Source organism: Meriones unguiculatus, chromosome 7 (genome assembly GCF_030254825.1).
Source record: "Meriones unguiculatus strain TT.TT164.6M chromosome 7, Bangor_MerUng_6.1, whole genome shotgun sequence".
Classification (NCBI taxonomy): Eukaryota; Metazoa; Chordata; class Mammalia; order Rodentia; family Muridae; genus Meriones; species Meriones unguiculatus.
The window spans coordinates 87,236,546-87,364,715 of record NC_083355.1 but is presented as its reverse complement, the minus strand read 5'-3'; the positions used below and the strand labels follow the sequence as shown (position 1 = coordinate 87,364,715).

Below are 128,170 nucleotides of genomic sequence, written 5' to 3'. Positions count from 1 at the left end.
GGCCATGTTTGTTTGTTTCTTTTTTTTTTCTAATAAATTTTTTTTAAAGATTTATTAAGTATGTATACAATGTTGTGTTTGTGTGTACATCTGCACACCAGAAGAGGGCACCAGATTTCATTATAGATGGTTTTGAGCCACCATGTGGTTGCTGGGAATTGAACTCAGGACCTCTGGAAGAGCAGCCAGTGCTCTTAACCTCTGAGCCATCTCTCCAGCCCCTTGTTTCTTTTTTTTTTTTTTTTTAAGGGCTATAATCAAGTAAAACTTCCTAAGGAAATGTTCTGATTGGTTCACCGTCCGTTACATGGCCTACAAAAGAAGGAGAGATCTACGAACTGTCCAAAGTGGCTCTATCAGCTAGCTAAGCTGTGTCCTTACCCTTACCCAGCTCGGCAAAGCACATCCTGCTGAGTTGAGCATCCTCATGCAGCCACACCCACGCCCCGGGAAGCCCAAAATTGTTTTAATCAAATGAAATGAAACTTTGGAAACTATTGCCCCTTGGCCTACCCTGGTGTGATGTCATAGTGGCTTTGGGGCTTTATAAACCTGTCTCACATTGAGAGTCCTTTCTGGCGAGGGCCAGGTCTCCGCTGCTGGCAAATACAGCACTCTTCCCTGAGCGGCATTCTCCTGTGGGCAGAACACCTGTGTGATGGGCATTCTCTGATGTAACGCCCACAAGGATCCCCAGCAAGGGGTGGTGTGCCCTGCATGAACCCTAATAAGAGTGGACTCACTAATGAGACACTCCCAGTAGATGAAAGACATCAGAGGTCACAGAGCCTTCTCCTAGTCCAGAGCATTAGGAAAGCAGTGGCTTCCACCCTAAGTGTTCTCTCTCTTGGCTTGTTCACTCTGGGGTGCCAAGCTGCCATGTTGTAAGAGCTGCCATGTTGTGATGAGCAAGTGTAGACCTAGGTCAACGGCTGGAGCTTGAGTGCTTAGGGGTCCCTCTGAGCCTGAGGTCACATGGGATGGAGATCCCCTGTGTGAGGTCCTAACCATGAATAAGGTGGGTCTTCTGGAGTCTGAACAATCAGCAGGGTAGTGAAAGGGAAAGTTGGGACAGGAGGGGCATGAACTGAGCACCCCAGGGATCCCCTAGGGAACCTTGTGGGGATGGCTTACAATGCGTTCTACCCTGGCACTCATCCTTTTGAACCTGGGCATGCCTCTGCCAGGCCTGCTGCACTTGGAAGCGCTTCCAGTTGCCCTGGTGGCTTCTACACCTGGGTCTTGCCTCAAAAGCCAACCGCTGGCCCCAGGAGTCATTCCCCACCCTCTCGGCCACCTTCCTAGTTACTCAGGCCCATCGTCCTGCTTTATTTTCCCCATCCGTGTCTCAGCCATCCTGCGCATCTTCTAGTGTTTTTTCTCTCTCTCTCTAGGATACACGTGTCTGGCAACCAGGGGCCTTGCCTGCCTTGTTTACTGCTGTCCTTGTGCCCAGTATACTGCTTGCCGTACACTGAGTGATAAGATGTACCATTTTGCATGTGTGTAGTGTACATGCATGCATGAGTGTATGTATGTATGTCTGTGTGTGCTTGCATGTACGTACACATACATGTGTGTGGGTATATATCCCCGTGTATGCGCATCCATATGGAGGTTAGAAGTAGATGTTCGGTGCCTCCCTTGATGGAACTTCACTTCATTACTAAGCATGTTCTTGCTGACCCCAGAGCTGGCCACTTCCTTGTCTTGCTAGTTCAACTTGCTCCAAGATCCTCTTTCTCTGGCCCCGAGGGCTGGGAATACAGGCTGGCAGCCATGCCTGCCAATTTTTTGTGGGTGCTGGGCATGTGAATTCAGTTCTTGTGTTGGCAAGGTCAGCACTTTATCCACTGAACCATCTCCCAGCCCCACTTTAGATTTTGTTGTCGTTGTTTGTTTGAGTTTTATTGGTGTCTCTGTCCGTATATCTGTGTAAGGGTGTTGGATCCTGGAGTTGCAGACAGTTGTGAGCTGCCATGTGGGTGCTAGGAATCGAACCCCGGTCCTCTGGAAGAGCAGTCAGTGTTCTTAGCCACTGAGCCATCTCTCCAGCCCCCCACTTTAGATTCTTAAAGACACAAACTCTCTGGCCCGTGTTTTCATTTGCACTAAAGATGCTGCTCAGCCAGGCGTGGTGGTGCACACCTTTGATCCCAGCGTGCATGAGGGCAGAGGCAGGCAGATCTCTCTGAGTTCGAGGCCAGCCTGGTCTACAAAGGGAGTCCAAGACAGCCAAGGCTACACAGGAAAACCCTGTCTCAGAAAAAAACTAAAAGAAAAGATGCCGCCCCTCTTACTGTGACTTTCACTCCCAGAGAGCTTGCCACGTGGCTGGATTTCAAAATCCAGTTGAGGGCCATGCCTCTTCCCTGTGCACAACTGTGAATAATCTTCACAGAACTGTTTCATATTTAAAGAACTGTAAAGAATATGTGTTTTTCAGAGATGGTGTAGTTTAAAAATACATTCTGGGCCCAGTGCTTTCCTAGCTGTGTGACCTTGAGTGACACCAATGCTGAGTCTGGAGGTGGGCACAGGACCCACCCATCAAGTTACTGTCGAATTAGGTGAACCAACGCTATAAGCAACCAGGGAGGGTCCTGGGCATCCTAATGGCACGTTCTCTCCACCATCCGTACCCCCTGTCTTTGCCTGTTTCCACTCTCCTGTGCACTCCTGGGATGGAAAATCTGGGTCAGTGTGAGCAGCTGCTTAAGTGACAGGAATATTGACGAGAAAACCTCAGGAATTATAGCCTTCGGGAAAGCAACGACATTTCACTTAAAAATTGCTTGAGTGAAGACTGTAGACATTTGCAATTTGTATGCAAATAAATGAGACTCCCCTGTCCCGAATTGAGACAGAGCCCTGGGCAAAAGCTTACGGAAGGCCTCTGCTCGGGCAGAGGAGCCTGTGTGAGCTTCCTTCCGCTGCCCCTTTAAAGGAAAGCCTTCCCCCCAGCCTCCACAGCCCTAGCCCTTTGCGGAGTTCATTAGTATGTCAGACAGCTAACTAGCAGGGCTGGTTCTCCTGCGGGCTTTCCGCATCTTCTCCGCTGTGAAATCCATACACTCACTGTTTAATCAGGTACTGATTTGGCATTAACTTGCAAATGCTCTTGGTGAAAAAGAATTTGCGCGTTGCCAGACCTCACCTGATTTCATGAAAAGCCAAGTCAACAAAGTAGGGGAGGCGGAGAACAAACTGGCACGCATCGCCAAACTCTGACTCCGCAAAGTCAAGGGAGACGTGCAGTTTTATCGTTCCCGTGTCCACGCGTTCATTCATCCGGCAAGTACTTAATTCAGTACCCACTGTGCGCCTGACACTGTACTAGGAAATGTGGATATGAATCTTCATGAAGTTTGGAATTCAATGAGAATAAAACAAACAAACAAACAAACAAACAAACAAACAAAACCTTGCAGGCAGCTCTAATAAAACGCTGACTCAAGATAAAAGGGCACCCAGCCAGGGAGCGCCTGCCAAGCCCCCTCAGCCAGGTGGCTGGGAACAGAGATGAACCTCATGAAACACCTGTCACTTACTGCCACTTAGTCATTTATTTCTGAGAAAAGATCTCACCACTCTGCAGCCCTGGTTAGCCTGGGACTCATTATGCAGAGCGGGTTGGCTTCAAACTCGTGGGCAATCGTCTTGCCTTGGCCTCCCAAGCGCTAGGCCCACAGAGGAGTCCAGGTGTGCACACCCACACCCAGCATCGCTCCGTCTAGCCTGCTTATTCTGTGTGTCTCCGGGTGTTTCGGCCTTGCTGCTTGCTTCTTCTGTGTAAAAGAAGAAGACATAAGAGCTGAGCCCAGGATACCATTCTCAGCAGCAGCCAGGGAAGGAGGTGAGGGACCTAGGCAGGCTTTGGTGAGAATGTGTGCAAGGTTTGTGTGGGTTTCAGTGTCCTGGATGTATGGACAATAGCACCAAAGTGCCAGGGTTGATAGGGACTCATAACTGAGCCATGAAATTCAAGGCGGCAAAAAGTGAGTATGCTGGGTCAGATTTTGTCTTTCTGTAGCCCAGGATGGCCTTGAATTTAAAGGACATCTCCTATCATATTTTTAAACATCTTGAGATTTGATTTATTTTTGTTTGGTGTGTGTATGAGGTCCTAAAACAATTTAGAGAACTCGGTCCCTTCCTTCCACCGTGTGGGACCTAGGACTTATTCAGGTCAGCGGGTTTGAGGGCAAGTGCCTTCGTCTGTTGATCCATCCTGCCAACTCAGATTTCATGATTTAAGCACTGAATCTACCTCTGTTAACTGGGTGACCGGTAAAAATTTTTAATGTTTTATTTCTTTGTGATTTATGCATGTGTTAGTGTTTTGCCTGCTCCATTGTCTGTGTACCATGTATATGCAGTACTGAAGGAGGCCAGAAGAGGGCATCAGATCCTCTGGAGGCGGAGTCACAGATGCTTGTAAAGCCACCATGGGGGTGATGAGAACCAAACTCAGGTCCTCCGCAAGAGCAGCCGGTGCTCTTAACCACTGAGCCACCTCTCCAGCCCACATTGGGTAATCTTGAGCGGGTGTGTTAATGTATCTGGGAGTCCTACTTTGTGGATGGTGTGACCTCAAAGAGTTTCGGGAGGGTCTGAGAGAGTTTAAATGTGTGGTCCTTCGTATATTGTCCAGTAATGAGCAGGATGGCTCTGGGTGGAGGAGCCTTGGAAAGGACCCACCATGTGACTTACAGAAGCTGGTGGTATGGCACTGACTCGTCGATTAATGGATCTTTGGCGTGGAAGCTTGTCTAGAAGAAAGGCAGCCATACATGGCTGCTGCTGCCGCTGAAGAGACTCATAAATCATAGAAAGAAATGCTGGCATGTGGCGCCGGGCTCAGTGGCAGCCCTCAGCCGAGCCTCACACCCACCCCTGCTCCACAGAGATCCATCACTGCCTAAGCCCTGTGGCAGGCACCCTGCTTAGCATATGTGAGGCCATACCACAGGGCTCAGAGCCTTCTGCGGCAGGCTGTGGCCCATAACTTCCGGTCAGGAGATCAGAACTCATCTCAGTTCTGAGTAAACCAGTTTACTCAGGAAGGAACAGGCAAGGTGGTACCATGGCTCCAGCCCGTAATGCTAGCACCAGGAAAGGGGGGCTAGTAGGACCCTTGGCAACATGGCAAGTTGAAGTCAGCCTAGGCTATATGAGACCTTAACAAAACAAACAAACAAACAAAAACAAAATGAACCATAAAAGCATGCCTCAGAATCTTGCTGAAGCAGCCAGCCGTTGGTGGCACACACCTTTAATCCCAGCACTCAGAGGCAGAGGCAGGCAGATCTCTGTGAGCAGCGCCAAGACCACACCCACTTCCTAGAAGCTCAAGGGACTCCTGCCTATGAGTGGATAGGAGAGACCCAGAGAGCAAGGGAAAAAAACAGCTGTTTCTTGGGCTTCTAAATTATTACTCTCCTCGATCCCCCCCACCCAGGGCCACTGAGTCTCCCAGGCCTCCTTGTGGGGAAAGAGCAAACAAAACAAAACAAAAGCCAGGCCTGGAGAAATGATCACTAAGTTCAGGTCTGGCCTCGGCAGCTTTCTTCCAGATCCTTCAGTGGGAATGGACTGAGTCATCACCATGCTGTGTACACCCAGAAAATGCCCAGGAAACGGCCACCCAGCAAGGTGACCACTGAACCCAGCCTGGCTCCCCCTAGACCTAGTCGGTCCAAGGCAGGCATCACCCAGATGGTTCTGGAAGCCGTTGGGAAGCATCATTTTCAGAAGGATTGAGCATCTCGTTGACTCACACCATTCAGCAAAAAAAAAAAAAGGGGGGGGCTATTTGTGTGCATTCGTTCGAGTGAGTGCTTGAGCATCTTTCTATTTTTGTTTAACTGGCTTGTTCCACCAGTGGCCGCTGGCCAGGAGAACACAGCCCCTCTCCTGCTTCATGACCAGGCTTTAACTGAGCTCCTGGCAGGCAGGTTCTCTTACCATGAGAGAAGTTGACTGGGTCCCCTCCCTCCTGGGAGAGTGGTGACTCAGACCAGCACAGGGGACAAATGCCAGACAAGAGTTGGGTGTGGTCTTAGGGACATTGTGAACTCTAGTCTCTCCAGGGTTCCTTTTTTGGTCCTTGGTGGTAGAGGACCACACCCCAGACAGTGCTACGGAAGAGTCCTGAGGCTGCCTGAGGAGCAAGTAGAGCTGTCTGCACTGATTTCTCACAAGAGTAAACAGGGAGCAAAAGGAAGAGCCTTGGTGGAGATCAAAGCCAAGTGACTTTCGAGTGCTGGTCAGCAGGGAGCACTTGAGTTCCATGTTCTGCCCTACAGGAGGCAATCAACGAACCAGCCAGTGAGTCAGACAGACAAAATACAGAAAAATGAAGCCACATCCCAGGACCCAGGAAATGCTTTCTTCCGGACAAGCGGGAGGCTGACTCTAGCAAACATTGCTCCCCAGCCCTAGGCTTTCCTGCAGGCTTATGTGAGCCTCCTGTGTGCAGTGGGGGAGGGAGTTGTTAGCAGCACTCTGGCCTGTCCACGGCAGTTTATACCCACACCAAGTCAGTACTTATTTTTATCTGGGTAGGCTCAACTTCTGATCACAGAAGTGGTGGAGTTTGTCTATTGGTTTCTATGGAAACTGTTAGGTAGAGCATCTGCTGCCTGATCAAACAAACCTAAGCTGGTGGGACTCTTCTCGAATGATTTTGCTGTTTTTACCCAGGAAGACCATCATGCCTGAATGCTTTCCTGTGAACAGAGCAGGGAAAAAGCAGGTCTGAGGGACTAGAATGGCTCCCAGGAAAAAAAGAATCGTTTGAGTGCAAGCATGGTGTGATGGCCACATCTATTCTGAGAAGCCCTGGGATTTCTATTTCTAAGCAGCAACAGGACCTCCATGATGAAGCAAAGAATGTGGGTTCAGCCAGACACCCCACTTCCTGGGTCCCAGCCTGCCCTGGCAGCAAGGCCACCTGCTGGCTTCACACAGAACAGCTGTGCCCCAGATCCAGGAGAGGATCCACCTTGAGCATATTCTATCATTCAGTCCTACCTGATAGAGACCTGATTCCCCACCGGGCAGTGGAAACCAGCTCGCAAAGTCCAAAATCAAAGGTGCCGGCACATGTGAGCATGTAAGAAGTGTTTTTATTCCAGGTGTGTTTCTTAAAGACAGCGTCCTCCAGGACAGCTTAGTGGCACATGCTTTGGTCAAGAAGAAAAGCGAAAACAGAGTTGGACCGAGTCCCTGCAACAGACAGCTGACAAGTGCAGAGCCTGGTCTGACCACAGGAAATGGGGGGAGAGGCCCTCTCAAGGCTCTCTGAGCGGCAGTCCTTACATTCACATGGAGAAGCCCAGGTTCCCAGCCCCAAGGTCCATGATGGAGCAGGGCCCAAGCCTCTAAGGAAAAGCCTCCACTTTGGCCCCATTTCTGTCCTAGACTGAGGCAGGAGGCTTCCCAGAGGGTCACAGGGTCCAAGGCCAGGTCTAGTGTGTAAGACATCCCAACAGGAGAGGTGAAACTTGGTCACCAAGGTGAGGGGCCCTCTGCCGAGCCCAGGGGTGCACACATATTTGGCACAGAACTGCTGAGAGGGTGCTGGTGAAAGGCAGAGGTGCAAGGTAACTGCTGGAGAACCTTCCAGAGCGGGTACCACAGACCAGAAACTTGGCTTCTAACACCGAGCGATATACAGGCCAGGCCTGGCAGGGCAGGAGATAGAAACAGAGCCGCAGATAGTGGTGGTGCTGATCCAGAGCAGAGGATCAGATCCTCTGGAAACCAGGAAGCAGGGGAAAATCCAGGCTCCACCCCCACCTAAAGAAATTGCATATGTACACACATACAGCATTCTGGAGATTCCTAGACCTTCTGGAGTCTGTGGACTCCCTATGAGCATGTGGCTGTCTGGTCTATGAAAGACGAGGGGGCTCCTGGGGTAAGAGTGACCTCCTTAGGCTGGCTTACTTTAGAAGGAAGACCCCAAGAGTTCTGGGATCTTTTACCCAGATTAGACTGTGTGAGCCAGTGGTCGGGAGAGGGGTGGGATTCCAGAATGGGACCAAGGTGTGGTCTGTGTGTTCTCAGTAGTGGGAGAGGAGAGAGCAGGGGGTTCTCTGCACACACAGGAGCCACTGGCCAGCGGGGCAGCCCACTGCAACCGCTGGCCTTTGGAGAAGGGCCATCGCATGAGGTCTGGCCTGGGTGACTTGGTCTCTACTGACTGGGAGATGGTTATACTTCAGAAAGGGGATGTCATTCTGACCAGCCACCCTGCCCCATCACACTGTGTTTACAGAGGCAAAGACCTTTGCAAAAGGTGGGTCCAAGAGAGTGAGCAAAGATGAGAGCATTTCAGGGTGTGTGACCAGGAGCCAGTTAGTGGGGACAGGGTGTACCAATTACTCAGAAAGGCCCAAGTGTGAGGTCTTGGCCTGACATATGGCTAAGTGAAAGTAGAGTCCACTTAATGAATTATGAACTCTCTTGCTAAGAATGTGGTCACCTAGAGGGGCTGTAGGCATATGTTAGGCTTGGGGCCTGATGCTGGCAAAGCATAGACAGGATGATGTCCTGGAAAGAGATCTTGTTTTTTTGGTACTTCACGGCCAGCTGCTTCTCCATCCACATTCTTTGAATCCCCATCCTCTGCTCCCAGAATGCATCCTTCCCTCACCCACCCACTGGACTGCACCTCCTACCCCTTCCTGTACCTTAGCTTCTCTTGCCTTCAGCCTCTTCATACATGATGCCACTTGTCCTCTTGTGTTGACCTCACGCTAGCCCATGGCCCAACTTGGCCCCTCTGTAGGTTTCTGTCCTTGCCCCACTTAGGCAACAAGGAGAAAGCCCACACACCACTGTCTGGGGCAACCAAAAGGGCCAAGGGAGAAGACAGAGGGCCAGGAGCAGCTGCCAAGTCCCTGCCCAGGACAGCTGCATTCTAACCATCTCCTCTCCCAGGGCAAGGCTGGAGTGGCACAGAGGGCATGGCACACGCCAACTGCACCCACCCTGAACTAGCTTTGGAGAAACGCGTGGTAGGGGTGTGTACTGATGATCCAGTAGAAATGTGAGGAGATGGGAAACAGCCCGATTGACACTCCCCCACCCTAGCCCCTTCCGGTCCCCAAGTCTCATGCAGAAGGTACAGGAGGCTGGGGGCTCCCATCATGTGTGCGGCAGCAGTTGCCATTGCTGGGCCTGGGCATCCGCCTGACACTTGCTGGTCACCAGCTGGGCAGCCTTTGTCTCCAGGCAGAGGCTGCTGACGGAATGCTGGATCAAAGATCCTTTCCTTCTCCATTTCTGGGTGGAAGGGAGAGGGCGGGAAAGAAGAAGAAAGTGATTAAAGATAACAATATATGAGCTGAGGGCGGAGCTTAGTGATACAGTACTTAACCCAGCATGAGCAAGGCTGTACTCCATGGCCAGCACAGGGCCAAAAAGTGGTTTGTGCTTTCACTTCACGTGCATGCACACAATACTGCACATGCCTAGGACACACCACACACATGTATTTATTTCCTCGGGCGTGTAACTGTATGCATTTGCATTTTCCTAGACCTGTGTGAGATGTGCATTCGTGGACGCCACAGGTTGATGTCGTGTGTCTTCCTTTATCACTTATCTTTTTTTTTGTTCTGCTTTTGTTGTTGTTGTTGTTTTGGGATGGGGGGTTGAGACAGGGTTTCTCTGTGTAGCCTTGGTTGTCCTGGACTCGCTTTGTAGACCAGGCTGGCCTCGAACTCACAGAGATCCACCTGCCTCTGCCTCCTGGGATCAAAAGCGTGCGTCACCATGCCTGGCTTCATCTTATTTTTTGGATACACTGGGCATGGAGCTCATGGCTTCAGACAGACTGGCTGGCAGGGATCCTCCTGTGGTCTCCTCCCCAGGGCTGAGGCCACAGGCTGAGCCTGGCCTCTTATGCAGGTGCTGGGGATCCAAACTGAGGCCCTCGTGATGATACAACAGGTGTGTGACACCGCGGTGTCATCTCCCCAGCCCTCATCCCCTTCATTTAGAACAGAGTGTCCTTCTGCGGGTGCTCACTTCTGTAGTATGGCCCAAAGGTACTATACGGCTCAGAGGAAGCAACACTGCCCACGCGCTGTGTCCAACCTAGAGGTGGGTTTGATTTGGCCTGCAAGGTGTTATTTTAAAACCCCAGCTTAACCGTCACATAAAAAAATCTGCATTTCCAGTTTCTCATTGGACACGAGGCCCAGTTTCTATCAGCTGGCTGGTCTGGTGCTCTCCCTGCTCTCTGCTGTGGGGGGAGGGGGAGGGCTCTCATTCCCCAGCTCCCCAGAGTCCCAACCCGGCTCTGACTTTTCTCCCCTAGCAGTCCCAGCCAGTTCCCTGCAGCTATGCAGCAGGTACCGAGGTTGTGAGCCCTGGTTGAATGTCTTCTCCCTGGAAAAAAGGCTTTCTCCTTCCTGCAGCCCTACCTGCCACTACCTGTGCAGTCACGGCTCACACAGTGGGGTGAAGGGGGGTTGTTCCCACAGGACATTTCAGAATGACTGAGGGTGGTGCGTCACCCAGGACATGGAGACAAAAGGCAGGGCTTCGGCCCAGGTTTGGAGACTGAATAGCAATCACTGTCATTGTTGTTGTTTCTCGCCTACTTTCTTTCTGCACAGCCACATCCCTTTCCTCATATCCACCTTATCTCTCTCCGAGGTGGCAGAGCTCATGACCACCAGGCTGGAGCCCACAGAGCTCAGAGGGAGATGGCCCCTGTTTTACTGTGTAGCTAGGGGGCAGAGATGAGCCGCACTCAACTGTGGAGACACCGTTACTCAAAAGAACGGGCTGAGCTCCCACACGCACACCCGCATCTCCAGTTTCTCTTTGGAACTCAAGTTTGCTCTTGCAGCCTCTCACATCTGACTCCAGTGGTCCAACCTCTAACTATGGACTCTTATTTTTCCCGGGAGAAGGCGAGGCCCGCCTCCCTCCCCCCCTCCCCCCCGCCCCTGCTGCTCAGACTTAGCGCCGTCTTGGTATGCAGCTCTCAATAGTGTGGTGGCTGCTCCTTTTGCCTCCCTTACCAGGTTCCTTGAGAGCCAAACCATGCTCTTCCTTCTTCCCTTCTTGGACATGATCTGTACATTGCCTTGGCACGGGGAAGTGATGAGCAAATGAATAACCCTACTGGCAGAAGTCTTACTTCCAGCCAGAACTTGTGGGCGGTCTTTCGCACCAGCTCTCCCAGCCACTCAATCCTGAGGCCGAGCAGGCTGCACTGCATATGTTCGGGCACTCCCCTGTGCCCAGTCCCAGCATCTGCGGATTCCTCTGGCAGTGCAGCTCATTACTGTATGAGTGAGGAACCCGGGGGAGTGTCAGAACTGGGACTTGCTGACTCCATTGCACCTCGTCCAACTCTCAGGAGCCTCATGAACACCTGAAGCCCAACTGGCATCAAGACTAATTTGGGACCAGGAAGGAAAGCCCAGACTCCAGAAGATACTGAGAGCGGGAGAGCTGACCATTTGTCCTCCACGGTGGTGAGAGGCAAGGCAGCACCCAGAGTGTCGTAGGTGGGGTGATGACTAGCAGGGCTTGTAGGGACATAATGTATGCAGTTCGTGAACGTGTGGGTCTTGGGGATCGAACTCAGGTCATCAGGATTGGCAGTGAGCGTCTCTTCTGTCCACACAACTATTTTACAGAGAAGTATTTTGAGTGGACCTGTCTGGGAGGACACCAGAAGGCTCTGACCTCAGCATTGAGGTGTTTATAGGCTCAGGACTCTCCCCTCAAAATGGGGTTGAGGTTCCAGCTGAAGGGCAGACTGCACCAGCCCCATTGCATGATAGGGCGATGTGGACTGCAAATAAATACTAACAACTGGGATGGGTCATTGGAGGGAGATGATGGTAGAGACTATCAATTGAGATCTCTTCGTAACAGTGATTGAGCTACATTGTCATATAGCGGAGGAGGGCGGGGGAGGGGACAACGGGGATGTGGGGGTGGTGATGGCCTAATCCATTTTAGGTAGCAGGGGAGGGGCACAGGCCTCTAGGCTGAGGAAAGTGGACTGCCCCAGGCCAAGGAGTGAGTTCTCACTTTCTCCATCTCCCAACCACTTTGAAGCCCAAAATGATAGGCAGAGAAGACCAAGGGTGGGGGCTGCTGTAGAGGAAAGAAACAGGTTTAGTAGGAGGCTCAGCTCCCAGTTAGAGAGTGACTAAAGTAGGAAAAACCTTTCAAAGGAAGGATTAAGGACCCAACATGTTAGAGTTCAGAAATAATCCATCCTTTTCATTGTAGAAAGCTGTTTTTTTTTTCTTTTTTTTTTTTTTCTTGTGTATGTGGGGAGGAAAGGGTGAGTGGTGTGCTTTTCGTGGCTGCAAGCTAGCAGAAATGGCCAGCTGGCCCAGCAAGCAGGCTGTAGCGCTCTTCCCCACCCCTCCCACCATGACTCTCATACACAAAGGCTGGAAGGAGAGAAGCTGGCTGCTTTTCCAGAAGAGAACAGCAAACTTGCACTCATGCCTTTTAACCAGGAAGAATGCAGCAGCGAAGAGAAGGGCTGGCTCCAGAAGCCTAGTGTTTAGTGCTCTGTCCCTGGCTGCCATATGCCCTGAGCAGGTGACAACATTTCTCAGAGCATCAGTTTTTCCTTTCACAAGTCAGCCTGACCCGTTTCCTAGGACACATCTGATGCTAGTTATGTGAGCTTGCAAATCTCGGTATCTGGACCTCAGATTCCCAGTGAGCCTGCAGTCACGAAATCCGTACTAAGTTCTGGCTTAAGTCTGTGGGTTTAAGAGCCACACTGACTTGGGTTTAATTCCTAGATAGTTCCACCCTTTCCCAGCTCTGGGAGCCCATAGCCCATGTCAAGGGAGCCTTGGCTCACTCACTGAACAATAGGCTAGTTGAGGATATGCAGGGGCTAGAAGTGGAGGATACGCAATGACTCTCAAGGTGAAACGTCCAGCGCAGTGTGGGCGTCAGAGCTAGCTCTTATTTGAGTTTTGCAGTTGTCGTCAAGAGCTGGGCCAGCAGCATTAACAAGACAAATTGTTTCTGCCCTCAGACTGGCAGGGCTAATGTTAAACAAACACTTAGCTGCAGTGTCTGCTCATGAGTGAAATGATATGCTGGACTTAGATGATGCCGGAGGCTCCTCTGATCCCCATTTTAGACGGTTTGTCTCGAAAGCACATGCCTCAAGGTGAAATTCCCCTCTCAGTGTCTGCCATCCCCTCTCAGTGTCCCTTGGGGCTATTGGCCATCTGTGCCTGGCGCTGGAGGCTTACCTGCTTGCTTTCTTTAGGGTTGCACGCTTGCAGCATTACTGAGGATCCGGGGGAGGACACTGAGGTGGAGATGGCAGCCAGGCATTTCCCCTGCTGCTGGATGAGGTGGTCGCTGAACAGCCATGCCTGCAAGACAGGGAAAGGACAGCTCCGGATGGACAGCTATGGGTGGACAGGCAAACCACAGGTAGACCAGGGACTTTCCCAGGCTTTTTGCGAATAACTGTAGAAGCTAAAGGAGAGTTCCAATGTTGCTTTATGTTAGAAAATGTTCATAATCAAATATTAAGACGAGGATGCTCAGCCGGAGCCGACCAGAGGGCAGTCAAGGAGGCTCCAAGGGATGCTGGAGAAGGGAAGAATGAAGGGACATAGGGCCTAGCTAGGTCCATGATAGGGTCCCAGGACCTTCTCTAGAGCTGATGTGGGCGAGGCACGCATGCGTTAGCTACGTGCACAGAGTCCCGAAGACGGGCAGCCCATCACACACACCTGAACTCTACTCCAGCGTAGAACTGGCAGCATTTCGTCCTTGAGAAGAGGAAGTGGGAGACACAGGGCTGGAAAGGGGTGTGTGTGTGTGTGTGTGTGTGGCAGGAGCAAAGTGTGAGGAGCCCTGGGAAGGTGACGTATGGCCGTTGCAGAAACAGTGGGCAAAAAGCGAGCGGAGAGAAGTCCTAACCCCACTCCTGGCCAACCCTCTTGGCTCCTGTCCTGTTCTTGGCCCTAAGCGTACCTGGGCTGGTGGAGGGCTCTTGGCAGACCCTCTGCAGATCCCCATCCCAAGCAGGAGGTCACCAGCGGTGTTCTGGCCCTGGGATTCTAAGCAGTTGACTCCTTGCTTAATGACACCAGGGAGCACTTCCTTCACGGGGACACTGAGGAGAAACGCAGGGTCAGGCTGCTTCTCAGGCTAACCCACCCCTTCCTCCAGGGGGCAGCACACAGTCCCTGAGGTCTCTGGGACTCACAAGCTGAGGGGGATGGGGTCAGGGGTATGAACAGGGTTGTCAGGAGAGGCAGGAACAGCCCCAACCCCAGTAGGTTCTTTTGTTTATATATTCGTTTTTAATTTTTATTGTATGTATATGAGTGCTCTGTCTTCATGTACACCTGTATGCCAGAAGAGAGCATCAGATCCCAGTATGAACCACCATGTGGTTGCTGGGAATTGAACTCAGGACATCTAGAAGAGCAGAAGGTTGTTTTTAACTGCTGAGTCAACTCTCCAGTGCCCCCAGTAGGTTCTTATGGGAGTCCCAGGGACGACCTTAGAGGCCAGGTCTGAGACACAGGGGACCCTGAGAAGACACTCAGGCCTGACTCACAGGACTCCTCAGCGCAGAAGCTGACACCTGGTAGTTTAAAGGAGGCCTCAACACCCAATCTCAAAATAACAGGGAAGGGGTGATTTTGGAGCGGCTAACTGAAAAAGCACAAACATGCAAAGATGTTCAGTCTCACTATGATTAAAGAATGCATTAGAGAGCAACCACTGTTTATTTCCCACATATTTGTATGTGTGTGTGTGTGTGTGTGTGTGTGTGTGTGTGTGTGTGTGTGCTTTAAACAATGCCCAGTATTGGGAATACTTGGGAGACCTACTCTACCAGCAAGATCATGAATTAGTTAAACTTTGAGAGAGAGCAGAGTGGAATTAAGCATCAGAATGCTTAAAAAGTGCATGTCCTTGACCGAAGAATGGCAGTTTAAGGAATTTAACAACAACAACAGCAACAACAAAAAGAGCTTCGTAACAGAATGACTGATATGGAAAGAATTGAAAATTTCTGGTTGCCTAGAAGCTGGGCTGGGCTGATACATCCATAGGCTGGAAACCCTGTAACCATTACAGATGACTGTGAAAGAAAACCTGGGGACAATAAGCCTGCCTCTGAGGGAGGCTTCAAGCTATCACATTATTAAAACATCTCATGTACCAGAAGAATGCTTAAACCCATGCACACCTGAGCACACTCATTGATAACCTCTGGGTAGCTAACTTAGGGAGGCTACCATCCGCAGCTGACAAAGGCTCGAATACCTGGTTTTGGGGGGCTCATGAGTAATGCATCCATCACAAGGGTTTGGGAACCATGAGTGCTCGGAACCTCACCCCGGGGCCGAGGCTCCCTGCTCCTTAATGCCTCTGTCCAGAGAGAGCCTGGGCCCTGGGAGAGCATATCTGCCATTCCTTGGTCTCAGCCAAGGCAGGTCTTCCAGGGCTGTTCAAGAGCCCATGGGACCCCAGCACTGATTTGCTCTCAGAGAGTCCCCTCACACACATTGGTGGTGGCATCCACCACTGAACTCGCCTTCAGAGCCAGAGTTGTTGTACGGATCCGGAGCAGAAGTTGTAACTGCGGGCCCTGAGCCGAATGTCAGACACATTCCGCCTGCTCCACAGAGAGAGAGGTTACTGCTGCTTTTCATCAGCTGGCAATTTTAAAAAGAGGGGGCTGGCAGGATGGCTGGGTAGGTAAAGGCCCTTCCTGCTAAGCCTGACGACCCGAGTTCAATCCCGGGGACCCACGTGGTAGAAAGAGAGAACTGACTTCTGCAGCTTGTCCAAATCCCCACCCACATTCAATAAAATAATTAAAATGTGATTAGAATATATTTAAAAGCCTAAGGTTGCTCAGTGGGTGAAATGTCTGCCGCCCGGAAGCAGCAAAGACCTGAGTTCAGATCACAGCACCCATGCAAAAGCAGGTATGGTCACTTGTACGTGTAACCCTAGTGGGTGGAGACAGGCAGATTCTGTTTGGTAGCTAGACAATCCAGTCAACTGGTGGACCCCGAGTTCAGTGAAAGACCCTGACTCAAGAGATGAGGTAGAGAATAACAATGGAGGACACCCAGCTCTGGCCTCTCTCTTCTACCCCCTTAGCCCCCCCCATTTTAAAAAAATGGGGAGATCAGGCCCTCTGAGCTGGCGCTCCAGTGACAGCTGTCCTGGGGAGCAGCTGTCTTTCCCGCTGCTCACCCCATCACGTGACTTGCCTCTCTCCACCACATTCCTTGCTCCTCTGTCCTGACTGACGGAAGCAGCTGAGCTTGCAATTCCTACCAGGAAAAGCGTCACCATCCCTGCTGTGTCTGTTTCCCTCTCTGCCCAAGCGGCCTTCCAGGGGGCCTTTGAGAATGGAGAATTGTGCGCCGTGGGGAATGCTTCAAGCAGTGCAGGGTTATTCTGATTCCCCCCCCCCCTATTGCTCTTCGGTCCCACCCCCTATTCTTAGTGGCATATGCCAGCTGGATTAAGCTGCCAGAGGGGATGCAGGCCGGGTGGGGACTCCCCAGTGATGCTCCTGTAGGGCAGCTCAAGAGCAGAGGCAGCTTCCCTGATGTGTCACTGTGACAGTAGTCCTGGACGGCTGAGTTCCAGGTGGCACTCACCATCATCTTCCTCAGCGGTCCGGCAGAGCGAGCCAAGCTATCCTGTTTGTGGGCAGCCCTCTGTGCCTGCACCTGCCTCTCCCAGTAGCTCTCCTCTGAGCAGGGCTGCCATTAGACCTCACAACGCCTTCGCAGAAATAGCTGCCGCACCCACTGCTCAAGTCGCCTTACTTCCACCTACTAGAAAACTGTTACAGCGTAGTATTTTGGTTAAGAACGCTTCCTGCCATCTGCTTGAAGTTATTGTAGTGAGTCTGCAATGACCACTATGTGACTAGCACCTTATGAAGGCGTGATGCAGTCTGCATTGCTGTTTGGGACAGTCACTAATCGAAGGGATGAATTAGCAGCTGCTGAGGCCTGCTGAAGCTAGGCCTGGACACAGAGCAGAGCCGCGGCAGGACCACAGGCGAGGTGGAAGCTCTTTTAGCCTTCTCAGACCTTGTGTTGACTACCTGAGACATGCGGGCAACCTGAGGATCCTCCCCGTGGAGGGGCATTGACATGAATCTGACCCACCCCTTCACCCTTCACGCTAGAGTGAACCAGCCAGATAGGCCGGAGCCACAGAAACAACAGCAGGAGGCACATTTCCCTCACTGAACACACTTAATGTACTGCCCTATCCTAGGATGGATCCAGGTTTGAGATAGAGCACTTCTTCATCTGGGGTGTGGAGAGGAACGACCCATTTTTCTATCTCCCCAGTTCCTCAGCTCCTCATGCCAGCCTGGGGTCCAACATGCCATCCAAACGTAGGAACCTTGACAGTGGGTAAGTCACTGCTTCTCTCTCTTCCTCGGTGTGTCAGAAGTGCCACATGAACGAGTGTGGGCTCCCTGTACTTCAGCAAAACTCACAATCATGGGACTGGAGAGATGGCTCAGAGGTTAAGAGCACTGCCTGCTCTTCCAGAGGTCCTGAGTTCAATTCCCAGCAACCACATGGTGGCTCACAACCATCTATAATGTGTTCTGGTGCCCTCTTCTGGTGTTCATGAATACATGCAAGCAGAACATTGTATACATAATAAAATAAATAAATCTTTAAAAAAACAAAAAACGCACAATCACTGCACTCTCGTGAATCAGTATTCTGTGCTTCTCAGCGAGGGGCCAGAGGGACTGAGGCTCCTTGGCCACCAGCTTGCTTCCATGGAGGCTGGAGTCACTTGGGTTGTTGTTCAGGAATTTCTTAGATGTTTCCAGCAGTCAGTTTGGGCTTGATGCTTTTCAGGCAGACTGTATTTGGAACTTTGAGTTATATTATCTGGGTTCAGCATCTAGCTAATTTCCAGGGCTTGGCTGCAACCTAACAGTGGGAACCTTCCAGGCATTGGCTGTGCCCTGGGAAAAGCTGGTTTCCCTCCTTGCAGAATCTGTAGGCAGTGAGGGGTAGAGTGTCTGGGAAAGCCATGACAACATCCTTGAGAGAAAGAAGCCACAGGGGAATGAGCATGCTCCCTAGGTGACTGTCCTAAAGGATGGAAGCTAACTCCAGACACGCCCAAGTCTTGCTCGCTAGAATTTATCCACTCAAAAATGTTCATTTTAAACGCCGTTTGCTCAGTGTCTTGTTTTGTGATAGGGACCAGGAGACAGGCATGGACAAAACAGGTGACGGCTTCCGCCTCGGGGAGCTTCCAGGCAAGAGCAGGAGATGACATCATATTAACCCAGCTAGTGTGTATGTGAGATGCTGATGCAGGCCCCAGAGGAATGTCAATTTAGCATTTGGACAAAGTGTCCCTGGGGAGAGGACAAATGAGCCCGAATCCAAAGAGGCTGAGGAAATGAACCGTGCAACCACGACACCAGAAAGGACTTAGAATCAGGAAGAAGGAAGCCGGGTGGACCCCTTCACAGACAGAGTGCTTTCTTGCCTTCCTCAGTTCATTTCCGAGCACAGCCCCCTGCCCCCTGCCCCCTGCACAGACACGGGCCCGTTTGCATTTTGCTTCCTCGTTGCTAGAACAAACACCTCCCTGTGCCTTTTTGGTCGGTCTCTGTGATTACATACTAACGGATGCATACTGTTTGTTTAAATGGATGTATCAGTGGTCCACTGGGCCGGCCTAAGCGTTAGCTGCCTCTCATTTTCCCACAGCAGACTGGCTCGCAGGGTCTGCGGTCAACAGCTCTGCGCTCTGATGACTTTATCTCCCTGAGATGAGCTTCCAGCAGAGAGAGAGGGGACAGGGTCAAAGAAAACGCAGCCCTATCATGCCTGCCCGGTAACTCCTAGCCTCCTCTGTTCCCTCAGAGCGAAGATGAGCACGGCATCTGGGGAATGCAGACTCAGGGTAGAACAGGTCACTGCGCCCCGGTCCCAGAAGGGGCATGCACTCACGTGAGCTCGGGGTAGACGTTCTCCAGGTACCAGCGGAAGGACTTGCAGTCCAGTTTCTTCCTCTGCTCGATCCGTGTGGCCACACTGAAGTGAAAAACAAAGCTGGAAAAGGGCCGAGATGGGGGGGCAGGCCCCCGGCGGGGGGGGGGGAACCACAGAGGGCGAGCCATGAGCATCTTTCAGGCATCTGGCAGGTCGCAACCCTCTGATGTACCGTTGGGACGCGCACTTCAATCTCACCGTCCTCGGCTGTACCAACCGCAGAGGCCACCGTGAGGACCCCGTCCCCCCAGGGCCAGCTATCTGAGTAAAGGAGACCTCCACTGCTCACCTTGGGTTTTTGTGAGAATCAAAGGAACACAGGGAAAGCTTAGACCAGGTCAGGTCCTCAGTAAACGTTCAAAGAAGTACTTAGTGGCTTGCCTTTCTTCTTTTTAAGGACAGATAGAAGTGAATAAGGGGGCAGGGATGGCTCATTCGCCATTGATCACTAACAGTGTTCTCAAACTTTTCTCACTACAAAATGAACAAGGAGGCCAGCTTGCCTTACATCCCACGGACACACGGGTATCTGCGCACACCTCTACACACATACACATTGAAACACGAAACAATACTTAACCACAGTTACAATCAACCCTGATTTTCCAGTCTGTTTGGCATTGAACTCATCTATCGTGTCTTTCTCATCCACCCCCCCCCCTTTTTAAAAATTGCTGATGCTGATTCACTAAATTGGTGTCATAATCCATCTGCAATTTCAAAAGGCTTAACTAGACAATGGCCATCATGGAAAAGTAGGCTGACAGATCACGGGTGTGGAAGGGCGTGGAGGCAAACCGGCCTTGTCCTCTGCAGACAACCGTGCCATAACTACTACCTCGGACACCGCTCTTCCGGAAGGCAGCTTTGAATGGGCTACACTTTCAACTCTCACAGAGAAACTTCTCTTCTTATCTATCTCTAGGAAGTATGGAGGACCCACTCCTTCCCAGAGCCCAGAGAATCAAGATGAGCCAGGACTTGGTTACTAGGGAGACTAAGTATGCGCCTACTTCATACTTGCTGCGCTGTGCAAACATGCGTGGAGGGAGGCGGCCACGGGATTTGGAGGGACGCACCTGCCAAAGGCCTTCCCGATGGCCGAGGGCCGGGCCTCATAGTAGTATTGCTTGTACTCATCCATCCACACCTCTGCGGTACGCTTTGTATTCCTAAAAGCAGAGAAAGAGCAAAACCAAGTCATCAGAGAGCGGGAAGGGTCAAGGGAGGGTCGGTGTGAGTTCTTATAGTTGGAAATGTGGTGCTGGGGCCTGAACCCACGGCCTCATGTCTGCAGGGCAGCCACAAAGCCTCTGAGCTCGAACCACAGGCCTCTTTTATCCTCACTGAGATTTGGTTCCAAGAACCTACCTAGGCTGGTCTTGAAATCACTCCGTAGCTCTTGTTGGCCTTAAAACTTCAATCCTCCCGCCTTAGCCTTTGAAGTGGCTGGGGCTGCAGGCCTGTACTCTCAGGCCTGGCTGTCCGTCAATTAACAATATACACTTAACATGAAGATGACCTCTTTGTAGTAGGGAGCAGTAAGAAATCCCAGCAGTACAGGCAAAACAATGCTGGCAGGAGTGAGAGAGCCAGCACGGTCTGTCTGGATGAGGTCTGTCAGGACCCTGACAGGCTCTCCACTCAAGGCAACCTGTTCTATTGAAAGACTTGATATGCGGGCAAAAGGGACACACACGAGGAGAAGAGTTGCTCAGCAAGACACTGGCAGCAAAATAGACGCTCTTCAAAGGGAATATATTTCTATATACTGGAGAGTGAGGCAGCCTTGAAAGAAGGACCTTGGCTAGCAATGCGGACAAGGGTGGACGGCAGTGGTACAGTGCCAGAGAGCCATGCCCTGGAAGTGCGCATGACAGCAAGCTGCTAACACACACCTGCGGAGGATGGCAGGTCTCTCTATACCAACTATAGACGAGAGTGTACCTAAGGGTCTCACAGGATAGACCAAGCAGCCTGCTAAGAGCAGGTAGTTCTGTCCGAAGGCCTTAACTCAATAGCTGCTTTTGAAAAGATGAGTGGGCAACCGGGAGAGAGAACGAGTAGAGATGACTTATTTTAATAATTATTGCAAACATGTTATGTAGATGTCATCTGCACATAAAATTCGGTGTTGGGTTTGCAGTAAATATATATGACTTTTACAGAGGGCTTGGGCTCAGTTCCCAGCACCCACAGTGTGGCTCATAACTAACTAACTGTAACGATTTCCAGGGGATTCTGGCACCTTTTCTGGCCTCCTCGAGCACCAGGAATGCACATGGCGTCCATACATACATACAACTAAAAATAAAGAAATCATTTTTTTTTTAAATGGGGTGTGAGAAGTCAAGCAATATTTTAGACCATTACTAGTTAGATGTGGAAAGCATTGCTTCAACCTATACAAACCAGCATGGCTAGATGAGGGGAAGACATGCCCTTAGCAGGACAGGATGCGTCCTCAGGACAGCTCCCGCTCCCCCAACTCCTCCATCAGGACCAAAGGGTCATCGGACGGTCTTCCAGGACATTGTTCATTCTCCTGTCAGACCAAGTGTACCCTGCGGCTTGGAATGTACATGGCTGGGTGCCAGGCCAAGTCAATGTGAGAGCAGTGGTAGCGGTAGCCATGACCAACCACTAAGGTTCAAGGAATAAGGACAGTGATATACTGGTCATTTGGCCATTTGTCTAAGACTTGTGGAGAAAGGAACTCAAGACAAGAGAGACTTAGGGACAATGCTCCAATTTCATCCTCTACCCTCAGAAATACCTGGGTGTCAGACCTAGAGGGTGGCAAATGGAAAATGGGGGTGTCTAGAGTGAGGAGATCCCATGCTTCCTCCAGGGTGTTGCCCACTGGGACCTACCTGATATAGGTGAGGGCGTTGCCCTCCGGGAAGTTGTAGGGATGCCGCTTCCTGAAGACATGGCCCACCCGGCTGCAGGGCACAATCTCCAAGCTGCCACCGCACATCCATACCCTGAAGGAGAGTTCTGCAGGAGATGACAGCGTCAGGAGGAGGGGAGGGATCCCTCCAGGTGAGGCGGGAAGGAGGAAAGGGGACAGGCGTCTTTCTCTTTGGTGTCTCCTTAAAGGTACATGCTGGGGTATGAGCTCTTGTGCTAGACAGAATGGGGCATTTGCTTACACAAGCTCACAACATGCATTCATACATACATGTACACATGTATGACAGACACACACTCAAATACATGCACACATGGTCACACACAAACACAAACACACACACACTAACACAGCTACTCTGGCTAGCCAGTTTGCTCTGGGGATACCATCTCAGCCTTTCAAGGACTAAAATTACATGTAGGCCACCACATCCACTTGGCATTTATGTGGGTGTTGGCGATTTCAACTCTGGTCCTCACCAGATGTGTGGCAAACACTTTGAGCATGCTCTCGCCCAAGCCACACTTGAGTGTGGCATCTCTTATGCGTCGTGGATTGTTCTAGATTCCCTTGTCTGTGTGTGTGTGTGTGTGTGTGTGTCAAAAGTGGGAAACAAGAACTATAAGTAAACAAGAATATGTGAAAACACGTAGCATACAGGAGGGTGATAAATGCGAGGGAGAAAAATGCAGCCGGGGGGCACGGGGCTGAGCGGGGCAGTGGAGTTGGGGGGGGGATGCTGCTGCATTTTTAATTAGGATTATTCAAAACTTTTCCTTTTCTTATTATTTCATTTTGTATGTGTATGGGTGTCTTGCCTGCATGTATGTCTATGTACCAGATGCATGAATGATGCTCAAAGAAGCCAGAAGACGGTGTTGGACTGCCTGGAACTGGTATTACAGGCAGTTGTAAGCCACCACATGCATGGGTGCTGGGAATCGAACCCAGATCCTCTAGAAGAATACTCAATGTTCTTAACCACCGAGCCATCTCTCCAGGCCCTCATTTGAGCAGAGATCTGAAACAGGTCCTGAAGCTCTCAGGGGAAGAGTTTTCCAGAAGGGCATGAACCCAGAGGTACAGGCAGGGCTTTGGAGTTCTGGGCAACAAAAGTGTTGTTGACTGAGGCAGGACCTAAGGAGTGGGAGTGAGGGTGGAGTTCAGGCATGGGTTTCCGTGAAGAACCCAGGAGCCAGCAGGAGGCCTCTGGGTGTCGCTGAGAAGGACAAGGGAAGTCTTTGCAGAGTCTGAGCAGAGGAAGAAACCCTAAGGTAACTTTCAAGGTTTTCCCATCTGCCAGCCTCACCCCAGGTGGCTTCTGAGCTCCGGAGTGTGTCGCAGGGGACACAAGAGCATGGCTCAGTTTGGGTGGCTCCTGTCTTTCAACAAAGGAATAGATAAAAAGCTCAAAGCCATCAGAGACAGGTGTCTCAGGGCTCAAAATTGGCCCAGCATCTGACCCTCTGAGGGCCACAGCCAGCCTAGACACTTCTTTGAATTTCTTCTGAGGGACTGAACCCTGGCCAGAACATCTCCCAGCTCTGCCTTTCAAGTTCCCCAGCCCCATAGCTCTCGCCTCAGGCAGAGTTTGAAGTGAGCTATTTGATCATTCACTGGTTTCCCTGTCAGTTCCCAGCCTGAAAAAACAGAGAAAGAGGAAGGGAGAAAACACGTCTGTAGGCAGGCAGACAGGCTGGGCCTTTCCCAGCCTGCTGGGCCTGCTGCCGCGGCTTCACAGCAAACCTGTTTTGCCAAAGTTGCCTTCAGGCTGAGATCGGGACACAAAGCAGGTCAGTAGGACTCCAAACACATGAAATGGGATGAGGATGCAAGGGTCACCGTGCTCCAGCTCACAGAATTTACTCCTGCGGGTGCTGCCTGTTCACTTTGAGAATAATCTGTGCCTGTTCCCACCTGGGTAGGTAGCCGCTCTGCACACCCTGTTTTCCTGGTGAGGGCCGAGAGGACAAGACCGCTACCCCTAACACCTCACACAGCCTCACGACCCCTCAGGGGCTCTGCTGTGAACCTCTGTCACACACGGCACTTTCTGACAGATAATACAGCACCGTTATCTGTGTCCTAGTGTCACTGGGGTGGGAGGCCACCAGCCCCACCCGCTACTACTCCAGAGACCTGGGCAGGTGGAAAAGGAGACTATGAGAACAGCTTTGAGTGCTGAATTTGACCAGAGGATTCCCTTGCTCCTGAGGACCCTGAGATAGCCCTCTACCCTGCCTGGTTTCTCTGGGAGCCCTAGTGCACTGTAGCGCTCCAGGTTGAACCAGCAGGAGGCAGCAGCAGATAGAGGTTGGTGAGGGGGTGACACCTCCACACACCTATGAGAACACGGTGCCTGCCAAGGGGTGTCTCCTTCCCCATCTTTTAGACCTCTAAGATGTTGGCTGTGGCTCCCTGTGGCCATGGCGCCATGGAGGACTCCATATCTGGCTAGTCTCCATATCTGGACCACCTTGTGTGTGAGTCTGAAGTGAACAGCCATGCATGGGGGGCTGCGTTTGCATCCTGATATGCACAGTTTCATGCCTATTTCACCAGCATCCTGAGAAGCTGGACTCCTTCCTTGTTTTCCTTTTTTCCAAGTAAACAAACTGGTCCCCAACGGTGACTGCTTCTCTCAGTGACCCAGACCTCCTACGCAGGAGCCTGGGCTCCATCCTCACACAGTGACAACTCCGAGGCGCTCCGGGGCAGCAGAGCCAGCTACTCCCTCTCTTGTCCTGTTCCATCTCCCTCTTGCTGTTCCAGGCAGCCCAGGAGTTCCCACCCTCATGGTGCTGATGGTCTAACACACACACGGTGATAATGGCCATAGCTTCATTCACTACTCCAATCAGGCTCTGGAGGAAACTGGGTCCCAAAGAGGCTTCACTTGCCCCAAAATTTAGACTACAGAAGCCAAGCCAGGGCTTGCCCCCAGGCCTCTGACTGTCTGTTCCATGTGATCATGTGCCCTGTTGTACACCTTCCTATCTGTTCTGGTAGAGAAACTGACACATAGTAAGACGTATTTCTACACACACATGTCTAGCCATTTGGCCACAAGCTCCCCCTGGATACTTAAACTTTTCTGTCTAGCTGAGTGGATCTGAACAAATTGCCCTCTGTGCCTATTTTTCAATCAGTAAAATGGAGACAGTTACACCAGGGGGTCCTTATGATGATTAAATGACTCAGAGAGTGTCACATCTTTAAGACCAGGGTCTCAGGTACAGACTGTGCTCCGTCTGAGCTTTGAGTATTGCTCTTGTGTATTTACTATTATTTTTTATTGACTCACCAAAATTCTCTCCTCCCCAAATGTCCATCTGGGCATCATACTTCCCCAAGTGGTTAAACCAGGACTTGTCAATCACGAAGATTCCTCCAGCTATGACGGGTGTCCTTCAGGAAACAGACAGCGAAAGCACAACCGTGAAATGTGGAAACCAGGAGCCTCTCTTCTGGCTTCAAGTTCCTATCAGCAGAGTCACTGGGGCCGGAGGCTGGCCAAATCCCAGGACCTTGACAATTGCTCCCATGGTCTCAGTCTTCTGTCCCTACAGGTAGGTCTACGGGCTCAGACATACATAGTCAGTACCTAGACTGGGCACCCTCCCAAGAGCCCCCAGACCCCTGACCTAGGAAGGAGGGCTCCCCAGAGGGCACAGCAGCCTGACCTGATGGGCTTGGTGGGGTCTGTCCGGGTCATCTTCTGCTCCAGCGGGATCTGCTCCCACTTGAAATGCAGACTCCAGTCAAATCCTGCAGGCAAAGCAGGGTGAGAGTGGGCTCGGGCTTTGGGCCTTTTTCTCTACCCTTCAGTCTCTTCTGATCAGAACAGGGGGGTGAAAGCTGCTATTCCGACCCTCGCACGGAGACATGTGCCTGCCTCCCCGCTGCCAATCTATAGAGAAGACCAATGCTAAAAAGCCTATGATGTGTCCACAGAGACCTGCAGTGCTGAAAAAAACGAAAGATAAGATGAGGCGTCCACATCGTAAGAGTCAGCAAGGCTCACCCGCAGGTTGCTTTTTGAGGAGAGATCTTAATGAAGGATAAAACAATCTATAGACATCTGGGGAGAGGGAAGTTTAGACTGGGGCAGCAGCAGGTGGGTGGTGGCTTGAACCAGAATGACTTTCCTGGGCTTATATATTTGAATGGTTGGTCCCCAGATGGAACTGTTTTGGAAGGCCGAGTAGGTGTGGCCTTGTTGGAAGAAGGATGTCACTGGGCTTTGAGGTTTTAAAAGCCCATGCCAGGCCCAGTTAGCTACCTCTGCCTCTTGCTTGTGGATCATGTGTAAGCTCTCAGCTACTGTTCCAGCACCGAGCCAGCCTGCCTGCCGCCATGTTTTCCACCATGATGGTTATGGACTCATCCTCTAGAACCGTGAACCTCAAGTTAAATGCCTTCTTTTATAAGCTTCCTTGGCTATAGTGTTTTGTCACAGAAATAGAAAGTAACCAAGACAGAGTACAAAGGTGCTGAGGTGACCCCTCTGAGGGGAAATGGCTGGCCTCCCTGGAGTCTTACCCAGCTCCAAGCTCTAACTCGTGACTGGGTCCACATAGTGGGCATCCAAGCCCTAAAGAACCACGCCCACACCCACTAGCTCCCAGGAACAGACTCTAGGGCCGCACCATCTAACAGAACTTCCTGTAATGACAGACATATTTTATATCTACATGGCTCAGTGGGGTCACCGAAACCTCGTGCGGCTGCCAACACCTCATCTGGATTAAGCACTTGAAATGTAGCCAGGACAACTAAGAAATTTAATTGTAAATCTTATTTCATTTTAATTAATTGAAAGAGCCACACATGGCTACTGTCATCTGGACTAGGCAGCCCAATGCCAGGGTCCGCAGCTGCCCAAAAGGATAATAAAGCAAGACTACAACTCAAGCCACAGCCACCATCTGAAACAGTCCAGAAGGGGCTAGAGCAGTGATTCTCAACCTTCCTAATCCTGTGACCCTTTAATAAAGTTCCTCACGTTGAGGTGGCCCCCAACCGTAACATTATTTCTTTGCTACTTCTTTGCTACTTCTTTGCTACTGTTGTGAATCATAACATAAATATTTGATATGCAAAACTCTGTGACCCCCCAAAGGGTCTTGATCCACAGGTTGAGAACCCCTGGGCTAGAGAAAATGCTCAGAAAAATAGAAGCATTTGAGGCTCATTGGAGAAGCCAGGTTCCTTCCCAGAATGCCCTTGGGTGGTTCACAATCATCTGTAACTCCAGTTTCAGGGGATCGGATGCCCTCTTCTGGCCTCTGTGGACATGCATGCACATGGCACATATACATAATACATAAAGTATAAATTAATTAATTAATATTTTAAAAACCAGTCCAGAAGTTACATGGAAAGAAAAAAAATCAACATGAGGTCAATTTGAATAAAACAGTCTTAGTGCAGTCTGTCTAAAACATTTCAGCATCCGATCAATACGAAACACAGATGAGATAGTTTACATTTGTCCACACTAATCGTAACCACTGCTGTGGGTTTAATATACTTAACAGCCCATAGCAAATCTGACTAGCTGCTTTTCAGGGCTCATTGGCAAATGTGTTGAGTAGCTGTTGTGACTGTCCCCAGGATGTGTGTTAAGAATTCAGGTGAGGACACAGGCTGTGGCTCTCTTCCTGTCTATACAGTGTCTGCTCTCCAGAAGACGTCCCCTGGGCCTTTGGCTAAGCTCTCTAGGTCAGCAGCACTGGGGAGAGATGAGCCCATGATGAGGGGAGGAAAAGACTAATGACTAGCTGGCCCCACCCCAGACTGTATGAAGCGCTTACAGCCCAGGGCTCTCCTTGTCCCTCCTCAGGTTCGCCTCTGAAGGAAGGATTGGCAGTGTGAACTCGGGAGAGCACTTGAACCAGGGCTTTCGCCTGCTTTCACCCTTCTCTTTTCAAGCCCAGAGGCCCTTTCTGAGGAGCAGGACTCACCTCCTCGGAGATCGGCAGATGCTGCAAGGTAGGCGAAATTATCTAGGCTGATGACGTCGATGATGGGGCTCACCACACGGGTGTGGTCCTAGAAGAGGATGGTGAGAAGGCGTGAGGCGAGGGAGATTTACACAGAGAGGCCAAGTGGCCTGCTCTGCAGAGGGGCCTCTGAAACATGAAGTAGCATAGCTTCCTCATCTCCTGGAAAACCCCAGGGGCTGGACTAGATCACCACACATGCCCAGCGCCAGGCGAAGCCTCACTCCCCCGAGCCTCTTCCTCTAACGCAATTTTGAGCCCTTCTGGGATCTCACCCGCTCTGGCATGCCCTCCCTGACTGCTGAAGGATATCTCTCTCTCACCCTCATGGTCTACAGATAGTTCTGGAACAGCAACTCAGCTGTGCAGCCGTGGCACAGGCTGGCTCTCCCGCTGCAGGTCTGAGCTGCTCTGTCCATTGCTGTTCACCTCTCTGCCTTCCAGAGTCAAGTCTCCTTGAATGGGCACCAAGAGTGTAGGGCCAGGGACTTTTATGGTTCCACTTTCAAGTCATCTTCCAGAACACAAATCCAATTTCAAAACATCGGTGCATAATACAAATCTTCTTGATTTCTTGAGTGGAGGTAAGTCACGTACACACAGGAAAACCTAACCACACTCACTGGTTAGGCCCTTTTAACACCCCACTGAGGGGCACAAACTATAGCCTCTTTCCTTTCTCTTTTCCCTGCACTCCGTTTTCAACTCAAATGCCCTCTTATCTGAACCAGATGGGATGGCACACACCTGTTTACTCCAGCACTCAGAAGGCCGAGGCGGAAGGATGGTATGTCTAAGGCCAACCCAGGCTGCACAGGGAGACAACAATGATAAAACCAATCTTTAAAAATGTTTTCATTACATCTATTTTTATCTCTCCCCCAACCAACCTATCTATCTATTTACATGCATGCACCAGCATGCCACAGTATGTATGTAGAGGCACACAACTTGCTGAAGTCAGTTCTCGTCATTTACCATGTGGGTCCCAGGAATAGAACTCAAGACCTCGGGCTTGGTGGCGAGCACCTTTACCCACTGGCTTCCGAGTCCCTCTGTGCTAAGTTGGAAACACTTCAAATTCCCACATGGCTCAGGTATTCAAAGCCTGGATGGTGGCCCAGCAGGGAATCAGGCTGTAGCTTTTCTGTGCTCCCTAGGAATCGGCTTCTCCCTGTTCATAGAGTCTTTCAATGACTAGAATTAAAATGCTACAAGATTGATATTTTGTATTTTAAAAGTACAATTCAGAGGATATCTATATTCACACAGTGGACTAACCATCATCATCTAATTCTAGAATACTTTATCACCACCCCTCCCTCACACACAGACACAAAGAAACTAATTCAAAGAAACTAACTTTCTGTTTCTACAGATTTTCTAACTGTGGACCTGGCCTACAGATGGGCCTTCTTGACTTTTTCTTTCACCTCACAGGTTTTCTTTTCTTTTCTTTTTTATAGTTCAGACAAAAAAAAAACTTTTTAAAAAATATATATTAGTTTCAGTGTATTCACTTTATATCCCAGCTGTAGCCCCCTCCCTCACTCCCTCCCAACCCCACCCTCCCTCCTTCATCTCCTCCCTGCCCCTCTCTAAGTCCATGGATGGGGGAGTCCTCCTCCCCTTCCATCTGATCTTAGCTTATCTTCAGGACTGGCTGCCATGTCCTCCTCTGTGGCCTAGCGAGGCTGCTCCTCCCACAGGGGGTGGGGAGGTCAAAGATGCAGCCATTGAGCATCTCATGTCAGAGACGCTCCCTGTTCCCCTCACTAGGGAACCCACTTGGAGACTGAGCTGCCAGGGGCTGCATCGGGGCAGGGGTTCTAGGTTATCTCCATGCATGGTCCTTGGTTGGAGAAACAGTCTCAGAAAAGACCCCTGTGCCCAGATATAGTTGGTCCTTAATATACATTGTAACACATACCAAGACCTTTTTTCTTGGTTGTGGAAGAGTCTACCATATGGATACACCACAGCCTTTTGGCTACTTTAAATGCAATGGCCCTGAACACTTCTCCAGGGTCTAGATCTGTCAGCGAGACTGCCGGGTCACACGGGTAGTTCTATTTAAACTTTAGGGAATTGCCAGACTATCCTCCACAGATTCTGCGTTATTTGCCACTCCCACCAGCAATGTGCAAGGTTCCTATGTATGAACATTCTGCCAGCGCCTGTAATTGTCTCTTTGATTACGACCATCCTTGTAGGGAACACAACCCTAACCCAGTAGGGCTTTAGAGTTGCACTTCCTGAATGATGACCTGAAGAGCTACTTTTTTTACTTCTTCGAGGCAGGGTTTCTCTCTGTAGTCCTGACTGCCCTGGACTCGGTTTGTAGACCAGGCTGGCCTCAAATTCACAGAGATCCACCTGTCTCTGCCTCCCAAGTGCTGGGATTAAAAGTGTGTGCCAGCATGCCCAGTGGTGAGCTAATTTTTGTGCGTGTGTGTCCATGTGTAAATCTTCTTTAAACAAATGCTCATTCAAATTCTTTGCTTGTTTTTAAAAAATGGGCTGTTTTTCTTCTCTTTCTCTGCCTCCCCTTCCTCCCCATGTTCCCCTCTCCTTCCTTCTCCCTCTTCTTCCTTTCACTATGGAACCCAGGTTGGTCTGGACTCAGGACCCTCCTGCCAAGTGTTAGGATTACAGGCACCCACCCCTCCACCCAGCTGGGGCTATCTGCCTTCTTATGGTTGAGTTGTAACTACCTCATCCTTTCCTGCCATCCCATGCTGAGGAACAGCAGTCATGCTCCCTCCTCTCCTTTCTTGGAGAGCTTCCATCCTGCTTTCCAGACTGACCACAAACTCCCCCAGCCCAGGACTGCTGTGCACCTATCACAGTGCAAGCTTCTCAGCTCGCCGAACTTCCATGCAATGTGATTCTCTCACGCCAAGGGGGACACAGGTGACAATTATCCCAGTTTTGGGTGTGACAGCTGGCTGGGCGGGGTCTGTCAGGGGAAACAGACCCTGAGGCTTCCTACAGTTCCAGCCTGAGGGGCTGGGAGCACTGAGGGCATCTCCTGAGGGGGTCCCACTCCCACAGACAGGTGGCTCACCTCCATCACCCGCTGCAGCATTGGCTGCAGCCACTCCACATTCACCTCGCAGTGACTATCCAGAAAGGTGAGAACTGTGGCTCCTGCCACATCTGCCCCTCGAACCCGGGACCGTATCAGTCCTGCCAAGGGAAAGGAAAGGGCTGAGCCAACAGCCTGTCAGTGTCCCACCAAAGTCCCCGGGCCCTTACTGCTTCAGGGTTTGAGGTCTCTTGAGCTATCATGGCTGGCCTGGTCTTTGTGACTCCTTTTTTTCCTTCCCTCCTTGTCTCCCTCACCTTCATGGTCACACAGGGTCATTCCCCAAGAGCCTTTGATGCCCTTGATGCAGATGGGCAATCAAGCTGAGTGAGTGGAACTGTAGTTTGGTACTGACAGACCAGATGACAAAAACCTATCCCTTTGAGGACCTTCACAATTCCCTCCAGCTGTACAACCAGATGTGAGAGAATCTTGACTGAGCAGGGCTTGGGTTTGGATGCCAGCCCTTCACTTCCCTTGACTATGTTGTTAAATCTCTCTGAGCCTCAGTCAGTTCTTTCCTTCCTTCTTTCCTTCCTTCCTTCTCACCCTTCTTCCTCCCTTTCCTTTCTGCAGTCCTTGAGATCAGGCACAGGGGTTTGTACATGCTAGGCAAGTACTCTTCCACTGAGCTACATTCTCAACCCAGTTTCTCACCTATACCCTTGAAAACACCGTGACCCAGAATGTCACATCAAACAGTACAACAAAGAGAGAGCCTGGTGCCAGGGAACCCATGCTTAGGTCCTCCTGTCCACTTGCTCCACTTCCTGATGACGTCACTAAAACTGCTCACTAACTGGCTTTGCTGACAGCCATTCTGCTGAGGCCTGGGGGAAACCTGTCTGTCAGGAGTCAGAGGCCCAGACGGTTCTGCCTAGGCCAGAGCAACCACTGTGTCTTGTGAGGTGTGGGAAGGAAGGGGCCTAAGTCTTACCTTTCTTCTTAAAGGTATGGGGAAAGCATGTGGCCATAACTTTTCATCCATGTTGGCAAAACCCGAGGATGATACATTCCCAAGCCTGACAGGCCCTGCTGTACAGAGGCTGGAGAGACATTTCCCTTCGGCCTCTTCCATGACTGTGTGAAGATTTCATTCACCAATATCCTCATGTCTCCTAGGCTTAAACGGCCTTTCTTATATAATATCTATATTATATAATATCATATGTAATATTACATAATATACATGTAATATTATATAATATATTATATAATGTCACATATTTCTCTCACTCTAAAGCCTTCTGTGGCTCCCTGCTTCTGCCTTTCGGGGTCTGCCTTCATCTCAAGCCCCACCAGTCTGCTGCCCCTGCTGGCCAGGCCTGGATTATCGCAGGAAGGAAGACTGCACAGAGAGGGACTGAAAAACTGGCCTCTGAGTCTGTCTCTCAGGCTGGAGTCCTGGCTCCTCTATTTGCTACCTTTGGAAACTTACAGAACCTCCTGATACCTCCGTTCTCTGTGGGCAGAATGGGAGCAATGGCTGATAGGACCAAGTATGAGAATGTCAGCAGAGCCAATCAATGTCTGCCACAGCCCTCTAGGGAAGAGGAGCCGCTAGCACCAATGTCCACCTGTCAGCTCCTGCCTTTGACTGCAGTGGGCTCGGGCTGCCATACCCTCCCTTGCTCTCCATCACCTGAGTCACGAGGTGCCTGCTACTCCCACCCCCAACTGAGGCCCACTCCTCCAGAGAAGTCCTTCCTGCTCACCCCATCCCCTCTCCTCCATCTTCACACTCTTCACAGAACCATTAATCTGCCTGTGGTGAGGGTCATTCTGACCCCCTTGGGTACAGATTCCTAGGACCGGAACTGTGTTTGGGACTTCTCTTGTGTCCCCGACATGGCTGGACACTATACTGTGCTATCACTGATGTTCCAAAAACACCCCTTGATTGGCCACACCTTTCTCCTTCCCTTTGGTTTTTCGAGGGGCCTTCCATCACAAGGCTCTTGTTCATCCTTAGAGCAGCCTCGTGAGGCAGAAGAGTGCCGGCACTGTCCCACTTCTCAGAAGACACAGCAAGGCAGGCAGGCAGTACCTGGCTGGAGTGGGGAGGTGAGAGGGTCACACGCCACAGATCCAAGGTAGGGACAGATGCAGCACTCACCTTCCCGCTTGTCATTGCGCAGGCACTTGACCTTGGGAATCCTGGTCAGAAGCAGACAGTCTTCAGCTGAGGGCAAAGGGGAGGAAGGCAAGCTCAATTCAGATGTGGGCATCAGAGCTTACTGGCTGTCATGGCTGAAGGATAGCCCTGTCCCCACTCCTGGGTCAGGGGAGGAACACCAGTGCCTATGAACCCAACTCTAGCCTAGGGGGCACCAGAGAGCACCTGCCGTATTTAAAGGGACTATTCTATGTCAGTTGTAAGTATGAAAGATGCTGTGGATATTGGTGTGTGTGTGTGTGTGTGTGTGTGTGTGTGTGTGTGTGTGTGTCTGCGAGTGTGCTTGCCTGTGTCTATAGGCATGGAGGCCAGAGGTCAACCGCAGGTGTCTTTCTCTTTATCCTTTACCTCTTTGCCTTATTTTCTGAGACAGGCTCTCTCTGCACGTAGAGCTCACAGTTTTGGTAAGATGGCCTGGCCAGTGAGGCACCCACTGTCCACCCGCCTCACTCCCCCAGCACTTTTTCCATGGCTGCTGGATATCTAAACCCAGGTCTCCATGCATGAACACAGGCACTTTATCTACTGAGGCATCTCCTCCTCGTTGTGGAAGGCCATGATGACACTAGTGGCTGGAGGTCTGAGGCATAGGACAAGGACTGGCAACTGAGAAAAGGACGGGAAGTCAGAGGCGAGTTTGGGCAGCTCAGTGCTTTGGAACATCAGTGGTAGGCAACTTCTTGTTCAGTTTTTTTTTTTTTTTTGCTTGTTTTTAATTTATTTATTATTTATATTACTAGACTATCCTGCCCACACGTACGCCTGCACAGCAGAAGAGGGCACCAGATCTCATTATGATTGTTAGGAATTGAACTCAGGACCTTTGGAGGAATAGCCTGTGCTCTTAACCTCCAAGCCAGGATAGGGAAGGATCCCAGAAAAGACCAAAGATTCCCCACTTGACAGAGGCTAGTATATGAAGGCCAGGATGGCTGCAGAGAGCTCATCTCGGGGCTTGGGGGAACGGTCAGAGTGGGACATGGAGGAAGATGCGTACTTACGATCTGAACTGAAGTCATCCACTAGGATGATCTCCTGGATCAAGCTGGCAGGAGTCCGGTTCAGAACGCTGGAGCGGCAGTGGGGACAGAAAGTGAGCCTGCAGTCAGCCTTTCTTACCCACCCGTCAAAGCCTCTCTTGCCACAGAGGTTCCTGCTACTCTCCCCCACACCCGCCGAGGTTGGGAGGGGTGCCTGTCTTTCTCTGGGAAAGGGTACCCAAGCCAAACATGTCCCTGGGCTTTCCTTTCCCAGTCCCATTTGTAATGGAATGAAGGCAGGAGGGGCGCGTATCTCTGACTTACTGACAGGCAACTGCTGTGTGGATCGCTCCCTATCTCCCTCTACTCAAGAGTGGGCTGCATGTCTGCCCTCCTTTGACCTTGGGTTTGACGGCTTTTGACTTCTTCGGTCTTCTAGAATACTCGACTAGTCTAGCTTCTCAGAAGGACAAGACTTGACCCTGCCAATGCTCACTGGTTTCCCCATTGTCTGCACACTATCCCTACATCAAGGTCCTCTCTAGTCAGAAACCCCACAGGCCACCTGAGACCTCAGGGGACAGAGTCACCGAGATGATAGGCCACGGGAGGAAGGGCTTACCTCTTCACTGTGCGCAGGAGTGTGGAGCGAGCCTCATTGTGGAAGGTGATGATGACGCTGGTGGCTGGCAGGTCCAAGGAATAGGACAAGGATGGGCAACTGAGAGGAGGACGGGGAGTCAGAGGTGAGCAGTGGGGGTGTGCTTGGCCGGCACTGTGCTTTTCTTTTCTTTTTAGAGACAGGGTTTCTCTGTGTGGCTTTGGCTGTCCTGGACTCACTTTGTAGACCAAGCTGGCCTCAAACTCACAGAGATCAGCCTGCCTCTGCCTCCCCGAGTGCTGGGATCACAGCCATGCTTTTCTATATCCACTTTGCTGTGCCCTGGGACAGCTCTTTGAGGCAGACGGTACCCTCGAAGCGAGGATACAGCAACCTCTCATAATGTGATGTTCCATCCCACAACGCCCACATGCTGCCCGGCCTGGGGTCCAGGAAGGAAGCAGCAGATTGACGAATTGTCCTAAGCCTGGGGGTTCCTTGCCAAAGGCCGAAAGTGCCAGAGCACATATGCACTGCCTTCTGGGAGGTTTAGGGTCTGTGTATAGGCTTCAGGATACAGCCAGGAGCCAAACAGCAATGCTACTGCTGGGGCATACCAGTGGGACAAGTGGTTGGGTGAGAGAGAAAACGACCTTCCTTTTGCCTTCTCACACCCTGATGCCTTTTCCTCCCTGTCTCCCAGCTCTGGTAGGATCTGGCCAGAAATTCCTCCCACTCTGCCTGCAGGGTGGGAGTGGGAGTGGAGGGACTTCCCTCCCACTCTCTGCCGCGCCAACAGCCCTGCAAGAGCCATCAGGCGGGGAGGTGGTGGGGTGGTGGTGGGGGATGCAGGATAGCTGCTTCCCAGAAGACACCAAGGGCAGCCCCTGCTGCTGTTCCCTCCTCCACAGCCCTAGGCTCCCCCCACCTACAGTCTCCTACTTTGGGACCCCTGACTGTCTCTCTCCTCAGCAAGAGGGATTAAAACCTTCATTCCTGTCGGCCTTCCTCACTATCGCTTCTGTGAATGCATTCATTCCGGGGCTGCAAACCGCTGGAAGGCAGCCGCCTCCGCTGGTTTTCCTAAGCGATGCTCTTTATTACAATCGCTCCAGACTACTCCAGCAATGACTATTTTTTTCATTACCGCGTTCACTCCACTGACAGCAGCTTGCAGCCTGAATTCCCATCTCCTGCCTGGCAGAGAGGCCGGGTCAGGCAGGCAGGGAGTCCCACTAGCATAAGACCCCGGGGAGAAATCCTGAGAAGCTTTCAAATATTTCTCCTTGAGGGGGCAGTGGGGGAGGGGCTTTCTTCTACTCCCAGAAGCCAAGCTTCCAAGCGCCTGCTCCCCAAGGGGCAGGGATCTGGGGACTGGCCTGAGCTTGGCTGTCTGAAAAGCAGCCTCTTCCCGCTGCCTAGCCTTGGAACACAGACCTCCAGTGCCCCAGTTCTCTGTACTTGTCCTCTAACCACCATAGGTCGAAGGAGGGAAACTAGATAATGAGTCTTTCTCTCCTTGAAGGAGACAAACCTCCCGCACTTGTCTGGAGGGCAGACTTGAACACCCACATTCTTCTGAGACTTAGAAGGCAGGTAGGGCTACCGGATCCCCAGGAGCCAGGAGTTGTCCGAGAGGCCATCCCAAGACTATGTCTGCAGAGGTTTCCTCATGAGCCTAACAGGTCCGCCTTATGTTGCTTCCGTCGACAACAGCATGCTAGGCGGAGGCCAGGACCAGGAGCTGGCCTGCAGCATGCTGTCTAGCAGAAGCTGTGCCCTGGGAAGGCAAGGCCTGCACCAGCGCACTGGTTCTACCAGGCCAGCGCCTCCTTCTCTCCCTCTGCACTAGTGCGCAGGTACACACACACTTCCTGACCCACCTCAGCCCTCTGAGAGGACCTAGCAGCAGCGTGTGGCACCTCATCGATCCCCTACTGCCCTGGATATGCACATGGCCCCAGCACCATCCCCGCTTAAGCTTCTCAGTGGATACCTGAGGGGGCTGAGGCGGGGTGAAGTGGGAAGATGGGCAGAGATGAGCCAGGCTGAGCCCTCAGTTACATATGGACATAGATCCCCGTAGTTCCTGAGGACTAGGTTAGCCAGGACTAGGGCTGTCCGCCAAAGGCCTTGAAGAGCAGGACAGGCACCTACCATTGCTTGCAGTGGGGAGAGAAGGAGTTGGCCCACGTGGACTGACAAAGGGCTTACACATATGTCTGCTAACACCAGTAATCTCAGCACTTGAGAGCTGAGGTAGGGGAGAATCAAAAGTTCAGGGCTAGCCTAGGGTACATATAGTGAATTCCAGGCCAGCTTGTGCTACATTGTAAAACCTGGTCTTGCACACGCTCCCCGACACACACATACACACACACACACACACACACACACACACACCAAGAAAAAGAAAAGAAGGAAAGGAGGACGCAGGAACATCACATGTTGACTGAAGGATAGGTGGGCAAGAGGTTTTGTAGGAGAAGAATGTTTCTGAAGGGGTTGGCAAGAAGTGAAAAGGGGTGGCAACACATTCTCCAGATAGGGCACACGGGACTGAACCCAGGAAAAGAGTTGCTGACTTGCCTGTGTCCGGTCACCCGGAGCTGGGACCGGTGGAAGGCCTGATCTAGGACCTTGCCCGTGTCCCATATGAGAAGAATGAGGAGCAAAACTGGGCTGCATTTACAGGAGCTGCTGGAGCCAGGAGGAGACAAAAAAGGGATGTCAAGGGGCCACAGCCATTTACTATTCTTAGGGGGCAGGGCTGGAGGTCTCACTTCAGCTGTGTGGCTCACCCACCTGGACTTTCTTGAGGTCTCCTGGCAAGCTATTCTTGCTGGGATGTCTGAACAAGGGACTGAGGGGCCCTGCAGCCTCCAGCTGGGGGCTTCTTTGACCTTTCCACTGAAACACAGGTGGATGGTGGGGGCTCACATCTTTTAATCCCAGCACTTGGGAGGCAGAGGCAAGGCTGGAGCCCAGCCTGATGTACAGAGCTAGTTCTAGGACAGCCAAGGTTACCCAAAGAAACTGTCTCAAAACACCAAAAGAAAAAAAAAGACAGATAGAGGACAGGATAGAGCTGAGTGAGGGCTATCGAATGTCTAAGTCACCAGATGAAGATCGGAGGCTTCTTCCTTATTTGTAAAATACACATTCTCATGTGTGCATGTTCACATACTCACACACTCGACTAAAATAAACGAATGTAATAAAACAATAGAACGCACAGGAACAACAGAAACCAAGCCAAACAACACTGGTCATTTCTCAGCTTTCCTTTCCTGTCCACACAATGGATGCTCTCTACCTGTAATGGCGTGTGTCCCGGATGGGTCGGTCTGGGCTCAGTTTGTCACTCTCCAGCTGGTTGAAGGCATGTTGTCTGTAAGGGTCCTCTCCAGGCTTCAGCTGCTTGGCTGACAGGTATGCCTTCTCATCAAAGCCTTTTGAGGGTGTTCCTGTCACCTGAGACAAAGGTCAGCATCAGAGAGGGCCCGGGCAGGAGGGGTCCACTGGTAGGAAATGGGGAAAGATACACGGAGTACATGGTAAGAGCATGCCAGCCGGGTCCTCTCATCCACACCCCTCCCCTGAGAGAACTGGATTCAAAGTAGCCATCTGCGCATGTGTGCACAGGTGTGTGGAGGTACCTGGATACAATTGCACACGGATGTAGAGTCCAGAAGTCAATGCTGGGTATTTTTTGAGACACTGGATCTGAAGGTCACTGATTTGGCTTTATTGGTTGGCCAATGAGCTCCAGCCTGTCTCTGCTTCCCCTGTCCTGGGGGTATTTAATTTGTATTATTTATTTATTTTTATTTATTATTATTATTTTTTTTCTTTGAGACAGGGTTTCTCTGTGTAGCCTTGGCTGTCCTGGACTCACTCTGTAGACCAGGCTGGCCTCGAACTCACAGAGATCCGCCTGCCCCTGCCTCCCTGAGCACTGGGATTACATAGGTTCTGGGGATCTGATCTAAGGTCCTCAGGCTTTAGGTGGCAGGCAAGTTATTGGCTGATCTCCCTAGCACCAAAGCCGGCCATAACAAACGCTAAAGTTAATGCTCTCTACTGGGGATGGAGAGGGTGTTTCCTGGAGAAAATCAGTCACCTGGGATGAGGTGTCTCAAAGAGACTAGAAGCTAGAGGAGGCACTCTGCAGATGGGTAGTCTACTAAGAGTGCTCTTGATCCTGGCTCTGGGTGATCCTGCCTCATGCAGGCTGCCTGTGGATAAGAGCCTGGGCTTGGACAAGATGCTGCAGAGAGTTTACACCGAGGACAAACCAGCTCTCAGGTTAAAGCACAGGACCAAATGTATTACTACTGTGCTGGAGCTTCTCTGGGACTTCTGTCCAATTTCTGCTTCAGTGGCCCCATGTCTGATGCACTCTACCCACTGGAGCTAAGTGCTGGGGAGAGAGGGATAACCCGTTCACCAGCCCCACACTCCTTAGCCACACCCTACCCTGTGCAACCAGAGTCCCTGGAGAGATACAGGGGAGACACGTCAGAGACGAATGGATGGACACATGCATCCTGACATCTCATTATTTGACCCAAACTGTGGGCCATGAAGGCTATGACATACTGTCAACTGTGCCTGCATCCCGACTCCAATTCTTCAGACCAACCAACAGCCCTGAGCTGAGGGTGGGAACAATAAAGACAGCAAGAACCAACTGTCCACTCACAGATCCCAAGAATGAGGACTCTATCACATGCCTCGTTCTAAAAGCATGGTCCTGGCATAGCAATGGGACCTGTGGAAAGGGAGACCGCTCCGTGGAGTGACCCTGGGGTATCCATGCTCCTGGAGAGCTTGGTCCCCCCTCCCTTGAAGGACTGCTAAAGGATCTGGAGGCTCCTAACCACTGCCACCTCCTCCAGGGGCCTGTTGTCCTGTGGGCCGGGCCAGAGCCTTGGGGTCCGAGGGCAGATCTGGAGTGGGAAATCTTGTTTTCTCCGGGAAATGTATGTTTGCCAGGGTAAGCTTCTTAGGGTATATGCTCAGAGGTGACACAGCTGTGGCCACGACAGTCTAATATTCTGAGTCAGCGCCATGCCAGGAAATGAACACAAGTGGCAGCAGCCCCTGTGGGCTCAAAATCCACTTCAGTCAAGAGAGGAGGAGGGAAGGAGGGAGAGAGGGAAAGAGGATGATCCAGGTTGAGCCCTGAGTTGCTAGAAAAATCCAGACGGTTCCCTCCTCCCACCAGCTCTGAGGATAAAAGTGAAAAAGCCGTGACGCTATGTCCTTCCCACCTAGGACAGTGACGCTACTAATGCTGGCCCCTCCCTTCCCCCCAGCTCTGTGTCAGGGCAACGGAAAGAAGCCACTAGCTCACAGCTGAGGAGCTAAAATTAAAGAAAAACCGTAGCGGGAAGAGTTTTTCAAACTCCCATAGGGAGTGTATATCACCTCATTATCCTGAAAGTTGACTGGCGGAAACAACCATGCTTATTTATTCAGGACTTTTGGCCACTCTGTGACCTTAGGAAACCTCTGACCCCGTGCTCATCCTCTGCTCATTCAACACTGACGGAGAGCCATGCACCTGCCCGGCACCCCTCCCAAGGGTTCGAGGCCTAAGGATCACTCGGGCTTACGTCTATGAATGTGTGAACCCACTCATCCACACCCTCATTCCCCCAGCACCCGCCACGTACCCAGAAGTGTGAAGGAGACTTCTGAGATGGCTTCTTGACAGGTGCCTTCCCCTATCTGACCCAAAGCCTCCTGCAGACCTCAGAGGGTGCTCTGGAAGAAAATCCCACTAGGCTAAAGCCCTCAGATCCAAGTTAGTCTCAATGCGATCTTGAGAGAAGTCTGCAGTTTCCTTATATGACCCAGAACGCCTGTGCAACCCAGTCCAACTCCATACGGGTCAGAGTCTGAGATGAGACCCTCCTCCTGAGAGACAGTTTGCCAAGGAGGAGGCCTGGGCACACAGGCCCACTCCCTCTCAGCAGTCTCTGCTCTCTTTTCACATGGGTCCGGCCGTCCCTCGGGGCGTAGCTGAAACATCAAATTGTCCCTGAACCAACCAAGGGGAGACTGAGGGAGGTAGGGTGTGCCTTGTGGTAACGACATGATCCCTGCAGGGCCTCACTTCCTTTTCCTCAGACCCTCCCTGGCTGGCATCTGGATACCACCCAAGTAACTCCTAGCTTATCAGCCCAGACCATAACTCATGTCCTTGTAGCTCTCCTACTTTCAGCTTTGATCTTGAGGCCTTCAAGCCTTTTCAATGTTCTGTCCCTCTAAAATTGCATCTCAATATGTCTCTGCTCTCTTCACACTCCACACCCTTCTCTGTGCTCCCTGTAGCCCAGACAGGCACTTCCATCTTTGTCTGGCAAGCTACAAGTTCAGGGTCAACTTGGTACCACTCCTATGTTCTGTAGTTTAATTTAGACCTCTGCCTTGGACTTCTCAAATGCTGTGCTACCGTTTTATCACTAGCACAGCAAGTACTGTGGGAATCTGGAATATAGAAATAGAAAGAGCCAGGAGCCAGGGGTGGGGGAGATAGCCCACTTGGTAATGTGCTTGCTCTGCAAACACCAAGGACCTGAGTCCAGTCCACAGCACCTCTGTAAAGAGCTGGGTGTGGCTGTGCATCCTCGTAATTCTACTGCTAGGGAAGCAGACAGGAGAATCGCGAGGGCTCACTGAATAGTCTAACCTAACTCAAGAGCTTCAGACCAATGAGAGACGCTGTCTCAAAAGTTATCCTCCAGCATGCACACACACAAACACACACACACACACACACACACACACATTTGCACATGCAGCTTGCCCAAACATACACAAATAATGATAATAATCTTAGAGAAAGCTTTCAGCCAGCAGGATGGCTCAGATGCTTAAAGGCATTTGTCACCAAGCCTGACAATCTGAGTTTGACCCCTGGAACAGGTGAAAGTGGAAGGAGAACAAATACACCTATAATAACAACTTATTAGTTAAAGAAAATAACAAAAGCAAAGAGACACACAGCAGGGCAGCCCCAGAAGAGGGACCTCATAGGCATCTGGTTCTTTTCTTGCTCAGCTCGTGACGGGCGTGGCTAAGAAGGGTCATGAAGAAGAAACTCCCACTGAAAGGCGAGGATTTATAGCAGAGCAGCTGGGGACGTGGCCACAGAACCTCACCCCAACCCAAGCCAGCCGGGCAGTGACCACAGACACCGTTTCCCTCCTCCTCCCTTGTACAGGGGACGCAGTGACGACCCTATCTCCACCCACTTGGCTTCTTCAGCATGGCAGGGGTAAGGGGGAAATGTGTCATCTGGCCATCAGCAGCTATCCTCTCATGGGACATGCAGATCCCGGGCATGGGGCTTTTCTCAGAGCTGGTGAAGCTACTGCTGTGCTGTGTGTGGAATCGTTAGGTCAGGCTAGGCACCTGTCACTCGACACTGACATTTGTGATCTTCTACTAAAGTGAGGTGGTTCATGGATGGGAAGGGGCTTGTGAGGCCCCACCCATAGTTGCAGATCTACGGACAGGTGGCAGGTACTGAAGGAGGGAGGGCCGTTCTTCTTCGAGGGTGTGGCCACAGGTTACCAGTGTTGCCTTGGACAGCCCACACCATGCGTACGGCAGCACTGACTGGACTCAATGAATTATTTTTGTTTAAGAGGACGTAAAGTTGGGAGGAGGTATGGTGGAGAGCCAGGGGGAGGTGAAAGGGGGAATAAGATCAAAACACATTGAATACATGTATGAAATTCTCAAAACATAAATTAAAAAAATACTTATTTTTTTTTAAAAAATTCTGCTCATTGCCAAGTGGTGGTGGCAGCACTGGTGATCCCAGCACTCGGAGGCAGAGGCAGGAGGATCACTGAGTTCAAGGCCAGCCTGGTCTACAGGATGAGTTTCAGGACAGCCAGGGCTACACAGAGAAACCCTATTTAAAAAAAAATAAAAAAAAAAGTGCTGCTCATCTGTGAGTTCTTACATCTGACACACGGTACTTCCTCAGCACGTGTTCGCCGAATAAAGGAATGAATGAGTAACCGAGTGATCAAATAAATATCTAAATATTGCCCCCCCCATTAGTAGAACCTTCCCAGCCCCCATGTGACAACTTATGGCCCCTGTAACTCCACTTCCAGGGGATCCAAACGGCCTCTTCCAGCCTCCACAGGCACCAGGCATCTATGTGGCACCAAGGCATACAGGCAGTGAAAACGCTCATACACATAAGATAAAAATTTCTTTGAGGCTGGTGTAACCAACCAGGGAGGAAACAACAGCAAACAAGTCCGATTCTTCCACACCTCAGAGCACGGGGAAGCGGATGTCCTGTCCCTCACTGGACTCAGCCTTTCCTGTTGCTTCCACTTCAGCAGCACAGGCTCCTGCCTGCTCTTTCAGGTAGCTCTTCTCCCAGTCTGCGAGCCCTGCTCTTTGACCTCTTGCAGGACTGTCCCATCCTCCCTGAGCCTCCATCCACCCTGTGTAAAACTGTGAGGCCACCCCCAACCTACCTTCCTTTTCCTACGTCGCTCACTGCCACCTGGAAGTCAGTATGTGTTTTATATCTTAATCTTCTTGGCCACTTTCTGCTACGAGGGTACAAGTTTCGTCAAAGCAGGGATTGACTGACTGTTTTGTTTAATGCTGGGACCTACAGTCCACAGTGGTGCCTGAGTGATATGGGCTCTTTAAAAACAATGGCTAAAGAACAAATGAGTGGGCTGGAGAAGTGGTTCAGTGGTTAATAGCACTGGCTGCTTTTCCAGAGGATCTGAGTTCAATTCCTAGCACCCACACGGCCACTCATAACTGTCTGTTACCCCAATTAAAGGATCTAATGCTCTCTTCTGGCCTCTGTGGGCACCAACATACAGGCAAAACATCCATACATGTAAAACAATAAAATATTTTTTAAATGAGTGAGGAATGATAATTATCTCATCTTTCTAGCATCTCACCATTTTGAGAAACACAACACTTGAAATCCAGGGTAGCTATGACTGCCTTTGGGTTTTCTTCCCCATTTTCCTGTCCCAATACCCCAAGAACAAGCACATGAGTTTGGATTAGGCCAATCTTGTTATTTCACTCCTCTGTACATAAATTAGCACAGTAATTGGTTCAAGAATGGTCATTTGATTCAATCTAGACCAATCAGAATCTTCCTTGAGACTTTCTATATGATGAGCTCTTTAGCATATTCATTCTTTTTCGTTCCCACCCCTCTCTCTAGCTAGTTTGAGTTGGTTGTCCTGTTCTAGTTACCGAAAGTTCATGGATATCAGCCCTTCAATCCTTCAGTCCTTTCAATGAACAGAAAAACAATCTCAAACAAAACAAAACAACAACAAAAACGGTAAAACCCAAAACCCAGCAAAGGAAAATGAGACCCAGCAAGGCAGCTGTCCATCCTGAGATATCAGGCTGGTTTCTGGTCCTTTAGGCCAGTGGCTGGAGTCCAGGTCTAGGTGAGGCATTCCCGGCATCCCCTCGCAGTTAGGGCAGTGTTCAGCTCTCAAGATGGAGCTTCCATGTGGACCACACTAGAAGCTCCTTTGTGTTGCCATGGTGAGGAACGGAGGCTGGGCCCTGCTGAGGGATGGCCTCATGAGCTTCTCCTTGCCCCCGAGCCCCTGGCAGAAGTGTAAGCAACCACCCCTTTCTTCGGAATTTGTCCTTTTATGGGATGCCAAGCCCGGCACTTCCTCGCTCAATCAGGTCAATCACATGAAACCGCTTAAGTTGAAAGAGTAGCTTCGCCGAAGCGAAGCGAGCGAGAAGAGTCCCTCTTCTTGGAGAGCTTTCGCTCCGTCCCTTACTTGGATTAAACTTTGAGACTTGCCTCACTTGCCTCGGTCTTTTCCCATCAAGATTTGCTTATTGCTCCCTGCTGCTAAAATTAGGAAACAAAGAGCAAAGGGGAGGTTTAAAATAAGAAGGAAATATTTTCCATGTCATTTTCATCAAAAACAGTTCAGCCGCACCCCCCATAAGCCTGGTAAACTTTCCCTTTAAACATACACAGACCTCCACATTTTAAATGTAAACAACTCCAGCCCCTTTTAAACAATTGCTGCCCGGTTTGCTTTTACTACCAGTAAAACAGCTACCCGCTGGGTCTAAATTTCAATGAAACTACATATTAAAAGGTTGTGGCCCTATTTTATGGATGACTCCTGTTTTGTTTTTTCTGTTTTTTTTTTTTCTTTTTCCTTTTTTTTCCCCTCCTGAGTCTGCTTTAAACCAAAAACACCTGGTGAACAAAATGCGATTCCCACTCTCTTCCATGACCCCGAGAGGAAAATCCCATCTGATGCTCTAACCCAAGAAGAAAGACTGCCATTCATTACCAGAACTGCTGAGCGATTCCATCCTTCAACATGTCATTGCTCGAGGCTTGGGACAAGGTCCCCCAGGGCTTCTCGGACATCTGCCGCTACTCTCATCCAACCAGATAAGATGCCTTGTTGGCACAGGACCAGGAGTCTCAGGCTGACCTGGCCCAGATGTGGTCCCATCTTCTACTCTGCATTGCCTCGGAAGCGATAAGTACGGTGGCGGCCAATCTGCTCTCTAGGATCTGATGGCTCTGGCATGGCATGCCAGCTCCTGCTGCTCTCTGACCTTGGCGGTAACTTACCTTACCCAAGGGTTCTTCTTCACCTGGAAAATGGGAATTCTGGGGATTAAAGGAAATGAATGCATAGTGCATTTGGCGCAGGGCCTGGCATGTAGGTTGTAATAATAATCACTGTTGTTAATTACCTCTCCTGCCATCTTTTACCAGTGACTCTGAACCTCAATGTCACCACAGAAGCCCCAGGAAGGTTTACAAAGCCCGATGCCCAGGCTGTACTGAAAGCCACTTTAAGTCAGTCTTTGGGCCGGGACACAAACCTCAGGACACTGAAGCCAGCCACAGGGTTCTAGTGTGCCCCAGAGACCCGCCGCTGTGGCTCTCCACGGACAACTAACCATGAGGGTCTGCCATCAGCTGGAGGGATCCCAGGACCTCATCATTGCGGAGGACTTATGGCTTATCTCCTCACGGCTGCCCTCCCGTAAACCTCACTCTGAGTCTCTAGTCCTTGGCTCCTGTTTGTATTGACCTATTGACCTAGAACTTCACCACCTGTAGAGCCGGCAGCAACTAAGCTTGAGCTGCTTTACAACACAGGCACCTCCCTTGAGAGGAAATTCAAGATCACTTACCATTTCTCGGGTAGGGACACCTACCCAGGGCCCCGCCTACATTTCTCAGGCCACACCTCCTATCACTCTTCTGGGCATTGCTGGCTGCTTTATGAGATTTGTGTTCTTGCTTTAAAAGTGTTCCAGTGTATTCTAGTTGTTCTAGCTGTCTCACTAAGAGAACCAAGGAAGGCCCACTGCACGTGCTTTCAGGAACCTGCGCCAAATAGGTTCCAGAAAGGCTGGACCATGGAGTCAGGCCGTGACACTAGACAGTTAGTTCCTGATTAGACAGGCCCCCTTCAGATCCGACAGGCTCCCCAACTCTCCGTGTTCTACCCTGCGGCAAGCCCTGAGACTGTCTGGGAATAGAGAGATCCTGAGGGTGGTCTCTGCAGAGATTTGCTGTGTCATCTGCTGATCGTTTTGTCCAGCCTCACTAAATCATTCCTGCACGTGCAAAGGGCATCCAGACCTTGCCTTCTCCTCCCATCCACAGCTGCTGTAGCCTGTGAGATTAGCCACAGGACCTCTGCCGCAGTAAAGGATACACACTGGAGACTTACTGTGCACCTAAATCTCAGTTAGGTGCTTATTTCTATCTCTAAATGCTCCTGTAAAATACACTCTCTTCTCATCCATACTTTACAGAGGAGGAAAATAAGGCCCAGAGAGGTACAGAAGGCAGCATGGCCAGGTCACACACCAACTCAATGACAGGAATGGGACCAGAGTTATGAGCATTTGTCCACAGAGCCTGGAATAAAGTCTCTTTGTGCCTTTGGACCATTCCTTGACTTAGAAGAGCCTGGGAACCTCCTTCCAGTGTTGAGGCTGTCAGTTCTAAGGCAGGCCCCTGGCTGTTTTTCTCCTTGGCTTGTGATCAGGGAATCAGATCACGGCTCACACAGGGACATGCCCAATGCCGTCATTCTTGGCCTGCACTCGGGCTTGGAAGCATTTCTTTGCTTATGGTTCAAAAAAAGAGAAAAAAAAGAAAGAGGGAAAAAAAAAAGAAGCAAGAGTTTGTGTTATTTAGACCAAACCAGCGCAGAGCCTGGTTTGACTCTTTCCAGCCAGGGACACCCTCAGAGTTCTGATAACCCTCAGCTGCAGACTAATTTAGGAAGTGACAAAGCCGATTCCTGCTTGGGGTCTTACCTGTCCTGTCATGTCATCCCTCCTCCCAAACAAGCTGTCCCTGCTCTGCTGGAAGCAGAGGGCAGTGCCAGGGAGAGCTGCTGAGGTAAACCAACCTGGAGGCTTCCCACGATGCAACTAACCTCTCTGTCAGCACATGCTGAAGACCAGCCTGTCTTCAGTTTCAGCCCCAAGAGCAAAGTGTCAAGGTCTACACAGTGTCCTTGCCCTCCAGGTGCTTGGTAGTCTGAAGCCATTGAACTTGGGCCTATCAGATATTAACTAAAAAGAGAGAAGCAATAATGGGCCACGGAACACATACAGCGTGAGCCTTGCAAGGTAATGACAATCTCCCGCCCCACAGACTGAGGTCCGAGTCAGCTGAGACAGGATCAAATTCAGCCAAGTAGGACTCAGCAACAGTCCTGACCAGCAGCCCACTGTCTCAGCAAAGACAACTCAGGGCTGGGGAGGTGGCTTGGTGGCTAATGCCATGCAAGCATGAAGACCCAAGCTTAGATGCACAGAACCAGCGATACCTGTAATCCAAGCGCCCGGGAGTCAGAGATAGGGGACCCCAGGGCAGGCTGATTAGTTAGTTAGACTAGTCAGAATCCATACGCCCAAGTTCAGCAAGAGACCTCGCCTCAATAAGTAAATTGAAGAGGGATTGAGGCAGACTTCTAGCATCAAGTTCAAGTCTCTACATGCACAAGCGTGTGCACACACACAGGAGAACACAAACACACGCAAAGACAAAGAGTGAAGATAAAACAAAGAGAGACACATCAGACAGGTGGCTGATTGGTTCCTTACTGGCACTGTGGGGTCAAGCAAGAAGCAAACATCTGTGGTCCATGACTAATGATAAAGCTAATATATATATAAATATAAAAAATTATATATATATGTTTTTTTCCTAGCAAAATTGTCCATGAATAAGACAGAACATAAAGACAGACTTTTTGGATCAGATGTAGCATTAAGAAAAGGAGAAGTGATGGACGTGGGGTGTTGCTTGCCCCTGGCAGGTCTGCCAGGACCTGAATGTTGGACCTGCATCTCCACTGTCCTGGTATTAAGCGTGCAGCCTGTGAGGGACAGACTAAGCGCTCGTGAACAGACTAAGATCCCAGCAACAGAGACTTCAGAGAGAACTCACCCCTTGCTGCCCTTCCACGGCGCACCCCCTGAGGCCAGAGCTTCATTCACAGGAAGCACGTGGGGACAACGCGCCATCTTGAGAGCACAGGAGGGCAGCCGTGAGGAGACACTGAACCTTGCTCCTTTGGGACACTACACAGTGTCCTTGCCCTCCAGGTGCTTGGTAGTCTGAAGCCACTGAACTTGGGCCTATCAGATATTAACTAAAAAGAGAGAAGTCCATGTCTGTTGTTTCTACCGGCCTGTGATGTTCCTTTACGGTGGCACGGGTGGACAAAGCCGGGCCCGCTGCTGGACCTGACCCCCTGAGAGGGCCATCGGCTGCCGTACCACAAACACCCGCCCAGCCTGCAGCCCAGCGTTTTTTATCTACGAACAGATGAGAAAGTGGAATCTGGAAGCAGGCAGGAAATGAGTATTCGTTCTTTACAGGCAGAAGAACCTTTTTATTTCTCTTGGGACATGCCACAGTGTCCCCAATAAAAATCACAAGTGCTCTGGTCACAGGATGTCACAGATGCACACACGAGGTGCGGAAGGCTATGCAGCTGTGTGGGCGACACACGTGTGTTTTCTCTGTGGTGTCCTCTCTGGACACCCACCCTGTGTTTACGCTGACTCAAACGGGCAGACACAGATTGCTCTTGGAAGACTCAGGGATGCAAAGATATAACACACACACACACACACACACACACACACACCAGCATACTATAAAAACCCAATGCAATCCTGGGCAAGTGGCAGCTGTGTTGAGAGGGAGAGTTTCAGAAAATTTGGAAAAAAAAAAAAATTAAGACGGGCAAATAAACCTGTCAAATATCAAACACGTTATGAGAGTATAGGATTCACGCAGCAGGATTTCCTGATATGAACCAAGCAGACTGACTGAAGGCACAGGTGGGTCAGACACGGACTCCAAAACTGTGCTGGGAGGGAGGGGCTCAGCAAAAGTTGAAGGAGAGACCTGGGGTGGGGGGTGTTATTAAGACATACTGTATCCAGGTATGACATTTTCAAAGGGTAAATTAAAAATAGATTTAAAAATAAAAAATTAAGTTTTTATTCTCTTAACCCCCTAAACACACACACACACACACACACACACAAGGAAGAAAGAAAGAAAAGACTCGGAGAGTTGGTGGGAGCTAGAGCAGTGCCTTCACCCCTACTTGAGCCATGGCTAATCAGTTGTCAGTGCTGAAAAACTAACTAGACAGTGCAGAAATCCATAAAGCTGACCTCACTTCTTAAAATACTGCCAGGAGGCTCACAAATTTATTTTGAGAAAGAAATACAAAATATAAAGAAAAAAAAAACTTGAAGTTTTTTTCTTCCTCTCCAATCTTGGCCATTAAAAAAAACAAACAAAAAAAACAAAACAAAAAAAAACAAATGCTGTAAAAGATGACACTACATAAAAGAAGACACTACATATGACACTACATATGACACTACATATGACACTACATAAGTATGTATGTAGATGACACTACATACATACTTAGGGCTTTAATAAAACAAAAAGATGTCTCAAAGTCAAATACAAAGGACAGTGTGAAAAAAAATATTAGCCAAACGATCAAAAGAAACAGAACTAAGTTCCTTTTCTAAAGATTTATTTTTAATTATGTGGGGGTGGGTGAGAGGGAGTATGGGAAGGAGGCCAACCTAGAGCTGCAGTTAGAGCTGAAAGCTGCTGGACCCAGGTGATGGGGACACAACTGAGGGCCTTGCAAGAGCAGTTCCTGCTCTCAGCCTCTGAGCCATCTCTGTAGTCCAGGACTGATTTCTTTACTATATAAAGAGCTCCAATAGATCATTTTTTTTAGATTTTTATTTATTTATTATTTATACAGCATTCTGCCTCCATGTGTGCCTGTGCACCAGAAGGTACCAGATTTCAGTATAGATGGTTGTGAGCCACCATGTGGTTGCTGGGAATTGAACTCAGCACCTTTGGAAGAACAGCCAGTGTTCTTAACCTCTGAGCCATCTCTCCAGCCCCCCAATAGATCAATTTGAAAGGACCAAAAAAATCCAAAAGATGGGAGGTGGAGGCAGGAGGATCAGAGTTCAAGATCATTCTCAGCTACTCAAGATCATTCTCAGCTACTCAGAGTTCAAGATCATTCTCAGCAAGTTTGAGGCCAGTCTGGATTACAGGAGACCCTGTCTCAAAAGCAAAACAAAACACGTAATTCAAAAGAAACAGACATAAGAGATGTGAAAGAGTTAGACAAAAATGAATTTAAATTGCTAATAAGAAATGAAAACTGTTCGAGCTCATTGATTATTAAAGAAGAGCAGCGTGAAAACAGATGTAATTTCTTACTAATTCGTCTGACGAAGTTCAAGGATAATTATCAGCACTCAGGATTTTGACAGCCTGCAGAAACAGGAGCGCTCCTACGCTGGCGGATTATTAATGGGTCTGACTGTGATTAAAAGGCTGTTTGGCAACCTTAGCATCTTAAAATTTTGACTTAACAGAAATTCCATTTTTAGGTAAAAACACACCTGCTTTCCCAGGTTCCACCTGTGCTCCCAGAAGCCCCTCTAAATTTGCATTTGCTTTGCTTTAGGGGATCAATTATCTGATCACCTTACATCTCCAGGCATTCCGCCTGCAATTAAACTAACCAGTATGTGAAATATACTAGTTCAGCAACTGCAGACTTGTTTGTAACAGAAAATGCTAAGAATGCTAAATGAGCAACAGGAGGCATGGGGAAGGAGTCTACAGCATGGTTCATTTCATAGAAACGGTTGACAAGCAGACACATTTGCCTGGAAAGCACAGGCAAACCACTGTGTTCAACCCCTCTGGAAGACAGCACAGGACTGAGTGGAAAATTGAAGAGCTGTACCTGTCCCTTTATAGGATGCACTTTTTCTTCTTCTTCTTCTTCTTCTTCTTCTTCTTCTTCTTCTTCTTCTTCTTCTTCTTCTTCTTCTTCTTCTTCTTCATCTTCTTCCTCCTCCTCCTCCTCCTTCTCCTCCTTCTCCTCCTCCTCCTCCTTCTCCTCCCCCTCCTCCTCCTCTTTCTCCTCCTCTACTCTACCTCCTCCTCCTCTTCTTTTAGTTTTTGAGTTAGTGTTTCCCTGGATAGCTATAGTTTTTAATCCTGGACAGGATAGAAACAGGTCCTTGGAACTCACACTGTAGACCAGGCTGGCCTTAAACTCAAGAGTTCTGCCTGCCTCTGCCTCCTGAGTGCTGGCATTCAGGTCATGTACCACCATGTCTGGCAAATATATTCTTTTACAATAATATATATATATATATAAATTGAATCTTAGCCTGAGCATGGTGGGACATGTTATGTCATGTTATCTACTACTTAAAGAGGCAAGAGGTTAGAGAATTTAAACCCAGCACAGCCCATCTCTAAACAAAACCCTAGCTCCTCTCTTTCTCTTGTTTGCTTGCCTAGGTGTGAGCCCAAGCATGACATATGCAGGAGTGGAGGTAAGAGGCAACTTCTCAGGAGTCTTCTTAGATCTCTTCTTTCACCCCAGTGGTCCTGGAGATCCAACTCATCAGGCCAGGCAGTAGGTACCCTTAGCTCTTTTCTACCTAAGGTGAAAAGGGAACTGATCATTACCAGCAATCTCTCTAATATAGGAGTGAATCTTGGGATGGATGGACTGATGAAATGTGAGCCACGCCTCCTCAGCTGCTACACCAATAGACAAGGGTGCTTCTCAGAGCAGCTGCTCCAGATGTCCTAGACCAGAGGAGGTGAGGGGGAAGGAGGAGAGGGGAAGAGAAGCACCTCAGAGCAGGTGGGGTTAGGTGGAGTCACTGCTTAGTGACTTCTGAAGCTTCACTGAAAAATGGGACAAAGGTAGGTGCCCAAGTCTGTCTGCAGGCCACATTCACCGTGGCCCGTCTTTCCATATGAGCAGAATTATAGAACCAACCCGTGTCCACCCAAGGACAGATGGATAGAGAAAACATGGTATATGCACACAGTGGGGTGCCATTCCGTCTTTGTGAGGGAGGAACTTCGGTCACTTGCAGCAACCTGGGTAGAAGCAGGGAACAATCTAATATCTAACAGTCTAGGTAAAGCAAAGGGCTGAGTACTTGGTGTCTCAGCATCACCGGGAAGCCGACCATCCAGTATTCCCATCATGTCAAATGTTGGGGGTGATAGGCGGGTTCATAGCTTGATGTAGTCATTGTATGAAAAAAAACAATCATAGGGAGACAGGCAAGTGTGGGGACTAGTTAAGCCACCTGGAACTCTGCTTGGCTTGGACTATGCACAACGAACAGCAAAGCTAGCAGTGTGTTGACAACCTAGGATCCCCACCTGCACCGGGCTGTTCATGTATTTACCTTAAATAATGCAAATAAGTTACTCCCCTTAGCAAACCCTTGATAGCATCCTGTGTCTACTGAAACAACACCAGGGACCTATGAGCAATGGGCCCATCTGGCCTACCTAGTCTGGTTTTGGGTTTCTGTGCAATAAGGTAAACTGTCTTCCGAATGAGTCCCCTATTTGCCATCTCATGCTATGAATAGTTGGGGGGGTGTGTTATTAAAACAGGAGGGACATGCACAGTGAGCAAGGGCTTCTGTAATCCAAGCCGGCTAATCACAACAGAGGTGCCCAGGCTAGCCCCCTTAGCAGCCAAACTTCTCCCTCTCCTCTAAAATCTCATAAAAGGAAGCCCCAAACAATAATGGATCCTTAACTACTTTCTCTCATGCGGCCTGCTGGCACTCCTGAAGGGGGATTTTCTGACCTGTACTATAGTTTAGCTTGATTAAAACAGCCCTGCTACTTTATTTCAATTCCTTGACTAAGAGGCCAAGAAACTCAGCCCAGACGCCACTGGTAAGGGCAGCACCATTCTGTGACTACTGAATATGTCCAGCTAAAAACTGTTAACAGATAGTAACAACATCATCATCACCAGAGTAAGGGGAATCAAGAAGGAATCCCAGGCAAGTGCCATGGGCTTTGCCTGTACTGAAAACGCTGGTTGCCAGGCCTGATGAGGTTGATACTTACGCAAATGGGCCACATTAAATGCTTTAAAAGAAATAAACCACAAGCTGGGCACGGTACCTGTAACCCCAGCACTCGGGGAGACAGAGGTGGGGGGGGTCTCTGTGTTTGAGGCCAGCCTGGTCTAGAGAACGAGTCCAGGACAACCAAGGCTACACAGAAAAACCCTGTCTTGGGGAAAAGAAAAAAAAAATCACTTTTTCTAATACTTCTGCTGTTGGACACTTAGTCACCCAGCCGAGGGTTGTACACAAGCCAAGGAGAGCTGAAAGAGCTGTCAGCCAAGGCCCTCGGGCTGGCCCTCGAACCATCCCTCAGGGCGGTGAGCAGTTTCCACAGCTGAAGAGGGTGATAATGATACTGCTGAAGGGGGTGCGCAGCTCAGCTGGAATCCACAGGAGGGCACTGAGCAAACCTAGGGAAGGCTAGGCCTCCTCGGTCATCAAGTGATCCTCTAACAGCCAAGAGCCGCCGCTCATCATTTCCTGCTTATTCGTCACAGATCAGGAGCAATAGAATGGCCGGGCCAGGTCTTCGGGGAAGGCCTCTGCACGTGACCTACTGTTTTTGTGCCTGATGCCGCACAGGTGCTGTGCGTAGTGCCCCGGTGGCCTGGGAAGAGTCTCCGGGGCGGTGCGTTTCGGGTGCTATGTCCTTGGGCGTACGCCTTTTCCGTTTTATCCTGTCACTGTCTTCTCCTATCATGGCAGAGTGTCCCAGACCATACTCCAGACACCCGGAAGATTTAACTTGAATCTTGGAAAGAGGGAGCGATAGGACCTACAAGCGACCTCGTAGCTGGGTGATTTCTTGGTTGGTTTTGTTTTCTGTGCCAGAAATCAAGCCTAGTGTTTCCCAGGAGGGAGCAGAGCGACGCAAGGACTGAGGCAGGCTCCCAGCTCCTAAGGTTCCTCTATTTCACGGTTTCAAAACAGGATATTGCTCTATGTTATAGGCAGCTGGCCTTGAACTTGAGATCCTCGTGAGTGCTGGGATTACAGATGTAATAAACAGCCGTGTCTGGTTTGAGGTTCCTATTTTTTTTTTTAAATCACAATTCCAATCGCTGAGAAAATTAGGTGCAAAAGTCTTATTTATAGAAATGAGAAATAGAAAACAACCTAAATAACAACAGCAGGGGAAAGCAAATTTTGTTCTGCCAACTAAACTGGGTACCTGGCAACCATTCATGGCATTATCTGCTGTGGAGAAGGGCACTCAGCGGAAAAAGACCAGACTCGGGATTTTTTTTTTTAAGATTTATTTATTTGTTTATTATTTATATAGGATTCTGCCTGCATGTACACCTGCATGCCAGAAGACAGCACCGGATCTCACTATAGATGGCTGTGAACCATCACGTGGCTGCTGGCAATTGAACTCAGGGCCTTTGGAAGCGCGGACGGTGCTGTTAACCTCTGAGCCATCTCTCCAGCCCCAGAATCAGGATCTTAAGTGAGGGCAGCACTCCGTTGCTCATCACAGCGTGGCGCACAGCAGCCGGGAGGTGGAAATGAGCACCCACCGACGGGTGAAAAGAGGAAGCACACGCACAGCTGAGCATCACTCAGGATGGGGGACATCAGCACAGTGAATTAAGCCGGATGCGCGACACAAACCAACACCCAACGATTCCACTTACAGGAGACACCGCAGGCCACGTCAGATTTAGCTTTCCAAGGCACGGCCCCAGGACGGTGAGTAGGGAGAAGCGGGGAATTACCACACAGACACAAAGCTTCCGAGAAGCAGGGAGAGCAAACCGTAGAGGGCCGCTCCCAGACACAGACGCTGCAGCTGACAACCGAGGCACCGTGCCCTTCAAATTCTGTTTACAGGGTAAATTCCACATTAAGCCTGAAGAAATTATTTTGAATCGCGTGTGTACGCATGTGTGTGCACAAGAGCGTAGATCTCCCTGGAGCTGCAGCTGCAGGCGCTTGTGAGCTGCTTAACGTGGTGCTGGGAGTCCAACCCAGGTCCTCTGCAAGAACAGTTCCCACTCTTAATCTCTGCACCATCTTTCGGCCCTGCCCACGTTTACTTTTTTTTTCTTTCTTTCTAGTTTTACTACAATAAAAATCCTTCCAGGAGAAAACACAGGCCTGGGGAGATGGCTCGAGCATGAAAACCTGAGTTCAAATTCCCAGCACCCATGTGAAAACAAACAGCCAGGGGTGGCCATGCAGGAGCTGGCAACCGCAGGGCAAAGGAGGAGGAGGCAGGAGCTTATTAGCTCCAGTCACCAGATTCAGTAAGAGACCCTGTGTCAAAGCAATAAGCTTAGAGTGACAGAGCAGGACACCTGACGCCCTCATTAGGCCTGCTGTGCACACCTGCCTATAACACACACACACACACACACACACACACACACACGAGTGCATAGCATTGTGTGGCTGGCAGGCTGTGATGTTTGAATGAGTTGGCCCCCATAATCCCAAGCGTTTAGATACTTGGTCCCTAGTTGGTGGTGAGTTTGGAGAGGCAGAGGAGGAAGAATGTTACCGCAGGGGAGGTTTCAAAATCTCCACGCCATTCCCATTGCGCTCTCTATCCTGCTTGAGGTTTGAGCTGTAAGCTCTCAGTTTTTCCTGCCTCCTGCTGCCACCATTCCCTGCCATGATTTTATCTCTCTGCGACTGTAAGCCCAAATAAACCCTTCCTTCTGTAAGCTGCCTTTGTCGTGGTGCTTTCTTTATCACAGCATTAGGGAAGTAAACGAACACAGACGCACGGAAATAAATCCGAAGGCAGAAAACATGACAACTGAAATGAAAAGGTTTATATCTTCTTACTCATTGGCCTGTGCTGAACTGGAAGTTCCTTCAATTTTCTGGGTCCCTGTCTCTTCAGTTATTAGGTCAAATCATCATAGGATCTAGAAAAAAGTAATGGGGCACCTTTTAAATGGAATGCACTGCAATTATCACACACAGCGTGGAGGACTGGGGACGTCACTCAGCTTGGCACGCTCAAGGCCCTGGGTGCAATCCCTAGCACCGTAAAGCCCATCAATAAATAACTCGGGAATGAAAATTTTAACATGGCAGGATGTTCCCGATGCACAGTTAAATGAGGAGACAAGCTGCAAATTAATATGTGTGCTACGATTCTGTTTGCTTATCTGGATGTTCTCATTTGTCCTAATGAATAATTATTACCTCTGTCAAGGAAAACCATTCCGAACAGTAACAGCTCTGGAAGCTCTATGGCAGCGCAGGAAACTGCTGGTATGGTAGGGGCCAGGGCCCGGCGCAGACTGCACGAGCTCCGATGGCTGTAGTTAGGCAAAAATTATGGAGCTTGGCAATAAAGAAGCCTACCGAAAGATAAAAGCCCGTGACTGGTTGGGATGGAAAGATTACGGGTAATTTTATGCCCTTTTATGTTATCTGTATAATTTTTAGTTTTTTAGGCGGGGAAGAAAAGCCCTTTGGGTCTGGAGAGATGGCTCGGGGGTGAAAAGCACTGGCTGCTATCGCGGAGGACGGGCGTCAACTAGTACCAACCTGGGAGCCTCTCAGCCACCCGTCATTGCAGTTTCAGGGGATCCAACCCCCTCTTCGGACTTTCAATGGCACCAGGCACACACACATATAAACACGTAAACACATGGTACAAGGCAAAACATTCACACACACACACACACACAAACACACACACACACAAAAAAAAAACCTAAATATATTATTTAAAAACAAACAATCGGAAAAAAAAAACAAAACATAATACTTGTGCCTCTGTCTCGGAGGTTCTCAATCTGTGGGTCGAGACCCCCTTGGGATCTAATGGCCGTTTCACAGCTATTCTCTGTGTCAGATACTTACTGCATAGTTCATTACAGTAGCAAAATTGCAGTTATGAAGTAGCAATGAAAAAATGTTATGGTTGGGGGTCACCATGAGGAACTGTATAAAAGGGTCACGGCAGCGTTAGGAAGGTTGAGAACCACTGGCCCAGAGCTTCTGCCATTCTTGGAATGGCTGTAACGGTCAAGGCTGCTTATTGCAGAGAAGGCTTGCACGGCTGCCAGCTCACTGCTGTGGGACACAGAAGAGACAGCTTCTTCAGCTGTGACTGGTTCTGGGCCGCATCTCTTCTGGCCTCTGACCCCTGACCCCAAGCATCCAGATGCTGTGTGCTGACCAGCCCCTCCCTTTGGATTCTCCAGGACACCCGAGCCCCACTCTCGGCTTTCTTTGACCCTGTAGATCAAACTTCTCAGCCTTGAAGTTTCATGTCTCGGGACCTCGCTGGAACAAGCTATTGCCAAGTAATGGATCCTTGTGTGTTTACCCGGCTTCCGAGGATCGGGCTCTGGGAAACAGTACCCACAGCACACTCTTTTGTGGAAGCCAGCTTCGAAAGGCATCCAAAGGCTTTCAGAGTTCATCGACCTCTGACCCAGCAACTTTGATTCTAGGATGTTATAAAATGATATGGCTATGATGTGGATACAAGGAATAGCCATCTACCTTTCAAAATTGTGCTTGTTTATTTAATGTGCATCTGTGTGCCATATGCAAGTCTAGTGCCCTTGGAGGCCAGGAGAGGGTGTCTGATTCCCTGGGAATGGGATTACAGACAGCTGTAAGGCGCCGTGTGGGTGCTGGGAATTGAATCTGGGTCTTCTGGAAGAGCAGCAAGTGTTCTCAGCTGCTGAGCAGTCTCTCCAGCATCATATTTAAACTTTCAAAAACAAGAAATATTTCAAGCACACCGAAAATTATACTGAATAAGAAGTATTGAATTGCCATCATTCCTTTGTTAAGCCTTAACATTTTGCCATGTTTAGCCAAGGTTGTTTTTTACATTTTGATGAATAAAATGTTACATACATATGAAAAACAGTCATATTAAAAAAATATGGGCTGGGCAGGGGTAGTGCATGCCTTTAGTCCCAGTACTAGAGAGGCAGCGGAAGGTATCTTTGAGTTCAAGGCCAGCCTGGTCTACAGAGTGAGTTCCAGGACAACCAGGACTACTGATAAACTCTATATGAAAACTCCCCCCCCCAAAAAAAAACCACATTTTTTTTTTTAATTTTTGAAAAATAAATAGTACATGGAGCCTGGGAAAGGCTTAGTGGGTAAAGACACTTGCCACCTAAGCTTAGCAACCTGTGTTTGATCCCCAAGACCCACGCTGGAAGGAGAGGACCTACGCTCCACAGCTGTCCTTTGAACTCCACACGTTTGCCATGGCATGTGTCTCTATTGGTGTGTGTTTGAGAGTAGTTAGGGAAGGAGAGAGAGAACAAAAGACATTAAAGATCAGCTATTGAGCTGGATAGAGGACGTATAAGGCCCTGGATTTGACCCCCAACACTGGGGTTGAGGAGTGATTATTTAAGCATTGAGATTATTTCTGTAAGAGTTTCACGATGAACTAACATATCTGTATTTTGGAAATCTATCAATCTCAGGTGGCATTAATACTTTAACATCATTAAATCTCTATATCTGTAACCCTTAAATCTGGGACTTATGCATAGTGGAGGGGGGCTAATGACATCTACACTCAGAGATGTATTCAAATAAAATTTTATATATAGCCCTCCCTTTCTTGTTAAGAAGCCTCCACTAAAGCATGGGTTCTAAACATACTTCCTCTAGTTTAGTTTTATCATTCAGGCTACTTATCTTATTATTGTGTGTGGGGATGTGGGAGGGATTCCCATACCTGTTCTGAGAGCCTTTTTTTTTTTTTTTCTTTTTTGCACTTATATATTTATGTGGGGGGAGGAGAAGGATGCATGTAGAGCTTCAGAGGACAACTCGGAAAGTCAATTCTCTCTTTTTACAATGTGGGGCTCACGGATAGAACTTAGATCATCCAACTTGGTGTCAAGAGCCTTACCTACTGAGACACTTCACTGGCCCCCAAGCCCTATTAAAAGTGACACGCTCTCCCTCAGGATAGAAAGACCCCACCTAGTCCTTATACCCACAGTAAGTGTAGTTCTCATCCTGCATCGAGGAAACTTTTCTTTGCAACAGAAAGAGACCATGACAGAAAAATCACAACCAAAGAAAATGCAGAGTTATGGAGCCCAGTCCCCGACAGACAGACACAATACAGCTCCTGCACCTAGGGATCAGGGGTCCTTATGAATAAGGGTGGTGGGAAGACTAAGAGCTGGAAGATCAGGGATTTGGCTGTGAGATTGTGTCTCCTAGGAATGTCAGAAGCTACCTTCACAAAGTCTCACCAACTTTGCCTGGACATGAGCCGAACAAGGATGACAGCAATGGACGTACCAAAGTGGATGGGGGAAAAGACCGTGACTCCTCAACCCCAGACAAAGGACTACCAACAGCCAAGGAATGCTGAGAATGGGAGAAGTAGTCTTCTTCAGGGAAGGACATGCCAATTAGTTAGTTATCCAATAGCAGACAGTCAGTCCTGAGAACATATACACACAGTAACTTTACACAGACTGAGCAGGTTGTGCCTACGTATTTATGAATATACACACGTATATGCACATACAACAACCAGAAATTAAAAAAGAAGGCTAGGAATTTGAAAGAGAGCAAGGAGGGGTATGTGAGAAGATTTGGAGGGAGGAAAGGGAAGGGAGAAATGATGTAATTATATTATAAACTAAAAAAGGAATAATTTTAAAAAAAACAAGTAGAAAATGGAAAAAAAAAACCAACCATATATTCCCACATCACTGAAGGAGTTCTCTGGAGACAAGGTTTGGAATTCTTGGGGGGAAGTCTCACGGCTTTGGCCCTCACTGGAACCCTGACCCAACTAAAATGCCCTTGGGGCCGAATTAGATAAATATGACCTTTGAGAAAAGGGACAAAGCCAGCGTTAGAACCTAAGTCAACTCCCATGGCCCTGGCTTACAGCAGGCACTCACAGTAATGTGGAGAGGTGGCGGGAAGAGAGGGACAGTGTCCAACACCTTGCCCTCCCACAGAACTGTTCGAGTGGGCTCCACAGATATGGGCCGGAACCAGCATGGGACCCAGGAGCCGCTGCATCTTGTTCCCCTGGGCCTGATTCTTCATGGGGCTGAAGAGACAGGGAGGGCAGTGGAGGAAGGCACGGGAATGCTATTTCAATCCCAAGCTGGCTGCCAGCCGGCTTTGAAGATCTCTCAATCAGCTGTACTGGGCACTAGCCTTGTTCGTGGCCAACAGCCCTGAGTCCCTTGCCAACTAACAAGCCAAAAGAGACTTTGGGGACTTGGGGAGGAGATCCGTCAGGGGCAGGGTGCAGCCTCGCAGTAGTAGCCAGATGTTCAGCCCTTGCGTCCCAACTGCCTCTGTGCGGATTCCTCAGACAACACTGTCTGTTCCTCAAGGGAGCATGTGCTCCTCAGGGGAGTATGCAGAATCCCTCTCGCAGGTGCCCCTGAGGAGGCAAATACATGGGTGCCTTTCCCGAAAGGTGAGGGTGTCCCGTGGGCTCCGTGAAGGGGGGGGATGTAGCACCCACAGCCATGGCTTCACCCCACCCTGGCTCTGGTCAGCAGTTCTACTCCCGGGTGTGCATGTAGGTGCCAGTACGGGTGTGAGCTTGTGTGTACCTCAGTCTGAGCGCACAGTACATACGTGCTTAAGAATTCAGGTGGTCGTGGGCTCTGGTATGGACACGGGCCTATTGGTGTATCAGGGCCTATATGCCTGTGCACAGGTGTGCTTGTGGGTACAGCCCAGATACACACAGATGGACACTCATTTGTGCACACATTTTAGATTATAAGAGCTCCCGTTGGGCCTGGTGGTACGGCCCTGTAATCCCAGCTACTCAGGAGATTTGGGCAGGAGGATCACAAATTCAACGTCTGCCTAAGCTACAAAGTGAATCCAAAGCCAGCCTGGGAAATTGAAATGAGACCCTCCCATGATGCAAAGAAACTGAGAATATAGCTCAGTGGTAGAATACTTGTCTAACAAGCACAAGGCCCTGGGTTCAAATCCAAACATGATAAAAATTCTAATACTCATTAAATGGTTCGGCGTCCAGGAAGACATAGGGACTTCACCTTATTAGCTAACGATCTCCTTTTTACTTATTTTTTATTATATTTATTTAATTGGGGGGGGTTGGGTAGGGGTCAGTGCCCATGCTATGGTGCAGCTGTATAGGTCAAGAGACAGTTCAGTTCTCTTCTATCATTTCAGTTCCCATGATCTAACTCAGGTGGTCAAGCCTGGCAGCATTTTTTTACCCGCTGAACCATCTCACCCACCCAAGATCAGCTTGCTTTCCTTTTCCATCAAATGTCTCATCTATAGCAGGGGCAACAGGCAGTGGTGTGGACAACCTCCCTCCCTGAGGTCTGCACAATTGCTCAGTGCAGACACTGGGAGGCTGGAGAAGAGACATCTGTCTTTCCGGGGCCACTTAAATTACCGCATCGCCTCAGGCCTGGATGCCTGTGGTCCCCGAAGCCCAGACACCACCTGCAGTTTACCTGGAGTCTGACAGCCCCACAACAAAAGGGGGCCTAGCAGTCAGTTCGTGGGGTGGTGGGGAGTGAGTGTCGGGGCTGGGCACAAGTTAGAAGAAAAGAGTGGGTAACCGCCCATGGCGGGGGCATGCGATGGGAAGCAGGTGCGAGTTTTCCCGGCCTCCTCCTGTCTCTGTGTCTTGTTTGGTGAAGAATCCAAGTTTGGTGTGTATCAGTCCAGGCCCAAAGCCTCAAGGACAGGAGGTCATCCTTCAAGGGACAGGCAGAGGCAAGTGAACACGCGTGATGGATCATCCCATTCTCCAAAGGTTTGCTCTCTGCTTTTCTATTGAACGGAAGTAGGTCTGACGCTGCGGGGGGCCTTTTGAGATACAGGGTTCTCGAGGTTCCGTAAGGGGGGGTGCAGGGGCGTTTGTGGGAGCCAGACACTGACATCAGGATGTCTTCCTCAGTTGCTTCTCTCCCTCCTTCTGAGACGGGCTTTTTCACTAGACCTGGAGGTCTCCGCCAAGGCTGGACTGGCTGGACAGCAAACTCTGCCCCATCCCGGAATTAGTCTGTTCCTAGAGACTTGCCACTGCCGTGCCTGGTTCCATGGTCCTCATGCTTGCACGACACACACTTATCCACAGAGCCACCGCCACAGTCCAGACAGAGATTTTGTAATTGTCTTTGTGTCTCTGTGTGTGTGTGCTTTTCTTGCTTCTGCACAGACGAGCATCAAGTTCACCTGCAGCTGAGCTTGGCTCCTGATTCTCCTGCCTTCGCCTCCCTAGTGCTAATACTACAGGCATGCATCATCACCCCCAACTCTCAGAATACTTTTGGAAGTTGATTCTCACTTTCCACTATGGGTTCTGGGAATCTAAGGAGGTCCTCTGGCTGGTACAGCAAGCCCTTTGATCCACTGAGCCATCTCACTGCCCTATCAGAACCTTTTTGGAGGCTGTGTGCAGCAGGGGTGAGGCTGGGGTTCCGGCCAGGGCAACAGTGGGCCCCAGCCTCAGCTCTCCCCAAGTAGCAAGAAGATGTAGAATGTCACCCAGCTTTGACCACTGCTCCTGAAAAATGCAGACAGTGACAGGCAGGCCCTCTCCATTGGCGGGATCAAGAAGACTTCGTGACAAAATGGCCACCAAGCGCACTCAGCTCCATCACGTCACCTAAAATCTTTCCTGCAGCCTGCTCAGAGCTTTGCTTTCCCTGCTCAGCCTGGGTTCTCTCTTCCTGCCAGGGGGTCTCATTCCAACTCCCTGCCGAGGAAATATGTTGTCTCTCCTAGGCTGGTTCTTGGGTAAAATGAAGTCAGAACAGGGAAGACCAGTGAGCCCCAGTTCTGGGGGAGTTTCCAAGAGAAGGAGGTCACGAAGGGAAGAAACCATCCAGGTCACTGTTATCTCCAAGAAGCTAAGAGTGATAGAAGAGAGAGGGGCCAGGAGCATCAAGAGTGGCCACAGAAATTGAGTCTGAGGACTGGGAATTACTCAGGAGGTGCGGGGGGGGGGGGGGGAGGTCTGGTTCCATGTGAAGGAAGAGTGAAGATGGAATGCTGATTGGAGGTCCGGGGATACAGCTCAGTCTGCCCAGTGCCTGCCTAGCATGCACGAAGCCTTAGGTTTAATCGCCAGCCCAGTAAAAACCTGGTGTGGTTGTAACCCCCAACTGTTAGGTAGCATTTCTCCTTTCTCATTATCCGCCTCCTCTTTTCCCTCTGTTTTTTGTTCTTGCTGCTTTGTTTCTTTCTTTCTATTTATTTATTTTTGAGGAAGGATCTTGCTGTGAAACCTTGGCTGGCCTCAAACCTGCTACGTAAACAACCAGACCAGACCGAACTCAGATTCAGAGATCTGCCTGCCTCTGCTTCCCAAGGGCTCTGATCAAAGGCATGCGCCACCATGCCTGGACTGTTTTTGTTTCTGAAACAGAATCTTGCTGTGTAGTCCCAGCTGGCAATGAACTTATGATAGTCTCATCTCTACCTCCCCTGTGGAAGAATGACTGGTGTGTGCCACCATAACTCACTTGCACAGAACTCCCTCCCACAGACTCTGCTCCCTCGGGGCTCCCCAGGTGCTCGGGCCCCAGGAGAACAGCTGTCCTACACTCTCAGCTCAATTTCAGCGGCATTTTTTGTGCTCTGCCCAGCTTTCCTATTGGTTTTCAACAGGAAGGTCTGTCTCATAGATAGAAACTAATCCTTCCTGGTGAAGAACAGAAGGGCAAAGCGTCAGTGATGGCCCTCTGAGTCTCAGACTCTCTTTGAGAACCTAGGGCCTGGATCTCCCATCACAGGGACTGCTGGACAAAAAGTCCCAGCCCCAGGTGTCACGGACACCTTCCTCCCACGCATGTTCTGGCTCTGTTGTCATCCCAACCTGCTACAGTGCCTCCCCAATAAAGCCTCTCCCGCATCTTCACGCTGGGTCTGGGATTTGGTTTATTAAATTGTCTTCTGCCACAAGGACCACTGACTTACAACAGCTGTTGCCACAGCAACCAAGCAGCCAGCCTGCTGTTCTAGCTAACAGCCATGAACCTCCTGCTGGCAATTTGGCTTAGGGACAGCAGGGGAAGACACCCTGAAGTACATGAGAGGCTGGGACAAGGAGGGGGACTTGAGAAGTGAGGGGGAAGGAAGGGCAAGGAATTCACCGAGCACCCAGCTCGGTGCTTGTGGAACTGTGCCAGCACAGTCCAGGGCAAAGAACACTGCAAATGACTGGCATCAGAGGAGTCCCTTCATCTTTTGGTGATGCAGACCGGGAGCCTGGGACAGAGAAAGGGACACACAGCAGGGAAAGAGTCCTGCCAGCACTGGGTACTCTCAGTGCCCAGGGGCACTGTGCCACAAGGTGGAGGCCTGACCCCTGTGCCCACTGAGCGTTTCATAGAGAAAGATGGCTTGTGGGAATATCTCCCATCTAAAGCGTAGATTATGACTCAGGGTTGTGAAGTCCCACAGGTACGAACAAGCCCTGTCTCCTCTGCTTGCAAGCTGTTTAACATCAGGCAAATTGTTAACCTCTCTGAGCCTTGGTTTTTCTCCCGACTTAAAAAAATAAAGAAAGAAAGAACACAGTACCAATCTCATCCAATGATTTCAAGGATTGAGGCTAAGTACACAAAGGATACAAGACCAGTGCCAGGCACACAGCCAGCACTCAGTAAGTGGGGAGATTAATGTTGTTGGCACTACTCTGATCACATACTATGACTATGTCAACTAGCAAAGCTAAGCCTGGGGAAATAAACGAGGGACTTAAGACCCTGAGAATAACTGAAGTGAATCTCAGCAATGGGATATATATATACACACACACATAGCTGTCCAGCCAGCCTGGCTGTGAAGCAAGAGCTTCATGTTCTCAAGACATAAGGTAGACAGTGATCTAATGTCAACCTCAGGCCCCCACCCACACACGCACACACACCCACACAGACACACTAAAAGTTGCCAGTCGGTACCTCTAGGGGACAGTTCTGGGTTATTATTTAATTTTTTGTCTTCTGGTTTTTTTGTTTGTTGCTTGTTTGTTTTTGTTTTTGTTCTTCAAATGGCTTCTTAAAACCATGTAACCCAGGCTGGCCTTGAACTCCTGGTACTCCTGCCTCAAGCTCCAATCGCTCGCTGGGTTTGGAGAGATTGCGACATTGCATCCTTTTCTTTCCCGCTTTTCTGAACTAAGCATATAATTAGAAAAAAAAAAAAATACTGTTCTTAAAGGTTGCAAATTGAGCTGAGTACCTAAAAGGCATTGATGAATAAACTTTAGTGTATTACATCATCTCTCTGTCTATTATCTGTATGTATGTATGTATGTGTGTATGTATGTGCTCAAGTGCTTGTGCACGTGTGAGCAGAGATCAGAGGACTAGTTGCAGGACTGAATTCCCTCCTCCCATCATGTGGCTCATGGGAACTAAACTCAAGTTATCAGCCTATGTGGCAAGGACATTTACCCACTGCTCTGACTTGTGTGACTTGTAGCTGGCCTTGAACTCCCTGGGGTCCTCCGGTGCCTCTGCCTCCTGAAGGATTATAGGATGGTGTAGCAGACCGAACTCAAGGGCACATTTTGAATGAGTGTGGGTTAAATCTCATTGAAGCTGTTCTTTTTTTCAAAGCCTTAAAATAAGAACCAAGGGGTGTAAGAACCATCTCTCCATTGGTCTTAGCACAGAAGACCTGGGCTCCTGCAGCAACTACCCCCAGGAGGCTGAGGCAGGAGGATCACAGGAGATGATCCCCTCATATCTAACAAACTATCGCCATGTAGCAGTTTATACAAACCAGCACCCAAAAAGTCAAATTAAGAAAATGAGGTAGGAGCGGACAAACAGGGCATTACATAGGTCTGAAAGGCACAAAACTCACTGGACTGGGAGGCCAACAGGGGCTCAAGCTCCCCAACATACAGAGTAGAAACTGGCACAACTGGAGAAGAGGGCGGTAGTGATGAGAGTGGTCGCCTCACGGAGGCATTCATGTGCTGCCTGCTGCAGTCGCCTGTCTTCGGAAATCTACGCCACGGATGTTCTGTTGTGAGGAGTGATGGATGAGAAGAGGCAAGGAGACAAAATGAATTGCCCATGTGAATGAGAGGCTCGAGACAGCCAGAGGTCCATCAGCAGCCGGCTGACTGGTTGAATAACTTACAGCCACAGGACGAAGAAATATGTAACTATAAAGACAATCAAGTGAGAGAAAAATTCAGACTGGAGGCCAGGAGGTTGTTCCAGTGGTGGAATACTTGCCTTGCATGTGAAGGTTCTGGGTTCAATTCCTCAACACAAGTGGTGGGGGTGGAGGGAGTGAGGGGGGACAGAGGGGGAGGAGGAGAAGGAAAGGGAGTAAGCGAGAGGGAGAGGGAGAGAGAGGGAGTCAGTCCTGTTTGGGCAACTTTCCCATATATGCCAAAAGGAAGTATTATATGTATTTTTTTAAACTCAGAGTATAAGCTAACAAAAAGTAAATTATTTTCAGACTGGGTCTGACTGTGTTGCCCCAGGTGACCTATGCTTTAGTTTCCCACCCTCCTCCTCAGCTTTCAGAGCTCCGGGATATAAGAGTTTACCATCATGCCTCACTCCCCAGAACAACAGCTTAGCATGCTTCCTTGTGCAAAAAGTGAAATAAAATGGCGCCTTAGGTGTTTTGTTTTGTTTTTCTCCTGCTGCTGCAATAGGAATCCTGTATGGAATAATGTAAAATATCCTGACCAGAGCAGCTTAAGGGAGAAACAGTTTTACTCTGGCTCACAATTTAGGGCGCAGTCTGCAGTGGCAGGGGAGTCACGGCAGCAGGAGCCTGGAGCTATCACAGCCGAGGAGCAGACAGCATGAATGAGGTCAGCTTGCTTTCTCCATTTCACACAGCCCGGCATCCCCCGGTCTCACATCACTAACACAGTCAAAACAGTCCCCAACAGGCAGGCCCCAGCTTCATCTCCCAGGTCATCTCGACTTGCCAAGCGGAAATGAACACTACCACAGGCGACACGCTCACACTTTCTTCCATGTGGATGAAGAGACTCTGGAAGGCTACACAGAACAGTAACAGTAGGATAACAGCAGCTGAGCAGGCAGGTGGGAGAGCTTCCGCAATGAAACAGAAAAGGTGTACCTTTTCTGTGCTCTCTCCTCTCAGAACGCTTGTTAGCACCTTGCCTACTCAACATACAAGCTCACATGCTCAAAAAAAGAAGCTAAGAGCACAATGCTATAGCTGAAGTTTGCTATAGAATACTTAAGGGGGGGGAAGCAGAAGTTAAGTGTGTTGGGGTGAGAGACAGCTCATGGGTAATGCGCTTGCCACAGAAGCATGAGGTCTGGAGTTCGGGTCTCTAGAACCCGTGTAAAATCCTTGTGGGCCCAGAGGACCCGGAGGACTGTGTGTAATTGTGTGCAGGCAATGGAGACAAAGAATCCAGAGCAAGCCATCCAGCTAAGTAGCTCAAATGGTGAGACCGTGGTTCAGCACAAGGCCCTGCCTCAATGTACAAGGTAGACAGTGATTGAGAAAGACACACATGTACACACACATACACCACACACACCCACACACACGCACACACACGAATGCACACAGGAAAGAAAACAGTATGTAGTGATGTAGCGTAACCACACAAAGGAATTCACAGCACTGAGGATGGTGCTGAAGCAGGAGGATGTGGAGCTTGAGGCCACCTTGAGCTACATATTGAGTATTGAGACCCTGGTGTTACTTTTTGCTTGTTTTAAAGTGGGTTGGAGAGATGGCTTAGCAGTCAAGAGCAATGGCTGCTCTTACAGAGGCTGGATTCCCAGAACCCACCTCCATAATACAGTTCCAGGCTATCCAGCATCTTCTTCTGGCCTCAGTGGGCACCAAGTACACACATGGTGCCCAGACATACATGCAGACAAAACATCCATACATATAAAATAAACATAAATCTTTTCTAAGTGCAGAAATAGTGGTGCACACCTTAATCCCAGCATGGCTATCAGGATTCCAAGGCCAGCCTCTGCTACAGGGCCAGTTTAAGGCTAACCTGGGCTGCATGATACACTGTGTCAAACAGCGACAACAAAGGAACAAACAAATAGCATAAAAGTACAGTATGGATGACCTGTACAACATTGTGAGAACTGGAGGAAGCCAGTCGGAAAAGATTACAACGTAGGTGTTCCTTAATAGGAAGCCCTCCAGAAGCCACCTAAAGATGGTGGCACGAGCCAGCTGCCTAGGCTGGGCTAGGCTGGGTAGTGACGGTGAGTGCAGATGAGAGGTCCTTCTGCTGGATGTGTTTGATTATAAGGATGGTTGGGTATCTGCAGATTTAACAAAAGTCACCACATTGAGCCAAAGCCCGGTGGTATACCCCTGTGATCCCAGTCAGGAAACTGAGACAGAAGGATCACAATTACAACTCCAGCATGAGATATAAGGGAGACAGCGTCTCAAAAAACAGAGGCAGGCCAGGTGGCTGACCGGAGGGAGACCCTTTCCGTTCAAGCCTGACATCCCCAGAATCCACATGGTGGAAGGAAAGAAATGACTTCCGCAAGTGCCCTGCACCCCACTAAATACACAATAAAGGGCGAAAAAAAGCGCAAGGTCACTGGATGGTAGGTATGAAAGAGGCCAGGAACTTCCTGATGTAAATTAATAAAAAGCTGTTTTCTTGTGTGTACAGTGTGTTTGAATGTGTATGCACTGGGGGGGAGGGGCGACCAAATAAGGGGCGCACGTGTGGGGGGGTGCATTCTGTGCTCAAGGCTAAGGCCAGGTGTCTTCCTTGAGCATCCTCCACCTTATTCACTGAGGCAAAAACTCTCAGTTGAACCCAGCACCCACTGATATGACTGGCTGGCCCCAGTCTGTGTGAGTGTGTGTGTGTGTGTGTGTGTTAGAGAAAGAGAAAGACAATGAGAGATTCACTTTGATGCCAGGATGGCCTTGAACTCATGACAATCCTGCTTCAGCCCCTGGAGTGCTGGCATTAGAGGCATGAGCTAAGCAGTTGGAGGGGGGTGCTGTTTGGGTTTTTTCTTTGTGAAGGAATGAAGGAATGGGGCTTCTAAGGGTTGATAATGGCGAAGAACACAAACTGTGGCCTTGGACTCAATGGGTTCAAATTTCCACCTTTCCTTGTGTTGCTGATCAAGATATTCCTCCCAACGGTCCCATCCTGGAGTATCCTGATGATAATTACCACTTATCCTCCTGCAGGCACCGGTCCAGGCACTTCGTTGGTGATAGCCCAGCTAAGCCTCAGAAATCTCTGGTTACAGGGGATGAAGAGGGGTGACTAGTCAGGCCCTGGTCATGCAAGTCACCCAGCTAGCCAGTGTCAAGGTGAGTGGCTAAGGTTTGGCACAGGGCAGCACTCATCTCGTGGTGACATCAGACATCACCCAGCACAGGTTGTTGAGAACGGATTCTCACAAGGCACTGACACATGGTCAGAGCTCCCTGGGTGCAGGACAGGGAGGAAGCCGCTACTAATAGATTCACATGGCTTCGGGTTGGCTGATTGTATTTGAAGGGTTCAGGGGGGGGGGGAGTCAAGCCTGCTTTAGAAATAATACGAAAGAGAAGTGCTCAATTCCTCTGAGCAGCTGAAACAAATCCCTTTCTTCTGTGGGCTAGACGTTGAAGGATGGGATTGCACACGGAAGTCAACACAATTAATTCCTAGTGGACTTGCTTCTCTGGCAGGCAGGAAGGTGGGGACCGTGGGCTCGGAGTCTAGGCTGTTCCAGCTGTGTGACTGCATCAGCGAACAGGCACCTGCCTTCGCCCGAGACTCGGCTTCCTGGTTTGCAAAGCTGGCAGAGCAAACAAACCCAGAGCAAACAAACAACCCAGTCTCAGGGGTCTTGAAGATTCCCTGTGCCAACAGGAGCAGACTCAGCACAGGGTTACGGGCCCAGGGCATTGGCAGTGTTACCTCTGGCTCATTCTCCATCACTCGCTAAGGAAACAGAGCTCTTTGTAGAGGAAGATGCCCTGACTCTCAGCATTAAGAGAGGATCGCTAACGGACCCTCTGACCTGGAGGAGCCATGGGACCATCTCCCACTGTCCCCAGGGGGCATCTACCATCTCCCCTCAGGGTGGCCTGCAAGCACAGGCCAGGAATAAGCTGCCCATCTCCCTTGGCCAAGAGGAGGATGAGGCATTCAGGTTCTCAGTAAGTCTGAGTTTAGGATAGAAAGGTTATTATGTATAGGACCCAGCATTGGCCATCTCCCCAGAGAACAGAGAAGCCAGGGTTGGGGGAGCCTGGCTGAGAAAGGAAGGCCTGCCATGGGCCAGAGCTAAGGGCCTGGGAGGAGCCTGCCCTGGTGTCTTCCGGAGTCTAGATGCAATCAAAGTCTTTGGGATGGCACCCACACCCCTGCCCTGCCTTCACTAGCCTTAGTCTCTTCTCCCAGAAGAACACAGCCTAGCAGGCCAGCACCCTAATGCAGAAGACCTGCTTTTATCTTGACTCAGGACAAGTCCCACTGGGACTAAGAGTGCCAGCTCAGAAATAAGACAGCTTGGGTGGGGTGTCCCAGCTCTGCCTCATCCCAGCTGTGTGAGCCAGGGTGGATTATTTGACCTCTCTGTGTTCCTGGACCTACCCCACAGAAGAGTGGGAGAAGAAAATGAGACCCCGTGTATAAAATGCTTAGCGTGCCTGGCAACACAGCGAACCTTCAGTAGCTCGGGGCTGCTACACAGCTAGTGTTTTCTGACGCAGAGACAAAGCCGTCCACGGGTCGCCTTTCCCACTTGCAGCTCTCGTCTTGAAGACGGATCCAGGAGTGTGCCCAGCAGGGATGTCTGGCCCCCACCCGAATCAACATAGCACATGAGGTCACACCCACTACAGAAACTCAGGGTACCTTCCACGGGAAGGACGTGGCCCCTTCAGATTTTGCAGCACCAGATGTAAAGCCATTTCACAGGCACATGTCAACATGAGCTCTTGATTGGCAAGCCTGCGTGCATCACCGAAATACCCACTTAACAGATGAAGAAAGGGCGTGGGGGGAGCTAATGAAGAGGAAAGGGTGTTTGAGCTAGTGAAGAGGAAAGGGTGTTGGCCCCACATGACCTTGAGCCTTCTTGGCAAGGTTGAGGCTGGTCCTGCCTAGCACACTCACGGCTCCCAAGCTTCTTGCTTGCTGGTTGGCAAGTGCAGGGGAGAGCCCTGCAGCTTGAGGTGTGTCTGACGGAGTTGGGGCAGAACCTAGACTCACTGGGTGATGTCTACACAGCTGGCTCCCTTGGGTCACTCAGCAGAGATACACAAGGACAGAGCTGAGATGCCGCATCAGGCTCTGGAGGCCAACCTCAAATGTCCCTGTATAGGGCTGGGATATGGATCCCTTGGTAGAGTATTTACCCACCCTGCACCGAGCCCTGGGTTCGCTCGCAGGTACCAAATAAACCACACCTGGTGGTACGCAGCTATAGTCTGGAGGCAGGAGGATCAGAAGTTCCAGATCATCCTTGGCTACATAGAGCGTTCAAGGCCAGCCTACGACCCTTTAAAAAAAAAAAAAAAAAAAAAAAGAAAAAAAAAAAAAGAAAGAAGGAAAAAGAAAGTCCCTACACAAAATGTAAAAGACTAAGTAAAAAAGATACCCACAGACCCAGACTCATCTTCCAAAAAGCGTCTCCCTCATCTGCTGCCTCTCAGTTGAAGACTGCCAGGTGTGAAAAGGGTCCCCATACCAGCAGGTCTAAAAGCCTCCTGCCCATGAGGCTCTAACGTTTCCCTGGCCTAGGGGCCACAATGTCCCTGGCACCATGGGTGCACGCAGGGAGCTTATGGGCCCCAGGTGCTGTGGGCGGTTTCTCTGGTGATGTTAACTCCCTCTAACACAGTGGGATTCACCTGTCAAAGGACCTGAGCGGAGGGCTAGGTGTTTCACTCTCTCCAGTGAGGACTGAAATTGCGTTTTCAGTCCCCAGCCTCACGGTCAAGGGTTGCCGCTTTTCTGAGGCCATTTCCATTCAGGCTGAGGCTTTGCTGTGAGCCCGGTGCCGGAGCATTGGGGAGGTTTCTTGAGTCAGCCTGAGGGGCTGAAGTTGCCTTTTCTTTTTTAGGTTTATTGTATGCGCTTGGATATTTCCCTGGATGTATGTCTGCACAGCATGTATGTCTGTGCACCATGCCTGTGCAGCGCCTGTGGAGGACAGAGAGGGTGTAAGCTCCTTGGGAGCTGGAGTTACAGACAGTTGTGAGCCTTTATGTGGATGCTGGGGGCTGAACCTAGGTCCTCTGGAAGAGCAACCAGTGCTTTTGACCACTGAGACATGGCTCTAGCCCCTAGTAAATCCTTTTAAGGGTTATGCTTGGTGGTGTCACTCACCAGCAAGCATCTTGGTCAGTGAGAGCCTTGTAATTTATGTATCCTTTTGATTTGCCTCTCAACACTCCCTCTTCCCCCAACAGACAGTTCTAGAGCCTGCCCCTCAAAGCCAGGTGCCTTTTACCTCCTCAAACATATAGCAGGCCTTCAGACAGCATTTCATGTAGTGGGGGGGGGGGACGACGACACAGACCTCAAGCTCACTGTGTAGCTGAGGATGACCTTGGATCCACAGTCCTTCTGCCCCCATCTCTTGAGCGCCGGGATTACAGATGTGTGCCACCACATCCGGCTCCACTTTTCAAACTGTTATACATGACATACCTGACAGATCAGCAAGACATGTTCACATTCCGTTAGCAAAAATGACTGCAACTGAAGTTGGGGGGTGGGGAAGCCTCACAGCATCCCCTATGCGGGGGACACTGGCCTTCTGGCAGGTATCCTCAAGGACCACCTCACCAGGAAAGTAAAGAACAAAGAGTTGGCCACCACCGTGGAAGGCTGAAGATGCCCCCGGTCATGTCTTCCTGCCAAAAGGCTACAACAGGACAACATGCTCTGGTCTGAGCTGTGGTCCTTCATTCTCTTAAGTACCAACTTCCCACACCCAAATCTGTTGCGGTTTTAAAAACAGATGCTGAGAGCCCAAGTAATGTCTCCTCTGTGGTGTTCTGGTTGGTCAGACTCTACTAACGCCTTCTGGTCCATGGGGATGTGAGGGTGGAGGGTCCTTGAATCTACTTACCTCAGAGTCATTGCAGATGGGAACTAGCAATATCTGGGCCATGCTCCCACACGTGGCGAGGTTTTCACTCCATGCAAAGGGAATGAAGGCCACACCTCCAGCCAACCTGGGGAACACACCATGCTGGGGTTTCTGACAGGAAGGCTCCTCATGGGGGTTGGAGGGCAGACCATATCCAGGGATATAAGGATGGGCAGTGTCCCCGCTGAAGTTCACCAACCACCAATTGCGTCAGAAGCTTCTCTGTAGCTGGGGCCGAGCCTGCTCCAGAAGCTTCTCTATCTGGGGCTGAGCCTGCTCCTGGTTCACTTTAATGCAGGGCAAATGTCCTGTGGCTTTTAGAAGGGCAACAGTGTGTATGGGGAGAGAGGTCTGGACGCCAGATTCAGAAAGCTCAAGGGAGCTGCGTTTCTTCAAACAATGGCTACTCCTTCCTGAAGCTCCTGCCCTGTCCATCTGGTCACCAGACAGCAGTTTAGGCCATTCCTTCTTTCTGCTGGGCCCTGTTGGATAGCAGTGGACAGGACCCTACGTGGGCAGAGGCACCTCCACAATCAGTACACCCCTGACCAGGTGGCAGGGCTTTCTCTGAGTCCTCTGAATGTCATTAGGTGCCCAGATCTGACAACATGGAGAACTTCCTCTAGGGCTGGTGGGCCCTGTGTTTTAGGGTCTCTGGCTAGCATTTCTCACTCTGAACCAGCTTCATCATTTTCAAGCTGTAGTTTCACCTCAGGTTGGAACATAAGCTCAATGTGACCTGAGAGAAAGACATATGGGACAGGAAAGCAAGCTCAGGGTTGGCCTGCTGCCCGGCAGATTGCTATTCGCCCTTGGGCAAGTCACTTAACCTCTCTGATCCAGCTTGCCTGCCAAGAAAATGAGAGGTTGAAAATAATTCCAGCTTGCGTATTTCTTAGGAATCCTTAGTGTTATCAGATACAAGAAAGAAAAAAAAAAGTTCGGGGCTCATGAAAAGTAAAGAATGGGTGCCCTTCTCCCTCTAGGGGAGGAGCCCAGCACCCCCCACCCCTGGCAGTTGAGATGGCTACAATCGATTTCTGGCTACATCACTGGGGAGCACCCTGCCCTGTTTGGTCCTAGGCACCTGATAAAAAAGAAGCTTACCCAGAAGTCAGAGGAGCGATGCTCCTTCCTTCACTGAAGCCCATGAGCCACCCATCTTCATACCCAGCCAGGCCCTTGAGGAGTCTACAGGAACTTCACCCCTGTGATTCCTGCAGCAGAAAGGCCAGCAATGCCAGTGAACAAAAGTGCCCCCCCCACTCCCCGTGAGAACAAAGGAGGCACAGGGACGATCACAGATCTCCTACAAGACCTGGTGGGATGTGGGGACGAAGGGAAGCCAAAACTGTGGGTGACACTTCTGTCCTCAAGACTCAATTCCTAGATTCTTCTTGGCGTTGACAGGAGTTAGACCCACACGAGCCAGATGTCCAGCTATGGAGGTCTGGGTACAAGTATTCTGGGCTCTGGGATGGAAAAGTGGCAAAATGTGGTGAGATGCTGGCCAACCCTACCTGTTCACTCCTTTTCTTTATTTATAACTTATTATTAGTGTGTGTGTGTGTATGTGTGTGTGCAGGGCATAGAAAGTGAAAAGTCTTGCCTGCCCCTTCCAATGGTCACAAGCATCTTGCAGTGAATGGAAGGAGGTTCTGCTATATTCTCAACCTCTGGCCAAGGGGAGGAGGAAATGAGGAGACTTCACAAGGTCCTGGGGGAAGCCTGGCTTGTACAGCCAGAGGTAAAGGGACTTAGGCCTTGAGGTTGGTTTCTGGGTTCAAATCTTGATCTGCCCATACCAACTATAGGATCTTGAAAAAGTTATTCGGTGACCTGGACTGGCAGGTTGTTCTTCAGCAACAGGTTCCTGAGAGGGAGGGCCGGGGGATCAGAAAATAAAGACAGGACAGCTGGGATCAGGTGATCATGCATATATCCATCTCTATACATCAGAGCCTTGGATAGGCCTGGCTCCCAACCACTGAGCAGCCAGCCTGCTGAAGCTTGCACGCCTGCTACGAACAGCCGCAGACATGAAGCCTTGACCCCCTCATCTGGCAAAAACAATAAAGAGGGTATGCTGATCCCTAAAACAAACAAACAAACAAACAAACAAACAAACAAACAAGAGGGCTGTGAAGATGGCTCAGGGGTACAGAGCTTGTACAGATCCAACAGCCTAAGCTCAAAAAATGGTGGAAAGATCAACTCCACCAAGCTGACCTCTGACCTCCACACATGCATCCCACATATACTCCTCATCTGTAACTATGTAATGAAATTGGCTTTAAGTATTTTAACTTACAGCAATGTGTATAGTTGTTCTATAGTTAAGGTGTGTCTCCCCCCTTAACACCACATAGGGAGAAGTTTTAATTAATTAAATGATTGATTAATTGAGTCAGGGTCTCACAGAAGCTAGGCTGACCATGAATTCACTAGAGAGCTGAGAATGACCTTGAACTTCTGATCCTCCCAAGCCTGGACTGATGTCCTGTACCAACCTGAAACATCATGGTTTAAAACTTATCTCTTCTGCTTCTATACGGTATCCCATCCCAGGTGGAGGCCTGCTCCTTTCCTGCGGAACTTTCTGGAGTTTAAGGGATACAGAGACTTTCTCTGCCACCATTAGGGGCTGGATGTTTGGAGAGGCTGAGCCAACACTAGGGCTCTTGCCATCCCACACCCTTACTGTCCATAAATCCTGCCAATTTACCCAGTTTTGTTACCTCCCCACAGCCTGAGCACCTGCTAAACCACTCCTTCTTCAGCCTACTCCTTGATGTGTGCCATGAATCATTTCCCTGCAGCCATCCTGACTTCGACAGACAGGCTTCATTCCTCCCCCGTGAGCTGTGACATCACAGGGCAGCCATCATGACATGTCATTGTCTCTACGGGCTTGAAGCAGAAGGCTCTGGCTGAATCCAGACTCTGCTGGCAGATAGCAGGTTATCTCTGACTCAGGATCGTTGTCTGAGAAATGGGGACAGTGACATGCAGCTCTCAGGCCTGCTGTGAGGGTTGAAAGGGATGTACTGGCTAGGTGCATACTGGCCAGACAAAAGTGATCTGCCCTCGTCCTTCTTCATCTCTTCTCAAACCAGCAGCTCCCAGCGACCTCCCAGCATTCCAGCACCAACACACAAGGCAAGCGAGAGGAACACTAACAAATGATGATTGTCTGGAGCCTCTCTAAGCCTTACAAACCTCTCTAAGGTTTGTAAGGTGGCGTTAGACCATACACGTTAACACATTACAACAACTCATGATCACTAACAGCTGTACAGGAGTGCTCTTACAGTGCCTGCCGCTTACAATTCTGGATTTTTTACATGGATTCATCCATTTAATCCCACAGCTGAACAATGAAGCTGGACCTGCTAGCATCCCCATTCTACGGGTGCTAAAACTGAGGCACAGAATGCTTCTTTCCACACCTTGCAGGTTCCTGCTCTCATTGGGCTTCTGGCCAAGTCCTGATGACCAGAGTTCAATTCCCAGAACCCACAGTGATAGGACAGCACTCCCAAAAATTGTACTTTGACCACCACATGAGTGCTGTGGCAATCACCGATCCTCTCCCCTACGTCATACACACACACAATAATAATAGTAATATTAATAATAAATAAATAATAATAAAGCACATCCAGTCTGTAAAGTGGAGAGAAATCACTCAACAAAGGCCACCTCACTGGACTAGCTCATGCAAAGCCCATGCTCAACGGCCCCTTTGCAAGTTCTTTTCAGACATCACCAATAGATCCCTTACCCACCGGGCTTGGATTAGGCTTCAGAGTCCTCAGCACAGCACTCCAGCGATCACTTCCACAAGATCTGAGCCCGAATCACAGCTGAGGCCTATCTGTCATTCTGGCTCTAACAGGACAAAGACAGAAGACCAAAGGCAACAGACCAGGGGAGTAAAAGGCTTCCCGCCTCCACGGCTCCCACCTCTCCTCCAAAACCCATTTTCATCTCAGTGAGAGCTTAGACAACACTGAAAGGACATATTGATTTTAATGATGGTATGAGGACTAGGGCCATGCTGAGAGGAGCGCTGTACCCACCGATGACGGCCAATTAGGAACCAACCGCTCAGCAGCAGCTGGACCAGAAAGGATTCATCCTGAAGTCAACACAAGCAATGTCACGGGCCACGCCCTGCCGTTGGTGCACCTCCTTCATCGCACAATGTCCTGGCGCCCAAGAGGGCGTCATGAAACTATGCAAGCCCCAGAACTTTCCAGTGGGAGCAAGAAAGGACATAAGCCACGTATGCAATTCAAACTTCTTTAGTAGCCTTTAAAAAAGGGGAGGGGTGTTAAAAGAGACCAGGTGAAATTAATTTTAGTAGCTGACAGAGGTCTGGGGACATGGTTTATGATAGACCATGTGCTTGGCATGCATAAGGTCTTGGCTTCAGTCCCAGGAATTTGGCACTGAGAGACTAAATTCTTAAGATAGATTTTGTGTGTGTGTATGTGTGTGTGTGTGTTAGCCCAATAGCTCCAAACAGTGTCATTTCAATACAGGAAAAAAAAAAAACAGTGAAGTTATTTGAGTTTCTTTTTTGATGCTGTCTTTGAAATCCAATATATATATTTTTATAGTATGTTTCAATTTAGATACAAAGATTTCGCTTAAAATAGTCTCTCTTGAAAATCCATAAAAATTATAGTTAAAAATGTAGATTCCACATATAGGTATTCTTTCAAATGTTTCCAAAAGTTTTCCAACAGCTGAAATCAGTGTCTGCTTTAGAGTTTAAGTCAATAAGAATCAAATAAAACAAGAGGTTCTGCTCCTCAGGTGCATTAGCCCCTTTCTAAGTGCCCAAGAGACCCAAGTGCCTGGTGGTGACTTCTGTGAAGTGTGAGTGTGTGGGCCTGGTGAAGGCAGCTCTGCCCACCTGCAATAAAGTGCTAGCCTCGCTCCTGGCCTTGTAAAGGTTCTCCAAACCTGGGGATTGGCTCGTCCTAGTACTCTTGTCTGGGTCTCCTGCTCCACATCCCATTGTCTCACCTCTGTCTAGGCCATTTCTGTCCCCCCCCTCCCCAACACACACACACTGGCCCAGTGTTGGCTTCCCTGTCCCTTGGGCTCTGTACTCTGAGTCCTCAAACAGGCCCACCCCCAACGTCTCTCAGTCCCTGTCCAGGTGTGGCTCAAGGGACTTTACTATCTGGAAGGGCCATCCAAGAGATGCTGTGTTTCCTGCTAAATGAAAAAGAGATTGGCCATCTTGGGGTGCCCCCAGGAATGAGCCATCACCTCCTCCTAGTGTTCTGGGGGAAAGCCCTGGCGATTTTCATGCTCTCACGAGGTGGTACAAAGATGTCATCTGCATTCTCCACAGAAACCCCTCACGGCCCACTGCTCCACAGTGTCCTTCAGGGCTGTGAGGTCTTCTCCCTGTGTTCTGGTCCCTTCGTTATATGCTGTTTTGGGTTGGCGAATTATATGGCTGTTGTCCTTGGTCCTAACCACTCACTCCTCCAAGCCACCAAACCCACAACAGACGTCATTGACTGATCACATGTTCTTCCTCCGTGAACTTCAGGCTGAGCTCTGCCTCACCTCAACCCCCCAGGATACTGGCCCCAAACCCTGCCCCCATAACCCAACCCCAGAAAGAGAAAGAAAGGGGAAAAAAGATGGCTCCAAACAAAGAAGCAGGTCCCAGACTTCATAGTCGCAAACAAACAATCTATGGACACACAAACACCAGCTCCTCATTCCCTGTCTCCAGAGCTGACTGACTTGTCAATGCTGGAGAGTAACCGGCTGCTCCAGAGGTGGCACCTGTGGGCCAGAGCTTTAGAACTTCCTGCAGGGAAAGGTCCTGAGACACCAGAGACTCCAGCTGCATTAAAGAGGCAGAGAGCCAGAACTGCTGTGAGGAAATTGAACTCTGCAAGCAGCGTCTGAAAGGGCATGTTTGGTTGTTCCTGGTCTGCAACTGACCTGTGTGACCTGAACCACAACAATACGGCCTTGCAGCCAGCCAGGGACACACGAAGCCCATCACCCATGCTGTGGACGCTGAGGGAGCCACTTGGACCTCAAAGGATGCAGCAGCTCCTGCATCCTTACCTCACTCACCCCCACCCCCACCCCCACGCGTCCTGCTGGCTTTGGTTGCACTAACAGGGACCATCTCTCCCCCTGGGGGGGAGGGGCAGCCTGAACCCTCACCTCAGAGGCTCTGGCAGAAGAAAGAGGAAGGAATTCCAAGGCCCTGCATTGCCAAAAAAACCAAAAAAAAAACCTGACTGAGTCCCAGCTGTACCTGAGGAGAATACCGCCAAGTTAACAAGGAAACAAAGGAGGATTTGATCAGATATCCAGTGAAAGCACTGTCCCCGCCTACACAAAGCACTCTCTAGAGACAGGCCTCCCAGCCCGCCTCACTCCAGTACTTCAACAAGGGCCCCATTCTCCTATGCCATTCACAGGCACCAGCACCCACCCTCCCCCCCCAGTCTTGCAACACACATATCGCACACACAAGACATGACACATGACACCCCACCCCCACAGGACACAGGTCACATCACACACAGACACATGTATAACACTCTTGAAATGTATGCCCCCCCACACACCCACACACTGAATGCAAGCATCTCACTGATCCCACATTCTAAGGACAGAGTGTTCCAAGCCACAGAACATTAAGAAACAACACTTACAAATAGATTTGATCATCTTTCTGGAAAACGATTCTGAAATGAATGACACAGTTCCCTGACTTACCAAGCCTGCACACGGAATACAATTTACCACTTTTTTTGGTGATGATTCAGGGACATATCTCCGAGCCTGTTCTTACCACGGCCCTTGAAGCCTAATGATCCAGCCTCTCCCTCTGGCTGCTTTCCCCTAGCCATGGGAACCAAGCATTACAGCCTCTAGAAATGGGGCTTACACTTGGCTGTGTGGACCACTCTCTCTCTAGATGTCTGCATGGCTCAGTCTCTTTCCATCCTGGCCTCCGCTCAAATGCCAGATTCCCACAGAGACCCCTCCTGGCCCTGTTCACCCTTTTTTTTTTCTGCCCTCTTATATTGATTTATTTCATTTCACATATATGCTGCTACCTGATAAATTATGTTCATAGCCAGGTATGGTGGCAAATGCCTTCTATCCCAGTTCTTGGGAGGCAGAGGCAGGTGGGTCTCTGTGAGTTTGAGGCCAGCCTGGTCTACACAGCCAGTACCAGGACAGCCAGGGCTTTTCAGAGAAACCATGTCTTGGGAAGGGGGGGGGAGAAAAAAAAAGAGAAAAGAAAAAAAAATATGTTTATATGTCTCTTGTCTGCACCACCCTCAGGACCCAAGCTCCTTGAGAACAGGGACTACACTTGTTTTCTTAAGGCTTGTAACGGTCCTGGCATGTAGCAAAAGACAGCGAATTAATGATGCATCCAGCATTCTGATCAGCGAGCCCACTGAACAGCAGCTACTCTATTTCTATTTGGCCCTTTGCTGTCATTTGTCACTTTCTAGTATGCCTGAAGCTCCAGGGGGATCCCATTATCTTTCTTCCTCTGATCCGCAGTATTTGTAACCAAGGAAAAGCTAAAGGTTGCCAAGAGAATGACCAACCTGCTGAACGACTGAAACTGATTTTTCTAAACAATGTTTCTTCCCAGGCTGCAACCTCAGGGCGATCGAATGCCTGTCTTCTGCTATCAATGCTCTGAGCACAGGTCTTTGTAGCTTCCTCCTGGTTGTGAACTGTTACGAGATCTAAGTCTACCTGGAGACACTCCTACAAGCACATCATCCCAGGTGCTGTCCGACATCTTCAACAGAAGCGGTTGCGTAGCTCTGCCAGTCACTGGGAAGACTGCACTCCTCACGGAGATGTCCAAGTTCCCAGCACTTCAGTAGATGGCTTTTGTATACTCTGCCCTCTGGCCTTATTCTCCTTCAGTAATGAACTGTGAGGCCTTGAGCCCTGGCACAGGGCTCTCTGATTTTTGCAGTCTGAGCTGGGAGGGAGGGCCGAGACCCTGGCCTATAGAGAAGAATGGGATACAAGTCTGTCGGCTGCAGGGCTGGGCTTGACAGTGGTCCCTGGACATCCATTCATATCCTCTCTATATCCCCACCCCACATACATTCTCAAAAGCCAGCCTCAGGTTCTATCCTGGGCCAGTTCCCCTGCAGTACCCTCCAGGGGCAACTGCCCTCTTGCATAACTCTGAGCACACTAAAAGTTGTCACTCCTCTCTTTGACAATGTTGTCTTTGCCTTTCAGGGTGCCACACTGAGCTCTGTGAAACAGCAAGAGGTGCCTTTCCTAGGAACGACTTCCACGCCAGCCCAAAGAGCCTTATGTTAGCCTAAAAAAGACAAGATTCTTCTATTTGTCCACTTACCCATGGTACCCCCAATCTCCCAACTATTCCTGGTCCAAGATGTTCGGCAAAGTCCTGGGGTGTGTCCCAGTACCCTGGCCAGACTACCCAGGGGTGTGACTGAAACCTGGAAGGTAAGGACACAGGCAGGCCTGGGCTGCATGAACCAGCATAAACCGGCATTTCAGGGGCTGTGGCCAGCCCATACTGCCCTGGAAAGTGAAGGCCAAAACCTGAGAGAAAGAACAGGCAATTTGCCAGTGGTACCTGGGTTGGATGAGGGGGTGGAAGAGGGATGCATGAAACTCTGCCAGGCAAAAACACCAAAGAAGGCACTAGTGTTTAGGGTGGGACATTTGCTGAAGCCCCGCTCCCCCCCTCCCCTTCCCCCCCCCCCCCGACTATTCAGCGCCTCTGGGGACCTTGCAGGCTTTCCCCTCCCTCCCTGCTGGGCTGCTCTGAAGGAACAGAGGGGAGAAGGGGGAAGCAAGCAGCTGGAGGTTCACCCTCCTCCTCCCGGCCTCTGTGTGCAAGGCCAGGCCTGCTTCTCAGGGCGCCAGGTCTCCTGCTGTGCAATAATTGGACCCTATTTCATGACAGTGAGTCTTTTTTTTCTCCCCTACCTGCTGCTATTGGAAGCATTTATCTGCTGACTTAGGCCTGTGGAGAGACACCCTGGCGGGCCTTGAACTATTCCAGTGGAGGCTGGGTTCTGCAAACGAAGCCTTTCCTGCTGCTGCAAAGAAATCTCTTTCCCTGCCGCTGCATCCCCTGGCCCTGGACCCCAGTCTCCAAAGGAGGTTGGTTTGAGAACCATCTCAAGGTGACAAAGAGACAAACATCTCTGCAGCAGTGCTGGACCTCACAGTGGCCACTGTATAGCCATCCACATCCTGCATGTGAGTGTGCGAGTCACCACCGTCCTGCACCCCCACCTTCTCAACAGCCAGCCTGTGTTTCCGCCTCTATTTCCCTCCTGGATCAGTCCTCCTGCCGGCCCATCAAAGAGCCAAAAACCAACCATGCTCAAATTTCTTATACAAAGTAGGAAAGTACACTGGGTCTGCAATCCCAGCCCTCAGGGAGGCTGAGTCCGGAGGATTTCTGTGAGTTCCAGCCCAGCCTCGGCTACGAAAGAAGAATCTGTCTCAAAAACAAAACAAAATGGCCAAGTGTCTGCATAACCTTCTGACTGCTTTATATGATGCCTGGTTTCTTTTTAATGTTTTATTTTTGATTGTGTGTATGTACCTGAGTGTGGGTTTGTGCAGTTGGGGTGCAGTGCCCACGGAGGCCAGAAGAGGCCGTTGGATCTGGATCTGGAGTTGCTAGCAATCAGACGCGGTCCCTCTGGAAGAGCAAGCATGACATTCTCCTAACTTCTGAGCCATCTCCCCAGGTCCAAGTCTGGATTCTTGCACAGTGACTACAGTGTAAACACGAGTAGTTCTTCTAGAGTATCGTTTATGAAATGATGGGGGGGGGACCAGGGACGAACCTGGACATGCTCAGTTTGGATTCCATTCCCACCCCAGGATTCTGACTTCTGACAGGGAATGCCCAGGTGTGGAACCTGAAGAAACTGGGAGGCGGGGAAGCCAATCAGGATGCTGCCAGGGAAAAGACAGTCCCGCAGATCTCGAGTCTAAAACACCCCATATTAACTCACTTCACCCGTCAGATCGTGGATAAGCCTCAGTTTACTCCTGCGTTAACTACAAATAATGCTGGTACCTAGCTCAGGAGGCTGTTTGAGGGAGGGAACTCGAAGCTAAAGGTTGGGAAATACTTGTCCAGCTTCAAAGGTATCAGATGTGTGTGGTCATCATCCGTGTAACACAGAACAGGCAGCTACTACAGACGCTAGACTAAGAGGGTTGAGCTAGCTCTAAGAATAAGCAGAGCGCAGCGTGAGATTGTCCAGGGCAGGGCTGATATCTGAGTGAATCAAATTTGGTGCCCCCGGGGTCATTAATTGACCCCACCTGAAAGCTCGTCACCCCTGCTCTGGAAGGCTTGGGTCTTGGTCTGTCTATCCTCCATGACTCTGCTGTTCACTGGAAGGTGCTCTGTGTTCCCTGAAGAAGCAGCCCAGGCAGAAATCTGCAATCTTCTGCTTGGCTACTGGCTCCCTCCTGACCTCAAGGTGGTTTCTTCCATTACGGTGCGGCAGACCCCTGGGCAGCTTAGCCAGACTTAGCCCCCTGTGTCCCCTCCATGTCCACCTTGAATGGTATTTTTTTTTCCCACCTTGGAGCTTCCTTTGCTTGCTGAGCTGACAAATACAACCACCACAAAAGGAAGCCAAGTCCCTCAGTCCTCCAAGCTTCTAGTAAGAGATTACTGGCCAGTGGGATGTGGGGGGAGGGCTGCTGTTATAGCACAAAAATAGAGGTTGCTGGGGAAATGAACAGTACCCTAAGATGCCTCCTGTGCCCTTGGGCCTCTGGCATCCCTGTGAGAATGACCTCTAGCCTTGGGTGCCTCTGAGCGCTTTACATCTGAACATGTTGGAAAAGGGAATTGTGGGTAGTAGTTTTTTTTCTCTCCCTAACCTCTTTCTCACACATGGCAACTAGACAAGTTAAATACAAAATCATTTTCTGTCATTTAGGCAAGTCATGTTCCCACGGCTCCAAAATGCACACATTATAAATAAAACACAAATTCATTCAATTCATGTGGAACCTTAGTTCTCAGAGAACTATACCAGAAAGGCCACCATCAGTGTCCCCTTCTACTAGCAAATGAGGCTTCCTGAAAGACCTAAAGGGTTTCTGCAGGACCTCCTGACAGGCCAGACCTGTCTATACCATGTCCTCGAAGCATCCTGGAAAACTTCCAAAACTATTTCCCCCCTTTGAGAAATCTACCATCTGTTTATCAAGGCACTAACAAACCTGGCCAATTATTTAACCCAAACTGAACAAAGACTAACAAAGGTGCAAAGACAGTCTTTTGCTCACGGTTACTCAGAACTGGCTCAATTTCAGGGTAAGAAACTCCAGTTGAGGCCAGGGGTGGAGATGCTTATCTGTAATCCCAATACTCAGGGGCTGAGGCTGGAAGATTTTTAGTTCAAGGGCAGCCTGGGGTCAAAAGAAATGAACAAAAAAGAAACAAAGGAAGGAGGGAAAGAAGGAAGGAATGAAGGGAAGGAGAAGGGAGGGAGGGAAGAAAGGAGGGAGGGAGAAGTTCTAGTTCAGAATATTCATGCCTAAACCCTTCATGTGTTTAAACAGGAAACGGTTCTATTAAATGAGTACATCCCTACTGAAGACACCCAAAATAGTTTTCCTTTGTTTTTAAACAGTGTAACATGAAATGTTATTTAAGACAGAAAACCCGAATCAGGAACCAAACAACCACATACTCCAGTCCTGCACCCACGGGAATCCAGTGTAGGTCAGTGTAGAGCCAAGGGGATGTCTCCAAACACACCGCCTTGCCCAGCAAAGCACGGCAAGGAAAAGTGGCAAGCCCTGCCACGCAGTAAAGCTGCCAGGGGGATGGAGTCAGCTCCTTCCCTAAATCCCAGATTCCACGACCAAATATTCACATCAGAATTTGTGACACACTGGCAGGACAGACTACGGAGACACAGGGGCTTTCTGGGAAATTCGGCCACAGGGTTGCCATGCCGACACCCCACAGTGCCAAACAAGCTCCCCAAGGTCCAGCGACAACTTGGCCGGCTTTGAACAGGCCAGACAACGGGGTGAAGGCAGAGCTGCCTCCAGTACCGGACTCTCACCCGGACCCTCCCCTTCCGGTTTCAGCTCTCTGGTTCCCTGGGGGGGGTTGGGGGGTCTGGTAATGATGATGCCTGTCTGAATTTGCTCAGCCTCTGACAACAGGGCTGGCCACCTCATTCTCTAAGAATCTGAAATTTTGGCCCAACTCAACAAAGAGATGTTTGGAAGATGTTTCGCCGACAGCAAATAGTTATCAAAACTTTTAGAGAGAAATCATATCTCCAGTTGGCACCTGCCCTCTTTTAAGTTGAAGATAACTCTAGCATGTGCCGCCTTACCTTTCTACCTCCGTCAGGCTGGGGCTGTGGATAAGTAACAGCTGGAGCCATTCACTGCTCCTAGCGAGCAAAACCCCTTTGCACGCCTTCATCAAAGCCGTGCTTATTAAGCCTTGCTGTGTGTATCAGTGTGGAAATGCAGAAAGCCTCCAGCATGGCCCCCGCCTGCAAGGCTCGTATTCAGCTGAGAATTACACAGAAGTGAATCCACTCAAGATAGGAACACAACACAAGTGCAGCCTGCAGTCAGGCCTGATGCTGGCACGAGAGACATCCCAGGCTAAAGCTTAGGAACAGAGAGTGATCTGGCTGTGTACCCAAGTGGCAAGAGAAGGCCCTGCCTCTCAGCACCCCGGGACTTCCGTGCTTGCCTTTCTTCCTGTACCTTCACTTCCCAGCTCTGGGGTCTCTCCCTATTTCCCCTGCACTCTTTACCCTGAGCTTCCAGACCCAACCCCTCACCAGCAACAAGTCAACGCCTGCAGGAAGGAAGGGCAGGGAAGTTTTCGACTCCCCCACAACGTCTAAATCTCATCAAGTCTTGTGCTGTATCCCACCAACAGTCCTCCCCCCAATACACACACACACACACACACCACATACACACACACACACACACACACACACACACACACCACCACCATTCTGGAACTCTCTTCCGAGAGGCACAGAAGATAGGTGTCCCAGCCAAAGTTGGGGTTCGGACTTTTGCCTGAGAGGCTACAGAAGTTTGTTTGTGGCCTCTGCTCTCTTCTCCCAACAGGTCATCAGAGAGAGAGAGAGCGGGGGACAGGGAGCTTAACAGCCTGCCTCACCTCTATCATGCTGGCTTAGGCTGTGGTCCTGGAGACCAGGGCTAGTCGGATCCAGGACTAAGAACAGGGCAGCTGAGACTCACGGCATGGGAACTCACTGGAGCCACCAAAGTTGCTCTTGTTGTTCCTCCAGCCAGTCATTCCGCATGGATCTCAGTGCCCTGGAGTGCACAGGCTTTTGTTTTGTTTCTCCATTCCGCCCAGACATTTGACAAGTGCTTTGGAAGCCATGTCCTAGGCACAGGAGAGTGGCCCTCCTAAGAATGCTTGCAGATATGCACAACTTGGAATCCGGGTAAAAAAGACAAGCCTTAGGGCCCAAGGGCTCCCCCCACCAGGCGCAGAAACTGGCTCCAGCAGTGAGTTTTTACTTCTTTACAAACAGGAGATGTAAGATAATCTTGGACAGGATGGAGCCTTGAGAGGCCATCCACAGAACCATCCTCATAGTCTTGGATTTCACTACAAATCCAGTATTCTAGTGGATACAGGTGTCAGCTCTCCTGATCTTGCACCTCCCAGGGGAGCCCCGGGCCCCTCCTCCCCCGGGTTCAGACCTTTCCCGGTCAGGATCTCACCCTCTCCTAGACCCCTCCCGGTTCTTTGCTCTTCTCTCTGGTCCTGGACGCTCCAAGTTGTCTCTGACCAGCAGTGTGTCCCGAGAGGTTACCTGCCCCCATCGGAAGAACGCTCCCATCCTAGCGTTCTTTCCACGGGTCGCACAGTCTTCTTCCTCAACAGGTGCCCAACCTGGCCCCAGGAAACCTCACAAGCCGACTAGGCGAAAGTGTAGCCAGGAACGCCCCCTGCAGGCTCCGCAGGCCCACACCGGGGTCTACTGTTGAGCTTAGTCCGTCCTGTCCCCCCACCCCGGCTCTAGTGAGGCTCCGGGAGTGCTACACCGCTTTTGTTCACCGGCTCGCTCAGACGTCAGGAGGGTGATCTCACGAGAGGGAATCGCCCAGCCCAGGCGCAGACACTGTCCGCTTCATCTGCAGACCCTAGTGTTGGGGGTGAGGAGAGCATACTGGACAAAGCTTTCTCCCCGCCCCGGGGAGCCAGAAAACATCTCCGGGGAAGGGAAGAGTCAATGCCGAAGAAACTGGTCCAAGTTGATCCGGGAGGAGGAGGCGCTACGCCAAGGGCAGCGCTCAGAGACCCCTCTCCACCCACCCGGCGTCCTTTACCCCAGAGGCTGAAGACCGGGTGCGCACCGCCACCTACGCGCTCTTGCAGCGCTCCGCTCCCACCGCCCGCCCGCTCGCTGCACTCCAGGGGCCAGCCGCCTTCTGGGAACGGCAAGGCGCCCGCAAGCCCCCTCGTCCCCAGCCCCCGGCGGCGCGGGGCCCCGAGAGCCGCCACGTTCCCAGTCGCGCGCGCACGCCGGGCCCACCAAACTTGCAGCACTTTCTCCCTGCCCCCCACAACGCTGTCACCCTCCCCGCATCCAAGCACCCCGGCCCCTCCGGGCCGGCACAGGTTGCCATAACAACGCGCAGGAATTCTCGAACATATACAAAGCCTGAACGGCTCTCGGGGGCACGCAGCTCCCCCACCCCCCCCCACTCCCCCTCGGCCGGGGCCTCGCTCCCTCGGCCAACAGCGGGGAGCAGGACGCGCGCCGAGGCTCCCCCCCACCCCCGGCTCGCCCGCTCAGCCGGTGCGCAGACCGTACTCACGATGAGCGGGATGGTACGGTCCTCGCGGAGCTGCTCCGGTCTCCCGCCAGCCCTCTGCGAGCCGCGGCCGCCGGAGGATGCGGCGTGGGCTCGGTTGTCCTGCCATAAGTAGTAGAAAGTGCCCAGGATCCAGGCTACGGTCAGGATGGCGATGGCATTGGCGCGGATCTTCCTCATGGTGGGCGGACGGGCTCCCCGCGTGGGGCCCGGGGCCGGCGTGCTCTCAGGGCCGGGGCCGGGGGCGCTCGCTGCCCCAGCTGTTCGTTAGCCCTTGCGCCGGGCTGCTCAGTCCTGCAGAGCAGAAAAAGGAGAGAGGTGGTGGTGGTGGTGGTGGTGGTTGGGGGGGGGGGGGGTGCTGATAGGAAGAGACAGGAGCGCAGAGTTATCCTCACGGTCCTAATGCCCTTCAGCCCCGAGCGCGCGCGGCCCCGGGCGCCCATTCATTCGCGCGCCTGGCGGGCTCCGCGCTCCAGACGCCGCCCTCGGGCGGCCCGGGCCACCGCGCACCGGCTGAAGAGCGCGCCCGCTGGGAAGCGGCGCAGCCCTTCCTCCCGCCACCCGGGCCTCCTCCGCGACACAGACGCCCGTGCGGAATGGCGACGGGCCAGGGCCGGTCTCGGCTCCCAACGCTCGGCTACCTCTCACCCGTCCGCTGCCCCCGCGCGGCCCCCGTCTGTCTCTCCTCCACCCACACTCACCCCACCGCCGAGCACCAGCCCTGAGTCACCAGCGAAGATGCGCGACCCCCCTGGCCTTGGTCCGGGTCGCGTAGCTGCAGTTCCGGGCGGCGCTGTGAACTGCGCTCTGGCGCGGGGTTCAAGATGTGTTCAGAAGAGTCATTCGGAGGGGGCAAGGCTGGCAAGGAGGCAGAATCTTTTATTTTTTATTTTTTATTTTTTTTCATCGGAATCCTCTGCAACCCGGGATTCCCAGACGCCCGGGTTGGGGGGTTGGTGACTGATGCGCTTGATACTGGTAAAGGGCGAGGTGACGCTGCGCTGCCCTACGACCAACGCCAAGCCCAGGGATGCCATCACTGGGCATCTTTCACGAGCCTGGGACTCCCAGCTTCCTCGTGGTTCCCATCCACCCCGGCTTCAGGTTCCTGAACAATCCTGAGGCATCGTCACCGCCACAGAGGCCGGGCCAAGGGGTTTGATTAGTGGGCAGAGTCCAGTCTAAAAGCCTTCTGACACTTTTCTGACAAAGTGAAAAACATGGTGGCGAGAGACAGGATGGACATCGTTGAGATTCTGATACTGATCACTGGGACCCCGGAGACGGAGACGCTGCGAGGTGAGAAGCAGGTGCGAATACTTCAGGGTCCCGGCAGAGGACAGGGCGGGCTAGGGCCTGTCAGGCAAAGGAAGGCTCTTGATGACTAGCTGTGAGATACCAACGTGCGTGCCTCGGAGGAAGAAACAATTTATTGCAAAGCAGTCTTCAGAAAAGAATTACAGAAATGATTCCTAAAAATGTAGTCTTGCAAAGCAGTCTTTAGGAAGGCTTCCCAGAGAAGGTGGATAAATCTGGGGTGGGAGGGAAACCCTAAAAAGGCAGAGAAGAGTGAGGAGCCGACAGAGACAGCCAAGGTCCTGAGGATGCTTTCTGTGGTAAGGGAGAGGGTGATGGATGCTGGCAAAGACCTGGTGTGAGCTGAAACTGGCCAGGCCGAGCAAGTCTGGACTCAGGAGGGTCTTGAGTGCCAGGAGCAGAGTGGACAGGGTGGTGCTTTTTGGATGATGTTTTTTTGTTTTTGTTTTTGTTTTTGTTTTTCCTGTTCTTCGTAAAACCCAAGACAGGTCAGGCTTGCACATAAAACCATCTGGAGAATGAGGCAGATAGTGAGATCATAGCAGCAGGTCCTGCCTCCCACAGCAGCGTCACTCAGAGACACACTAGTGAAATAAGATGGTGTTTCTCTGCATTTCCAGCACTTGGCACTGAACCCTAACACAAGCTTGATTTGTTTCTACTGGAGTGAAGAAAATCCCAGTGTTTTGTTTAAGAAAACCCAGGATCATCATAGCAATGAGGATGCTTTGCCTTGGAGACAGAAAAGTCCAAAAACAGGGCCAGGCAGGGAGTATGCCTGTAACCCCAGGTAGGTAGCTGTGGGAGAATCAAGAGTTTGAGACTAGCCTTGGCTAATAGTGAGTTTGAAGCTGTGGGAGCTTATCTTGAGGGGAGGTCTCAAAATGGCCCATTCAGCCATGTGTTCACGTAATGAAGGATCTCACAATGAAAGTAACAGGGCAGTCACAAACAAAAGAGGCAAGGTGACAAAGAGGCCATTGCAGGATCTTGCAGGGAGAGTTCAGATATACAGTGTAGGGGCTGGGGTTCCTTTGCATATCTAGTTTCTTTTGGTTTTGGTGTTTGGTGAAAGAGTGCAGCTCCAGGTGAAGGACTCCAAACTATGTGTAGGGGTTGGAGCTGGGCCAGGTCCGACTGCCATCAGGTCAATGAGGTCCATAGGACACTCTGCAAGGAGTAGGATCGCTTCTGGGTAGTGGTGGCACACATCTTTAATCCCAGCCCTCTGGAGGCAGAGGCAGGCCCACGTCTTGTTTGAAGCTAGCCTAGTCTACAGAGCAAGTTCCAGGACAGCCAGGGCTACACAGAGAAACCCTGTCTTAAAAGGAGGGGGGGGGGCTAGAATTTAGCAGAGCTTCCACTAGTCTTAACACTTACCCTTCAGGACTCAGGGGACAAAGAGACAGAGAAGACTGTCCCTGCACTGTCCAGTGCCACCACAGAGGAGCAGTGGGGTACAGCCTTTCTAGCCCACCAATCCTCCCTCAGGGGGCGCTTCCCTGGGCTTGGAAGTGATCATTTCACTTGGCAGGAAGTTGACATTAGGTTGACTCATATCCCCTTCAGCCACGGGCACTCTGGACAGCCAGGGGACTAGGATTTGCCATCTTGGCTACAGCTTCTAATCCTCCTTCCAGGTTCAAATCCAGAATGGCTCAGAACTGAGCCCAGCCTTCCCCGGGATTTCCTTGCTGGTGCGACAAGCAGCATAGAGCAAAGCCACCCTGAGAGACTTGTACATTCCTAGCAGCCCCTGAACTCTAAAAGCACCATGAGTAATCATGCCAGCCACGGGTTGAGGCGTCCAGATGGTACACTGTGCCAACCCTTCATATATGCTCTGCAGAGCTCCCACACCCCAAGCTGAGCTACAACAATCGCCACACTGGCAGAGGAGCCCTTGGGAGGCCTGCAGGTGTCATGATCCAGAGACCAGTGCAAGGCTTATGCATGGATCTCTCTTCCAGCCCTAGCTTGTTTTCTCCTGGCTAACGGAGGGATACAGAGAGACGGGTCCCTGCTGTAGAGCCACTTCCAGCTTCTAGCACCTTAGGCATCTTGTGCCATTTGGCATTCCTCTCAGACACAGTGCACCTCTTCTACAGATGCCAAAGCCAGTGCTCAGAGTGATCTGAGCAAATGTCACCAGCTGCGGGTTCACAGGGGTCCCAGAGCTCTCTCCCCCTGTGCATCTGGGATGGCTGGGCAACAGAGGGGGTCCAGATCAGCCTTTCCACTGGGACAGGATGAGTAAATTCAGTGTTGATTGTTGCCTATGAGGAGGTGACTTTGGTCGGTTCTCAGCCTCAGTATTTCTCAACTGTACGGTGAGGCTAGTGACTGCCTGCAGTATTGTTGGGAAAGATGGGATGAAATAACACAAGAGACAGAAAGGCTCACCCCAGGGCTCTGGAGGTCCATCCCCTGGGTGTGCTGTGGCTGCCTCAGAGGACTCCATAACGGGACTCCCTAAAGCCTTCCCAGAGCATATGCAAAAGGGGCTTACCACTACTGCCAAGAGCAGACCCCAAGGCAGCTTCTCCAGCCACCCCTAACATTACAAGGACAGAGTGCTCTGCCTCCCGGCTGAATGGCCGCCTCTCTAGGCATTACTGTTAAGACCCAGGCCCTCTCAGAAGCCTCCTCTCCTGCAGAGGCCCAGAAGATAGGTGAGAGAGCCTGGGTCAAACCTTCCCTTCCTACCGTACAGGTCTGCTCTGAGCATCGGAAGCTGGAAGCACCAGCAGATGGTATGTAAGCGCATAATACACAGTGCAGGGACAGAATATCTGACTCCTATCCCGCGAGAAGGTGACATCATCCTTCCTTCACAATGAGGAGCTCCATGCCTGCAAAGGTCAGCAGCCACATGCTGGAACTTGCTACCTACTGTCGGATAGCCACCCTCAACATACTAGTTGTCTCTAAGGAGAAGGTGAATGCTGAGCTTCTGGAAACCACTGCAGATGGGAGACCCTGGCTCTTTGAAAGGATCTTCCAGTCTTATCAAGCCTCTGCCTCCTGTTTGTCCTGAAGCAATGGCTTTTGTTAGTTTCCACCACTGGAGTGTAACTCTCATGAGAACAGGGTCACAGGGTCGCTCAAGCTCTCTTTCTCGGTGTGTGTGTGTGTGTGTGTGTGTGTGTGTGTGTGTGCGCCATGACACACATAGAGAGAGCAGAGAACAACTTTTTTTTCTCAAAATATTTATTATTTATACAGTGTTCTGTCTGCATGAACACCTGCATGTCAGAAGAGGGCACCAGGTCTCATCATAGATGGTTGTGAGCCACCATGTGGTTGCTGGAAATTGAACTCAGGACCTTTGGAAGAACAGCCAGTGCTCTTAACCTCTGAGCCATCTCTCCAGCCCCAAGAGGGCAACTTTTTGAGTGTCAGTTTTCTCCTACCTTGTTTGAGTCAGGGTCAAGCTTTGCTGCTGAGCTGCATACTGCAGGCTAGCTAGTGAACCTCCTGGTGAACCTCCTGTCTCTTCCTCCCATCTCTGTGTAGATGAACTGGGATTACACACCACACTTTTTGACTTGAATTCCACGTCACTGGACTTGTTCATCAAGTACTTTGACTGGCTGGGTCATCTCCTTAGCCCCTCACACATTCTTTTTGTTTATTCTTTTCTATTTCACACTAATTTGGCGGGGGGGGGGAGCACATGCCACGGTGTACATGTGGAACTCGGAAGACAACTTGTAGGAGTTCTGAGTACTGAGAATGGAACTCAGATTGTCAGTGTGGTGGCAAATGTCTCTACTCACTGAGATACCTTGCCTCATAGGTTCTTACGTGCTCATCATTGCTTGCCCAATATTTATGGCTAGTGCTTGTAGGAATGTCACATAAACATGCTTATCAAATATTTGTCAATGAAAAGAGAAAAAATGGAGCCAAAAAGGTATGGACCTCTGATGTGCCTTCCTAAGTCAAACACTTGAGGGCTGAGTACAGAACTGAAGTCCAGAGAAAGAGGGCAATGCAGTGTAGGGACGGGGCAAGTCAGGATAATGAGTCTCCTCGCTGCTTCTCTCGGAACAGCTGGCTCTGTCCTCTAATCAGAGTTAGAGGTTGAACTCTGCTGCCCCGGAATGAGGGGCTAAGGAAACTCTTAGGGTCTTGGAAGCTGGTACCAGAGACTGAGGTATTGCTGTGACAGGCCTGACTATGTTGTTTTTGGGGAAGGACTGTAGGACTTTGGGACTTTGGACTAGAAAAGCCATTGAGTGTTGAGGGCTCAGTGACTTGTTTGTAAGAGCTTAGAAGAATGTTGAGAGTGGTGCAGATGATGGAGGCCTGGCTTGTGAGGTTTGAGGGAAGCAAAGACTCTACTGGGCCATTTGTGTGAAGAATCTGTGGTTCCAGTCAGCCGGAGCTGAAGAATCAGTTGTGATTAATAAGAGACCAGCATCACCAAGGTGACATCTTCTAGGAAGTGTTAACATCTTCTAGGAAGCTGTGGTCCAGAGGTGACCACAGTTGTACCTCACACTAGCAGCTGGACTGGGTAGCACAAGTGTCACCCAGGTGGCACTGGTTTTAGAGGCATCTTAAGAAGTTTTAAAACCTCTTGGTCATGGACAGCAGCTGAGAGTTGGCACTGTGAGAGGCCAGGAGAGGCCACTGGTGAAGGTGCGGCCTCAGTGGTAGTTGAAGGCCCAGCTGAGGCTTGGCAACATGAGGGGAGACTGGGAGAGGCTATTGGTGGAACTGCAGCCCAGTTGCCGTAGAAAGCTGCACCATTTGGAGATGTCAGTATGGTGGAATGACCACCAAGAACAGCAGCAGCAGTGGCATAGAGCCACCCAGAGCCTAGAGGACAAGCTGTGTGTGCTACAGTAGGCGGGGCTGGAGAAGTGACCCGGACCCTTGGAGTAGCCTAGAAGATTATGAGTGACACCAGATAGTGGACAATGAATTATTTACACTGTTGGAGTGTGGTTTAACTTTTTTCAGATGCTAACTGTGCCCTGGTTCTTCCCTCGTGAAGTAAATTATTTAGCTTATTTTTTATTTTTTAGAGGCCCACAGTTGAGAGACTTCAATTTTTTAAAACACTTAGGATTTAGCTGGGCATGGATGTGCATGCCTGTAATCCCAGCACTTGGGGAGGCAGAAGCAGGTGGATCTCTGTGAGTTCCAGGCCAGCCTGGTCTACAAAGTGAGTCCAGGACAGCCAAGGATATCTTTGTCTCGAAAAACCAAAAACCAAACCAAACCAAACCAAAACACCAAAAAACAAAAACAAAAAAGAAACAAACAACCCCCCCAAACAAACAAAAAAACCCAACAACAAAAAACCCACTTAGACTTTTACAGAGACTAAACTTATAAAGTATTTGAATTAGTAAAGACTATAGGACTTTTAAGTTTATGTTGTACATTTGTGATATTTACTAATCTGAGATCTCGGGGATGAACCAAAAAATGGAAAAGTTATGTCTTAAAAAGTATAATGTGTCAAGTTGAGAAGGGGCAATACCTCCCTAAGATTAGGGTTGTAAGCAAGCCTGTAGAGAGCATTTTCTTAATTATGACTGATGGGGGACGGCCCAGCCCATTGTGGGTGATACCATTCCCTGGGTTGGTGTCTAGCTTTTAGAAGAAAGCAAGCCATGTGGAGTAAGCCAGAAAGCTTCACCCCTCGAAGACCTGCCATCAGCTCCTGCCTCCAGGTTCCTGCCCTGTTTGAGTTCCCCTCCTGAATTTCCTTCAGTGAAGAGTGATATGGAAGGATAAGCCAAAGAAACTCTTTCCTCTTCAAGTTGCTTTGGTCATGGTGTTGTATCACAGCAATAAAAACCCAAACTAAGACAGGTCCTAATCAAAGTTAGAGAAGGAAAGACCTCCATTCTGGTGGGCAACTGCTGGAACAATGGATTGATTAGGAAATGAGCCTGCTGTTGCATTGGGATTAATATGGCTAACAGAGACTTTGAGCTAATTAGAAATGTGTCAAATGTTCTTTATTAACAGCAAAGAATGGATTTTTTAAAAGAAATGTACTAATAAAGCAGTAGTCACTAGAACTGGTCTAAAGACCAGTCCTTCACAAGGGCCCCCAGCCCCCCTAACTCAACCAGCTTCTCTATTGCCTCTTCTCCACAGGGCTGTGCAGGGCTGAGTGGCCAAGGTTCTCACAGGAGACCATATGGCCCACCAGGATGCCTGGCCAGGAGCTTTCCATAAGTTACTTGAGTGTCTAGTCCAATGCCAAACAACATGTACTAAATATCTAGGCTTGGCAAACAAATGAATGAGTCCATGAGTAGGGTCAGTCTGGCTATTCACACGCCACCATTTTCTGTCTCATAAAAATGTCAGGCCGCCTTCTGAGATAGTGCATCCATCCAGTGTCTACTTGACTGTTCTGGTGGTGTTTCTAGCCTCTTCATTCCTTTCTTGAGTACTTACCACACCAGAAACTTCTAGGTACTGGAGAATACAAAATTGAATAAGGTTTGGTTCTAGTCTCTGAGAGGTCCTACAATTAACAGCAGAAAAGGGCACATAATCACAAGATATTATGGATCTATAAAAGCACGGAGGGCACCGCCACCATTCTGAAGTCATTTGGGAGCTGAGCCTTAGAACACAGATGGGCTGTGTCTGGGAGCACAGGAAATGGTGTACATGGCATACATGAAAGGACAGTGGTGTGATGTGGTGGGCATGGGGCAATTTTCTATGCCTGAATACAAAATTAGTATTTGGTCAGAAAAGCCACACACACACACACACACACACACACACACACACACACAACCAGTGTGACATTATCAGCTATGAAGTGTAGAGATAGCCTGAGGATCACAGCAACACCGTAGCCTTCCCAGCAATGTGTCCAGCCGGGATTAGGCCAGTGACAGTGACTAGAGCAGGAGAGAAAGAGGGTAGAGTCAAAGGATTTGTTTATGGGTTGGGGATTAAAGAAAGGATTTCAGAATAAAACACATTTCCTGTCCAGGAAAGAAAGTCTGAGAGGTATGTGCAATTGAATTTGAGCTCTCTGAGTCTATCTTGACCTTAGGAACAATGCATGAATCAGTCAGGTAGATGATTCATCTGAAAAGTCAGAAGCACAGGAGGCAACTGAGCATTTGGTGGCTATCATGTACCCAGCACCCAGGCATGAGAAGAGGCCAAAACCATCACAAAAAAATCCAGAGCTTCTGGCTCCCTGAGTGAAGATGAAGGTCTGTCCCCTTTCCCCAAGCCTGTCAGATGTCCTGATTCATGGCCCTGGATACAGGTCCTTAGGAATTCTTATTTCTTTATCAAGGCTTTTATCAGCTGGAACATCTGAATGGGCCACTAGCCTTAGGGCTTGCAAACTTTGGCTCGGGGTCAAAGAGATCAGGCCTGAGGCCAAAAAGAACCTAGGTGAGGAGGTCCACATTCCTGGCCATGCATTCACTTAGTCCAACGGCACCCACAATCAAATTCTCCCTTTTCTTTGCAAATGTTAGAAGTGGAAATTAGGGGGATACTCTGGGGTTGGTATATATTTCGGAGCTCTCAGCCCAGTCAACAAGATCACTAAGGTATTCTGACGTGTAATTTCTATTCCCTTGCTGGTCAAAATAATTGAACAAGAAGATAATGTTAGTGGAGAGGGTGTGTAACAACCAGACCCACACTGACTGGAAATTCACCATTCAGAGAAATTGAGGATTTTATAAGTCAGTGTTTACAGTTGTCCTTTCTCACTGAAGCCACCTCCAAAGCCATCAAAAGGCTCATCAATCTGGTTTGGACACTGAAATGGCTCACAGTGTCTGGCGCTGATGCCAGAGCAAAAAGACTTTTAAAAAGCATCTTGTCATTTTATCAGCATATAAATTGTGGGAGTTTCCTCAGGGTAAGTGGTGGTAAACAGCTAGCTGGGCTATCTGTCAGGGCTCAGGGCATAGAGTGCAGAGGTACAACTGTCAGGTATCTCTACTCATGCCCTCTCCTCTCCCTTGGCATCCCTGCCCTGTGTCCAGATTGATAGTTCTCCCTGATCCACAACAAGAAAATGCCTGTTGCCTCTGCTTCCCACGCCCATAGGCTGTAGTTCTATGGGGGGGGGGGAGGGGCGGGGTCCATGTCTCTCCTTGGCCCCAGATCTCCGCAGAGAAGCAGACAACAATCTCTTCAGATTGTGGCTACTGTCTCTCTCCCCTCCAGTGGCCTGTGTGTAGGGATGCATGTGCAGGAGTGGATGCGGTCTGTTTTTCAACTACAATTGGATTTCATGCTTTTCCTTAAGTTACTGATTTCTTTCCAGTAATTACTAATTGTTAGTGACACAGGATTGTCCACTAGAGAAAAAAACACTGAAATTTGCCTAATCAATTGTCTTTTCTTCTATCTCTGAATCATATATCTTTACAAAGAGCACTAGCTAAAAGTGGAGAGAGCTGGAGCAGCCGGGAGACAGAAGAGCTGCCATCGCCCACCCTGGTGACCCTGGGGAAGTGATGTATCTGGGCCTCGTGCAGTTCAAATGGGGCTTTGCTGGTGGGTGTTGCTGTGCACTGGTAATCGCAGCACTTGAGAGGCTCACACAGAAGGACTGCTCTGACTTTTAAGTTAGTATCCCTGCCCCCAAAAAATGGAGGCTGAAAAGATGGGTCTGAGGTTTAGAAGTACTGTTGCTCTTGCAAAGGACTCTGGTTCAAATCCCAGCACCCACAACCATCTTTAAAGGAAGAGTAGTACTTTGTTTCAAGTGCACTTGGAATGGCCTTTCTGGGACTAAGCATTTTAAGACTTCATTTGCTTAATATTTAAACCATTTCCAGTCCTGGAAAGAATTATTAGCACTAAATTAGAATGCAATTTTCTTTGTCCTTTGATTTCCCCTAACATCTTGAATAGACACATATATCTGAGTGATTTATAATATTCTACTTGATCAAGAATCTGGAACCTGGGGTGGGAAGATGGCTCAGTGGTTAAAGTGCTTGCCATGTAATCCAGAGGACAGCTTTCAGAGCTCTAGATTCTACATAAATGCCAGAGGAGGCACAGCAGCTTATCGGTAATTCCAGCTTTGGAAGGAGGTGGGATTCCTGAAGCAAGCTGGCCAGCAAAGTTAGCAGATGAGGTCTGGGTTTGAGAGATCCTGCTTCAAAGAACAAGGCGGAAGGAGAGTTGAAGATTCCCAGTATCAACCTCAGACCTCCACATGCATGAGTACAGATACGCATATGAATGTGCACATATGCGTGCCTACACATCTGTGAACATGCATATATACCACACACACATACACCTGGGCGGAAAAGGCAAAGAGAAGAAAAAGAGCCTGCAATCTTTCAGATTATACCAGACCTAGAAGGAGGCACTGGAAAAAATTCATTCAAGAGATTAGAATGTTCAGGGACAGCTCTGAAGAGGGCACCTGGGAACAGGACTGGGACTAAGACTTTCACTGCATATCCTTTTGTGCCTTTTTTGTTTTCCTTCTCAGTTCCTGGAGAACAGGAGCCCAGTGATGGGACTGGACCCCTGCTAGGCCACTCCCACTCTCCAGCTGGGTTGGCCTGGAGAAGTTCGATGGACGCACACTGCTACTGGCTGCTGGGCTGCAGGCACTCCGCTGGGCTGTCCTGCTGTATGCGGACTCCACTGAGGTACTCTAGCAAGGGGCTGCTTGTTCACAGCTCCTGGACAAGCAAAGGAGAAATACATCCAACCTTAAATGCTCCAGCCCCCACTATTTTCTCTGAAAGGCAGATTGCCCCTTTTTGGTTTGTTTTCTGATGATGTGACACGAAGACAGAAGTATATAAGAAAAAAAGATACTAGATCTGAATGGGGAGGAAGAAAAAAAGGTCCTATTTTTCCTGGCTTCACCCTGTACTGCATGCCTCCACTTGGCAGAGCTGGGCTGCTGCATCTCAGGCCAAGTCCTGTGCCCATTTTCCCCCCTTGTGCCAACTTCCCACCAGTTCTTCTAATGACCTTGAGCCCTTACTCAGCGTCCTTCTCTTTCCTTTTTCTGACTGTAGCCGGGGATGGGCACTAGCCATCACTTTTCTGTCCTTATCTTCCTCTGCCCTACTCTGATTTCTTTAATTTCTCCTATTGCATTGGCACATGGCCAAGAGACAGCCGCCATCACCGAGGTCCATTTCCCAGTCTGGAGCTGTCACATTGGTCACAGCTGAGACTGTTCAAGGTGGGTAATTCCACCTTAACTACATCCCCACAGTCAGTCACTCGGGCTGTAAGTTAAAGATGCCTGCTTCCCTTGTGAATGACTTCTTACTAGAAATCTAGGGCTCAAAGTTTAAACACCCCCCAACTTACTTCTATGTCTTGCAAATGGCCTTCTAAACATGGCCCAGCATCTGTACTCAATCTGGAGTATCCCAGTAGTGACAGAGAGAACTGACCAAAACCTTGGTCCACTGGTCCCAGTACCTGTCACTGCAGTGGGTGTATTCTTGACTGACACCAACTGCACACGAGCCCCAGAGGATCGGCTGTCCCCCAGAAGGCTGTGGGACGTGGGGGCAAGAGGACAAAAAGCTATGACAATCAGACAAGCAGCAGCAGATGGAGAAGAGTATGTGGCAGAGCAGACACAGACCACAAGAGATGGAAAGAGAGAACACAGGAAAAACAGCTTCAGGGAAAGACAAAGCAGAGAGCAAAAACCAATAAAAGTATAACAGAAACTAAAGCCAGACAAGCCTGGGGAGAGACCATCCAGAGAGGCTGTTAACATCAGTGGAGTCGGGTCAGAGAGGAGGGCAGGAGGCTTTGGAGTAGCGCTGGAGGCAAGAGCATTGGCGCAACATAAATCTCTTGGGAAGGGTCACTCACCTTCCAAGCTGTTGTGCTTATTGTCTACAGCAAGCGGAATCTATTTAAAACAGACCAGGCACTTTGCCTCATTCCATCTCTCTGGCCAGAAAAGGCTGGAGCCAAAGTCTAGCACACATCACAGGCTGAGTGGGAAGCGCCCACGCTATTTCCAATGACCCCTCCTTTTATCGCACTACCACCCAATAAGCCATCAGGCCACTCAACTGTTAGCATATTGAACACAGCCTCAAAGTCTCCAAAACTTTCTTCAAGTTCATCAGAAGGCAGATACTGCTCAAATGTGAGGCCAATTGTAAGGGCACACTCAGAGGAGCTGTCCGGCAGTGGGCATATTCTAGAGGACTGGGATGCTGATGGTCCCATAGAGGAGAGGATGAAAAAGGACAGCAAGGATAAGATGACCAGGGAAGTCAAACGGATCTTGAGTGGGGAGATAACAGCCATGCCACTCCCTTCCCTGGGCCGTGGGTGAGTCTTTGGAAGTGTCAACTTGGAGCTGACCCCTAGCCACCTGCCACAGAAGTACAAAAGAGGGCTAGGAAGTAGAAGTAGCCACAGAAAAGCCATGCCTATTTCCTTTCCTCTTAAGGGAGGTGGGGTAAAAAGGGCCCCTTCCTGGGCTCTCTAGCCATGAGTGGTGGGAATACTAAATAAGGCTGTATGAGATTTATGTGCTTAAAAATCTTACTGCACAAATCAGGGTTTCCTTGCCAGAGAAACTGGCTTTTCAAAATAAACGTGAGGTCAACGCTATGTTCAAAGAGAAGGATGGCTTGGGATGGTGAATAGTTAGGCCAGCTTGTGTTTTCTTTTTGTTTTTTGAGACAGGATTTCTCTGTGTAGTCCTGACTGTCCTGGAACTCACTGCAGACCAGGCTGGCCTCAGACTGAGAGATCTGCCTGCCTCTGCTTGCCAAGCGCTGGGATAAAAGTCATTCACCACCACCACCACCACCCAGTGTGTTTGTAAATTTTGAATCAGAATGTCCAGTTTTAAAGGCAGGGAGGGGATTCTGTCTAAGAGATTCACATGTACCTTGCTTTTAGATCATAGCTAAGCATCACTGAGCAGAAATGTAAGTGGGTATGCTATGGGAGCCACTGCTAAAGAATTCTGAAGGTATAGTGGAAACGTTCAAACATATACAGAACAAAGAGGGACTGGAGAGATAGTTCAGTAGTTAAGACCATTGACTGTTCTTCCAGAAGATCTGGGTTGGATTCCCAGCACACACATGGTGGCTCATAGCCCATTGTAACTCCAGTTCTAAGGGATCTGAAGCCCTCTTCTATCTTCTGCAAGCACCAGGCATACATATGGTGCACAAACATATGTGCAGGCATCATACACATTAAATAAAAAAAATAACTCTATACTGTGTGCACATAGTATCTACTTTTAAGTTAACTTACTAAAATCAAACTTCAGGAAGTTTTGCTGTAATCCCTAAATGTAGAGAAATGTTTAGATTCTCCACAAGCACTAAATCTCCACCAATTCTGACCTTGATTTACTGCTTTAGTTTCCTCAGCCTGATGAATAAATAACCTTCCAGGCCCTAGAAATATGTAACAAGTTAAACCTCCAGTCTTCTTGCTCCTTTTTAAAACCCAGACTAGGTATTGAGCCAAGGGCCTCTAGCATGCTAGGCAAATTCTCTGTCCCTGAGCTATGTTGCCAGTCCTTATTAACTTTTTAGGTTCTTTTAAGAGAGTCTGAGTATGTGGCCTTGGCTGGTTTGGAACTCGCTTTATAGACTGGGATGGCCCTGATTTGCATGGATCCTCCTGCCTCAGCCTCCCAAATGCTGGGATTATAGACATACACCATGCCAGGTTTAAATTTTAGCCCACAATAGTTCTGTGAGCATACACACCTGTCAAAATTCATCAAGCTGTATTCTTCAATAGGCTATTAACAATAAACTCCAGCCCTGGTGTACAAACGAGCCAAAACATCACCAGTGTGAGGTGTGCTGGGTAGTTTAGAGAAAGCTGCTGGTTTGAGAGAACAATGTTCTTTGGGCTTTTGCAAAACTTGCTCCTTGGAACCCAGCACCGCAGCATGTGCTTTTGGTTAAGCATTCCACAGATGAAATGCAACTCTATGCTAAAATGCCTAGAGGATGAGGCAAAATCTTGGCCAAGGTCAAGCTCCGCTGATGGTTTGAGAGGGGCGGCAGCCAAGTGCTCTGCACTTGTATAACATTTGAAAAAGAAAAGCTAACCCCAAGTCATCGTCTGTTCATTTTCTGAGCCAACTTTGGTCCTGCTCATTTTATCCAAGAGCTTGGAGGAAGCCATATGTGATACAACTGGGGCTTACAGACCTCCAGGGCCAAACATTGTTATCTTGATTTGAGAGACACACTGCCAGACCAAGGCTTTCAGTGGCTCTGCGGGACATAACAGAAGATGTCAGGATTTTAGGTGAGGTAAGAGACCCTCCAAAGGAGAGGGCAGAACAATGTACTTGAGCCTTCTTTTTGGCTAGCTGGTCACTTTTTTTTTCTGTGACAACAAAATGACTACATTTTGGTAGAAACTTGAACCTTCTTTTTCTAGGTGACTGTGAAAAAAGTTTCAAGTTGAACATATTGGTACAAATCTGTGTTTCACAAAGAAAAGCCAACATACTCTTTGGGACTGAAACAAAGCATAGGGATTAGGAAACATTTTCTACCAGGTCACAAGGAATGACATTCACAGAGGAGTCTTTACGCATCTAATAATGCAGACATTACTTTTATATGTCTGTCTAGCTGATGCCCAAGTAAGAGCAAAGGGGAGCAGGACAAAGTCACTGATAAGCCAGGGATGTACAAAGCCCATAGCCACACTCTTCTCAGGCACCCTGTGAGCTACTGACATCTAGAGTGGGATGGTTACAATGTTTCTATGTAAACATGGATGCCTCATGGGTTCTCAACAGTCATGCAACACTAAAAAAACATACAGACTATTTTTACTTATTGGTTTAATGTCTTCCTTTAAAACTGCCAAATTCAGCCAGGTTTGGTGGTGTGCGCCTGTAATCCCAGCATTCGGGCGGCAGAGGCAGGCAGAGTGCTGTGAGTCTGAGGGCTAGCCTGGTCTACAAAGTGAGTCTAGGACAGCCAAGGCTACACAGAGAAACCCTGTCTCAAAAAAAAAAAGGCACCCAATTCTAGCTAAGCATAGTAGCATATGCCTTTAATTCCTACACTCAGGGGCAGAAGCAGCCAGGCCTCTGAGTCCAAGGTCAGCCAGTGCTACACAATGAAACCCTGCCTTAAAAAAGATGGCGGGATGTATTACAGAATGCTTGGACTTTGAGGGTTCTTCTTGGCAAATTAATCTAGATTTTATCAGCACAAAAAAGTTAAGTGATTAGTACAAACACCTACAGCTGATGAATGGAATAAGAATAAGGTCATCAGCCCACTCCTCTCTGAACCTCTGATATACTTGGGTATGGGAAAAAGCAAAATTCAAAGTTAGGTCTGTAAGTGAACTCATTCATGCCCACTACCTTTAAAACTACATATGTCTGACCCCCCCCCCAATCTCAGCCCCTCTGTCTTACTGCTAAGTTCACATTTCTTATTATTGTGGTTTTGTTATGTTTTTTTTTACTTTTTGTTTTAAGCTTTAAAAATTTTATGTGCATCAGTGTTTTGCTTACATGTATGTGTACCACTTGTGTGCTGGGTGCTGAGGCCAGAAGAGGGCACTAGATTTCCTGGAACTGCTGGAACTGGAGTTCCAGTCTGAGCGGCCATGTAGATGGGAATAGAACCCGGGTCCTTTGGAACAACAGGCAGTGCTCTTTTGTTTTTCTGAGACATGTCATTCTGGAGTCTAAGCTGACTTCAAACTCCTAATGATCCTTCTGCCTCAGCCTCCCAAGTTCCAAAAATACAGGCATGAACTACCTACTATTTCTGGATAATACTGTTTTGGTGGTTTGTTTGTTTATTTGTTTGCTTTTTTTTTTTTTTCATTTTGTTTTTCAAGACAGGGTTTCTCTGTGTAGCCCTGGCTGTCCTGGACTCACTTTGTAGACCAGGCTGGCCTCAAACTCACAGAGCCTCTGCCTCCCTGAGTGCTGGGATTAAAGGCATGCACCACAACAACCAGCTAATTTTCAGTGGTGAGGTTTGGATTTTCCTTTTCTTTTCTGTTGCATGGTAGCAAGCATTCTTCTACTAAGGTATGTCTGTAGCTCTGGCTTCTGATTCTTATCCAGGACTTGTCCTAGCATGTTGCAGCCTGAGATGGGAGACCCTTGAGATACAACTAAGAAGTCATTCCAACTCAAGAATATCCTGAATCACCTGGTGGTGGTGCATGCCTCTAATCCCAGCACTTGGGAGGTAAACCCAAGTTGGTAATAAGCCTTATCTACAGAGTGAGACAGCCAGGCCTACACACAGAAACCCTGTCTCAAAAAAACAAAAATTAAATAAAATAAAACCCTGAATCACTCATTGTGCTTAATAATGGTGACTCTAAACTTAGCAGACTTTTTTTTTTTTTTAATTTAAAGAATTGGCTTACAGTTCCAGGACATGATCCACTACTGTTTAAACTAGGAACTGGAAGCAACTACTTATATCTAGAGTCCGAACAGAGAGAATATGTGCAAGATGCTATTTTGTGCTCATCTTCCTTTTCTTCATTCTTAAATAGTCCAGGATCATAAAATAAGGGAATGGCACTGCCCTTAATGGGTCTTGTCTCACATCAATTAACATAATCAAAACTATCCCCCACAACCCTGACTACAGGCTAACCTGATCTAGACAAGCCCTCAGTGAGGTTGTGTCTAATAATGAAAACTGTCATACTCACCATATTACTTTTTCTTTGAATTCTGACTAACTGGTGTCAAACTGTTGTAACAGCTGCCCCTGGCCCCTTCCCATCTGTCTCTGACTCTGGTTTCCAGCCACCATAAGGAAAACAGATCTTACCACGTCCTCTCTGCTCTAATGTTCTGCCTCACTCTAGGCCTAAAGCAAGGGTGTTATTGAGAGAAAGGCAGCAAGCTACCTTTTCAGTAAGGGAGAGATTCTAGTATTAATAAGAAGGAAATGGGAAGAAGGGCAAATGCTTTAGGTTCAGTCTGGAGGATGTGAGATTAACTACCACCTATCAAAAATACAGAGTGGCCTTGAAGGCAACATATACATTAGTAAAGCCACAAACAAAGACGCATAAACTAGGTTATACAGGCATTCCCTAGTCCTTTACAAAGGAAGTCAGATCTTAATTATTTCCAAAACAATGATCCATTTGGTGTTAGGGCGTCACCAATCAGAGATGGCCACAAAGTGAACAAGGACATATGATCAGTACGTTTCCCATCATGTCAAATGACATGCTAGCCTGAGAGGGAGTCACTATTGCATCTTCTCACAGGAAATAGGAAAGGATACTTCAGACTCTGTGGATCTCTAGCTGTATGACAGCATGTGCCATCACTGTGCTCCATGATTGGGATGGGTAGAAAGTCCAACATAGGAGAACTTGGCAAATGCCAGAAGACTAAGCTAGATCCCAAATAAAACCTTACATGTTTTTATATTATTCATGCTGTGTTAGTCATAACAAGAATCACCCTCTTTTTTTGTACTTTTTTTGCTCATTTCTACCAAGAAAAAATGATTCTGGGTCTTTAAAAAGGTCTAAAAATGACCACTGGACTGTTTTGGAAAAAACAAAAGATCAGGAGTGGGGGGAGGATTCATTTCAAATGCATCGCAAAGAGTAATGTATCACAATTAGCAGTATAATAATTAGTAACCTAACAAATCTTTAGGGAAAAAATGCCTCCCCAGCTCCGCTTGCCCACTTTTTTTGAGGGAGCTGTCCCTTAATAAACCATGAGCATGTTCAGTGGGTAAAGGCACTTACCAAGAAGCCGGGTGCCCCAGCTTGATCCCAGGAACTCACATGGTGGAAGAGCACAACCTATTCCTGAGGTTGTCTTCTGACCTCCATACATCCACCCTGGCACACACAAACCCATACACATACAAACCAAACACCTGGACACAAAAATGTAAAGTATATTTTTAACAATACCTAAAAATGAGACCTAATGAAGAAAAATAAAAGATAAACAAATGAATAAAAACCCAAAGGCAAGGTAAATCAGAATTCAATCATTAAAGAGGCCAAATAAGAAGCTAACCCAAAGTCTTCTATGCCTGCTGGGTTCCTAAGAGCTGGGAAGGAGGATTAAGTCAGCTTTATTTCAACAAAACACATTTTGTCATCTGATCTATCCGTGACATGGGTAAGAATAAGTAACTTATGGCTGCACTCAAGTGGCAGCAAAGCCCTGGATGTGTGCTTCATTCAAACATGGATTCATTTTCAAAAAGAACCTGTCCATAACCTTATTTTAAAATAAAAATGTTTTTAACTGAAAAAAATTTACCTTTAAAAATTTTAAATAAACTACTTCCAAAAAACCACTGATGGCAGAGGTGGAGAAGGGAACATGGTAATGAAGACTGGTAGACAACGGGAAGCAAAGATGCCCAAAGCCGCCAACACAATAGCCAGGACTGCAGGGGCCATTCCAACTCACAGAAGCTCAATCGGTGTCCAGGATACTTGGAGCTAAAGGGTCAAAAGGATGAATTCCCTTAATGTGCACTCTACTCCTAAACCGACCTTAACTGGTACTCATGCAACAGTGACGCCCCAAGCCAGTTTCTAGGGTTCTGTCCTAAAGAAATTACAAGGACAGAGTCAGAAATTCACAAGAAAGTTCATCTCCATGACTGGTATTGAAGGAGTTGAAACACCCACGCTTTTAACAGTATGAGGCAACATAACCAGAGTAAGGAGAGCTTTCAGAAATATATTACCATTGATTTTCACTGGTTTCTGTTGTTTCGTTTTGAGACAGGAGCTCATGTAGGTCCAGGTGGTCTTAAACTCACTAAGTGGCAGATGATAACCCTAAATTTCTGATCTTCCTGCCTCCACTTCCCAAGGGCTGGGGTTACAGGCATGAGCCACCACACTTGGGTAGAACTTTATTTTCAAAGAGTAAAGATGAGTAAATTATTTGTGATACCGTATCAGTGAATGGGAAATAATTAGGATGCATACAAGCATACAGACATACATGCATGTACCACACACATATATGGTAATTTTGTTTAAATATCATATATATTTAAAAACATTAATTTTTTTTTTCCTTTTGAGACAGGGTCTCTTTATATAGCCTTGGCTGTCCTGGAACTCACTATGTAAACCAGGCTGGCCTTAAACTCAAAAGATCTACCAGCCTGTTTCCCAGTTCTGGGATGCTGGGATCAAAGGTGTGTGCCACTATACCTGGCTAAATGAAAAATTTGAGCACATCACTAAAACCTGTATCTTCTCTAGAGAGAAGGAAGATGGGTGGTTATTATTCTCTCTGTAGAGAGAATCTTTCCTGTATATAGAAAGTGCCATATGGCAAGAAAGTGCCATATACACCCAGCTTCATGTTATATCAGAAAAATAGATTTACCTTAAAATTTCTCAGTTAAGATGGCAATTTTCACTCTTAGAGAAAGGCTCAAATTTTCCAGGCAGTCTCAGAATACAAATTCCCACCTCCACGGCAACAGCCTTCTGAAAAGGATCAAGGAGCTATGCTCTGCTGCTGGCTTTCTTGCACTGGACCTTGTGGGGGCTGGGGACGGGACACTGGAGAGCCTGCTCCTCTTTGCACACCAACCAGTGTGCCTTAAATGACCTATACAGTATTTCTCACTTTTCTGCATGCAAATCAGGAAGACTGAGAGAACCCATCTCTCATCACTCTTGTTCCAGAGAAAGGTTTTCTTATAAAGCTATGGAAGTAACTCAAAATTAGCTACATATATTTTGAAGCACAGGTCACAAGTTATATTCAGTAATCACACAAAAAAGTTGCTTATTTCTCAAGAATGGATATAAAAACCAATCTATGAGTGCCATCTTGTGGGAAGCCTGGCAATTATCATGATGAAGAACCAAGCTGTTCGTCTGCACATTCATCTCTGGGCTTTTCATTCTGAGTTCTTATAGCCATGAGGCATGGGCTTTGTGATAATCTGCTTTATTAAACATAATTCCCCAAAGGAGCTGGTACTATTTGTTTAGAAGAGTATCTAGTCTTGATCCTGAAATGCCTGAGAGGGAAGGTGGGAAGGTAGTGCAGAGGGACAGAGTGAACACACATTGTGGACTGCAAACCCAGCCCAAAGGCTTGTGGTGCGGTGTGTGGTACAGCCATGCCTAAGTGTCACAGCACTGCCAAAAGAGGCAGTGACTCTTCAGAATAAACAGCAACTCCCCCAAGAATGCTTCCTGACTTTATAATGTTAGTAAGAAAAGTTTCACATTTACAATCACTGAGCCTTGTGCTTTAAAGTTGTTTTATTTATCAATGTCAGGTCAGGTATAACCAACGTGGGTACAATTCCAAAATAGAACTCTTGTTGGATTCTGGCCAAAAAATTATTTTTTAAGTTTGTTAAGATCTTATAAAATAAGAAAGTTTTCCTAACAGTTTAGAAAAAATACTAATTGCTAATAAATTGATTTCATACTCAAAGTAGTAGTCTAACATTTTGAAGGTGAAACATTACCCTTTAAACTTCTAATGCATCAGTTAATTTCAGTGTCCCAGGCTGCAGTGGAGGTAAAGTCCTCACACTATAACCTGGCTGAATGGCTCTGGGAGTGAATGAAGGGCTAAGGAGAGGTCAGGATTGCAAATGCAATGGAACATGAACACCGAGGGCACGGGCACTGACTCTGAGAAATGACAGTCCTCAGAAGCAGGGCAGGGGCTAGGCAACAAGCCGCCATCCAGAGGAGAGGCTCAACAATGGACCAGAGCTCTCCTGGGAGAGGGTGTGTGCTTGCTGGCCCCACCCAGCCGAAAACTCATTTCCAGAAAAGGACTTCCCCTGAGACGGGGAAGAAGCACATGGCAGCAAGCTGGGGTTTGGTCCTGTATGTAAGTGGGAACATTTTCAAGCATGTAAAATAACCCTAGTAACACAGTTGGGGTAGACCCCAAATAAATGCATATGGAAGAGCAAGAAGATTAAAATCATGAGGTTGAACTGGGAATATGAATGTGACCCCTGGGTCACTTCTTCAACCCTGGAAGAAAGTTTTCTCCCTGCCCAGGGGAAACCAGTGCAGTGGAGAGGGAAGAGAATTACAAACAGCTTCCCAGGGCCTCACAAGTTACTTCAGAGAGAAGTCTTCTCCCTCTTAACAAGAAAAGCAGAGGGGGGAGTGAAAATAAAGGCCAAGCTTCTCTTGCATACAAAAATAGGAGAGAAAGGAGGAGAAAATAATAGATCCCTCACTTAAAATTCAAAACCATAAGCTCCCCTGAAAACAGCCTTGCTCCATCAGAAGTACCTGGGGATCAGAGTAGGTTGGCATTCTGAGCCAAGTCACGTGGGCTTCGACCCTAAGGACATTAAATGGTAAGAGGTAATTTTGACCTTGGCTCCAGCTCCCCGCCTGTCCTGACCTGCAGGAAGCAGCAGTCATGACAGCTTGATGGGAAGGTCATCCCCATACTTCCGGAGCAGCTTCTGATGGTTATGGTCCACTGACCACTGCTGGGGCAGGTGCTTAGGCTGCATGGAGTCCAGGAAGTGCTGACGCCAGCGGCTCTCCAGCTGCATGAGGGAGCGCAGCCCACCCTCAGTGTGGCGCTGTACCACCTTTAGCCCATGAGGAATATAGCTTTCATTGTATATCCTGCAAAAAAAAAAAAACCAAAGTTGTAAAGGGTCTGAGCAGAGCAAGCACTGGACAATCTCATAGGCTGATAAGAGACAGGCTCCTAAAGGACATGTTAATGTCTTCAAAATCTTTTTTCTCACTTATTTTTTTCTTAATACATAGGATACAGGTTTAAACTGAAGGCATTTGGGGTTCTGAGTTATATTTACAGGAAGGCCACACACACTCAGCTCTATGGGGAAATCTATTGCCTGGCTAAGGTATACTGATCTTGTATTTGTTGGTTCAAAGCAACTCAGGGAAGGGCTTACTTCTCTGTAAGCCATTATTTGTTCTAAAACATATTCAGTATTAAAATTAGGCTGTTAAATCTAAAAACACTGTCAAATCTGGGTGTAAAATTCAAGGTAGTCCACTTTTTTAGTGCCTTCTTCCTTACAGAAATAAGGTCAGACCATGATGGCAAGAAGTGTTTCAGTCATAGTTAGATGCTCCTATGACTACTCAGCTGTGCAAATGATATATGTAGAAGAACCGCTTGCCTAGTCCCTAGCTAGACAGGAAACTATGAAAATTGCTGGTGCTATGTGAACAGAGCCTCCCTCCACCTCCTTCAAGGGGGTAAAAAAACCCACTTTGCTCCCAAGCTTCTTTCCTCTCCCAAAACCTATATTCCCAGTCTTTCACCCCAAGCCCCACCAGTTTAGCAACTCTGGGCTCTCCCAATATTTGTACATGTTTTTACTTATTTGCTTCATCAGCTTCCCACACCTTGCTTTCTTTGTTCTTTCCTTTCTTTCTTTCTTTCTTTCTTTCTTTCTTTCTTTCTTTCTTTCTTTCTTTCTTTTCTTTCTCTTTCTTTCTTTCTTTCTTTCTTTCTTTCTTTCTTTCCCTTCCCTCCTTCCTTCCTTCCTTCCTTCCTTCCTTCCTTCCTTTCTTTCCTTCTGCCTTTTTTTTTCTCCTTCTTTCCCTTACTTCTTTCCTTGCTTCCTTCCTTCCTTCTCCTTTGGTTTTTTTTTTGAGACAGGGTGACCTTGAACTTCCACAGATTCACCTGCCTCTGTTTTCCAAGTGCCACCATGCCCAGCCCCACTACATTTTCAATCTGTCTCCAAAAAGCCTGTTCTCAGTCTCAAGATATCATCTAACTCAACAACTCACTTATTAGAAAAGTCTATGGCTAGCTGGGCATGGTGGCATACGCCTTTAATTCCAACATTCAGAAGGCAGAGGCAGGCGGAACTCTGAGTTGGGAGACCAGCCTGGTCTATAGAATGAGTTCCAGGGTGGTCAGGGTTACACTGAGAAACCCTGCCTCAAACAAACAAACAAACAAACAAACGAACTAATAAACTGAAAAAGAAAGTCCTATGATTGAAGGGGAGAGGTCTGACCGTTGTAAGAAGTTGTAAAAGCACTAGCTGAACAAGCCTGACAGCCTGAGGCAGCTCCCTGGTCCATGGTGAAAGAAAGAACCAGTTTCCAAAAGATGTTCTTTGACCTCAACACATTATGTAGTACCCATGTATACCTAGACACAAGCACTCGTGAGCATACATACTAATAATAAGTGAAAAAAAATTTATTTGGGAATTAGTCAAAGGCCAGACTCACTAATGTAATGTGACCTTGATAAATTACCTTTAACCTCACAGTAGTAAAACTTATAAAATAGCTGGGTGCAGTGGTACATACCTATAATTCTAGCACTCTGGGAGGCAGAGACTGGGGGCTCTCTGTGAGTTCAAGGCCAGCCTGGTCTACAAAGTGAGACAAGGACATCCAAGGCTACACAGAGAAAACCTGTCTTGAAAAGCCTAAAAACCAAAACCAAAACAAAACAAGACCTTAGAAAATAACATTTATTCTATAACTACACAGACTAGTTAAAGATAAAATTAAAAAATATTTTTAACACTAAAAACATAAGATAGAAGTAAAAAGTCATTAAGTTGCTATAAGAAATAAAAAGGCAATTTATGTAGCCTACTAGCTTAGTGCTGTAGGCTTCAGGGTCTCTGGAAGTATTTGTTCAGTATAAATATTTTCAGTGTCTCTGAACTGTAGTAGATCAGTAGTATGAGTGAAATAAGCACTTTTAAATAAAGAAATAAATATTTGCTGCTATGACGTTTTATGTTTTTTATTTTTGATAACAAAACACCGCAGGCATTCAGCCTCATTAGTTTTATGGACCTCTAATCCTATAGAAAACTGACAGCTGCATAGTAACCCACAATCCTTATTATTGGAGCTATGTGCCCATCCAGGTCAGTATCATAAACTTCTTGTCTACGATCACTGAGTTATGTCATATGAATTCAACTATGTACTCATAGGGAAGGAGGGGAAAAGAGGAAAAAAATTAAATAGGAGAGCAGTTTGCTCAAAATTCTATTTAGTGCGTTCAAATATTAGGTACAGTGAGACAAGAAACATGAATGAATGCACTGGTCAAAAGACTAACGAATTTAGGTATGAGCTAAGAGACACAAACCCACATATACTCTACTTTGTGGCAATTCAGGGATTTCAAGGCATTAATTGGCTATCATTTTCATCTTACATGCCGACTTGCACTAGCCCCAACTTCACTTCATTAGACATATGAGCTTATGGAGTCAATATATACCTAACAATTGGCAAAACTCTCTTTTAAAAAAATCACAATTTTATCTGTTTTGTTTTGTGTGTGTGTGTGTGTGTGTGTAAGCATGCCATGGCACATGTATGGAGGTCACAGGACAACTTTTGGGAATTGGTTCTCTTGATCTACCATGCAGGTCCAAGGGATCTAAATAAAGTTGTCAGGCTTGGCAGCAAGTGCTTTAACCTGCTGAACCACCTCACCATCTCTTATGAAAAGGAAGTTCTCAGATTGTTTGATTCTACCCCACAGAATCCTAGACAGACATTGGATTAATAAGCATGTGGCTAAGCACTGTTACTGTGACAATCATTTTCACAAAGCATGCCCTGTTCTTTCTCTGAACAGAACAGGAGGTTGTACCTGGTCTCCAGGCTGGCAGCCTCTTGAAGCATCTCCTCTGTAACAATATCGGTGTTATAAAACTCCCTGAGTGCACTCAGCAGCTCTTCTTTCCGATGGGCAGGCAGGCTCTCGGCGTTGAGCAGGGCTCTGGCTCCAGAACGCACCTGCCTGCGCTCTAGATCTTCCAGCAGGCGTAAGCCCTCCTCTGAGCCAATGGGAGCTTGGAACTCCTTGGCCAGCTGTTGCTTCAGATGGTTGTCATAGTAGTTAGAGATGGCATGGCAGGAGGTGCAGAGCAACAGCACATCGTGGGAGTTGTGGTCCTTCATTTCAATGGGGAAGTGCTTGCGGTACTCATGTGGAATGATATTTTTCCTGGAATGAGCCCAACGCAAAAGCAATGCTCATCAGCTTATGATACAGAGCACATATGGAGCTAGCAGGTAAGATACTGAGACTAACCTGGGCCTAAACATGACTTGGAAGGCTTGGGCAGGACCACTCAATAGGGGGTACATGAAGGCAAAACTATCTATGCCACTAAAAGGTCCAGCTGCCTGCCTTAACTACCTGTGCTTTAGGGTCCTTTCTCCTTGAAGTAAGTACAGACTACCTGCTGTCAGGCTTCAGTGGCATAGTCTGGTAAGAACCAGCACGTTCCTAGAAAGAAGAGTCTCAGAGAAATGGTGTTCGATACCACACAATAACTCTCAAAGAAGTCCAGTGGGCTGAGCAAACCGATTTCCTTTATCTGCAGACTCCCTTACTCTGACATTACTTACTGGCTCACCAAAGTCTGTCATCATTTTCTAAGTACAACTAAGTTCTCAGGAAAAATTCTCAGTGGCAACAGTTGTCCCACTTTGCAAAAAAAGAAAGAAAGCAGGAAAGTGAATCAGTGAAGAGAGGCATGGTGGCACATGACTATAATTCTAGCACTTGTAAGGCTAAGTCAGGAAGTTATCCACATTTAAGGCTATATAACAATTCTGTCTCAGCTGGGCAGTGGTGGTGCATGCCTTTAATCCCAACACTTGGGAGGCAGAGCCAAGTAGATCTCTGAGTTCAGGCCAGCCTAGTCTACAGAGTTCCAGGACAGCCAGGGCTACAAAGAGAAATGGTGACTCTAAAAAATACATAAAACAAAGTAAAAGAAGAAAGAAATATTCTGTCAAAAAATGAGAAAAGTGATGTCTGAAAAAAAATTAAGAGTACAAGAAGATAACACCACCATCAAAAATTAACGAAAATTAAAAAATAGATAAAGCACACCAGAAATGGTGGAAGGAAGAGAGGGAATGGGGAAGCAGGTGGGAGGGAAGCTGGCAGAGAAGGAGGAGAGAGAATTACTACACAGGGGCCAGGGAGAAGGCCAAGTACAGGTACTGAAGGCCAGTGGCCAGCCCTATGTTCCCTGTGGGAGCCCTAACGTCAAAGTACGGTCCCAGGAAATTCTAACCAACGCTAAGGCTCAGAAAGTGTGACAGCTTCAGTGAGGGATACAGGGATCTAGCTTTAACAGGACTCAAGCCACCAGAGATGGCAGGCAGCATGCTGAAGCTGTTAGGAAAACTGTGGTGCTTGTAGAGCTAGCTAAGTCTCTCTGCCATGTGGGGAAACACACAGGCATCTGAGGGCTCAACACATGACTCCAGAGACAACTGTCACAGGGGGTAGATTACTTAGTGAGCACTATACTCACCGGATGTAGGTATCTGTCTTGCCACAGACAACACATAGGTTCTCTTTAACCATCAAGTAATAATCTCCTGGGGATTCAGGTCTTCCTGCAGGTTCAAACTGTAGCCTGACCACAAAAGGTTCTTTACTCACCAGCTCTTAGGAAAGAGAAAACACATCAGTGCTGGGCCATTCTGCTACCTGTAACTGTTGCTTATTGTGTGCAGCAGAGAACCCCATTATGACTACCCGGTCCCACATATCTAAAGGTCTCTTTGCCTTCCTCCAGCACCCTCCTCCACACCCTACTCACAACAAGACCCTATTTGTAAGTAAAGATGGCAGATGAGTCTCTTACCTCCAATGCCTTTGTCCAGGTACCACTGAGCTTTCCTCCGGTCACAGGTGCACAAGGGCTGTCCATCAGGAGCTTGGAGAAAGCAGTTATCATAAAGAGGTGATTTTCTGCAGGGAAAAGAAATCTCATACTGAAAGCTGTTGGTCAAGCCACCCAAGACCTTCCCACACTCTCTTCCGAGAGATTCAAGCTATTCTCAACACCAGAATCAAACATACTACATATAGGAAAAAAAAAATCAACATTTGATCCTCAGTCTGCTTGGCTAGGAAGTGGAGCTATGAATGAATTCTTGATGCCTCTATGGACTGAGATAGTGGGAAAAGAGTTGTGTGGTGTCAGAGCTCCACTGCGAATGAAAACAGGAACAGAGCACTAATAAACTGCCAAATCACTGAATTAAACAGTAAATTAAAACAGTAAAAGTTCACATAAGGTAATGGGGCCATGTGGGTTGATTTCTGGCTCACAGGCAATGCTTCCTTTGACTTAATCATCTAATTCCTAAAGGTGCCATGCTCCAAGGATCATACTTGCATTCAAAGCACTTATTACTCATCCTCCTCAAGAGGTGTCAGTCACACAGGAGAGTCTCAATAGTTACAGAAGAGAGTTAGTGTGAGGCTAGACTCTAAATGAACATGAAACCCAAAGGTGCATTTCTCCTGATATGAGGGCTTTGTGTTATTCATGTTCATAACCGTCTCAAATAAGGGACAAAAACTATCCCCTTAAAACATTTTATTATCACTAATTTGTTTATTCTGGGGGAGAGGCACACGTGTTGTCCATGTAGAAATTAGAGGACAACTTTGGGAGTCAGTTCTCTCTTTCTGCCATGTGGGTTCTGAAGACTGAACCCAGGTCATTAGGTTTGGCAGCAAATGCCTCTACATGGTGAGCCATCTTGATGGCCCTGTATCTCTTTTATAGGTAGTTTAAAAACCTAAGGTTGCACCAGGGTCAGTGCCAAAGCTAGAGTAAGTTCACTTCATTTCTTTTTCAATTGATAAATAGAAAAGTAAAAAAAGGGGAAAAGAAGAAAACTACACAAAGAAAGTATAGCCCAAATGTCACTAAAAGCAGGGAGAATTACATTAACGCTGGAGAGTGCCTGCAGCCTGACTAGGGTAAAGGTGAGCCCTGACTAGTCATCATCAGGAAACATATGGGTTACCTGGCAGAATAGCCCACCCCCAGGGGCTTTCTCTTATGCTTCCTGGGGTCTCTCCCTTGGTTGCTGCCTGGCACCATTCCATCAATCTTAGCCTTCCTAGGCCTTGGCTTCTGTTGAGATTCCAGCGCTTCCCCATTAACCTCTTCACCCAACCGGCCAAGTCCTTTGCTTCGGAATGGGATGTCTACCATATCCCTGCATTTCTCCAAGACTTTTCGCCAGCTGATTTGGTCATTGTTTTCCTCCTCATAAGGATTTCTAGAGAAAGGGTATCCAAGAAGATGGAGAAAGAGAGCCACTGAAATCTGCGCATCCCTGGCAGCATAAGTTACCTGAAGAGAAAAGTCAGAAGTCAGTGGGATATGGAGGACAAGCCAGTGAGAGTACCCTCACAGTCAATTACAAAACCCTGGGTTCTGCCAGGCAGTGGTGGCACACACCTTTATCCCTGCACTTGGAAGGCACAGGCAGGTAGATCTCTGAGACCTCAAGGCCAGCCTAGTCTACAGAGTGAATTCCAGGACAGCCAAGCTACACAGAGAAACCCTGTTTTGAAAAAACAAACAAACAAACAAACAAACAAACAAAACCCTGGAATCAAACACCCCCACTCTCTCTCTCTCTTTCTCAGGTATTTTGCCTTTAATCCCAGCACTTGAGAAACTGAGTTAAGAGGACAACCTCGAGCTTAAGGCCAGGGTGAGCTCAATGTGAGGCTCTATGTCTAATACAAAACCAAACATAAAAGTCTATTATGGTAGTTGGACATATAATTTACTTGGTAAAGTGCTTGCCTGGCAAGCATAAACACATGAGTTTGATCCCCAGAAACCATGTAAAAAAAAAAACTGGGCATGCTGACATTTTTCTTTTTTGGGGGAGATGGGGGATGGGAGTTGAGACAGGGTTTCTCTCTGTAGCCTTGGCTCTCCTGGACTTACTTGGTAGGCCAGGCTGGCCTCGAACTCACAGAGATCCGCATGCCTCTAGCTCCCGGAGTGCTGGGATTAAAGGTGTGTACCACTGCATGAGGCTTTATTAAGATTAATAAAACCATTTTTCATTCACTATCACCACCAAAAAGAAATAAAAAATGACCAAGTTGGTGGTACATACCTTTAATCCCAGGAGAGGCAGGCAGATCTCTGCGAGTTCAAGGCTAGCCTGGTCTACATACATTTCCACATCAACTAGGACTACATCCTGTCTTAAAAAAAAAAGTATTTTCAAAGCACAAAGAAGTAACTTACTCAGGGTCACAACAAAACAGTAATTGCTGTGGAAAACAAACTCAGATAATTCAATGCCTGGAATTTTACTACAGGATCATATTAATCTTAAACACAAATTTTGCTAAATTTTTCCTAACATTTTGAAAGGATGAAGCAGTAACTGACTTGAAGACAACAGAAGGTTAAGACCTAGAATTAGAGATGGTGGTAGTCCAAAGAGCCAAAACCACATTGGTTTGAGCCACAGAGACCAAAAAGGCATGGAGGAATGAAGGCAGCAGTTATCTGTGAAAGATCAGTAAAGAGGTGAAAATGACCAGAAGGAAACCACTTTTAAACACTTGTCAACTAACTTGTCTGCACAACAGGGCCAAGAAACTACCTCTTCCTGCCTTAAAATAGTAAGATTTTAAATCACAGGGGTGAAGAGATGGGTCAGTGGTTAAGAGCACTGGCCACTTTCTCAGAGAACCCAGGTTCAATTTCCAGCACCCAAATGGCAGCTCACAACTATCTGTAACTCTAGTTCCAGGGGATTTGGCACCTTCACATGGACATACATGCAGGCAAAATACCAGTGCACATAAAATAAAAAAAATAAATAAATCTTTGTAAAACAAAAAACTTAAATCACATAATGGCAAAAACAGAAGGCCTACATACAGCTATACAAAGTACAATCTAAGGTAAATACAGAATGTCTCCTGAACAAAAGGAGAGAATACAGGACAATCTGTACAGTCAATGGTAAGACCACAGTATCCTCCCCAACACCAAACCCCCCAGTGTATGGACAGTGGGAGTTACTCCTCCAGGGTAAAAGACTAAAGGGTTCATTTCTGGAAAAATCAAGCAACCAGAGAGAATAGATGCATGATTGCTGACATCCGACCAACCACAGCTACTGACAATGGAGCCCGCCAGCACCCAAAGCCCTGCATACCTGCTTTGTATTCAACCCACTTTTTGTTTGTTTCCCTGTTTTTGTTTTTCCAAAACAGGGTTTCTCTATGTAGTCCTGGCTGTCCTGGAACTTGCTCTATAGACCAGGCTGGCTTCAAATTCTGAGATTCGCCTACCTATGCCTCCTGACTGCTGGCATTAAAGATATACACCAACACTGTTTGGTCCAACCTACTATTTTTTTTTTTTTACACATCAGGTGCAAATACTATTCCCTGAAATTCTTTTTCAAGATTTATTTATTTTTATTTTGTGTGTGTAAGTATTTGCCCAAATGTATATATGTGTGACGGGTGCCCACGGAGGTTGGAAGAAAGCAGTAGATCTCCTGGGATAGTTGGAGGTGGTTGTAAGTCACTATATTTAGAGTCGGGAATGGAATCTGGGTCCTCTGCAAGAGCAGCAGTGTTCTTAACCACTGAGCCATCTCTCCAGCCCACCAAGACTTCTCTGAAATCTTTACCATTATGCTTGTAATTAGAAAAAAACAGCACTGTTAAATATTTAGTTCCATTTGTTTATTTGTGTGTATGTATGGCTGCATGTGTCAGTGTGTGTGTAGGGTTGAAGGACAACTTGCTGGAATCAATTGTCTCCTTCATCAAGTGGATCCTAGGGATTCAAATAAGGCTTTCAGGCTTAGTGGCAAGTACTGAGCCACCTTGCTGGCTCCAATTGTTAACTCTCCCCTGGCAGTGGTGGCGCACACCTTTAATTCCAGCACTCCAGAGGCAGAGGCAGGTGGATCTCTGTGAATTAGAAGCCATCTGGTCTTCTCTCTTGACCACTGACACAGAAAGTTAGGTCTTCATCCTCAGAGAATTCTTCCTAGTTGCTCCCTACCTTTTCTCCCAATTTACAAGCAACTGGAATTACCTTCTTTGTTCTCTGTTTAGAAAGGCAACCCTCTTTTTCTGTACACCCTATCCCATGGCTACCAAGAGCTTCTTTGCCTTTCATTAAATACATCCTCTATTTTTTGCTCACTCCTAATTATCTATGTACCTCAACCTTCTTGGTCTGAAGATAAGAACCAGACAGGAAAGAAATTTTCCAACAGTTATAGCTGTGAGTCACCATGTCCAACTTCATATGACATGATCCTATCAATTTTCATCCATGTTAAGGCTGGAAAACTGGCATATGTCTGAAATGCCAGCACTTGGGAGGCCAAGGCAAGAGATCACAAGTTTATAGCACGTGTCCTTTTTATCTGTTGAATAATATGCCATTGTGTACCTGTACTACATTTTATTTACTCATCAGCTGATAGATCTTATCAGATTCTTTTTTGTTTTGTTTTGTTTTTCAAGACAGGGTTTCTCTGTGTAGCTCTTGCTGTCTTCGAACTAGCCCTGTAGACCAGGCTGGCCTCTGCTGGAATTAAAAGCATATGCTACCACACCTGGCTTTTCTTGTCATCTTTTATGTCTCTTTTTTCATTTGTTTGTCTTTGTGTGTGTGTGTGTGTGCACGTGCGCATGTGTGTGTGTGTGAAACTGAGTCCAGGCCCTAAGCATGATATAAAAGCTATATCCTTCACCCTAGTGTCTCCTTAAATATGAATGGACAATCAAGGTTCTAAACATCTGGAAAATCTCTAACATGAAAGCCAAGGAACAAAACAAGTATTTATGAGAAGGAATCTGAGGAAAAGAAGTGATGCGAGGGAATGGGAAGAAATCAGAAATCCTTCCTGCTCTATGTGAAGATGCTGCATCCCTTAAGCAGAAGTCCAGGCTGTTTCAACAGTGTGTACTCAGGCTGGACACAGCTGGAGGTGAGAGTGCTGCTGCTGTACAGCCTGACTACCTGAGTTCCAGCCAGACCTGTGCAAAAAGCCAGATACAGCAGCACGCATCTGTACTCCCAGCACCCCACACGAAGACAGCAGACAAAGACAGGAAAACACGACATTGTCTCAAAAAAAAAAAAAAATTAGAGGATCAATTTGGGGGATCCAATACTCCAAAAAGATTAAGTTCTAAAAACAAAAAAAAAAAAAAAAAACAAAAAAAAAAAAAAGGAGAGTAGGAACTTTTCAAAGAAAATGATCTAAGGATTCTTTCCTGAACTTGAAGACAAGAACATCCAGACAGAGAGGGTCCAGTCCACTAAATCCCCTACCACTGTGAGTAAAACATGACCTCTACTCATGTTTACCTCCATGGATTTCAAACAAGGAAGGAAAGAGAACTTTGAGAAACTTTGAGAAAGAACAGTGGCACACTCAAATGTTAGAAGCTGGAACACAAGTTCTGAAAGAAAATGGCTTTTGCCCTAAACTGCTAATAGCCAAATCACTGGCTAAGAAAGGGAAATCATTTATCCTTTTTGGTTTGTTTGTTTATTTTGAGACAGGGTTTCTCTGTGTAGCTTTGGCTGTCCTAGACTTACTCTGTAGACCATGTTGGCCTCGAACTTACAGAGATCCACCTGCCTCTGTCTCCCGAGTGCCGGGATTACAGGTGCACCTCACCTGGCCGCTTATCCTTTCAGACTTGCAGGGTAACAAAGGACAAAAACATGGGATTTAGACACCAAAGGATCTACTATAGAAGAGAGGTGGAAGGAGCAGATGGATATAAGAAGCAAATTTCAGATTGCAGTGGGCAGCAGGTCTGGAGAGCCAACATTCCTGAGCAAAATGGGCAGCAAAGGGCCACAGGAAGACAGCAGAGGACCACAGAAGGACAACAGAGGGCCAAAGGGACAAAACAGAAAGCTGAAGGAGAACAGCAGGAAGGGACAACAGAGGGCCAGGGAACAACAGAAGGTTGCAAGGACAGAAGGACAGTTACTCAATACATCTGAAACAGCCAATAGAGCCACAGTTCTGCTAAAAGGGCTGGGGTTAAATTAATAGTGTGCAGAAAACTAAGAAAACAAAAATACAAATCATATATTCCGGGAAAACAAAGTATTGTTCCTGATGAAAATGGTATATCTATTTATACTGAGGAAATGGGGTAGGGAACAATGGGGTAGGTAGCTCCTTGGGACCCAGGAGCTGGAAGAGCCCTAAACCATAACTTCTGTTCAAGAAGTCAAAACATACTAAGCACAAATAAGAAAGAATGACACATGCATGTACTCTAGAATTATAATGGTAATTACCAGAAAGAAATTAAAGCGGTCACCTCTGAGAGGGAAGAGCAAAAGAAGGAATGGGGTAGCAAAGGTAGAGAGCTGCTTACTGTTTCTTATGTGAGAGTTATAGCATTTAAAAATGTTTGTGCATTTCTGGGGAAAAAAAACATTTTCTGAAGTGTCAGCATATTCCGAACTAAAATAGGGACTCTAATATTTCATTTAAGCAGCATGAACATTACTGTCTTGAGCGTCCCCTGACAGGAAGTCTCCTTTAAGGCCTTTCTGCCCAATGCTCACACTGACAACTAGAACCAACTACTCTGATCACAAGTACCTGGTCTTCAGTAAGATTCTCAGCATCCCAGTTGCTGCAACGAAGTAGAAGGGACTTGTCAAGTGGAAAGTTCAGAATAGTCTCAGCAAGTGATTTCAGGCTAAGCCCATTACAAAGTATATTGTTTCTACAAGAAAGAATAAAACCAAGTATCAAAAGTGAGCAAATGGCATGACTAGGAAAAAATTTAAATGACCAATAAACATAGAACAAATAAGCACAAGAAATCAAAGCAAATGGTGATTTGCTGCCAGACAGCCGTATTTTTTTAAAACAAGTACATCTAGTATTAATGGAGCATAAAATCAATTAGGCTCATGTAAAATGCATAGACTGGACATCTTTATGATCGTTATAAAAAACAGTTTAATAATAACTATCAAAAACTAAAATAAAAAAATTCTCTGATCTAGCAATTCCTTTTCTGGGAGTTTATCCAAAGAACAAAGATACTTAAGTGGATATTCTTTGTAGCACTACTTGTAGCAAAAAGATTTGTGAACAGACTAACTATCCTTCAATGGTGCTCATGCTTTATGATTTTAAACATGAAAAAAATGACAAGGCTATTTTTATCAGGGAGGTAAGAGTATAAAAGCCAGTAATTATTTCTGTTGTTTAAAACTTTCTGATTAAAACTGCTGCAGGGGGCTAGAGAGATGGCTCAGAGGTTAAGAGCACATGCTGGTCTTGCAGAGAACTCAGATTTGATTTCCAGCACCCAAGTGGCAGCTCACAACCATCTGTACCTCCAGTTCGAGGGTGTCGGATGCCCTCTCTCACCTCCTCAGACACTGCACACTTGTAAGCACTTACACAGATGCAGGGAAAACACCAGTAGACAGAAATAAACATATTTTTTTTAAATTGCCGGGGGATAACAAAAAGAATCCTGTTCAGAGATTACAGACTAACCAAGAGATGTATGTGGAATTTGGGAAACATCAGTGGGCCCCGGAGATGACACAGGGTATAGGCACCTCCTACTAAGTTTAATCCCCATCCACATACATAAGGAAATAACAGTCAAGTTAGGAGCAAGCTGTCCTTTGACCTCCCCATCTGTCTCTTGGAGCACACACACTCTCACACACACATACATCAAGAACATTTTAAGTAAATAGAATGAAAACATTAAGAGCCAGTGTGGTGGTACATGCTTGTAATTCTGGGGCTTGGGAAGAGGAATTCAAGATCATCCTCAGCTACATGGAGTTCCAGACCTGCAGGGTTATGTCAGACCTTATTTGTTAATTCATTTAAAATGTTTAAATCTTTGAACGTGTGTGTGCGTGTGTGTTACGTACCTGTGTGTGCACATTCATGTGAGTGTAGGTGCACACATGCCACAGCATGCATTTGGAGGTCAGAGGGCAACCTTGAATAATCGTCCTTGTCTTTTAGGACAAGGTGTGAGACAGGGTCTCTCTGCTGTTCATGACTGTATTTGCCAGGCTGGCAGGGCAGGGAGATTCCTGAGATTCTCCTGTCTCCACCTCTCACAGCAGGCAGGAGTTCCGGGATTACAGATATGCACTACCTCACCTGGCTTTACATGGGTTCTAGGGATTCAAACTTAGGTCTTCTTACTTTCATGGCAAGCACTTTAACCCACTGAGCCATCTTCCAAGCCATGAGACCCTGTCTTAAAGGGGGGGGGGGGGGAAAGCTGGGCATACATACTTTTAATCCCAACATGTGGAAGGCAGAGGCAGGAGGATCACTGTGAGTTTGAGGCCAGGCTGGTCTATATAAGTTCCATGCTAGCAAAGGCACATAGTAAGACCCTGTCAAAAAAAAAAAAAGAGTCCTAATGACACAGACTTTTTAAAAAAGTAGTAAGGCTTAGTCAGTATAGTACTTGCCCAGCATAAAGCCCTGGGATCAATCCCCAGTACTACTGAGAAAAACAATACAAACAAACAAAAAAACACTAAGTGATACAGTACTTGCCTAGCATGCACAAGGCCCTGGATTCAATCCCTGGTACCAAAATAATAACAAGAAGAGCCAGTCTATAAAAGCAGACAATGCATGACAATGGTCCAGGGTGAACATCTGGAAGTCACAGAGCAGCACACAGGCGGGCGGAGGCTCCTGTCAGCGTTGCAGCACAGCCCCCTCGGGGAATGAGGAGCCAAAACCACTGCGGTGAGGAAGAACAGGGAGCTTCCCTCGCCAAACAAGCAGTCAGCAGTTACATCTCATCGACCGGGACACGTAAAACACACGCAAAAGCCCAGGCACACCTGGACACAATAAATAGGTCTTGGTTAAATGCATGGAAATTAAGGATGCTGGGGAGATGCTAAACTTCCTTTAATTTTACTAAATACCACTAAAGTGGAGGCTGGAGTGTAGCTCAGTGATGAAGCGCATACATAGTATGTACAAAGGTCCAATCTCCAGCAACAAAATAATTTCATTTAAAATGAAGGTTCTTGGGCTAGAAATACAGTCCAATGTTTTAGCACTTGCCTTTTAGCACTTTTAGCACTTTATTCAAGCGCTAAAGCTCAATTCTCAGTACCAAAAACATTTTAAAAAAGACAAAATTAAAGGTCTGATAAAAGTTTCATTCTTAATCAAGAGGAATAACTCAGTTGGTAAAGTACTTTCTATGCAAGCATAAGGACCTGAGTTTGATCTCTCAGAACCCATTTAAAAAGGCCAGGTATGGTGGCACACTCCTTTGATCCCAGCACTGAGGAGGCAGAAACAGGTGGATCACTGTGAGTTTGAGGCCAGCCTGCTCTAGAGAGTAAGTTCCAGGACAGTCAGAGGAGTTATACAGAGAAACCCTGTCTCAAAAAACAGAACAAAAACAAAAACAAACAAACAAAAAGGGCAGGTGTGGCAGAACATGCCTGTCGTCCCAGCACTTTGAGGAGGAGACAGAAGGTTTGATGGCCAGCCAGCACAGTCAAATCTGTGAGCTCCATCCAGACTCAATGAGAGACTCAGTCTCAACAATAAAGTGGGATGGGATGGTAGTACACACCTTTAATCCCTGCACTCAGGAGGCAAAGACAGGCACAAAGACAGGCATGTAGATCTCTGAGTTCAAGGCCAACCTGGTGTACATAGTGACTTCCAAGCTAGCCACAGCTATTTAGTGAAACTCTGTCTCCAACAACCACAAAATGAAATGAAGAGCAATTGAAGAAGACTTCACAGTGACCTCTGGCCTCCACACATGCACATGTGCACCTCAACACACACCTACGATTTCATTCTCATCTGTATCCGTAACTTATATGCTTATCATTTCATGATAATATCCATGTTTAGCCTAATTCTTTTTGGGGTATTTTTGAGATAGGTGTTCATGATCTAGCCTAGGCTGTTCTCAAACTCATGACCCTCCTGCCTCACCCTCCTAAGTGTTGGTAGTACAGGAGTTCACTACCACACCCAGCCCATCTTTAGCCAAACTGACACCCATTTTGCATTTACTCAGAGAATTCAATACACTTTCAAATTACATACATTCATTTAAGTGTTTCCAAATACAAAGAAAGAACTCAGAAGGAAAAAATCAATCAAATTATTATTGTGCCAAAACTATAGTGATGATATGATTATAATGGCAGTTAATATTAAAATTCATTTAGTAGGAAAAACCCTGACTCAAAAAACCAAAACAAAAAAATTCATATATTGCTGTATATATATAACACACAGTATTCCTCAGTTCTTCTTATTGCTTCATCATTTAAACCCCACACCAACCCTATGAGGTAAGATTATCTCCACAAGTGAGGAAACTGTGAGGTGTACTACCTTACAAAAGTCACACAGCTGGTAACCCACAGCATTAACAATCCAGATATGCAGTCTCTCCTGACTCAACATGTCACCCTCTATACTCAGAAGAATACAGACAGGTCTAATAAAATGCAGCTTCTGGCCCCAGCAATGGTAGCACAAGCCTTTAATCCCAGCACTCAGAAGGCAGAAGCAGGTGGATCACAGCCAGGAGTAATATACAGAATCCCTGTCTCAAAAAAATAAAAAATAAAAATAAAAATAAAAACTGGGCACAGTAGTACATGCCTATAATCCCAGCATTCAGGAGGGAGAAACAGGTAGATCTTTGTGAGTTCCAAGGCCAATCTGGTCTACAAAGAGAGTCCAGGACAGCCAAGGATACACAGAGAAACCCTGTCTTGAACCCCCACACACACAAAAAAAAAAAAAGGAAAAAGAAAGCATGTAGCTTTCTTCTTTAGTTCAAACGTTGCAGTTTTAATTTTTATAATAATATTTTCACATAATACTAAGAAAAAAATTATACTTCACTAACAAAGTAAACAAAGCAACAAACCAAAATAAAAATTCACTTATGCTCAAAAGTTCAGACAGGCACAGATTTCAATTAAGCTTTCTCTGAGATTATGACAGTCTTCCACCTTGTAGAGACAGTGTCATTTAAGACAGGAGAGGCTGTCCTGTTTTTATCAGTATAAATGAGGACTGTAGTTTCAGGAGATGGTTCAACAGTTAAGAGCATTTGATGCTCTTGTGAAGGACCCAGGTTTAGTTCCCAACTCTCACATAGTGGCTCACACCACTCTGTAACTCCAGTTCCAGGGGATCTGATGCCTTCTTCTGGACTCCACAGCACAAACATAGATGCAGGCAAAACACTCAAAATACATAAAAATAAATAAATAAAGTTTAAGTGAATAAATAAATAATGAGTATTGTGCATGTGCCTGAGGAATTAAGTGTGACTCCTAAAAAGATGAGTTAAAATAGTTTCCACAGAAGAAAGGGCTAAGACGGGAAGCCCCTCTCTCTTTGTCAAGGACAAGGTTGACCATTATTTGGGCCTAAGACAGGGTCTGCAAACTCAAAGGCTGACCAGAGGTTAGGTTTACCATAGGAGTAGTGAGGACTTGGAAAATTAAACTAAGTACACACAGGGTTGGAGAGAAGGCTCAGCAGTTAGGCGCACTGACTGCTCTTCCAGAGGACTGAGGTTCAATCCCTAGCACCCACATGGTAGCTCACAATTGTATATAACTCCCGGATCTGACATCCTCACACAGACATACATACAGGCAAAATACCAATGCACTTAAAATAAAAATAGATTATTTTTAATAATTGAGCATGGACATTAAGAAAAGAAAGCCCAAACCTCGCCCATTTTTGCCACCTACAACTCTGTACTGAGGTCAGGTCATGTAATTTCTGAAGAGAAGCCACAAGTACAAATTCTTGTATTTAGTCTACTGAATTTAAAACAGACTTCACATGTGAAAAAAATAAGCAAGCTAGGCAGTACTGGTGTATGCCTTTGATCCCAGCACTTGGGAGGCAGAGGAAGGCGATCTCTGTGAGTTTGATCTATAGAGTGAGTTTCAGGACAGCTAGGGCTACACAGAGAAACCCTGTCTTGAGAAACCAAATAATAATAATAATAATAATAATAATAATAATAATAATAATTTTTTAATTTAAAAAAGAAAACAAAAGCCTATAGCTCTAACTTTGCTACTTGGTTGGTTTATAACCTCTTTTATAAACAATTAGAGTTTCACCAAAAAAGAGAAATTTTAGCCAACCAAACTTTCTCAGACCTCACAAATTCAAAATGCATTTCCAGAGCCTTTAGGTTTCTAATGAATTCTGAATGCTTCATTATTGATCCCCAGTAATTATAGCTCATGTACAATGTTTACCCCACAGGAATCCTGACATACATACAAACCATACCCCTGCTTCATGGCTAGGTAGCGGAGGTCCAGACAACCTCTAACAATGAGGCCATAATCCTGTAGAAGCTTGCTGGCATCTTCTGAGCATCCCACTCCTACTTTTAAGATGGTGCTATCTGCCAATATGTCCAAAAGCGTTCTTGGTAGTGTTTTGCCTCCATAAATCAGCCTGGGCAAGCGAACCAATGCACAGAAGCCACTTGGGGAAGCCATCTGTAGGAGTGACAAAGGACTGGCTTTGCCTTCCAGATTTACCTGTAAAAGGGCAAGACAGAGCACAGTTCACACCCTTACACAGCAGCATCACATAAGGAAACTCTAACCAAAAAATACACACACACACACACACACACACACACACACACACACAATATATATATATATATATATATATATATATA

At 48.4% G+C, this 128,170-nt stretch overlaps 2 protein-coding genes across 4 annotated transcripts in view; both read right to left on the bottom strand.

Annotated features, from left to right (window-relative positions):
* Positions 1-7,108: 7,108 nt before the first annotated feature.
* Galnt16 (polypeptide N-acetylgalactosaminyltransferase 16) lies at positions 7,109-89,147 on the bottom strand. 3 transcript variants are annotated; one of them, XM_060387775.1, is made up of 16 exons: positions 89,013-89,147; positions 88,315-88,605; positions 38,139-38,296; positions 34,844-34,942; positions 34,243-34,310; positions 33,182-33,247; positions 31,045-31,166; positions 27,939-28,026; positions 25,656-25,740; positions 25,277-25,380; positions 21,932-22,058; positions 20,138-20,230; positions 19,017-19,100; positions 14,005-14,146; positions 13,269-13,394; positions 7,109-9,294 (listed from the first exon to the last, which is right to left on the bottom strand). In XM_060387775.1, the coding sequence occupies exons 2-16, from the start codon at positions 88,489-88,491 to the stop codon at positions 9,157-9,159; spliced, it is 1,677 nt and encodes a 558-aa protein (XP_060243758.1). In that variant the 5' UTR covers positions 88,492-88,605; positions 89,013-89,147; the 3' UTR covers positions 7,109-9,156. The 3 variants fall into 3 exon arrangements, with proteins under 3 accessions (XP_060243758.1, XP_021489193.1, XP_060243759.1); XM_021633518.2 differs by lacking the exon at positions 89,013-89,147 and having other exon boundaries at positions 88,315-88,680; XM_060387776.1 differs by lacking the exon at positions 89,013-89,147 and having other exon boundaries at positions 38,139-38,289; positions 88,315-88,665.
* Positions 89,148-108,861: 19,714 nt separating this feature from the next.
* Positions 108,862-128,170, bottom strand: part of Exd2 (exonuclease 3'-5' domain containing 2) — a 34,846-nt gene continuing 15,537 nt past the window's right edge. Inside the window, exons 3-9 of the mRNA XM_021633522.1 lie at positions 127,768-128,024; positions 122,044-122,170; positions 116,422-116,753; positions 115,245-115,351; positions 114,909-115,044; positions 113,225-113,581; positions 108,862-110,229 (exon numbers count right to left, since the gene is read on the bottom strand). Of these exons, the coding sequence (XP_021489197.1) occupies positions 110,013-110,229; positions 113,225-113,581; positions 114,909-115,044; positions 115,245-115,351; positions 116,422-116,753; positions 122,044-122,170; positions 127,768-128,024 (1,533 nt within the window). The 3' untranslated portion in view covers positions 108,862-110,012. The remainder of the gene's footprint in view (positions 110,230-113,224; positions 113,582-114,908; positions 115,045-115,244; positions 115,352-116,421; positions 116,754-122,043; positions 122,171-127,767; positions 128,025-128,170) is intronic.

Excerpts from the sequence above, each read along its gene's own strand:
- Galnt16 (XM_060387775.1), bottom strand. The coding sequence starts at position 88,491 with ATGAGGAAGATCCGCGCCAATGCCATCGCCATCCTGACCGTAGCCTGG. Across the intron at positions 33,248-34,242 it reads GGATGACTTCAGTTCAGATC|CTGAAGACTGTCTGCTTCTG; the intron begins GTAAGTACGCAT and ends CTTTGCCCTCAG. Across the intron at positions 25,741-27,938 it reads ATCTGCCGATCTCCGAGGAG|GATTTGACTGGAGTCTGCAT; the intron begins GTGAGTCCTGCT and ends CTTTGCCTGCAG.